Here is a 121,896-nt window from a genome sequence, read left to right as displayed (position 1 = left end):
GGTGGGGGTCTGTGCTCCAGGGGCTTCTGCCCCATTTTGGCTCTGGGTTTCCGGAAGCAGGGCTGGCAGCGGGTGGGTTAGTGGATTGAAAGGTAGGGTCTGTGTTCAAATGATGTCTCTGCTAATCCTTGGTTCTATGGCTTGGTTAAGTCCCCCAAAGCTCTGAGCCTTCATGGGTCACCTGTCAAATGGGTACAGCACCTAACCCCATTCTCAGGTAATTGTGGGGTCAGATTCATTCCTCCCGCAAATGTTCATTGAGAGGCTCCTTTGTGCAGGCACCACGCTGGCACTGGGGAAATCGGGACGGGCGATGCGGAGGCGGCCCCGGCCCCACAGAGCCTGAGTTTGGGAAGGTGGGGAGGGAAACACACATGTCATCAGATGACAAGCAACCCCAGCTGTAAGGTCCAGAGGAAGAGTCATCTGGGCTGAGAAAGCATCGAGGGGGCAAACAGGAAGAGCAGTGAAAGGTCAGAGGGAGGGTCCCAGGTGGGAAGGAAAGTGTCCCGGAGTTAGTGCGAGACACCAGCTCTTGTCTGTCTCAGCCTCTAGGGGGCCTCTCCCCCTCCCACCTCCTTTCTTTCTCTCACCTGTGTCCTCCCCATTCCCCATGTATGATCCTGCCAAACCCACAAGTTATTTTGTATCTTTCACAATATTTGATATGTTAAAAAAATGTTAAGTTGTTTGTTTATTTTGAGAGAAAGAGCACGAGCAGCGGAGGGGCAGAGAGAGGAGGACAGAGGGCCTGAAGTGGGCTCCATGCTGATAGCAGCGAGCTCGATGTGGGGCTCAGACTCACGAACCGTGAGATCGTGACCTGAGTCGAAGTTGGACGTTCAACTAAGTGATCCACCCAGGTGCCCCCCAGATATACTTTTGGCTTAAAAATATTTCTATTCTCAGGGTGCCTGGGTGGTTCAGTCGTTTCAGTGTCCAACTCTTGATTCCAGCAAAGGTCGTGATCTCACAGTTGTGAGATCAAGCTCCTCATTGGGCTCTACACCGGGCATGGAGCCTGCTTGAGATTCTCTCTCTCCCTCTCCCTCTGCTCCTCCCCTGCTCGCACTCACAAGCCCGTGTGTTCTCTCTCACATATACATGTGTTTCTATTTCAATTCTCTGATTATACACAACCAATACAAGGCCTGGCCCACCTCCAACAGTGGCACCATTCTGTTGACTTTGCTTCTCCGGAGCACGTGATGAATACATGGTCATAACACGTGTGTTTTTATGGCTATAGGATTGTGAGTATGTGCAGACATTTTTGTTTGGTCTCATAGTCACTCTTAGTGCTTTGAGCCAATCAAATGTGCTTTTCTCACTCAGCAGCACCTCGTGGGACCCCCTTCAAGCCTGCTTCACTCGTTAATGCCTATAATATTACACAGGAGGAATTCAGCTCTCTGGGGTCTTTGGCTCTGTTCTTGGTTTTATGCCAACATGAACACAGCTACAATAAATCCTTCAGAGTCTAAAGGATCAGTTTCCATGAGTGGGGTCACTGGGTTGAAAGAAAATTCGATTTAACTCAGTAATAGCTGTGTGTGTGTGTGTGTGTGTGTGTGTGTGTGTGTGTGTGTGTGTGTTTTAAGCAACATACCTTAGTGCAATGAATGATATACTTGGATTATATCCTGTTGATATTACTTTATGGCTAGAATTTATTTTACATTGTTATTTCTTCTTCTATTTTTTCTCACTTAAAGTAAATCTTATCTACAGGTGCCTGGGTGGCTCAGTCAGTTAAGCGTCAGACTCTTGATTTCAGTTCAGGTCATGATCTCACAGTTCGTGGGTTCAAGCCTCACGTTGGGCTCTGTACTGATGGTGTGGAACCTGCTTGGGATTCTCACTCTCCCTGTCTCTCTGCCCCTCCCTCTCTCTCTCTCTCTCAAAATAAATAAATAAACTTTAAAATAAAATAAAATAAAATAAAATAAAATAAAATAAAATAAAACAAATCTTATCTATCTTAAAAATGTTGAGTAAAGTTGATGTTGCAGAAAGAATCCCTACTTTTGCCACTTATTAGCTACCTGATTGGATAAGTAATTTAACTTCTCTGAGCCTCAATTTCCTAATCTATGAAGTATGAATAATTACACCTCTTTCAACTGGTAGTTGTAACAAATAACCACCGAATGTAAAGGGCTCAGTAGAGTAAGCACACAATGAATAGTAGCTAAAATAAACTTTGTTGAATCAAAGACTGTTTGTCTTATGATGTCATGGGGCCTTAGCACTGCTGAGGTCTTTTGAGGTTTGAGAACCTCTTCCTAGATCTCTTTTCGGGGAGAGTGGGAGACCAGGTGCTTTGTTGGGGGGTGTGCATGGGTGCAGAGGCAAAAGGAAGTTCAGGTTTGGAATAGTTGATGATGAGGACTGGAGAGGGAGCTGCTCACAGGATGGGCTGAGATCAGGATGCAAAATATCTTCATTGCAATAGTCAGGAGGCTTCTAGTGTCCTCAGAAGATGGATCAAAGAGAGAATAGGAACTTTGCTGGGCAGAGCACGGAGGGCCTGGCTGGAAGAGGATGTGCAAGAGAGTTGCTGGTTAAGAGTAGTTTAGAAGTCAAGATAGAAGTTGCTGCTATGGGGTAGGCTGACAAACAGGCAACACAGGAGGAACAGATGGGTGTTGTCTGTGACATTAAAGAGCAGCCATCTATCATTCATCCGTCCATATCTGTCCATCCTTCCATCCATCCATCCATCCATCCATCCATCCATCCATCCTTCTATCCATGCATCCATCCTTCCATCCATCCATCCATCCACCCATCCTTCCATCCATCCATCCATCCATCCATCCACCCATCCTTCCATCCTTCCATCTATCCACCCATCCTTCTATCCATCCATCCATCCATCCATCCTTCCATCCATCCTTCCATCCATCCATCTATCCACCCATCCTTCTATCCTTCCATCCATCCATCCTTCCATCCATCCTTCTATCCTTCTATCCATCCATCCATCCTTCTATCCATCCATCCATCCATCCTTCTATCCATCCATCCATCCATCCATCCATCCATCCATCCTTCCATCCATCCTTCTATCTTTCCATCCATCCATCCATCCATCCATCCATCCACCCATCCATCCATCCTTCCATCCTTCCATCTACACAGCATGACAACACTGTTGAGAAAGCAGAGAACCTTTATTTTCTCCATAATTCATCTTAATCTCTGTTTTGAGATCTGTCATACCTGGGGGGTGGGGAATCTAATCTCAGTAATTTTTGTGATGTGGACATGAATCTACAGTAGAGATGGAGGGAAACAGGGCTTACCTGTAGCTGTAGTGTTGGTCATTTGACCTGCTGGTTGAATACTATAGCCCTCTTTGGAACAAGAAATATTACCAGCAAGAAAGAGAGACATTTTATAGTTGTAAAGGGATTATGTCATCAAGAAAACATGAAAGTCCTAACTGTACTCATTCAAAAAAGAGTTTCTTTTTTATTGTTTATTTATTTTTAAGAGAGAGAGAGAGTGGGGGAGGGACAGAGAGAGAGGGAGACAGAGAATCCCAAGCAGGCTCTGTGCTGTCAGTACAGAGCCCGATTTGGGGCTCAAACTCATGAACTGTGAGATCATGACCTGAGCTGAAATCGAGAGTCAGATGCTTAACAGAGCCACAAAAGAGTTTAAATGCATAAAGCTAAAACTGACAGAACCAAAAGGAGAAACAAAAATCCACAATGAGAGACCTAGCACTCATCTCTCAAGAACTGATAACAAACAAACAAACAAACAAAAACAGGTACAGAAAATATCGGTAAGTATATAGAAGACCTGAACAACACTATCGACCAACTTGACCTAACTGATATTTGTGTCTGTTCCCGCTAGTCAGAATGAAGACTTCATAATACATGGGGCTTTGGGTCCTAGATGGGTCTTGCCTCAGTAGTGAGGAGTGATTAGCCCCAGACTAAATGCTGCTCTGCTCCCCCCAATAGATCTTTGGTTTAATTAAACATATATAGTTAGTCTTTGTCCTGGTTCCTGGCACAGATCTCCTAGAACACTTGGAATTTACTGAATGATAGGAATGTTTCTAGATATTCATAATAAGCCCCTTTCAGTGATACTCAAATCTGCATTAATGAGGTGACTTTTGGTGGACCCCTGAATAGCTTCAGGATGGAAGCTGGTAGCCAGAGGAGCCAACCATGTGATTAGAGTGTTAGAACGGTTAGCCCCACTCCCAACCCCGAGAGAAGAGAGAGGGACTAACGGTTGAGTTCATCACCAATGGCCAATGATTTAATCAATCATGCCGGGGCGCCTGGGTGGCTCAGTCGGTTAGGCATCCAACTTCGGCTCAGGTCACGATCTCGCGGTCGTGAGTTCGAGCCCCGCGTCGGGCTCTGGGCTGATGGCTCAGAGCCTGGAGCCTGCTTCCCATTCTGTGTCTCCCTCTCTCTCTGCCCCTCCCCCATTCATGCTCTGTCTCTCTCTGTCTCAAAAATGAATAAACATTAAAAAAATTAAAAAAAAAATCAATCATGCCTACATAATGAGACCTCCATAAAAACTCCTCAACAACAGGATGCAGAATTCTTCTAGAGCAGTCAACACCCAGTGCTAGGGAGGTGGTGTGCCCAGAGAGGGCATGTAAGCTCTGTACCCCCCTACCTTGCCCTTTGCGTCTCTTCTATTTGGCTGTTCCTGAGTTAGAGCCTTTGTAATTTGTAACAATTACAAATACACCGGTAATTGCAAGTAAAGCACTGTCCTGAGCTCTGTGAATTCTACGGAAGTTTTGAACCTGAAGGAGGGGAGGTCATGGGAACCCCTCAAATTTGTAGAATGCCAGGTAGAAACGTGGGTAGCTTGAGCATCCCATTGGCAACCGGCATCTGAAGTGAGGGCAATCTTGTGAAACTAAGCCCTTAACCTGTGAGGTCTGTGCAAACTACAGATAGTGTCAGGATGGAAATAAATAGTTGGACATTCAGTTGGTGTCAGAGAACCGGCTGGTGTGAGGGAAAAAAAGCTCTCCAAATCTTAAAAGCAAGACTCAAAAGGATCAAACCATTTCAAAGTAATTTAACTGTGTCCCAAAACACGACTCATGAATATCTAAGGGAGGGGGTGCCTGGTGGCTTAGTTGGTGAAGCGTCCGACTCTCGATCTCGGCTCAAGTCATGATCCCACAGTTCTTGGGATCGAGCCCCACGTCCGCTGCTTGACATTCTCTCTCCCCCTCTCTCTCTGCCCCTCCCCGCTTGCTCTCGCTATCAAGATAAATAAATAAACTTAAAAAAAAGAAACTGAATTCGTAAATTAAAACTTTCCCACGCATGGGATGCCAGGTCCAGTTGGTTCACTGGTGAATTCGATCAAAGTTGAGGAAGAAGTAATACCAATCCAGCACAAATTCTTTCAGAAACAGAAGAGACATTTCCCCGCTCATTTTATAAGGCCGGCATTACCCTGACATGAAAACCACACCTATCGTAAGGAAACAGGACGTTGACAAGTATCCCACACGAACGTAGATACAAAATACTTTAGCAAATGATATCAAATCGTCCCTTTTTTCGTCACATTTATCTCCACTTGCTATATTGCCTCTGCGCTTGATACCTTCTACTCGTACATGTGTCTTCCAAGTAGAACATAAGTTCCCCGAGTGCGAGGACTCTGTTTCGCTCCTGGCTCTCCTCTCCGCACCACCATCCCAACATTTAGAACAGCGCTGGACCAATACTAGGTGCTAAATAAATATTTGTTGGCTGATTAAATGAGAGATGGATTCCCAAGTGCTTTCAAGAGACACATCGTTTCCCTTGTGAGCCCAAGTGCAAGCAAAGATAATGGGGCACATTTTAAAAACAGATTATAAAATGAGTTACCCAGTCCTGCCCCACGCTTACCCTATTCTGTTGTTATTTATTTATTTATTTATTTATTGTTTTAATGTTTGTTTATTTTTGAGAGAGAGAGAGCACGAGCGGGGGAGGGGCAGAGAGAAGGAGACACAGAATCCGAAGCAGGTTCCAGGCTCTGAGCTGTCAGCACAGAGCCCGATGCGGGGCTCGAACTCGTGAACTACGAGATCATGACCTGAGCTGAAGTCAGACACTTAACCGACTGAGCCGCCCAGGCACCCCTACACTATTCTGTTTTTAAACGTCACTAGATATATGCCATTAATTTATTAGTAAAGGCTTACTTCTTTATTTTGCTAAAATATACGTAGCAAAATATTTTTCCTTTTAAGCGCTTGTAAGTGTGCGACTGAGGGGCATAAATGCATTCAGAGTGTTGTAAAACCGTCCGTACTATGCATCTTTTCCATCATCCCCAATGTCATCTCCGTGCCACGAACAATAATCCCTCATTTCCCTTTTCCCACTCCTGCTGACTTCTATTTTGCTTTCTGTCTCTATGAATTTCCCTATTCTATGTGCCTCACGTAGGTGGAACCAAAAAATACTTGTCCTCTTGTGTCGGCTTCATAGCATTTAGCATAATGTCTTCAAGGTTCATCCGTGTTGTAGCACGGGTCAGAATTTCCTTCCTTTTCACAGGTTGAATAAAATCCCATTGTATGTTTAGACCGCATTTTGTTTACCCATTCATCTGTTGATGGACATTTGGGTTGTTTCCGCCCTTTGGCTGCCGTGAGTAATGTGATAAATGCTGGTGTGGACCTATCTGAGTCTCTGCTCTCAGTTTTTGTGGACATTTACATAGGCGTGGAACTTCTGCATCCTATGCTAGTTCTGTGTCTAACTTTCTGAGGAATCGCCAAACTGTTTCCCACAATGCCTGTGCCATTCGACATCCCCACCAGCAGTGCCTAAGAGTTCTGATTTCTCCACATCCCTACCAACACTTACTTTTTATTTATTTATTTTATTTATTTATTTTAAATTTTTTTTAACGTTTTTATTTATTTTTGAGACAGAGAGAGACAGAGCATGAATGGGGAGGGGCAGAGAGAGAGGGAGACACAGAATCAGAAGCAGGCTCCAGGCTCTGAGCCATCGGCCCAGAGCCCGAAGCGGGGCTCGAACTCACGGACCGCGAGATCGTGACCTGAGCCGAAGTCGGACGCTTAACCAACTGAGCCACCCAGGCGCCCCAACACTTACTTTTTAATAAGGGTTCAGTCTTAATAATGATTCAGATTATATTAAGTTTGGTTGCTCCATGGCCACAGTTAACAATTACATATTCTAGAAACTTGATTAAAATGTATCCTATTTCTAAGCAGCCTTTTCATTTTGAGAATGAGATTCAATTTTATAGATTCCTAAAAGAATCTCAATCAAAATCTCAGCAGGCTTTACTGGTAGAAATTGAGAAGTTGATTCTAAAATAAATGCAGAAATTCAAAGGACCTAGAATAGCCGATGAATTTTTGAAAAAGAAGAATGAGATCAGAGGACTTATAACACAGTATAATATTAGCATAAGAATTGAAACATATATCACAACATAGATCTATGGAACAGAATAGAGTCCAGAAATAGATCCACACACGTATAGTTAATTGATTTGCAACAAAGGAGTCAGGATAATTCCATGAGAAAAGGACAGGCTTTTTAGCAAATGGAGCTGGACCAACTGGACGTCCATTTGGGGGAGAAAAAAAGGACATTTGATCCTTCTAATTTTTTTTTTAATGTTTATTTCTGAGAGAGAGAGAGACAGAGCATGAGTGGGGGGAGGGGCAGAGAGAGAAGGAGACACAGAATCCGAAGCAGGCTCCAGGCTCTGAGCTGTCAGCAGAGAGCCGGACGCGAGGCTCGAACTCAAACCGTGAGATCATGACCAGAGCCGAAGTCGGTCGCTCAACCAACTGAGCCACCCAGGTACCGCATGATCCTTACTTCTTAACCCATACAAAACCTGATTCAAAAATGGATCAGTGGGGCGCCCGGGTGGTTCAGAAGGTTGAGCGTCTGGCTCTTGATTTTGGCTCAGGTCATGATCTCATGGTTTGGTTAGTGAGATTGAGCCCCATGTTGGGCTCTGCATTGAGTTCAGATCCTGCTTGGGATTCTCTCTCCCTCTGCCCCTCTCCCACGCTCTCTCTCTCTCTCTTTTAATGTTTGTTTATTATTTTTGAGAGAGAGAGAGAGACATTTGATCCTTACTTCTAATTTTTTTTTAATGTTTATTTCTGAGACAGAGAGAGACAGAGCATGAGTGGGGGGAGGAGCAGAGAGAGGGGAAGACACAGAATCCAAAGCAGGCTCCAGGCTCTGAGCTGGCAGCACAGAGCCTGACCTGGGGCTCGAACTCACAAACTGTGAGATAATGACCTGAACCAAAGTCAACTGCTTAACCGACCAAGCCACTCAGGTGTCCCTCTTTCTAAAAAAGAAAAACAAATAAACATGAAATAACAATTTTTAAGATTTTTTTCATGTTTTATTTATTTTTGATAGGGAGAGTGTAAGCTGGGGAGGGGCAGAGAGAGAGAGAGAGAGAGAGAGACAGAGGATCCTAAGCAGGCTCTGTGTGACAGCTCAGAGCCTGGGGCTTGCTTTGGATTCTGTGAATTTTTCTCTCTCTGCCCCTCCCCTGCTCATGCTCTGTCTCTGTCTCTCTCTCTCAAAAATAAACATTAAAAAAATTTTAAAAACATAAAAGAAAAAATTGATGAAATAAAAATTCACTCTTAGAAAGACATCATTAGCAAAATGAAAAGGCAAACCACAGACTGGGAGAAACTATTTGCAATACGTGTATTGCAAATTCAAAAGACTTTTATCCAGACATATAAAGAACTCTAAAAACTCAAAGCAAAAAAATTGAATGGAAACTTTACAATAGATGGCATTTGAAGCCAGATACAAAAGAGTACTCATCCCACTGTATGATTCCATATTATGAAGTGTTAGGAAAGACTCATTGAATTAATAGTATCAGAAAGCAGTCCACTTAGGGGCACCTGCATGGCTCAGTCGATTGAATGTCCAACTCTTGGTTTTGGCTCAGGTCATGATCCCAGAGTCATGGAATCGGGCCCAGTGTCAGGCTCCATGCTAAGCGTGGAACCTGCTTGAGATTCTCTCCCTCTCCCTCTGCCCCTCTCCCCTGCTCATGTTTTCTCTCTCTTGAAAAAAAAGGGGGGGGGAGGAGGAGAAGGAGAAGGAGAAGGAGAAGGAGAAGGAGAAGGAGAAGGAGAAGGAGAAGAAGGAGAAGAAGAAGAAGAAGAAGAAGAAGAAGAAGAAGAAGAAGAAGAAGAAGAAAAAAAAAAAACACAGATCACTTAATGCTTAGGGCATGGGATGGGTGTGGAGATTGACTGGGAAGAGGCACAAGGGAGCATTTGGGATAATGGAAATGTCCTGTGTCTTGATTGTGGTGATGGACACATAGATGTGTATGTTTGTCAACACTTATCGATCTGCATGCTCAAAATATATGCATTTATTGTATGCAAATATATTTTAATAAAAGTGATTTTTTAATGTGTCCTTTACTGTATTGTGTCCTTGAGTGGGTGTCTTCACCCCTCTGTGCCTCAATTTACGCATCTGTAAAATGGGGATAGTAGTATCTCACAAGGTTGCTTTGAGATGTAAATGAGCTCCGTTCACATGAACGGCCATATTGCGAGCAGTCCACAAAGGCTAATGGAGTGCTAATAATACTATTAATATTGGGGAGGTACCCTGCTGGTACCTATGGTTCCTTCTGCATCTTGGCCTTCCCTGCTCTCAGGGCGGAGCCTCTCCAGGCCTACCAGTTCTTGGTGCCCAAACCATACAACTCTTGGTTGCAGGGGAACCCTTCTGTGCCCCATCCCTCTCAATGCCCAGGGGCTCTGTGAGGCCCCTCAAATCACCTTCCAGGCTCCCACTGGCCATCATCTTTGAGGACATCCTTGACCCTGACTCCAGCCCAGAAACACGACACAGGCATGGGGCTGCCAGCAACCCAATCCCTCTGGGCTCTCTTTTTGTTTCTGTGCCTTAGCCAAGGTGGGGGCTGGGCCGGGGCTCGGACACAGTGGGGGGACACCCCAACTTCTTGGGTCTTTTCTGAAACCTCTGATGTCCCTGTCTTGTCTGTTCCTCATCCTCTCATGATCCCCCTTGGTGGGGGTGGTAAGCTGATAGACTCTATTGTTGACAACTCTATTGTTGTCATCTATCGTTATGACATTGAAACCAGCATCATGACTTCTTTTGTTCCACTGTGTCCTGAGTCAGTGACTAGAGAGAGTCATGGAATAAAAGGAAATGTGTGTGTTTGACTTGTGATACTATCTCAAATGTTCTCCTATTCCAAATATCTGTTGGAGTAGGGCTGGGGAGGTGAACAGGAAGGGTGTAAGTCTGAGGGAACAGTTCTGACACTTGATCTTGGGCCAAGGCTGAACTGGAGACAGAGGTGGGAGGTGGAAGAGACCAGAAGATTGGGAGGGTGGCTGAGACAGGGTGGGAGGCAGTGAGAATAGGCAAGGGAGCTTTAGGCTAGAGAAAGGCAGAATGTGACTGAGTTGGAAGTGCCTATGCACTCTGGCTAGGGAAGGATCTGGGGATGGGTGAAGGAAATAGTGGGCAGGGGTAGGAGTGGGAACTCTGGAGTTTGGGAGAGGGTAGGGAGGCCAGTGAATTGAGCCTTTCTTGCTGTCTGCTTGTTTGGTGTATGGAGATGGGGAAGCAGGATTTCCATTCTTTTTTTTGCTGGGACTTGGACAGAGTAAAGCTTTGGGATTGCCCTGGACCTATGGCCCATCCAAACCCCAGAAACAAGCCAAAGCATCTTGCATGGGGTCATCACAGCCAGCCCCATGGCCTTGCTCTTTGTATGACTACCTCATCTGAGACCACATTTTCAAAGGATCTTGAATCTGGAAATCTGGCAGCTCTTTCTGCCCATGGGTCCTGTCTCCATGCTTTAATAAAACCACCTTTTTGTAACTGAAGATGTCTCAAGAATTCTTCCTTGGCTGTTGGCTCTGAACCCCAACATTTCCACAGACAGAAACAATGCCAGGGACTGCTGACATTCAGGGATGTGGCCATAGCATTCTCTCAGGAGGAGCAGGAACCATACAGGTATAATTCTAGAGAATCATGGAAACTTCCCCTTCTTGGGTCTCCTTGTGTGGAAGCCAGAGCTGGTCATCTTTTTGGAGGAAGAGAAAGAGCAACAGTATGTGAAGAGAAAGGAGGCAGTAGCCTTACACCCAGAGAGAGAGAGAGAGAGAGAGACAGAGAGAGAGAGGGAGAGCTCATGAGGGGGAGGTGCAGTGAGAGAGGGAGAGAATCTTGGGCAGGCTCCATGCTCAAGGCTCAGCATGGAGCCCTATGCAGGACTCAACCTCACAATCCTGAGATCATGACCTAAGCCAAAATCAAGAGTTGGATGCCCAACCAACTGAGCCACCCAGGCGCCCCTGAGTTTTATTCTTTTATTAAAAAAAAAAAAAATGTGGCAGAAAAAACAGCAACTTGTGCTAACCTAAAAAAAAAAAAAAATCTGGAAATCTGGAATGATCCAGAGAGACTATAAGGGTGTGTGTGTGTGTGTGTGTGTGTGTGTCACTATCAACATGAAACTTATTGTATGTTTCCCTCTTTAAAATGTCAATTCCACCAGGGCTACCATTTTGTCTTGTTTACTGCTCTGTCCCAGGCACATTGTGGACACATAGTAAATATCTGGTGAATGAATGAGTCAAGATCTGAGGGGATTCCCTATGGTGTGGACTAGCTTTACGTCTTCTATAAGGCCCCAGAGGGCAAAGGGCTGAGCATCTAATGGAAGCCAAAGGGAGGCAGATTTGACCTACATCATGAAGGACCTCGAAAACCCAGAGCTGCTTCATGCATCTTGCTGCAAGAGCTGACCATGTTGGGGCCAAAGATAGACTTGGAGAGACACTAGGGAAGATGGCTTGCTTCAAGGAAGATCTGAAGGGCCCTCAACACTGCATCTGGGACTTGGCTCCAGGATCACATCGATGTAGGCAATTGCAACAAAGCGTCCGTTCTCCTGGCAGACAGAACGGGTTTCAATCTTGGCTTCTCCATGAAGCTGTGTGATCTTAAGAACGTTACCCAGTGTCTCTGAACCTGTTACTTCACATGTAATGTGGAGGTAGAATGGTGCAACACCTACCTCAAAGACTGGCTGTGAGCATGAGATTCAAATACTCACCCATGTACAGCATTTAGCTCAACATCCGGCACACAACCAATGCTCAGTGTTAGCTATTGTCACGACGCTGGAAGTGGGCCAGCGCAGCTGATTCCCAAGGCCCAGTGAACCAAGACAAGTTGCACACAAAGTAAACCGACTGGTCGGCAGCCAGAAAGGTGAAAGGCTGTGATTTCTTTACATATCCAGGTGCACTTTTCTCCTTTGATACAGTTTTGATTCTCACATTCCCAAATCATGACTGGGAGGACAAACCAAGAGATAGGGAAGATGCCATTCTTAGGAGAGTTATAGAAACAGATATTAAATCCATAACTGGTGTAGATATTTGTCATATGTATCAGAGAAACTGACAGATAACTTCATTCTAAGTCCCTTATTTAAACTTAGGAGGGTTTAAAGACTAGTTTAAAGAGGTTCAAAGACTAGTTCTGCTCTTCCCCATTAGAACAACCAGCTCCAGGAGCGCCTAACTGGCTCAGTCGGCAGTGCGGGCAACTACTGATCTCAGGGTCATCAGTTCAAGCCCCGTGTCGGGCATGGAACCTACTTAAATAGCAATGACAACAACCAGCTCCAACAAGAAAACTATTTAGATGGTTTTATAGACAATATTTACATTGTTTTATTAAACTGTGTTAATTCTGGTGTCAATCATTTGTAGAAAGAGTAATTTTATCAGTAAGACAATAAAATCATAGTTTTAAAATATCTTAATTTTTTTTCAATGTTTATTTTTGAGAGATGGAGAGAGACAGAGCATGAGCGGGGGAGGGGCAGAGAGCGAGGGAGACACAGAATCCCAAGCAGGCTCCAGGCTCTGAGCTGTCAGCACAGGGCCCGACCCAGGGCTTGAACCCATGAACTGTGAAATCATGACCTGAGCCGAAGTGGGACACTTAACTGACTGAGCCCCCCGGGTGCCCCCAGTTTTAAAATATTTTAAATATCTAGCAAGCACAATTGACATTAGGCCAACACTTTTAAATTCTCAGAACAAGAATAAGGATCAAACGCTGATTTTGAGACTCCCAGTTAGCTCTGAACCCACAAGAGAGGCTAAATTAGTACTAAAATGGACTCAGTGGTCCTGTTACTCCCACCTCCACTGAAATTAATAGCAGAAACAAAAGCAGGAGCAAACCCTCCATGGAGGGCGGCTTTCTCAAGTTAAGCCTACAGGACTGTTTGATTTCTCAAACAACCACCACCAAACACACGAAAGTATCACGTTTTACTCAGCAATAAATATCGGCAGAGACAAGAAACCACCTATTATATATGGTGTGAGGTAAGGATTAAGGTTCTTTACTCCCCACCCCTCCCCTGCCCCATTATTCCATCACCACTTCTTGAAAAGATTAACCTTTCCCCATTGAATTACCTTGGCACCCCTGTTGAAAATCAATTGATCATGTATGTATATGTGTAGGTCTCTTTCTCTTCTCTCTAATTTGTTCCATTTATCAATAGGTCCGTTTTTACGCTAATATCCCACTTTCTTGTTTACTACAGCTTTTTTTTTTTACTTCAATAAACCCTTCTTTAATCAAAGCCCAACATACAGTTTTTTCCCAATATACAGTTTTAAAATAAAGTTGAAATCAAGTAATGTAACTCTTCAAACTTTGTTCTTTTTCAAAGATGTTTTGGCTATTATAGGTCCTTTGCATTTCCATATAAATTAAAACAATTTTTTTAACATTTATTTATTTTTGAGAGACAGAGAGAGACAGAGCACAAGCAGGGGAGGGACAGAGGGAGAGGGAGAGGGAGACACAGGATCGGAAGCAGGCTCCAGGCTCTGAGCTGTCAGCACAGAGACCGACGTGGGGCTTGAACAAACTGTGAGATCATGACCTGAGCTGAAGTCGATGCTTTAACTGACTGAGCCACCCAGGCGCCCCTCCGTATAAATTTTAGAATCAATTTGTCATTTTCTAGAACAGATTCTGCCAGTATTTTGATTGAGATTGCACTAATTCTATAGATAAATCTGGGGAGAATTGATATCTTAACAATACTGAATCTTCCAATCCATGGACATGGTTGCTAGCCCAGTGAGTTAACCCAAACCTAGGTAAGGAAGGCAAATTCATACCCAGAATGCATGCCAATCCTAGTATGGACAATATCACAGCCACTCCATTGCAGAAGCACCCAATGTAATTCACTTGCCATCAGCTGTGATGAAAGGGAGCCCACATCATTGGGCCATAGGGAACCTGCATCCCTGCCACTGTGGTACTCTATTCATGAACGAGTTGTGCAAATGCTAGAGTCGCCTAAGACAAAAGCTGACTTACATCCATGAGACAAGTCGTCTTGTCCACCATATTGTTTGGTTTCTCTCTATGATGGATGCTGTCTGGGTAGGCAGTAACACCAGACACAAAGATCCCTGCACTTTCTTTCCACTCTCATAAGGCCACTTACATGCTTCTTCCCCACGTCTCCTTGTCTCTGGGCTCTCAACCTTGCTACTCCCAGGCTCTGACGAATGAGTTTGTCACTGCCCGGGAATCCATACATAGCGCTATTCCAGGCCATTAATTTCTCAAACTACACCAAGGTGATGACTAGGTCTACTGCTTGAAGCTCTGCCCACTGGGAGGATTACCCCTCGCTATTTTCCACCCTGGGTAGGTCTGTAGAACAGCGGCAGACCATTTTTGGTTCACTCCAACTTATCATACTGACCCATCGATGAACCAAGCATGAGCTTTTCGTCTTTGTTAGCTGGTCATAGAGAATCCCTAAGAGGTCACAGGCATGAGCTGATGGGGAGACGTCGATGCAACAGACCTAGTGGGGATCAGGCCACATGGTCATGAAACTTACATTTGCCCTTTGGATCTGTACAGGCCCGATTGTGAATATGTCACTTTGAACTTGATGGGGTTGACAATTCGTAGATCATGATAGGCAGGGACCCTTGGACCTTAACCTGCATACACATTGAGCTCTCTTTTGCTCCAGGCTCTACTTAAACGTGGCTTCAAGCCATTCAATGGATGGATCAGAACAGAATCCCTACACGTAGTATGTGCTGTGGTCTAAATCTAAACACTGCCTCGCAGACACGGTGCTTCTTTTCCATGGTAGAAGGTGCGAGGTACAGTAACTGTAGTCCATTGTGTGACTAGTCCACAATTTGTTAATCCTCTCACAAAGGATTATTACTGACAGACACTTAGGTAGTTTACAGTCTTCTCATAGTATAAAAAAGCTAGAAACATCTTTGTACCTTTTGTGAAAGCATTTTTAAAGATTCATTTTTGGAAAATACATAATAGTGAACTTGCCGGTCATAGAGTGAATGTAGATTTAACTTCACAAGTGCCAAACAGATCCCCAGAGTGGTTGTACCATTTTATGTTCTCACCAGCAAGAGTTCAAGTTGCTTCACATCCTCTTTATCATTTTATGTTTTAGTCTTTTTATCCTAGTATGTGGGAAGTGGTATCTTATTGTAGTTTTAATTTGCATTTCTTTGATGACTCTTTTTTTTTTTTAACGTTTATTTATTTTTGAGACAGAGAGAGACAGAGCATGAATGGGGGAGGGGCAGAGAGAGAGGGAGACACAGAATCGGAAGCAGGCTCCAGGCTCTGAGCCATCGGCCCAGAGTCCGACGCGGGGTTCGAACTCACGGACTGTGAGATCGTGACCTGAGCTGAAGTCGGACGCTTAACTGACTGAGCCACCCAGGCGCCCCTGATGACTCTTGATGAATACTTTTTGTGTGTTTATTACCATTTATTTGGATATCTTCTTTTGTGACATTTCTGTTCAATTCTTTTGCCAATTTTTATTGTTTCTCTTTTCATCATTGATTTGTAGAAGTTCTTTATACTCTAGATATGAGGACTTTCTTGGATGTATGTGTTACACATATTTTTCCCTGAGGCCTATCTAGTTATTTTCCTAATAAGTCCCAGAAAGAACATATGGAAAGCATAGAGGAAAGGTAATATATTTAGAGATAATGGACACGAGTTTTCACAGCTGAAAGGAAGGACAGGTTTCTAATAAATAAGAGTTAGAATAACAGCAACCTTCTCAACAAAGGAAGCCACAAGACAAGGGAGTGATAGCTGCAAAGCACTGAGAGAAAATAACCAAGTTAGAATTGTGTGCTTACCAAAATTATCTTTCAAGAACAAGGGTAGAGAGGTGCCTGGGGGGCTGTCGGTTAAGTGTCCGACTTCGGCTCAGGTCATGATCTCATGGTTCGTGAGTTTGAGTCCCGTGTAGGGCTCTGTACTGACAGCTCAGAGCCTGGAGCCTGCTTCGGATTCTGTGTCTTCCTCTCTCTCTGCTCCTCCCCGACTCTCTCTCTCTCTCAAAAATAAATAAAAAATGAGGGTAGAATGAATGTATTTGCATATAATCAAAAATTGAGAGTTCAACAGCAGGAAATCTGTTCAAAGACCTTTTAGTTTTTAAAACATTTTTATTTATTTTTGAGAGACAGAGAGCACGAGCAGGGGGTAGGGGAGGTGGGGTGCAGGGTCAGGGTGGGGGGCAGATAGAGAGGGAGACACAGAGTTCAAAGCAGGCTCCAGGCTGGGTGGCTCAGTCGGTTAAGTGTCCGATTTCAGTTCAGGTCATGATCTTGTGGTCCATGAGTTTGAGCCCCTCATCAGGCTCTGTGCTGACAGCTCAGAGCCTGGAGCCTGCTTTAGATTCTGTGTCTCCTTCTCTCTGCCCCTCCTCCACTCATGCTCTCTCTTTCTCTCAAAAGTAAATCAACATTTAAAAAAAAATTAATAAATATATTAAAAAAATAAAAAAGAAATCCTTACATGTAGACATATATAATTCTGTACTTATGAGTTAATGTAATGGTTGCTTTTAAATACTCCCTAAAACGGAGCAAAAAAAAAAAAAAAAAAAAACACCCCAGGAAAGTTGATAACTTATGTAAGCTGAAGGATGGGTATGTGGGGGTTAACTATACCAGTCTCTCTAATACTGAATGTATGTGAAAATATTCATAATTAAAAGGTTAAAATAATTAAATAAGATCTACTGAGAAAACAACAGCCACAGTCAGTTTTACTGTTGAGTTTTACCAATTGTTCAAGGAAGAAATCATTCCAAACTTAGACTCCTCAAGTGAATAGAAAAGGGGAGATTTTTCCTCCAATCTTTCTGAGGCTGGTACAATTTTGATACCAAAATTACACGAAGCCGGGGGCGGGGGGAAGGAAAATGACAGCAACTTCATTTACAAATATAGTTGCAAAACCCCCTCCTCATTTATCAGTGAATCAAGTCAGCAATGTAACACACTGATGACCAAGCTAGTTTTATCCCAAGAACACAGGACTGTTTCCTATCAGGAAGTCCACATCATACTCTACATTAACAGATAAAGGAGAAAAGTCATCTGCTCTTCGCTATAGATGTGGAAAAACATTTGAAAAAAAATCAGGGTGCCTGGGTGGCTCAGTCAGTTAAGCATCTGACTCTTGATTTCGGCTCAGGTCATGATCTCGTGGCTCTGGGTTCAAGCCCGGCATCGGGCTCTGTGCTGACAGCGCGGAGCCTGCTCTGAATTCTCTCTCTCTCTGCGCCTCCCCTACTCTCTCTCTCTTTCAAAATAAATAAACAAAAACTTTTAAAAAGAAAAAAAATCAACACCTACTTACCATACACTTTCTTAGTAAACTAGAACGAGAAAGGAGCTACCGTAACCTGATAATGGATGTGTACCCCAAATTATATATAACCTAAGGACAAATACTACAAAAATATATTATCTTTTCAATAACTCCACGCATTATTGGTGGCAGTTGGTGTTATTATTCTGAGAATGTTTTGTGTACAATGTGCAATACATCAAATGAGTAATTGGTCGATGTCATTGAGAACAGAGGTATTTATTTATTTATTCCTTTATTTATTTATTGTGATAAAATATACATCGTATAAAGTTTACCATTTTAACTATTTTAAGTGTACAGTTCCATGGCATTAAGTATACTTCTATTGTTTTGCAACCATCACCACCATCCATCTCCAGAATCTTTCCACCACCCCCAGTATAAATTCTGTACCCATTAAACACTGACTCCCCATTCCTTCCTTTCCCCAGCCACTGGTAACCATTATTCTATTTTCTGTCTCTATGAATTTGACAATTCTATATATAAGTAGAATCATACAACTTGGGGAGGGGGGAGGAGCAGAGAGAGAGGGAGAGAGAGAATCCCAAACAAGTTCTGTGCTGTCAGCACAGAGCGGGACACAGGGCTCAAACCTATAAACCATGAGATCATGATCTGAGCCAAAATCGAGACTCGGTTGTTTAACCAACTGAGCCACCCAGGTGAGCCCCCCGCCTCCACTATGCTTTCTTCTAAGAGCTTTATGGTTTGCCTCTTTAAGTCTTCAATCTATTTTAAGTTAATTTTTGTATATAGAGTAAGGTAAGGGTCCGACTTCATTTATTGAAGGTGAAATTCCAGTTTTCCCCTCACCATTTGGTAAAAAGACTGTCCTTTCCTCATTGAATAGTCTTAGCACTCTTACCAAAAATCATTCAACCACATATGTGAGAGTTTGTTTTTCTATTTGTTTGTTTTCTATCTATTCCATTTCATCAATCTATGTCTGTACCACATGGGCTTGATTAGTATTCTTTTGTAGTAAGTTTTGAAATCAAGAAGTCTTACTCTTCCAACTTTGTTCTTCTTTTTCAAGATTGTTTTGGCTATTCAGGGTCCCTTGAGACTGCATATGAACTTAAGGATGAATTGTTCTATTTCTGTAAAAAGAGAAATGAGATTGTTTTCTAACACTGGAGAAATATGTAAGATGATTGAGGGTAAGTTAAAACCCTGTAGTCCTAAATTTAAAAAGGAGATATCAATATGAACTCCTAATACATTTTATATTATATATATAGCCTAACTGTTCATTGAAAAGATCTACAATGACTAACCCAGTACAGTAAGGGATCAGTAAGGGATCAGTAAGTACCCCTAGCACTCAGGCTGTGGTCTCTGAATACCATTTCCCACTAGGAGGAATGAGGACTCTTCAGAAACCTTCCCAATTCCAGATCTTAGACACTAGAATTGCGGAACTGTGTCAAAAGGAGTGAAGAACAAAATTGAAAAATTTTCCACTGGCCAAAGATGGAACAATTTAAACTTCAATAAGGAAAACAATAGATCAAATATTAATAGATCAAAATGCATCAAATATGTTTAAATCCATGCATTAAGAGCTTTTTTAAGACTGGCTATCTTTAAAAACAATTTTTTTTTAAGTTTATTTATCTATTTTGAGAGAGAGCACAAGCTTGAGCAAGGGAGGAGTAGAGAGAGAGAGGAAAAGAGAATCCCAAGCAGCCTCCTCGCTGTCAGCACAGAACCCTACACAGGGCCCAACCCCGTGTACCCCTGAGATCATGACCTGGGCTGAAATCAAAAGTGGGAGGTTTAACCAACTGCGCCACCCAGGTGTCCCAATATATGTGAATTTTAAAAAGAGGATCATGCAAGGATCAATGATTGTGTATCATTAACCAAAGATTTTAAGTAATCACTTCTGTCGACCTGAATGCCTCCTTCTCAAAAGTGAGCTGACTCTTCAAATCGGGGCCCAAAACAGGAGAAACCGAAATGAGTGGGAGGGGTGGTTAACTGTTTTCACTTTTCTCTTCCTGTTTTTTCAGAGCCTGGGAAAGCAAGTCAGAATTTCCAATCTTTTCCAATTCCCACATGATTCCCTAATTTAGAACGAGTTCAGTCTTTCTCCATCTGGGGAAGAATCTACCGCCTGCCTTGGAGCATCTTCGTTTGGGGAAAAAGCCGGGGTGGGGGGGGGGGTACTCCAGCCTCCTCCCTCACCCCACAAAGAGGCCTTGAGCTTGGCCTTGGGGACTATACCTCCGCGGAGAGGTCACAGGAGGGTTAATTAGTGGAATTGCTTTAGCAGATGGTTGGACCCTAGCAGTAGGCCCTGGGGAGATGGGCGGGGGAGGGGGGTGCAGGACTTTGCGGGTTTAGGTGGCCCCAGGGGTCTGGGACCTTCCAAGACACAGGCATCAGGCTATAAAGACGAAGCTCCTCGGAAGATTTACCCTTGGGCGCCTCCAGCCCTACCATCGCCCCTGGGGGCGGGGGAGGGGGGCGCTGGGGGCCTGGGACCTGGGGCTGACAATGTGAATGAACCATAAACGCATATGAACCTTAAACCTACTAGCCCTCGGTCCGCCCTCGCCGGCGGGAGCAGATGCGGCGCAGTGTCCTGGTCGCCCCTTGCGTTCTGCAGGCTCCGTGAAGCCCACGGTCCAAGCACTGCCAGGTGGAGAGGTCCGGAAGTTCCCCTTTGCCCCTGCTTTGTTAGATTGGGGTGAATGGCTAATTAAAAAGTGCTTCTGCCGCGACACCACCAAGAGGCACCTTTGGCGATTAGGAAACTTTGCGGAGGTCAGCCACCTGGCCTTTGCGGACGAAGCAGGCCCGGGCCTTTCCCCGCGCAGGGCGGGCGGCCGCAGCCCAGCAGCCCTGGCTGGGCTCCAGACCCGGCCCGGGTGACATCACCCAACTCCTCCGATCAGCGGGAGGGGGCCCCGAAATCCCCTAAAAACATTGTGAGTAATCGCTGGGCCCGCCCTCCAGGCGGGGCCTGGACCCGGGAGGCAGCCCAGCAGCCCCGCCAGCCTCGAGAGTGGCGTCGGGACGAGCAGCCTCTTGGTTCCCGGAGCGGCGCGCTCTGGTTCCCAGACTCCAGCGGCGGCGGCGGAGGCGGCGGCGCGCGCGGCCTCTCAGACTTGAGCGCGGCGCGCGCCTGGCCCCGCGCGGGTGGCGGCGGCCGCGGCGGCGGCGACGGCGGCCGAGCGGTGCAGCGCGCAGGCGCGGCCGGATTCCCGGCAGTGACGCGGCGGCGGGCGCGCGCGGCGCATTTCCGCCTCTGGCGAATGGCTTGGCTGTAGCGCGCGCTGCGGGTCCAGCTGCGACCCCGGCCCCGCCCCCGGGACCCTGGCCATGGACGGTGAGGGCACCCTCTGACCCCGCGGGGTGGCCGCGTCGGGGTCTCCGGGACGGCGACGGGAGCCCCCCGCGCCGCCTTCCGCCCCTTCCTGCGCCGACGGGCGCTGCGCAGGGAGCGGCCGGCCGGATGGTGGCGCGGGGCGGGGCGGGCATGGAGGGGTCTGACTCAGTTTCCCCTTTAGGTGGCGGAGACTTGACTCAGTATCCTCTGGCGGGGGGGGGGGGGGGGGGGAGGGGGGAGGGGTGGCTGTGAGCTCTGACTCAGTTTCACCCCGGGGCCGTGGGGGCAGTTCCGACTTGGTTTCCTTGTCAGGGGAGAGACTGTGTCTGACCCGGTTTCCTCTCAGGATGAGGTGTGGGAAGTGCCCTCCCTTAGTTTTCCCTATGGAAGTAGGAAAGGCCCCGACTCCATTTCCCTCCCTAAAGAGAGGACGCTATACCCAGGGTTCCCTCGGGAAGCAGGTGCTTCTGCCTTCTTTACCCCTTCTCCTTAGTTTCACCCGCAGGTCCCAGGGAACAGGCCTTGACAAAGTCTCCTTCGGAGGGAGGGAGCCTGGCTCCATCTCCTCTCCGTGGGGAAGCAGGCCCTCCCTGGTAAGGATGGGAAGTGGGCTTGTGCTGACCCTCGTCTCCCTCCCCTTTCAGACCTGTTTCCCCTCATCTTCCCGACTGGTAAGTGGACCAGCCTTTCCCAGTGACTGGGGAGGAGCTCCCCAGGGTTAGGGGCAAGGAGGGCAGCCGCCTGACCGGGGCTGGTCCGTGTCCCCGCGGCAGAGCCGGCCCAGGCCTCTGGCCCTTATGTGGAGATCATCGAGCAGCCCAAGCAGCGGGGCATGCGCTTCCGCTACAAGTGCGAGGGTCGCTCCGCGGGCAGTATCCCCGGCGAGAGGAGCACGGATACCACCAAGACCCACCCCACCATCAAGGTCAGCATGGCTGTTAGCGGTGGGGTGGGGGGCACAGAGAGGGTCTGCGGGAAGGAACTGTGGTAGGCTTGCTTCCGGGCCCCGGTGCAGTGTCTGGGAGTTGGGTCTGGAATTCCTGAGTTTCTAGATGTTCTCTGTACTTTGAACAGATCAATGGCTACACCGGGCCAGGGACAGTTCGCATCTCATTGGTCACCAAGGACCCCCCTCATCGGCCTCACCCCCATGAGCTGGTGGGAAAAGACTGCCGGGATGGCTTCTATGAGGCTGAGCTCTGCCCAGACCGCTGCATCCACAGGTGAGCTCCTGACCAGCAGGGCATGGGGGTGGGGGGACAAGAGGCAAGGCAGTTGTGTAGCTGTTACTGTCTTACTCCATCTGGACAAGGGGCCAAATGCCTCACTCCCAGCTCTGCAAGCAGATTCCCTTGGTCTTGGAGTTACCTGTTGGCGCGTCTCCACTGTCAAGTAGATAAGGGCTCTGTGGGCTAGGGCTGGATCCCCAGTCACCTCAACACCTGAGATGACTTCACAGATGAAAATAAAACGGTGTTAGGTTGGGAGAATAATCTCCTGGTGGAGGGGAGGGAGGGAGGAGAGCCAGGAGGTCAGGAACGGCCTCTCACTTAAGGCTTGAGTAGTGAGAAAGAGCAAAGAAGCATGGAAGGAACATTCCAAGCAGAGTGAACACATGCGAAGGCCTCAAAGTGGGGCTGAGTTTGGCGTGTTTGGAGAACAGACAAGAAGCCGCTACGGCTGAGGGCAGGGAGCCAGCAGGGACCGTGGCTAGGGCCGGGTCGCAGGGCACAGGCGCTTTTCAGCCAAAGTAAGGAGTGGGGTTTCTTTGCAGCACAGGAGGAAGCCACCCGAGGGGGTAAAGCACAGAGGTGATCTCGTGCGTGGGGGGAGGGGGGCAGCCTGGGCAGAGAGCGTGGGACTGATGCCTGGTGGGGGACTCAGCTTCCAGAACCTGGGGATCCAGTGTGTAAAGAAGCGGGACCTGGAGCAGGCCATCAGTCAACGTATCCAGACCAACAACAATCCCTTCCAAGGTGAGGGGGCGAAAGCCTGGGCCTGCTTGAAGCACCCCCACCCTCTGTCGCCCCTCTGAAGCCACCTTCCCTGCACCTCATTGGCCAACAGTCATAGCTCAGGCGGAATCTTGCTGCCCGTTCAGTACACACTCCCATTTTACCACTGGGGAAACTGGGAGCCAGTGAGGGGACAGGACATCCAGGGTCCCATGAGGGTCATACAGGTCAGTGATGGGTCTAGAACCTTGTCTCTCTCCTGCTTTAGCACGCCTACTGTTTGACACACCCTCAACTAACCCTCCTGGCCCAGAGCTCCCTGCCCCCCCTCATTCCCTGCCATGCCTCCCAATCTCCTGACCATGTGCTTTTGTGGCAGTTCCCATAGAAGAACAGCGTGGGGACTACGACCTGAATGCGGTGCGGCTCTGCTTCCAGGTGACAGTGCGGGACCCGGCAGGCAGGCCCCTCCGCTTGCCACCTGTCCTCTCGCATCCCATCTTTGACAACCGTGAGTGGCCGGGGTAGCCGTGGAAGGGAGAGGGGGATGGGCCTGTGAGGAGGAAGGGGGTTGGCTGGGTATGGCCTGCGAGAGGAGCTCTCGCTTGGTTCAGGCATCTTGTGGATTTGTCACCTCTTCTGTGTCCAGCTCTGTGCTGGCTGGGGGGACAGGGCAAAGAAGACCCGGAGCTGCCTGTGAGGTGTCGCTTCTAGGCTGGCAGGGAGTCGATGCGAGACAGGCATTTCCACTACATGATGGGAGGATAGTGTGCCCGGAACGGTACTAACGACTCCGGGAAATGAACTCCCAGGAACAAGAAGATGTTACCAGAGTAGTAATTCAATGATGAAATCTCATAGGAAGTTCACAGATGATTTGGGCCAATGTTGATCAGTTGCAGCCTTTAATCAAGTAATCAGCAGGATGAATGGGACTAAAAGGGCTCTGGAGCCCCAAGGACAGAAAACCAGGATGAAGTGGAGGTCATGAGGGAAGGGTCTGTTACCAAGCAAACTGGGTCTTGAAGGGTGCTTGGGTCTGATGGAAAAAGAGGGTATGTGACCAGATTGGTTCCCCCAGACTATAAGCTCCACGAGGGCAGAGATGATTAAGTTTTGTCGTGTTTTCCGTGCGTGGAACAGTGCTGGGCACATAGTAGATAAACAGTTGCTGAATACGTTGGGCTGAGGGGTCCTGGGAACGGGGCAGCCTTGGCTGCGGAGGTGTGGTCCGCAAGCTCTGAACGGCCTTGACTCTGGGATGGACAGGGATGTTGCGTCCCCTGCAGGCCAGCCCCGGAGACCTGCGACGGTTCAGGGCTTCCCTCCTTATTCCCACGCCCTCAGGTGCCCCCAACACCGCCGAGCTCAAGATCTGCCGAGTGAACCGAAACTCTGGGAGCTGCCTCGGGGGGGATGAGATCTTCCTGCTGTGTGACAAGGTGCAGAAAGGTACACACCAGGAAGAGGGCTGGACTCTGGAACAGGAGGTGAGGGGCAATGCTGAGCGGAGATGGTGTCAGGAGACTGGCTTTAAACACTCCCCCTAATGCCTCGGGGGCAGCAGAGTGATGTATCTTGGGAAACAAGTCTCAGCGATTGTGGGGGGGCGGGCGGCGAGCCGTATGAGTCGAGCACGGTGACCCACATTGCTCCCCGTCTCCCGCAGAGGACATTGAAGTGTATTTCACGGGACCAGGCTGGGAGGCCCGAGGCTCCTTTTCTCAAGCTGACGTACACCGACAAGTGGCCATTGTGTTCCGGACACCTCCCTATGCCGACCCCAGCCTGCAGGCCCCCGTGCGTGTCTCCATGCAGCTGCGGCGGCCTTCAGATCGGGAGCTCAGCGAGCCCATGGAATTTCAGTACTTGCCAGACACAGGTACACAGCTGGGGAGGGAAGCAGCAGGACTGTCGTCTCCAGCCAGCAGACGTGAGGCTAGGGCTAGACGTCTGGGGCTGTAGTAGTGGGTCAAGAACTAGAGTCGGGGCAGGGATTTATACAGGAATCAGATTCTCTTTCTTGCCTCAGTCAGTAGTAAGGATCCCTGAGATTGACTGAGTCCTTCTATGTTTGCTCCTATTCCAAGCGGATCAGTGAATTACCTGATTTTGTTCCCTCGTGAGCTTTTTGAGGTAGAAGATGGCATCTGAGTTGCCTGAGGTCACGTAGATAGTGAGTGAAAGAGTTAGTATTTAAACTCAGGCCATCTGGCTCTAGGGTCCTATTGCCAGGCGATGTGTCTCGTCCCTCCCACGTAGCCATGATTTGGTCAAGGCTTTCGGGCATCTGACCACATTAGGAACAGCCAGAATGATCTTCGATCCAAAGCCCGTCGTCGAGCCTGAGAGTGTTTTCTGTCCCAGGAGCAGTCTAATAGGGTTTGGAAAGCAACCCCCGAAATAGCCATCGGTTCATTCCACAAATAGTTACTGACAACCACGTGGTGTCAGGGCCCGTGCCAGGTATTGTGAACACAAAGACGAATGAGATGTGTTCCCTGCTCTCCAGAAGCTCGGTCTCATGAGAAAGACAAACAAGCAGGACAGATTCTTAAGTGACAGAAAGACCTGTGAGACAGAGGGAGCTGCGTGCAAAGAGCTGGAGATGGCTGCATGGGGCAGGAGTGTTTTAAGGCGGAGAAGGCCCCGGAAGCACAGTCTCCGGGTAGGCGGACAGACACCTGGAGGCACAAGGGCGTTGGAGGGTGCCCATCGCATTTGGGGGCAGCCTTGTGGGAGCTGTCGGCGGGCACTGAACAGGTGCTGGCAGGAGGGCCTCGAGTGTCAGACTCAAGGCATTCATCCAAGATCTCATCCCAAAGACAGTGGGGAGCCACCAAAGGTTTAAGAAGGAAGGGACACGCGTGGATCTGGAAGCTCACTCTGGCAGGAATGCATAGAGGATCCGAGAGGGAGAGACTCCAGGCAGGGAGGCTCTTGTGGAAGATGCCGTCGTCCGGTCCAGGAGAAGACGTGGAGTGAACCTTGCAGAGCCAGTGGCAGAGGAAGACAGTCTCCTCCAGCGCTGTCTCCCTTGGGTGCCCTCCGCCCCCAGGCCCTCCTGTCCGACACACACTAAGCTCAGTCCCTCCTCGGGACCTGTGCTCCAGCTGTTGCCTCTGCTTGGAATGCTTGATCTCCACATGATGGGCCCACACTGGTGTTTCCACGGCCGCCTCTAAGCTCGACTCCCCAGCCTCACTTCCGGTTCTGTTACGTCAGCCTGTGTCTCTTCCTCAGAGCTCCTGTCACTTGTATGTGGTTGTGTCCCTGTCCCCCTGTCATGAGGATGTCCACTTCGGGGGGAGCAGGAGCCTTTGTCTGCTTACAGCCATACCCCTGGTGGCTAGGATGGAGCCTGCGCGTGGTGGGTGTTGGTAAACGCGCGTCGTGTTAGTGGACGGTGGAGAGTGAGAGAAAGGAAGATGCTGAGGATGATTCCAAGGTTTCTGGTTGGGGTGACAGGGCAGACAGGTGGTGAGGGGCCACTGGAGAAGGAAGAACCCGGTTTTTGAGGTGAGATGATGAGGCTGGCTTTGGACTGATGGTGTTGAGTACTTTGGAGTCATCCATATGCTCCGATACTTAGCAAGGCAGTCCTGGAGGCTCCAGACTGAACTAGCAAACCATCAGAGGTAAGAATACAAGTCCTTGTTGGTCTTTGGCAAGCCTGTTATGCTGCCCCAGAGTGCAAAGATCATGGCCAGGCCCGGATCAAGGCTGGAGGTGAGCGAGGACGTGGGCAACGCAGGTAAGAGAAAAAGCTGGAGACGGCTTCACGAGGGCTCCTGTCCCCTCAGAGCACGACCCCTACTTGGAGGCACCCACGTGGCCTTTGAGGGGGGTGGTCAGATTCAGTGACCAAGGCCTTCTCAGAAAGCTGTGGGACTCTCAGAATTGCGTGTCAGTGTCATGAGGCCCTTCTCACTGGCAGGCAATGTTTGGAGAAGGGGTCTTACGGAAAGGTGGTCTCGTCATCTTCCTCCTGCGGGTCCTTTGAAGGCTCTGGGGATCCAGCTGAGAAGAGCAAGACCCACTTCTCCCCATTACTTTTCTAGATGATCGTCACCGGATTGAGGAGAAACGCAAAAGGACATACGAGACCTTCAAGAGCATCATGAAAAAGAGTCCTTTCAATGGTGAGAGGGGCAGTGCAGAGAATTAGAAGGTGGTGGATAGGGGAGGGGAGACCCTGGGGGCTAGGAACTGACCCAGCCTTGCCCCACAGGACCCACCGACCCCCGGCCTCCACCCCGGCGCATCGCTGTGCCTTCCCGAAGCTCAGCTGCCGTCCCCAAGCCAGGTAAGGATTTCCTGTTGCCCCACCGGAACTGTGGGCTCAACTCTATTCAGCCTGTGGCTCTGGGCCGGAGGGGGTCAGCTTTACCAGCGGGTGTCTAAAGCTTACTGTCTGTGGGGCTCACAGGGCTTAAGGTCTAGTTACCCACATCAGAGTCATTTGCGGGGGGGGGGGGGGGGGGGGGGGGGGGTTGTGAAGATGCCCATTCCCCGGCCCCATCACTGACCTGTGCAATCCAGAGGCTCTGGAAGCGTGGCCCAGGAACCAGCTCATGAATTAATGCACGTTGTGGTCTGAGAACCACTATGTCAGCTAAACCCCATACTGGATGCCGCAGGAGACCATTCAAAGATGCAGTCTTCGCCCTCAGCTCTCAGTTGAATTAGGGAAGCAAAAGCTCCTCCAGCAGAATGGGCGTGCTGGTATGTAGCTCACAAAAGAGCGACCAAGTGCCCTGCTTCAGGCTTTGACTCGCCGGGCGCTCACTGGGCTCATGGTCTGCGGCTTGGGTTTTACCAGCTGATCTCTGACAGCATCCCTTCCTCTAAAAGGCTGGGAGAGCTTTGCGGGCTGGAGGGCTCCACAGGAGGACGTGGGGATGGAACCGAACAGGTCAGACTGAGGAAGAAGGAGTGAGGGTGCTAGCCATGACCTCCTAGGGAGGGACCTCCTCCTAGGGACTGATCCTAAGCACTACTGACAGGGGCTGGGGCACAGGTGACAGGGTGGGTCTCTGCAGCCTTGTCTGACCCGACTCTGTCTCTCTCTCCCAGCTCCCCAGCCCTATCCCTTTACGCCATCCCTCAGCACCATCAACTTCGAGGAGTTCTCCCCCATGGTCTTCTCTTCCGGGCAGATCCCAAGCCAGACCCCTGCCTTGGCACCAGCCCCTGCCCCAATCCTGGCCCCGGCCCCTGCCTCTGTCCCGGCCCCTGCCCCGGTCCCCGCCCCCGCCCCGGCCCCGGCCCCTGCCCCAATCTTAGCCCCAGGCCTTGCTCAGGCTGTGGTCCCGCCTGCTCCCAAGACCACCCAGGCTGGGGAAGGGACGCTGACGGAGGCCCTGCTGCAGCTGCAGTTTGACGCTGATGAAGACCTGGGGGCCCTGCTTGGCAACAGCGCCGACCCGGCAGTGTTCACAGACCTGGCATCCGTCGACAACTCTGAGTTTCAGCAGCTGCTGAACCAGGGTGTATCTGTGGCCCCCCACCCAGCTGAGCCCATGCTGATGGAATACCCTGAGGCAATAACTCGCCTGGTGACGGGATCCCAGAGGCCCCCTGACCCAGCTCCCGCTCCCCTGGGGGCCTCGGGGCTTCCCAACGGCCTCCTCTCAGGGGATGAAGACTTCTCTTCCATTGCCGACATGGACTTCTCAGCCCTTCTGAGTCAGATCAGCTCCTAAGGGGGTGACACTTACCCTGCCTGGGGTACTGGGTTGCAGGGGATTGAAGCCCTCCCAAAGCAAGCACTTATGGATTCGGGGAGGGGGGTGTGCTCCAACTGCCCCCAACTTCTTTGGGTGATGTCTTCCGGGGGGTGCATTTTACTCTTTTACTGGCAGTGTCTATCTCTCTCTCTTTTTGGAGGTGCTTAAGCAGAAGCATTAACTTCTCTGGAAAGCGGGGAGCAGGGAGGACTCAAACTCTTCCCCTATCCTGATGTTCCGCTCCCTTCTCCTTACAGGGAATTCTGGGGGCCCCCATCCCTACCTTCCAGCTTCTAATACTCTCCTAGAGAGAGGGACAGGCTGGAGCTATGGCCTTTGAGGCCACAAAGCCTTATCACCAAGTGTCTTCACATGATGGATTCATTCACATCTTGTGCCAAAATAATGCCTGTTACCAGCCCCTCTGTGGTGCTGGCACGTTGTCCTTGAACTAACACCAGCATTTGAGGGCCTGGCCTTCTGGCCCTGCAGAGGTCTCTGCCAGCTCTCCTTGCTCAGCTGTGGCTGTAAGGGAACCGGTGGGACAACACTGGCCCTGTCCGGGATCCCGGGAGGTTCGGTCTGAGACCTCTCTGTTCCCCCTTTCCTCAAGTGCCTTAATAAGTAGGGCTAGTTGTTTGGAGAGTAGGGGGGAGGGCAGGCTGGCAGCTCTCCAATCAAGAGGCTCAGTTTTTACTGAAGAAATCAAAGCAGTTGGACTCTTGCTCTTTCTATTCTGAACTAATAAATTTGTTGCCAAGCTGGCCAGAGATTCCCCTTCTTTCAGCAAACAGCACGCTCTTTGCTGGTCATGTCAGGCTGGACATTAGCGATACAGAGTTGGATGAATAGTTACACTGTTATCTAGAAGCCTGCAGTCCGAGGATGTCCTTGGAATGAAATGCCCGTGAAGGAAAGCAAGCAGCTAATAGGGGCGGTGTCCCAGCACAGTGAGAGCTCAGCAGGGCCCAGTGGCTGTGGGGATGGAGTAGTTTCAGGAAGAGCTTCACAGAGGCCATAGGGGCAATCAGCTTCAGGTCTTTGATCAGAGGACGGTCAGTCTTGCAAAGGGTCTAGCCAGCGTTGGAAGGTGAGCCGGGTAAAAGAGACGATGTTGGAAAAGTTGGATGGGGCCAGGCTATAAAAAACATGAAGGACGCTGGACCGAGAGGTTTGGATTTCATCTCTTGGGTGGTTGAGGGAGAGTTCGCATCTGTTGGGGAAGGGAAGTGCCAGGTAAAGGTCTATGCTTTGACATCCTGTTCTGCGAGGACCAAAGAAATCTTAAACCCGCAGCCCCGAGAGCCTAAACAAAAGCCGGGCCACAGCCCAGAGGCCTGGAGCTGGACGTACTTCCGGCTTGACCCGACGCAGGCGCAGTAAGGCAGTGTTCGCGAAGGCTCTGCCCGCAAGACCCCGCCTTCTCAAGTGCGCACGCGCACAGGCGGCATTCCTGGAGGGGCGGCCCTGTAATGCGCTTCGGGGAAATCGCAGTCCTGAGTCGGATGGCATCTAAGTTCCGTGCTCGCACGGCTGCGGGAGGGTGAAGGTAGAGGTATGCGGGTTACCGGTGGCGCTTGCTGCAAAAACTAGCGTGTACCCTGGGAACGACAGTAGGCCCTGGCTGCAGACTCCGGTGGCGGACTGCCTGCCGGCGAGGAAGACGCCAGAGAGCGGCGAAGTGCCGGGCTATCGGAAAGCGTCTGGAGAGCCAAGCTTGCGTTCCAGCCTCTAGCCCAGCGGGCGGAGCCAGGGGTGGGGCCCGAAGCGGGGTGGGCCACTCAGGGACCAGGCCAAGCTGCGCGTCCGCGTAAGGGGCGGAACCCGAGTGTGGTCGCCAGGTCAGGACCCCTGCGAACCCGCGACCCCATCGCCCAGAGAGGCCGGGCTCGGTGGAACCCCGGCCCCAGAGGCGGGGCCCGGGCGAGCCCGAGGAGGGAGGTGAGAAGGCTCCTGACCGGAGGAAGCGGACGGCGTAGCTGCGTACGGTGGCCCCAGCCTGAGGCCCGAGGGGAACGAACCGAGTGAGCCCTGGTCCCCCTACCCGGGCCACGCCTCTCCCTTGGGCTTCCCAGTGTCTTGCAGTCACCTGCCAGGGGTCGAGGGAGCTCCAGTCTTGGGGGCTCGGTGACTACAGAGAGGGGAGGTGGGGCCTTCCCTGGAGGGCAGGGCCTGGAAAAGGACTTTCCATCGGAGCATAATCAGCCTCTCTCCTTGACCCCTAAACTCCTCCCCCACGCCTGCAGGCCCACCTCTGTCCCTCGGCCCCTGGTCTCACTCCCTCAGGTTTGGTTCCAGGGCAAGGGCCTGGCTGGGCCTGGCTCCCAGATAAAGCAGAGTAAGTGTGGGGCGTGGCCATCTGCTTCCCAACAGAACAAATAAATGTTTGTGGGAGAGAAACCAAGGGGTGGCCTAGCCTCAGAGAACCCCTCAGCGAGTGCCGACCTGGGCCTGAGCCAATGTCCCCAAGGCCTGTCCTTCTAACTGGTCCTGGGAACTTGGCAGGAGCCTCTGGGGTCAAAACTGATTTGCGCCTTACTCCCCCCCCCCCCCCCCCATCGTGTCATGAACACCCGCACAGACACAAATAGTAGTGGCTTCTTTACTCCCCAAAGTCCCCTCTTCTCCACAGAATATTTACAAACAGGGACGGGGGGAAGGGGCAACTTCACCACCAAATAATGGACTGGGGAGTGGGGGCAGTGCTAAGACGCGCCTCTGTGCGCAGGGAGAGTTCCTGAGGAGGGCCCCGGGCCCGTTGTGACCCAGGTACCCGGAAGGACCTGAGCAGTTCCAGGCGGGTCCACAGCCAGGCTGAGGCTGGCCCAGACGGCTCAGTCCAGGTCGGCAGGAGGTGAGCCCAGCTGCTTGGAGGCCAGGAGCAGGCGCGTGGCTGCGCTCTCCGATTCGGCCTGCAGCCTCCGGTTGTTGTGGCGCAGGCTCCGCACCTCCTCCTCCAGGGCCGCCTTGTCTGCCTTCTCCTGGGACCGGTGGGAGGCAGGTGTCAGAGCAGCGGCTCCTTTCCCAGGGCGGCCCTGTAATTCCCCGCCGACCCCCGATCCGCCCCGCGGTCACCTTCTGCAGATCTTCCTGCAGCTTCCTGAGCATGGACTCCAGGCGAGAGACCTTCTCCGACAGGTTCCCAGGTTCTGGCCTGAGGACGTGGGGGACAGGTTCGTGGGACCAGGGTAGGTGTCAGCACCTCCGGCTGCCTCCCAGCCCGCTTAAATGAGACGGGCCCAACCCCTGTGTTCGCAGACTTCTGTGGGTGTGAGCGCGGAGCCCCGCCCGGGACAACGCTTAACTCTAGCGGACGGGCACGTATGGAGGCCACACAGGTACAGCGAAGGGGCTAGATCCGCAGGGGGAGGCTTACTCAGCATCAGACTTCGGAGTTCCCTTGGCATCCCCGCTCTCTGGGATGGGCTGTCCTGTGGGGACAGAGGGACCATCTGGGCAGGAGGATAAAGGGAGAAAGATCCCCGCCCCACCCTGGCTCCTACCCCCGGCGCCCTGGTGGCCTCACCCTCCCGGGACAGTGACTCCAGGATGGTGTTGCAGGTGGAGGCGATCTCTGAGATGGACTGCCACTCGTCTTCCAGGGTCTCGCTGCCCGCCTCTGACATGACTGTGGGCACAGGGAGGTGGGCTCAGCCCAGGGAGAGCCCAAGCCAGCCCCTCTTCTGCCCGCCCCCACCCATGACCCACACCTTGGTCCAGACTCACTTTTGCTGATGGAGTTCCTCAGAGACAAGGTTCGTGGCAGGAAGGAGGCCCTCAGCTCTGGGGCCGGGTCGCCCCTGTCCTCACAACCACTGGGGCTGCCTGGCCCATCCTGAGGGGTGTTAATGGGTACGGATGCAGTGACGTCCACCCTCCCTACTGTGCCCACCACCGCCCTTTGGGCTCGAGTCTTGTTTTTGCTCACCCGGGTGGGTGGGGTCTCCCGGCCAGCACCGGGTGCTGACGGCTTGGCCGTGGCGGCCAGGAGGAGGTCCGGGGTGGTGTTAGGAAGGACCGGGGCCTCGTCTGACAGGGAGCTGGGGAGAGCAGAGACAGTTCGGCGAGAGAAGCTGCACCCCAGGGCCCCTGCTCTCACAGACTGCGGCCGTCCAACTTCACTGAGCTGGACGAGAGGGAGGGCCGAGAGGGAGCACCTGCGGGGTGACGGTGACGGCGAGTCCTGGCTGTGCAGGAACTCGGTCCTCTCTTCAGCCAGATCCCCAGGCCCCGTGGAACTGCCACCCTCCAGCAGGCACGCTTGTAGCAACTGCTGCGTGGTGGGCTGCAGGGTCGCCGCCCCGGGGGCCTCATCCTGCACGGGCTCTGGGGCCCCCCGCCGGCTGGGCTCCTGCAGAGACAGCGTGTACAGCTCCGAAAAGCTCCTGGCGGGAGAACGGGGCGGCGTCAGGCAGGAACACCCTGTCCCCGGTGTCCCGCATCTCCAGCCCCACTCCCGGCTGTGCCCGAGGCTCACTTCCAGGAGGAGAGCTCTCCAAACACCCTAACGACAACGAAAACTGTTTGCCTGACTACTGGCCATTTTTTCCAGACCCAGCGCTGCCCCTGTGTATCCTGGGCAAATCACTCTGAACACCCGTTTCTCCGTCTGCGAAATGGGTAAACTGTACCAATTCACAGCCCGCTGTGAGGATTTAAGTAATGACACAAGTAAATCACCCGGGGTAGAGATCTAAAACCTCCTGCCTGGGAGCCAAATCCAGCCTGCGCCTTTTTTTTTTTTTCCTGTTTTAGCAGATGTGCCTGTTTTCCTACTCCTGTGAGCCAAGAATGGTTTTTACATTTTTAAATAGTTGGCAGAAATCAAAAGAACATTTCATGACACATGAAAATCAATAAAATTCAAATTTCAGTGTCCACAAATAAAGGTTTAGTGGAACAAAGAAAACGAATTCATTCATGTGTCCTCTATGGATGCTTTTGTGCTACAGCACAGTTGAGTAGCTGTAGCCGAGGCCAGGTGGCCCAGAAAACCTAAATATTTACTGTCTGGCCCTTTGGGGGAAAAGTTTGCATATCCTGGCTTAAGCCGGTAAGTGGCCCGGTTGCATGTATGCGTCTGTGGATGATACTTTTAAAAAGACGGGGCTGCTGTTGGATCTTGGCTTCACTCTGCACCTGCGACTCAGAGAGATTAAGAAACGTGGGATTCTCTGGAGGAGAGCCCTCCCCACGGGTATTCTTGGGAGAATGCTAATGGCGACACGGGAGGCACAGGCTCCGCGGTGGCCAGCTGCCAGGTCCTCCCACCTCCCCGCATCCAGGCCCTGACCTGCGGGGCCGGCCGCTCTCGTCGGGGGGCAGGACGGTGACGCAGACCTTGGGCGCCGAGCGCAGCAGCTGGGCAGCGGCCTCCGGGCCCAGCCTGGGCAGCGGCTGGCCGCACACGCGCAGCAGGCGCGCCCCTGGCCTCAGCCCCGTTGTCTCCGCGAACGTGAAGCGCTCCACGTGCGTGATGAATCCCTCGGCGTCCACCTCGAAGCCCAGGCGGCCTTGGCCTTCGCGGGGCAGCGCCAGCTCGAGGGTCTCGCAGCCTCGGCTCACCAGCTGGGGCGGGGCGGGGCGTGAGCAGGGCGGGCACTGCGCCAGCTCCAGTCCAGGTCCCAGGCCGCCCAGACCGCCTACCCCACACCCCCGCACCCCCACACCCCGGCAGATGAGGGCCTGAGGCTCAGAGACCGGAAGTCACCTGCCCGACGACCTCCCCGCTCCCCCCCCCCCCCGCCCCCGTTCCAGCTCTGCCAAGCGCCAGGGCAGGGTTTGCCCCCAACCCCCAATTTTCCCTTTCGCGGGAGAGGCGGCGAGAGCGAGGGGTTCCACAGCCCGCTCCGCCCCCGAGGTGGGGAGGGACCCGGCGGCGAGTTGCCTTACTCCCGGGCCTCACCTGCAGACGCGCCACCACCTCGCCTACGGCATGGCCGGGGGGCCCGTCGAACCGCAGCGTGATCGCCTCCCCGCGGCCGTGGTACAGGTCGAGCCGCTGCTCGGAGAAGGTCCAGGCCAGCACGTCGCGACAGGCGCAGTTGAAGACCACGCGGCCGTCGCGCGGCGCCACCAGCACCAGCGTCTCAGCGGAGATGCCCAGCAGGCAGGGCACCTCGGCGTCGTCGGGACCACGGGCCTCGGCCCCCGCGGCGCCCCGCGCTCCGGGCGCCGCGCGCACGGCCCACACCAGCGCCCCCGCCGCCTGCAGCTCGGAGCCCGGGCCCCGAGGGGGCGCCTTTCGCCTCCCGCCCAGGGAGGGCAGGCCAAAGCGAGAGGCCGAGTCCAGCGACGTAGTGGTCACCTCGTTGGTGGCCAAGTCCTGCAGGTACTGCTGACGCGTGCGCGTGGCCATGGCGTGGAACTGGCGTGCGTGGCCTGCTGCCTGCTCGCCATTGAGCGCCTTGGCCAGCAGGAAGGCGCGGAAGTCGGCGTTGGCCGGGAAGGGGCCTCCGCCCTGGGGCAGAGACGGCCCAAAGGCAGGGGTGTCCTGGGTGCGGCTCACGGCCACCCTGAGGGGAGGGAGGCGGTAGTTAGGGGCCACCGGGAGGGCCCGTGGCGGTGGCAGAACTGGGACCACCCAGGCACCCACCTGTAGGAGGTGTGTGGCGTGCAGGGTGCATGAGCCCGCACCACCAGGAAGACGTGCTGGAAGTGCGAGCGGATGGTGGCGGGGCAGAAGGGCTTGCTGCCGGGTTCCTGGAACACGATGGTCACGATGTCGTTGCCAATGTGGCGCTTCCGAAGGAGCTGGGAGTTAGATGGCAGAAGATGTAACCCGGACCTGTCTGCCCAAGTCCCTCCTAATTCTGGCAGGGCGGAGGCTGGGCATCAGGGGCTCCCCCACCTGCCCCTGGGGAAGGTCTGGGGTGATTGTCTTTGGGGAGGGTTGTTTAGGCCTGGAGAGATCTCAGGTCAAGGTGCGAATGCCACCGCCCACGTGACCCCCCTCCATGGTTCCCCAGAAGCCCGTGGCCATCCCCCAGCCCCGTCATAGCTCTTCACACCTGCTGCTGGTTATTGGGGGTGTAAGGCAGCATCGTGGACACGTGGAACATGATCTCGTGGTCCTGGTACGTGGTATACAGGGAGTGTGTGCCTGTGGAATCCGCTGTGGCCAGGGGTTCGGGGACACGGGGGGAGAGCAAGAGGGATCGGCTCGAACTTGGCATCCCTGCTTGCGGTCTCGAGCTCCTGTGCCCCCCAGCCAGCAGGCGGACCACCCCTCATGCCACCAGGTCACGAAGTCGTGGCTTCACCCGTGGCCGCTCCCTGCCCCTTCCCCCACAGGCTCCAGCCTCCAGCCTAGGCTCGGCGTGGGCGTGCGGAGATAGAACGAGGACCTCAGCGAGGAGTGGCCTGCTCTGAGGGGGGGGCGGAGGTGGATGTCCCAGGAGAGGACAGATTTGGCCCAGGCACCCGCATGTGTGGAGCAGCTGAGAGGGGAAGGAGGCCAGAGGTGCTCCGCAAGCGGCCCTGGGGCCCTTCTAACCGGGGAGGCAGGGGCATTCCCGAGGAAGCAGGGCTGGGGGAATATGTGTGTTTGACGGAGGGAGCGGTGCCTGCCAGCCCGCGTGGCTCCGGCTCAGGCAGTGGGGCATCAGGGCCTTGGGGGACCATCCTAGTCCTTCCTTCCAGCCCGCGGCTTGCCTGGCCAGTGTGGCCCCTGACCCACGTCCTCAACCTGCCCAAAGAACTCTTCGACCCGGGCCTCAGACCCAGGACACTCCAGGGGGAGCGGTGACAAGCCAGGGGGCTCTCACCAAGGCCGTCTGCCCCTCAGCACCGGTCCGCCCCCACTCCCAGCCCCCCGGGCCTCACTTTTGGTGTCCAGCTGGGCCCTGTAGCTCTCAAAGCCTTTGAGCCGCACCACGTCGCCCAGCAGGGTGAGGAACTGCGTGAAGGCCGGTCCTGCCTCCTGGTTGTTGTACATCTCCTCCTCCGAGCCCTGGCCGGCGCGGCAGTACAGGATGCCCACCTTGCGCTGGAAGCTCAGCTGCGGGGCAGCACAGGCAGAGGGCCCAGGCCTCAGTCTCTCGGGCCCTGCGCCCACCGGGTCTTGGGCAATGGGCTGGGGGCTGGGCTGTCTCTGCGAGCGGCCCTGAGCACCTCCCTCGCTAAGCCACCTCGGTGTTTCTGCCTGTAAGTGGGCTTGGTCTGTCCTGCCCCCTCCCCCCACCCCACCCAGTGCTCAGGAGGGTAGAGGAAGTCACAGGTGGGAAGGGACCAGGAGGGGGGTGGTTCTCATGTGACCACAGAAGAGGTGATTCGTGGAAAGGACCCGGCCCACGGTGCGCTCGCTCCATCTCTGTGAACGTTCACATTGTCATCCTCCTTATCTCAAGGCTAGCCTGTCCTCCCCTCCCTCGAATCCCAGGCATCCCCAGCCCAGCCTCTGGAGGCCTTGAGCCCTGCACCCCCTCCGCTCACGCTGCTCCCGGCTCCTTTCCATCCGGGGTTAACCGTGCACAGCTCAAGGTGCTCTGGCCCCTCGGGCTCCAGCCTCCTTTCTTCACGAGAAGCTTGTCTACACTCAGTCCCCACTTCAATTTCATCACTCCTGACTCCCGTAGCCCCGCTTCCTCCCCAGCTCCAAATCCCTGCGGCTCCTTCAGCCCATGGGCTTGCCTTACCCTGGCACGCTGTCTCCATGGTGGGCGCCTGGGACAACTGGAACTTCACTTTACCTGAAACCCTAACGACCCCACTGTCTCCGGCCTGGGCCTCTTCTCCGCCCACGGTCTCTGCCCTCGGTGACGGTCGCAACCGTCTCCACGGGAAGAGACTCCAGTCTCTGCCTCCAGCTCAGACCTTTCTTCTGAGCTCCAGACCCGTTTCTCCGGCTGCCCAAGTGTCCTTCCCCCCACTTGGCACCTCACCCCCCTCACTGTGCCGCTCCCATCCCACCCACCTACCCCTGGACTGTCATCTCCTCTTCACCTCTGCCATCATCACCATCAGGTCTGGCTTGGATGACTACAACAGCCTCTGGCCTGGCCCCTCCAGTCTGGCCTCCACACTGCCACCTGAAGGCTGCTCTACCTTTCATACCTTCCATGGCTCCCCAGTGCCCCCAGGACCAAATGCAAGCCTTCCCAAATACAAGCCTTCCCCATCCCCCTTCCCCCCAAGTGCTACTCCTGCCACACAGAACTGCCTATAGGACCCCAGTGTGACCTGCCCTCAGTCACTAAGCCTTCACACAAGTTGTTTCTTCTGTCTAGAAGACACCTGTTCTTCCTGAGCCAAGCCCTTACATTTCCACCATGATACTAAACCCCAAGCCAAGGAAGGGCTGTCAAGACTACCCTTGGCGCCCCATGGAGCCTTCAATATCCCTCTTTCACTGCTCCACGATTAACTGTGGGTCTCTCTCTCTCTCCCCACTGGCTGTGAGCTACTCCAGGACAGCACCTGGTCTGGACATGTCCCCACGTGTCCAGTTCGGGGCCCAGCATCAAGTTGTGAGAAAATGTTTGTTGAATGGCTGACAGACCGAATGACACAGAGGAGGAGAATCGGAGCCAGTGGGCAGCTTTCAGCACAGGGCCGGGAAGGACTTCCACTGGCTTGATCTGACCCACAGTGGAACAGGCAGCCCCAGGAAGGAGTGAGCACCCCACACTGAGAGGAGACTAAGCAGCACCTTGCAGGGCAAACTGACAGGGAAGGAGAGGGACTTGCAGGAAGGGGAGCAAGTGTTTCTCAACTGAAACGTACATGGCAATTAACTTGCGATCTTCTGAAAGTACAGGCTCTGATGCGGTGGGACAGGCAGGGCCCAAAAGTCTGCGTTTCTAACAAGCTCCCAGATGGTGTGGATGCTGCTGGTCTACGGGTTATACTTTGAGAGGCAAGGCTCTGGATGACCTGTGCTGCCCCCTCTGAAAAGCCAGCTCTCTTGGGGTCACCGTCCAGCCCAGGATCAGGGTCAGGGCTAGGCGGCTGGGAGCTGAGCAGACTGGGTTCAGACCAGGTCTAGCTGTAGGGGCTGCACGGGGACACCGGCCACTCACCACTTGCTCGTCCAGTGTGAGCAGCGTGCGGGGCACCTTCGGTGAGGCTGAGCCCAAGCGCAGGCAGGTTGGGCTCAGCCGCGGCGCCACGTGCTCCAGAAGCTTCCTCGGGGACAGACCCCGCGGGGGCCCCGGCGGCAGCGCATCCTCCGAGATGGTGCCGCGGAGGGTCCGGAGCTGAGGAGGGGACATAGGGGCGCTCAGGATCCATACAGGCTTTCGAGGAGGCAAGGCGCGCTCGGGTCCCATGACCTCGGCCCACCTGTGTGGTCCGCACGATGACGCGGTAGCTGTGCAGAGTGCCTCCTCCGCTGCCTTCCTTCTCCTCCCGCCGCAGGCTCACTGCCACCGGGCCCAGCACCTCGTCCAGTCCGAAGAAGTTCTGGTGTTCTGGAGGGGGGTGCGGGGGAAGGCCGGTCGGTGGATGACCGGCCCCACACCCCCCCCCCCCGGGGGTCCCACCCCCGCTCGACCACGCCCATCACTAAATCCACCCCCCCCCCCCCCACGCCCCATCCCCTCACCTAGCGGGGACCCTAGACTAAGGCCCACTCCCTCCGCAGCCCCGCCCCCGTTCTACCAGGCCAAATCCCTATCCGTGTTTGGCCCTCTGCCCCGCCCCCTGGGCGGCTCGGCACACCTCACACCTGCCCCAGACCCAGGGGGCCAATGCCCGCTGGCTTCCAGGCCTAGATCCTGCCGGGGCCCCGCCAGCCACATCCTCCCGTCTTCTGCTGCAGGACGTCTGGGGCCCTCCCTTCTGGGAACTGACGAGAACGAGGTTCCCAGGTGCAGAGGTTTTCACACCTCACTCTTCACCTCACAGAAGTGTTGATAGAAATTCTCTCCCCAGCCCGGAGGGGTAGGAGGGGTAGGATGAATCGATGCAGGCAGAAGGCCTCAGGGAGGTGGTTAAAGCTAGGCCCCGCAGGGCAGTCTTGGCCCCAGAGGCAGACCCTGACCCTTCACGCAGCTGGCCGGAAACTTGACAGGGAAATGACAACTCCTGAGCCCTACCGTGTGCTGGTCAGGTGACGGGGCCTGCTGCCCAGCCCTCCCCTTACCTTTGCCGTAGAAGTACTTGCGGTAGTAGCCAGCTCCCAGGTCTGCGTGCTCCAGGCTGTAGGCCGAAGTTCGGTTCTGCGGCTCCTCCAGGATGGACACGGCCGCGTTGGGCAGTGCAGGGGGCACGGGTGGGGACGCCGGCCCACCCAGGCCCAGCTCGCCCTCACCCCCGAGCTCACTCACGAAGCCAGGCGCTTCGAGCAGCAGGTCCGAGCTGGCGGACGGGTCCTCAGCGGAGGCCGGAGTCCCAGAGCCAGCCTCCGCGTGGCCGCCCGTCCCCCGCGGCCTCGGAACCCAGTCAAAGAGCAGACTCTGCACGTCATAGTGGGCGAACCAGTGGGGCTCAGGCACCGGCGGGAAGGCGGGCTCCGGCTCCTCGGCCGGGAGCCCCAGCAGTGCCAGGGGGTCAGTGAAGAGCCGGGTAGGGGTCGCGGCAGGGCGGCTGGCCTCCTCGTGGCTGTGGGCCCGGGCGCGAGGGCTGGCCGGTGTGGGGGGCCGGGCCTCGCCGGCATCGCTGCCGCTGCGCAGGAGCGGGCCCCGGGCTGGTCTTGGCTCGAAGGTGTGCGGTGTCAGCGGGGGCCGGGCCGGCTGGCGCAGCTTCCGAGCGAAGAGGTCATCGGTGGGCGCAGGGGCCGGGCCCCGCCGAGGGCTCCCCACGCCACCGGCCCACATGGGCGTGATGTGGGCCTGGCTCTCCGGGGGCCGGGTCGCATTGGCAGGCGCGGGTGGTTGGTGCCCGGGCGGCAGGCCAGTTCCTGCCCTGAGGGAGGAGGGGGCTGTTCAGTGGGGCCTGGGGAGAAAACAGGAACCCGGGCCCCCAGCCTGGCCCTCCACCACGCGGGTTGGCTTCCGGCCCCCCTCCGCGACCATCAAAGCCTCTTCCGCTTTCCTGGCCACTTCCTCGTCTGCCCTAGGCTGAGGTTTCCAGCCCCCTCCTCCAGCTAAGTGAGGGGCAGGGCCAGGGGCCGGGCTGTCTGGGCCTTGGCCCTGAGGGTCTTGGAGTCCGGGCAGCCCTGGGGCGGTCAGTTCCTACGGCACACACCGTGGCTCTGGCCTGGGCCCAGAATGAGGGTCCCCACCAAGTCCCGGGCCAGCTAGACAGACGATTCGTCTTCACTGGGACGGGAAACCCATGGGGCCACTGATGTCTGGGTCTTACCCACTTGACAAAGGGAGGACGTCCTGTCCCCAGAGACTTTCCTCCCTGCCCCTCCCACTTCCTTCAGGGTCCCGCAGGAGCCGAGCACCCAGAAGCTGGGTCTCAATGCCCGGGCCCTCATGGCCTCAATACCTCAAGGACACAGAGGTTCCCGGGGGGCACTGGGAGGGCAACAGAAACGACAAGAGTACTTCCTTCAGTACAGGAAGTGGCCCCAACTCTGAGCCCAGCCCCCTGCCCAGCACCATATCCTGAGGAAGGTGCTGGGGTCACACCAGCTCAGTCATGGGACCCATCCCCCTGGCCCGAAGGACAGGCCCAGGCTCACTCTCTGCAGCCTACTGTGGCCATGCCTGGGGGCAGGGGAAGGAGTCACACTGACGGAACCCCTTTGCTGGAACTGGGGCCCACGGGACAGCTGCCTACCTGGCCTCACTGATGCTGACAGGGAGGTCTGAACCCCGTGTGACAGATGGTCAAACAAATCCAGAGAAAGGGATGCTCTTGCCTGAAGTAATTCCATGTTACAGCAAGGATTTGAACCCGGCTCTGTCAATCTCCAGGGCCTAGACAGCGCAGTACCTGCCCACTCCCGTCCCTGTGTGTGTAGGTGTGGGGTGAGCGGGGGGTGTTGGGCTGAGGCTCGAGGTCTCACGGGATGTAAGACTGAGATACCCAAGGTCCCAGGGACCTGCTAAATGCGGAAACGTGTCGAGGCCAGGGGCAGGTGCCAAGGGTAGTGTGAGAAGGTGAGGGAAGCCACCCCAGGTGAACTCAGGTTGGTGTGGGCAAGCAGGACAGGGATGTGGGACCCTCCACTAGGAACACAGGCGACTGCCGGTAGGGCTTTGGGCATCCTCCGGTGACACTGTGTGTGGCCGGGGTGGGGGCCAGGGCTCCGTCCACCCCTCAGCTTAAGCTCTAAGACAAAGCAAGGGTAGGCCACCACGCTCGGGGTGCCTCCTCCCTTAGTTTCTCCTAGGACAACCTCTGACCTCACCCCTGAGCCTCTGTTCCCTCATCCCTAAAATGGGGTTAACCTTCTGCCCTTTCCCAACACCACTGGGAGCCTGAAAGGAGGTTGAAGAGTGTGAAGCTGACCATGTGTGGTGATGATGCAGGCCCTGGTCTTGGGCCTGGGTTGTGAAGTGTGTGTTGGAGTGGGAGGGGACACGAGAGAGGGGAGCCGTGTAAGCCCCTGCTCCGCGTGGGCTGAGCTCTGTGTACGTGTCTGTGCACAGCCCGTGGGGTGCCTCTCGCTCTGGCCCAGTGCTGGGCTCTAGCCTTGCCTTGGGGGGTGTTCTTGGGCTCTGCCCCCCACTCGGCAGCTTCACACAGGGTCCATTGAGGCCGGGACATTCCTCGCAGCCTGTGTCACTTGGGGGGAGGGGGCCGGCCCCGCCCCCACAGATCCGGAAGGCCTGGCTGCCCCAGGAGGAGGCCCTGGACGCCTCCCAGCACATCTGGAGGTCACGACCCCATTTCTGCTGCCAAGGGGGCGACAGATGTTTCCTCCCAGGCCAGGCCCGAGACTGGGGGACGGTGCGCAAAGGCTGAGGAGGAGGCCGCCCCGAGACAAGGGGAGCCCCAGAACAGGGGGAGCCCCTCGCACAGCCGGCAGCAGGGGCAGTCGCCAGCGCCGCCCAGAGGAGTCGGGGGCCGCCGCATCCAGTCGCCGGCACACTGGACGGGCCGGGCCATCACGCAGAGCAGAGTGGGGGCCGCCGGCCGGAGGCAGGGGACTGGACGTACTGATTCGGGACTGGAGCTGGAGCCCGGACGGAGGTTGGGAGGGTGCAGGCGGCGAACGCGCCGAGGACCCCCCTTCCACACACACACCACCCAGGCCCACGCCAAGCCACCTTTTCCCCTGTCTGGCCCGACCTCGCTGCTTCCACTCCCCCGCTCCCGCCGGTACCTCTAGGGCTCCCGCCTGGTGGCCGCCTCCCGCGCTGAGGTTCCGCTGCCTCTCCCGTTAGCGCTAGGGCGCTGGCTCCGCCTGGGGGCGGGGCCGTGCCGGGGGGCGGGGCCGCCGCGGAGCGGGCGGGGCCGGCCTGGGAGCAGCCTGGGCCGGCGGGAAGCACCGCGGGCGGGGACTGGCCAGGCGTCGGCAAGGCGGGCGCGCAGTCCGAGCGCTGTGGGGCCTCCGGCCTCCAGCCTCCGCCGAGAAACGCTGAAGTGTACCTGCCGTCCAGACCAAGTCCGAGGGCTACAGCAGGATTCCTGGAGCGTTTAGCAACCCCCTCCGTTCCCACCCATCCACCCCACGCAGCAGGTGCCCAGAAACTGAGTATTTATGAGCACTTACTAAGCACTGAACCCTACTCTCCACGCGCTCTCATTTATTCTTAAAACATTTTGGACAGGTGTCCTCTCTTCTTTATAGCTGGATAAACTGAGGTTCAGAGATGGGCTTCGGCTAAAGTCAAGGCCGATAATTATAGGCACTAGCCTCATGAACTGGAAGTGTTTGAAAATACAGGGATGAGAAAGTGAACAAAATGAACTTCAGACCAAGGCTTCAAAAGGAACAGGTTAGGGGGGGAAGGGACCTAGGGCTACGTGAACCCTACCTGGGCCTTACCTCTATCTCCATCATAACCCAGCCCCACATCCTTTATCCTCCTCTTGGTGCTCATCTACCTTGACCTGGCCGCCACCTCTACCCTCCACCCAAACAATCCCAGACAGAAAAAAGAAGACGCCAACCAAAATCAAAAATAGTGTTATTAATTCTGGTGTCTCTGAAGCACGAAAAAAAAAAAAAAAAGAAAGAAAGAAAAAGAAAGAAAAAAAAAAAGAAAAGAAAAAAAGAAACCACCCTTCCCACATTTCAGCCCCTGGTCCAGGCCAAGGGGCTGCCCCTGCAGGCAGTGCAGGCCCAGGGGCCAAGACAGTCCTGGCCACGGGCTCGAAACGGGACCAGCCCATGGGTTTGACTTCTAGGGCCTGGCTGGGAGGCTGCCTGCCTCAGTTTAGGGAGCCCAGGCCCTCGACTAGGGATGAGAGATCAGGGATCAAGGCCGGAGGTCTGGGCCACTTAGTTCCGGTACGCTGGCTAAGGCAGCCAGAGGTCAGGGTTCAGATGTGGAAGCCAAAGCCACTCAGTTCTGTGGTCCAGCAGAGGGCCAGAGACCAGGGATCCAAGTTACTGAATCCTAGGGCTGGGATCCAGAGGGTACCAGGCCACTCAGTACTGATGCTCCAGCAGGGGCTGGGCAGCCGGGCTCTCACGCTCCTCAGCAGGGGCAGGCCAGTCACCCAGGATCCCAGTGGGTGTGCCACTTTCAGGAGCACTGCTGTCCAAGCAAGGAATGTCCTGGGCTGCTCTGGCGGGCGAGGAGGCATTGGTGCTGATATCCGGGCTGAGGCTGAGGTCTAGGGGCGCCTAAGGGAGGGGAGAGAGGTTGGTGGGAAAGCAGACCCGAGTAGCTCAGGACCCAACCCTTCCACGGGACCCTTACCTGAGATTTGGGGGTGCCTCCTTTGGGGCTCCCTGAGGCTGGCTCTGCCTCAGATCCCCCCAGCCCCTTCCGACCCCCCAGGGTCCACTTCCCGCTGGGACCCTCAGAACTGAGGAGACCGGGGCCAGGGGTTCTTGAGGGCCGGGGACCCTCAGTGGGGGCGGGAGAAGAAGGGGTTGGTCCAGGGAGCCGAGGGGGTGGCCACTGCAGCAGAGGAGGGGGGCGCCCGTCACCAGAGCCGCTCAGGGAAGGCCGAGGGCCCCAGCCTGGACCCGGAGGGAGGGGCTGGTCTCCACTGCCTGTGGGAGACAGATAAGAGGGTAGAGATCTCAGCTAGGCCGTCCTCCTCACCCACCAGTTCGGCCCGGCCTCGCCAGCTCACCTGCTGTGTTCTCAGGTGTGGGGTGTGCCAAGGGGGGGTTATTGCTGAGGGAGCCCAAGCCACCGCCTCCGCCACAGTCCGAGTCATCCACGTTCCCGCCACTGTTGCAGCCGGCGCCACAGCCCTTATGAAGCCTGGGATGGGGGCAGTGGGGAGGGACAGGTTGGCAGGGGGAGGGCCAGCGACCTTGCAGGCACAAGCCCCCGGCTCCAGGACAAGTCACCTAACATCTCTGAGCCCCAGCATCCTGTCTCTAACAGATTTTGCCATCTACTGTGCAGGGTCTTCTAAGAGAGGCGTTAGCAATGGCTCTTAAGGCTAAAGGCCACCTTCAACTCTGGGAGAGCAGGATGAAGTCAGGTCAGCTCTGGGACGGTGTCAGCTCTCGGGGCCCAATCCTGGCTCCAGCACTTCCTCATTCTGAGCCCTAGGAGGAAGTGGCTTCACCTCGCTGAGCCTCTGCTTCTCACTCCAGGACCTCAGCCCCACAGGCTCGGGGTGGTGTTCTGGGCTCACCTCTCCCAGCTGTGCAGAAGCCAGCGGGCAATGGCACTCAGGCTGACAGGGCCACCCCACAGTGCCCGCAGCTGGGGGTGGCTGCCGGCCAGCGAGGTGGTGAGGGGGGACACATAGATGGGGTAGCCCAGTGGCTGGTCACAGGAAGAATTGATCATGTTGCGGAGGGCCTGCTTGGCGTTCTGGATGCTACCGCGTTCGGGGTTGCGGTTGCGCAAAAACACCAGCTCCTGCTGCTGCCCGGCCCACAGGCCGCGTACACACTCGCGGTTCACCTGTGGGCGGCCACACACAAGGGTCAGGGGGTCAGTGCCAGGAAGGGGGCCGAGCGGGCACGGGGCGGGAAGGGGCATCCCCACCTTGATGACTCGGAAGCTGAGGTGGCGCCGGTTAAGCATGATGATCTTGTACTCGTCGGAGGCGTCATCCAGGACGTGACGCAGAGCCAGCAGCGAGGGCGTGTTGCTGAGGATGGCGCTGCGCCAGGCTGGGTCGCCCTCGTGCGAGATGACCAGCCGCTCCTCGTTGGCTGCGATGGCGTCGTACAAGGCGGCGGGCTCCTCATACTCATCTGGGGACGTGAAGTGATCCTGCGGGGTGGACCGGAGGGCCGCGTCAGTGGCCCCGCCCCGGGGAGGGGCTTCACCCCACGCCCCGCCCTGCCTGGGGGCGTGTCCCCTACCTGGTGGAGCTTGAGGGCCATGCGAACTCCAGGCGCCACCACACGATGAAGTAGGTCCATGTCAGCAAAGACCCACTCGTCGCGTGGGGAGGTGATGCGAAAGTCCCCCTTGAACAGGGCGTGCAGGCCGTACAGGAAGGGCTCCAGGCTGTGGAAGAGAAGGCACAGGCGAGCGTGAAGGTTCCTGAGCTCTGGCTCTCCAGGCAGTGGTCAGAGCCGAGACCGCTCTTCCTGCGGGGCCTCAGTTTCCCCAGCCTGACAAGGTCCGTCTCCATCTGGGTCCTTCACGGGGTGGTGAGGAACAGGCATGATCATAACTGGGAGGTGTCTTGCCCACAGAGAGGAGCCACCCTGAAGGAAGGACTGATGTGGTTCCTGGGGGCTTCTGGCCCAGAGCTGTTCGTGGAAGGGGCAGGGGGAGCACAGGAGGCGCGGCCAGGCCTGTGGCACTCACCTGGCAGACATGCTGTGCGAGGCAGTCCCCAAGGCCCGCCGGCCCAGCACGCACAGGCCAAAACACAGTGTGACCAGCGGCGAGTTCCAATCCTGGTCCACGGGCTGCGGCACAAGGACCCCGTCCCCAGAGCCCAGCTCAGGCCAGGACAGGGAATTCGGGGCGGGGGGCAGGGCCCGGGCCAAGGGAGGCTGAGAGCAAGAGGGACTCGCACGGGGAAGGGAGAACCGGTGGGGCGAGGTAGGGAGGCAGCCCCAGGGTCGTGGTGGCCGGACCTGGCTGCGCCGGGAGGCGCAGTACTGGATCCACTCGAGGTGCACCGCGCAGAAGGAGGGCAGTGAGAGGCCGGAGAGGCGGAGGTCATAGTCCTCATCCACGCTCAGTGAGAAGGTGGGGTCCGAGTCGGCGTAGCCCGGCGCCCTCACGGGCCGCAGGGCTGCCGCAATGCCCTCGTGGCTCAGCCACGCCTCCAGCTTCGGTGAGCGGCTGACGTAGTAGATGATGCTCTAGGAGGAGAGGGCAGCCATCAGAGCCGGGGCCGGTGACTGCGGTCATGCCCTAGTCGTGGAAGAGAAAGCACCAGGATGCTCCCTGGGCCATCCACCCTCGGCCCCTCTGAGTTCCCTGAAGCCACGCGGGCAAGTGTGCCCCCCTCTCTTAGGCCAGGAAGCCCCCCTCCTTACACAGCATCGCCTGGAAGGTTCTGCCCTGTGGCAAGTGCTTGTCTGCTTGCTTCAGAAGATCCCTCATTTGAAGAGAGACTGGGGCTTAGACAGCAGACTTGCCTGAGGTTACACAGCAAAGCGGACGGAGCTAGGGGGTTCTAAACTGAACCCCAGAACTTTCCACACCATGATGCTGTGGGATCCAAATCTCAGAGACCTTGGAAGGTCAGGCTGAGGTAGTGGGGCTGCCTGCAGGCCATGCCCGTAGGTCATGGGTCCCTTTAGGCAGGTGAGATGTGACAGCCACAGGGCTTCCACTCAGAAAAAAAGGCAAAGGCACAGTACCCTGTGCCCAAAGTCGGCGGCTCCTGTACCCCTTAAGTGAATGCTGGTTGCTGAGCAGGTGTTTGGGCAAATGGAGAAGAGCTTCTGGAAGGTAGACAGTCAGGATGGATGGGCAGTGTGTGGCTGGCAGTTGGTAACCAGCAAGGTTACAGGGATTCCATGGGCACCCTGGGATGGAGCTGATCTGGTCCTGTGCCTGGGGACAGGGTGGCCAGTCCGGGGCTGGGGAGGGTGCTGCAGCCGGCCATGAACAGAGGGCACCCAGACAGCAGGACGAGGAACGTCCAGCAGGGTGGCTCCGGTGGGGCACCCTGCCCCGCACACGCGCCACCACGCCCGACTCATCCTTCCGAACTTCACCCCACACCGTCCTTGGCAGAGCACCCCCCAGGTCCTCCACAGACACCTGTACCCAGCTCTGACCGCGCCCAGCTTTGGAGGCAGCTGCATCCGTGGCAAGTCAGCTTCCCCGTGGCACATTAAACTTGGCTGGGGTGGAGCTCGTCTCAGCCTGCCAGCCCAAGCCTGGCTAGGTGCCTGGTGCACAGCCCTGAGAAGGCTGCTGTTGGCCTTGAGCTGGGTTTCCGGGAGGCAGCAGGGTGACCTCAGTAAGAGCACTTTTCTGACAATGGGGGCGGGGGGGAGAGGTGGACAGAACTGTGACCCCTGGATGACCTGAAGCTGGGAATGTCCCGGTCTGGACCACAGCCTCCTCCTAGGTGACAGTGAGAGGTGTGAGGCTCACGAGCCCTTCCTTAGAAGTGGATGGGTGGCTAGGAAAAACCACTGAAGAATTACAGTTTCTCTGACGTGTGCTGCAGAAGGGATGTCACTGGAGGCGAGAGGACAGCTGGGAGATGCAGACGCCTGGCCCAGAGATGACCTCAGGTGAGCAGGCCTATCTGGGCCCCAGGAGGCCTCCCCTCCAGACCCCGCGCCAGGAGCCCCAGGGCAGATGTTAAGAGGGCAAAAGGGACTGTGGCCAGTGACCACCCTCACCCCACTCCCTCGGTTCCCTTACTCTGGGGGGTCACAAAGCTGCATCATTCCTGCCATCTCACAGAACTCCAGTAATCCCCACTTCTCAAGCGGATAAACCAGACACAGCAAAGGAGGTGACATCGCAGGCTTCCCAGAACCCAGTCCAGGGCTCCTGCTGGACCCCACACCATGCCTCACAAACCCCACCACCCCCATCAGGTGCTTGGCACACCTAGACTGAGACAGGGAGGCCCAGGCTTGGGTCTAAGACTGGCTCTGCCACTTTCCTCCTGATTCTGGGGCCTCAGGCTAATCGCCTCCTTCTGCGAGCCAGCTGCCATGGCCGAGACATCAGGACCTCTCTTGAAGGGTATGGTGGGCTTCAGCCAGTTTAGGAGCCTGTCCCTTGGTAAGTACCACCGCTTGGCAGCCACTTCTATGATTATCATTTAACGCCACCATTGGTAGCATTATCATCCCTCTGTGCTGGTGGGACCTGGGCCAGGGTCCTGGTGGTCTAGAAGACTGGCCTCAGCAACTGCCCTTCCCAGGACCAGCAGCCCAGTGAGGGGACCCATGCACATACTGCCCACTTTCCCCCGATACTGCCCAAGGTGCATCTTCCAGAGGAGGGTGACAGGGAGACCCCCGCCCCCCAGTACCCTACTGCTAGAGCCACACAGGCCACTGAGGCCCCCGAGTCCTGCTGTCCGGTGATGGGTGGCACCTTGGAGGATGCTTAACCTAAGGCTTCTGCTTCCCTTGGGAAAAACAGGTTCCCAACAATCCAGAAGATGACACTCAGGACGCTCCTGGTCAGTGAGCATTTGCTAGTGGGGACCCCTGCTGCCCAGCCACCCGCCCGACATACCTTGACGTAGTAAGTGATGAGGATCTTGCGGAGGTCAAACACCTGCAGCATGGAGGCGGCGTTATTGTCGCTGATGCTGTAGCCCTCCAGGACGTACTTGCTGGCCGTCACCTCCCAGGCCAGCCAGCGCTGCCCAAAGGCGGCATTGAAGGACAGGACCCGTGGCAGGTGGCCAGGCTCACAGCAGCAGCAGCCCTCATCCTCCTCCACGCCCTCCGTGATGGCCTCTACCTCGCGCTGCTGGCAGTAGGTACCTTGGGGGGGGGGGGGGGGGAGTCAGGGGGCCACCAGGACATCCCGCCTGCCTTTTCCCCAGCCAGCACCCCGGCCTTCGTCATTCCCTGCCCGGGGATGCCGTTTGAGTAAACGTTATTAAATGAACGGATCGACAAATGAACCCTTTCTCTTCCTGACTCCCAGGGGCCACAGCAAAGACCGAAGCTCAGGGGCGCCTGGGTGGCTCAGTCGGTTAAGCGGCCGACTTCGGCTCAGGTCATGATCTTGCGGTCCGTGAGTTCGAGCCCCGCATCGGGCTCTGTAATGACAGCTCAGAGCCTGGAGCCTGTTTCAGATTCTGTGTCTCCTTCTCTCTCTGACCCTCCCCCGTTCATGCTCTGTCTCGGTCTCAAAAATAAATAAAACGTTTAAAAAAAAAAAAAAAAAAAAAAGACCGAAGCTCAGAGAAAAGCGACCTGCTCAAGTTCATGGTGCTCATGAGCTGTGCTTAGAGCCCCTCTGCACCCTCAGGGGCCTTTTCTGAAGCTGACATCCAACATGGACGTCTTCCGAGGGCAAAGAGCTAGCTCACCCACCAGGGGTCATAGGTGGCACCCAACCTGGGCCAAGCCCAAGACCACAGGGCAGGCAGTTGGGAGCGGAAGGGAGATCCCAGAGCTCCGGGCCCAAGCTTGTACGAGTACAGCCTGTTCAGTCCCTGTGGACCCAGAGTCAGGGCAGGGACACAGCTTGGCCAAAGGAGACCCTGCCGCCTCACCAGTTATACCGGGAAACCCAGGCCCAGGGAGGAAGAGTGCCTTGCTCAAGGTCACCCTGCAAACCAGGGCAGGGATGGACTAGAATCCAGCCCTCACGCGCCATGCAACGCAGCAGCCCGCGTCAGGCCCAGGCCCCGCGGCTCACCCCGGAACTCAAGGCCACGCAGCTGGAAGGTGACGAGGCCATTGCCAACCTCGATGAGGTGCACCAGGGCGTTGAGGTAGTCAGAGGCCAGGACGAAGCAGTCGCCGGGGCCGTAGTTGCCCCAGCGGCCCAGCACCAGGTCCCCACACAGCGTGTGCTGCAGCGAGCGCGTCAAGTGCTCGTAGAAGATGGAGTTGAGGTTGTTGTCGTCAGCGCCTGAGACCCAGGACAGACAGACAAATGGGCAAAATGACAAGTAAGCGAGGCTCCCTCCCCAGGGAGGCCCGGCGGCCCTAAAAGCCCCCAGATGGCCAAGTACACACCTGGGTTCCGATCTAGCTGGGTGACCAGGCGGGTGTTGGAATGATCCACACGTTTAGTGCTGTTCAGAGAGAAGGACAACACAGTTGGCTGAGAGGGTGAGGCTGCCCAGGGTTCAGACGATGATTCCCGCCAGCCCACCATCGCGTCCTCTGAGCCCACACCCCTGTTCTCTGGGCAGATGCCATGACAGCCCCACTGCACACGAGACTGAGGCTTCGGGACGTGAGGGGACTCACCTAGGACCACATGGCCAGGAAGCCCAGGGTGTGAGCCCGAGGCTCGGCCTGACTCAGGTTTTGCCCTCATCAGATCACCCATCTGAAGCCCACCGTGCCCGAGCACCTGCAACCTCGCTGTGGCACCCCCCTGCACCCCACCCCGCCTGGGCCCCGAGCTCCTCTCCCTTCCGGGTGACCCGCCTGCTCCCGCAGTACTCACTTGTAGTCGCGCTCCCAGAACTTGAGGGGCCGCGCGTAGGACATGATGAAGACGGCACTGCCCAGCAGGGGGTTAAGTGGCGTGGAGAAGAGTGCCGAGAGCAGGGCCTGAACGAACAGCATGGCCGAGTCTGGGCGCAAGTCAAGGAGGTGGCAGGCATACAGGACCCTCCCTGACCTCCCTCACCACTCCTTGACCCCCGTCAACCTGCCCCGTGCCCCCAACCCCCCCCCCCCATCCAAGCCACAGCCCTCCTCGCACACCCCCACCCAGGCAGCGGGCGGCAGGCTGGGTACGTGGCACGGCAAAGGGCTGGGCAAAAGCGTGGAAAGCCGAGCCCCAAGTGATCTGCCAGGGCGCGATGTAGGTCAGCACAAAACGCAGCTTGTACAGCAGGTCCCACAGCTGGCAGGGTCGGAGAGGGGAGAAGTGAAAGATACACAGGTCACTCACAGAGGTGGGGGTCTATCAAGTACCCATTCACAGCCTCGAGCCTACCCCAGTGGCTGCCCACGTGCGAGTCAAGCTCAAGATCACTCCCGGCCCTTTCTCCCTGGACCTGGCTCAAAGTATCCGTTACCGTTAGCAAACCCTCTACGGGAGCATTAGCCATCTATTTGCAGGACCACCCTGGGAGCTTCCTATTGCTGTCCCATTTCACAGATCGGAAAGGTGAGGTTCAGAAAAGGTAGGGCAGGCAAATGACTTGCTCAGGCCATCAGTCAGTGATGAGGCTGGGCCTCAACCACAATACTGAGAGTCAAGACACAGTCACAGGCCCCACCCTCAGAAGGGGATACAGTTTGGATCCCTACCACTCTGGGCCAGACCAGAAAACCAGACCAGAACACCCATGTAAAAGAAAAAGGCTCAGGGTTATGCTGGGATCTTTGCTGGGATCCCAGGGCTATGAAGGTACCACTACAGGCTTCCAGTATAGTGCCGAGGAATGGTTCTTTGTTCACAGTGATCCCCTCCCCCAACCCCTGGTCAGGGGATCCCACAGCCTGGCAGAGCAGTCTGGATATACCCAGGCCCCAGGGGCTTCTGAAACTCAGCTCTTAACTGCTCCCCAGGGCTGTGGCTGGCAGAGGGGCAGAGCTCAGAGGCTGGTATCTAGAGGACAAGGCCAAGTCTGAACTGCCTTAACTGCTTATAAGGAAAGTGACCACATACCATGATTCAGAGAACAGGCAGCCAAGTGAGACAGACCTGGATTCAAGTCCTGGCTGGCTACCAATTCTCTGGGGGACCTGAGGCAAGTCACTTTAGCCCTTTAAACCAGTTTCCTCCGTGCCCCTGGATAAACTGCTGCGAAGGCCCACGGTGGGGCTGATGTGGAACAGCAGCGGCGAGGGCCGCAGGCCCCTGGGGGAGTTCTCCCCGCCACCCCGTTCCCGCTGCACAGCCCAGAGACTGCAACATGAGCACCTCACCTTGCTGCAGAGCAGAGACATGAGGAAGTAGTCAAGCAAAAAGCCCTGGGAGAGGCGTGGGTAGTCGAAGTGGAAGAGCAGAACAGTGAAGGCCAAGGTCAGGTACTGCTGGGGCGGGCAGCAGAAGGCTGAGCGCAACAGCTTCAGCCCAGCCACGGTCATCAGCAGCGCCCGGCAGCTGTAGACGAGAAGCAGGCATCATGTGCCAGGCAGGGCTCAGGAGGCAGAAGAGATGGCTGCCCATCCCTCCCCGGCCCTGGCCTGGGCGCCGCTGGGCTGGGCCCTGCTCTTTTGGGCTGGTGACTCTCAGCCTCTGCTCTCCAAAGGGGTCGCCCTTTTTAGACACATCTGGGAGACACGTTTGTTTTCCAAGAGGCAACTGTCTCAGCAGAAAAGGTCAGAAGCCCGAATCCTGCTTTAGTTGGCTGGGCAGCGGAGGCAGGTTTTCATTCCCTCTGTGGGCTTCAGCATCCCACGTGTCACGTGGGAACGCAAGTGGTGGGATGGTGGGGGCGGGGCAGTCCTCACTAGAGGCAGAACTTGTCCGGGTGGCTGACGACAGCATGGGCGTCCACCGTGAGGGCATTGAGCACCACGGCGGGGTAGATGAGGTACTTCTCGATGCACTGCAGGCCGGCATACAGCTTCTCAAACCACATCACCTGGGCAGCGCCTGCGAGAGAAGGCAGGACTGTTGACTCTGTGTGTTCCCCTCTTACCGCAGGGCCAAGTCAGGTGCGCTCCCAGAGGGAACCTAGAGGGAGGGCAAACCAGGGGACATGGCTCTCCAGGTGCCTAGAAGCTTTGTGGCAGCTCAAATGAGGGCAATGAGGCCTGGACAGGGCACATCAGGGGCCCAGGGCACACTCTTTGCCTGTTCTGCTGTCTGAAAACAAATGGAATGAGGCCATCCAACATGCCCACTGGAGCCACGGCAGGCTGGGTGAGGCTCCTATGCGCTGTGACCTTGAGCTGCAGGGCCCTTCGTAAGGGGCCACTGCCACCTGGCTTGAGCTGATCATCGTCACGCGGGGATGGGCAAAATCTTTTATCACTGAAGTAAAACAGGGCATGTGGAACTTTGCATAACAAAACCAGATGATTAAACAGAGACTTAAAGGTGTTTTTATCACAGGGCTCAAATGAAAATCAGCCAGGCAGACCTGGTCTACTGGAAACCAATCTGTGATCCCAGACGACAGATCCCTTTAGAGCCTTGGAATTCTACTTCCTCCATCTCCTCAGAGAAAGCAAAAGAGGCGGGAAAAGGGCAGGGCAGGCAGGGTGAGAGCAAAGCAGGGGCCAAGCTGGGGCACAGCAGGCAGGAGAAGGCAGGCAGGGCCCTCGAAGGGGCTGCAGGGTCAGCGCGGTCAGGACAGCCCGGGGGGAGGCTGCCCCCTGCCGGCAGGCTGCAGGTCAACCAGGAAATCAGGGCAGGAGGGGCGGAGGGGTGGGGGCAGGCACTCACCTCGAACTTCATACTGGCTGTACTCCAACGGCTTCAGCACAGGCTGCGACAGGCAGAACCAGGGCAGCTGTTTGCGGAGCTGCGGCAGCAGGTAATGCGTGAAGAAGCCCACGGCCCCAGCCAGTGCGTACAGTACGAACCCCAGCACCGACTGCAGGAGGGAGAGGCCAGAGGCTCAGCCAAGGGGAGCAGGCCAAGGAGCCAAGGGGGCCTGGGCACGGGCTGGGCAGGGGCAGAGAAAGACACGAGGCCATGGCTGCCCAGGGCCCTCAGGTGGAGGAGGCTCCGGCAAAGACCCAGGGGACAGGGGTGGCCCATGCCACACGAACCTTCAGGGCGATGAAGACGGTGCTGGCGCTGATGGCAAAGGTGAGCACGGCGATCACCACACACATCACCAGGTCAGAGTGCAGGACCTCACGCTGCAGGGCCGGGAAACACCAGCGTGGGTGCCCGCCGCCCGGGGGGCTGACCACACCCTGTCAGCTCCCCACCCCAAGACTAGAACCCCACACTCCAGCCCCTCACCACCGACTGGCGCATCTTGTCTGGCAGTGGGTCTGGGGGCTCGGCCCGAGCCGTCTCCAAGCTCCGCTCCTCCAGCTCGGGGAAGAGCTTGCTCCGAATCAGAGACCTGGGGTGGGTGAGAAGAGGCAGAGGCCCGGGTCTGCAGAGGCCACGCTCCTGCCGCAGGCACCAGGGTCGGTTGGGGCCAGGCACGTGCACGGAACCCCCCCGCCCCCGCAACCCTTGCCATGCACGGACACACACGCAGACACACACATGCGCACGGACAGGCACGTGCAGGCACCCACCAGAGCACGGTGGGGTCACTGCTCTGACGGCTCAGGTGGTAGGACAGGGCCACCAGGAGGCCACAGAAGACCGAGAAGAGGACAGGGACGTGCTGCTCCGGCCAAGGAGTCTGGGGAGAGAACCCATGCTGGTCAGGGGAGGCAGGGTATGCGTGGGAGGGGAGGGGAGGATCCACCGCCCCCTCCCCCTGCCCCGGGAGAAGCCACCGCTGAGCCCAATTCACAGTCCTGCCCCGACAACACCCCTGGGCCTCAGCATGCCCCCCACCCCACAGGTCATCCCTACCTTGATGGCCCCAAGGCAGAAGCCGTAGAGCAGGGCAGCAGCCAACAGGCTGCGGGAGAGGCTAAAGACGGCAGTGAGCGGGCTGGTGGCGGCTGTCAGGTGAGAAACAGCAGGTGAGGCCCGACTGCTACCTGCTGCTGCCCCACCTCACCCGCACCCCACTGCCCCTCGATTCTCACAGGCTAACCTCCCTGGGACCCATCACTAGCCCATTGTTCTCTGCTCCTCGAGCCCTGAGAGGCCTTCAGGGCTTCTGGCGTTCTTGGGTTTAAACCACTTGTTTGGGGAGGGGAGGAAGCAGGGGGAGGTGACGGGCTCTTGATCCACACCTACAGATACCCACAGTATAGACACAGGAGAAGACTCAGCAAAAGGCTGGAGCCACACACCCAACCCAAGGCCCCTCCTGGGCCCCGCACTGCCTCCCGACACGCAAGCCACCTATGGGCCCCCTACCTGTACCCCCAAAGCCGTGCATATCTATCTGCTCCAGCAGGTACATGAGGCAAGTGTTGACCTGGGGCAGGAGGCCCAGGAGGAAGACGAACGGGAAGCACAAGGTGAACACTGCCAGGGAGGGAAAGCAAAGGCCCGGCCGGTCAGCCTGCAGGCCACCCCTTGGCCCACCGTTGGGGCCTCACTCCCCTGAGTCACCTCAAGGCTGCCCAATCTCACCAGTGGCCACGTCCCGGGCACAGAAGAAGAAGGAGGCGGAGAAGAGCGTGAGGCCGTACAGGGAGACGGGTGGGAAGGGCTGAGCTGAGCCCAGGGCGTCCAGCAGCCAGATGAGCAGACAGCAGATACAGAAGTAGACGGGCCGGCTATATGCGATCACCCAGTTGTGGCCCTGGGGAGTGGGACCGTGAGGGGCCAGGCCTCCCCCACTGACCACCCCGCACACATGTGCGCACACACACGCACATGCTCACGTGCCCTACCCGTGGCCCTGGATCTAAGACAGAAAGCCTGGCAGGGTGAGGGCAGCAGGACTGAGAATCTGAGGCCATACGGGTGGTGAGGGAGCCCTGCCCCTCCCAGACCCCTGCACACCTGGTCTCAGCCCCTGCCAGCCCCACATTTGAGCACCCTCGGGAAAGCACTCTACTCACGTGCATGGGAGATGCCGCATCAGGCTGGACACTCTGGAAAAAGACAGGAGCTACATTCGCAACAGAAGCCAGAGCCCAGGACCCGCTTGGTTCCACCACTGGCTGTCAGGAATAACCAGGGCAGGATCCTAAACTGTCCTGAGCCTTGGTTCTCTCATTTGTAAGGCAAGGGGCTGGTTACAGGGAATCTCAAGCGTCTTATCTGCTTTCCAGCTCACACCCCTCAAAATGGATTATGGGAAAGGAGGCATGTGGAAAGAGGTGGGGCGGGGGGGGGGGGGGGGGGGGGAAGGGAGGTGGCCCGGGAGTAAGGACTGACCTTCAGCAGGGAATACTGGCAAGAGGCAATGACCAAGCAGAACTGGAAGACCCAGATATCCGTGAAGAAGCCCTTAAGCAGCAGCAGGTAGCCCAAGAAGGCAACGAGGCTGCTCAGGCCTACGCCGAGTATGTTCTCCACCAGCCCCCGAGTCCTGGAGAGACAGCAAGGTCAGGGCACACCCAACTCCTTACCGGCTAGGGGGGCAAAAGTGGGTGGAGCACAGAGGACAGGACCCAGCCACAAAGGCCCACGTTTGTGCCTGTGCCCGCGCCACCCCCTCATTCTCTGAATGTCGGAATCTATACCTCTCAGGGATGGAGGCCAGTTCGCACCTCTTCTAGGAAGCCACCCCGTTGCTAACCTGAATCCCAATCTCCGTCCCTTCTAGACCCTGTAGGCTCCAAGTGCCACCGCTCCGGGGACTGCCTGTCTCTAGCCTACGCGTGCCATGCACACAGGCAGTGCCCCACAAACACTGGCTGCAGTGCCGGGAGGAAATCCAGACCATGGAAGCCAGGACACGGGCTCTTAGGCCCAAGTCATCCATGCAGACAAGAGAAGTCACTTGACTTCTCTATCTGACTTCCTGGGCCTCAGTTACCCCTGAGAAATGGGAAAGCTGAGACAAAGAGTTTGCGAGCTTTTTTTAGACCGTGGGCCTCTATTCAATAAAATCTAAAATAGAAACAGATATAAACAAGAGACCGGACAAGAATGGTTTGTCTTGAGTGGAGCTTTGGGACAGAGGAGTAACTAAAGCACCATCCGCTTGGCCACCCCTTCACCCCTTCACGCTCCAAAAGGACCTAGATGAACCCCACTCCAGCCCTTGACACACCTTCAGTGACCCCCAGCAACGGTTAGGCTTCCTGCTGCCGTGATGGCCTCCATATGTTCATAGGGTTCAGACGGCCGGGGGGCCGGGGGCCGGGGGCCGAGGCGGGTGAGCACTCACCGGTCCAGGAGGGCCAGGAGGGCCAGCCGCTCATAGCGCACAGACGTCCAGCGGCCAGGAAGAAGCCAGTACTTGTAGCTGTGCTGGGCACGAGGTGGTGCCTCCTCCATCAGCGTCTGCTCCTGGGATTCGTGCAGGGAGTCCTGGTCCAGCAGGTCAAACTGCGGTCCCCACAGCCGCAGCCATCAGCCCCTCGCCCCCCACACGGTCCACTGCCACCATCCCCCTGCCCGGTGCACACTGGCTGGTCAGCCGTTTCCTCCAGCACAGAGTCCCCGCCATCGAGCAGCCCTGTGGCCTGTCCTGACGCTCCATCACAAAGGCCCGATCCTCTCTCCGGGTTCCTAGGACTCAATGGCTCAATGGCTGCTGGGGACCCGCCGGGGCTGCTGCGGGCCACAGTCACCAGTGCCGTCCGTGTCTGTCTTCCCCGCTCAGGCAGCCTCTCCCACCTCTTCCTGGGCTCGGTGAAATCCACATTTGGGACGCAGTGCAATGCTACCCTCCTCCTGAACAGAGCCATCAGGCTCACTCTGACCATCCTATCCCAGAGCACACAGGGAACCGGCCCTGATGACAGGCCTGAGTGCCAATGCCAGTACTGTGAGGCCCCGGGCAAATACCTAATCTCTTTGGATTTCTTGCATCTTTCGTTCAACACATACTCATGGGGCACAACTATAGGCCTCGCCCTGGGCCTTAGGGCTACAATGCAGAGCCAAAGATGCACAGCCCCTGCCTCTGGATGTGGCCATCAGCTGTCTCAGGACCGTGGTGCCTATCCCGTGTGACAAGTAAGGAGAATAAATGCACCAGAAAGGGACACGTGGGGCTTCTGGGCACTGCATATGCTGTCTGTGACCCTGAGTGTCAGATGAGTGGGTGCTCCTTTCACGACTGTTCTCTAAACTCTAACTCTGGCTTTGAAGCATCTTTAATGCTTCTGCCATTATTAGACAGATCCTGTAAACTGTTGTCCAAACCGGGGTACTTTTGGGAGTGAGATGGGAGCCCGTGAATAACCCCGCTAAGGCAACAAGCACGAACAGAGTGCCCCGTGCTATGCGGTGCACCTGGGCCCAGCACAGGGAGCAGCACAGCCAAGTACGTGGAAGAAAGCGCCTCTTCCACAGGTATCACTGTCGACACTCGTCATCCCCACTTAGTGGGGGCCCCTCTGGGATAAAGGAGATACCCTAGACACGCCTGTTGAATAAGCAAATAAACAACTCCTTGGGCCCCAGAGATCCAGAGAGCCTGCACGCCCAGTGTCAGCCATCAAAGGTCAGGACGGACACCTCAGGGCCCCCGGGAGCCCTTACTTGGAACGGCTCGTCCCTCCTGGTACCTGGGCAAGTGCTCAGTGACCTGCCCCCCCCCCACTGCCCCTCCCGCAGGTCCTTCCCTGACCGCTGGCTCCTCACCTCTGGGATCTCCAGGGGCACGCGGCGCACCTGCATACCCTGCAGAACCACTGGCCTTGGCTGCAGCAGGTTCAGGCCACCTGCCGCCTCAGGGACATCAGCCGAATGGAAACTGGAGGAGTGTGAGTGGCGGTCCCTGTGGGAACAGCAGCCATGAAGGTTAGGCCACTGGAGAGCCCTGGGACAGCGGGGGCATTGAGGCCAAAGTCAGGCCACAACTGGGGCCTTGCAACAGGGGGTTGCTCAGATACAGAATACAGGAAACAGGTGGCAGAAAGATCTCCCTCCCAGGCCCTGGTTCCTAGAAGCCTCCTGCCTAGAGATGTCGTGTTCCTACAGCGTAAGCACCCCTATAGGCCTGCCCTTTGCCACTCTCCACCCTCTTCTCCTAGAGATTCTGAGCTGCCCCTGCCCCAGCCCAGGGAAGAGAGAATATCCCTAGAAACATCGGCCCAACAGGCTGCCGGCCGGGCGAGCCGAAGCTTGGAGACTCACCAAGCTCCATTGGCTGCCTGCTCCCCCTGTTGCCCCACAGGGTTCTCGTAGCCGCCTCCAGCCAGGCCAAAGGTGTAGGAACGCCGCACGCCTGGGGCAAGGGTATGGGACACAAAGCAGCAGATCAGGGACAGGAGCACCCAGGCCTGACCCACGTGGACCGTCATGCAAGGAAGAACCGCGTGCTACATCCTCCTGGGTGGCAGCCCAGCCCCTAGGGACCATGAGCTGGAGAGGAGAGAGACCGCGGGTCAGCTCGCCCTGGGTTTGGGATTCTCTCCCGCCACTTGCTCAGCTGTGACTTCAGTCTGTGTCTCAGCCTCCTTAGCAGCAGGGCAAGGATTACGAGGCTACCCCGTGCCTCGGGGCGGCTGCAAGTCTGAGGTCAGGCAGCACGGGTAAAGCGGTCGGTCGCCACGGGGCTGAGGGCGCGGTACGTGCCCGACAGAGCAAGCGCTGCTGCGAGGACTACGAAAACCCCCGCGTGAGGGCCAGGGGGTGTGGGGTCAGCCGGGCTCAGGGGCTCGGCCGCTGGACTCGGGGGAGGGGCTCACCGCTCTCGTCGTAGAAGTAGTGCACGGCGCCCTCGGAGGTGTCATCAAAGGTGCAGGCCTCGTGAACGGTGGCGCCGGCCCGGGTGAGCAGCAGCGAGGAAGCAAAGTGCAGGGCGGAGGGCAGCGTCAGCGCCCGGGAGTGAGAGGCGGCCCGGCCCCGCTGAGCTTCCTGCAGGCTGCTGAAGGGGGGGGTCGGCCCACGGGTCAGCGCCACTTAGAGCCACGGGCCCCCACCGCCCCTCCAACCAGCCAGCAGGGGCTCACCTGGGCGGCGAGCCCATAACAGAGGCTGGAGGGGTGGGGTTGCTTCCCGCATTGTGGCGCCTGCGGATCGCCTGAGTGCGCCTCACACTGCTTGTGCGGTCCCGCTTGCCGGTCTCCTCGGCCGCTGCCCAGAGAGAGGCCCCAAGCGTAAGCGACACGGGCTTGGACACGTTGGGGGGGCGTGCGGGGCGGGGGGGCGGGGGAGCAGGCAGCAGCTGCTCCTGCACGGAGCTAAGTGTCAGGCCTCATTCAACTCCGTCCTGCCTCTGGGGCCTAGCCAGGTCACCTAACCACACTTGTGCCTCAGTTTCCACGCTTGGAAATGAAGATAGGACCTTGCCCTGCCCCACTGGCGGCCCAGGACAACGAATGCAGATGCTGAGGATCCTCGACGGCCGGAGGCTTTGTACTGACTGCCAAGATCTGGAGCCAGGTGTCTGAGGTCTCTCGGCCCTGCCCAGCTGAGGGGTTCAGCAGACGCCTCTCACTCACTCAGTCCACCTCCACCGGCTCCCTGAGACAGAGGCCGAGCTGACTCTGACCAGCTCCTCTGCAGCCTGGCCCTTGTCCAAACCCAAGCCCGTAGCTAGCTCGTCTCCCCACCCCACCCCCAGCAGAGCGGGCACTCACCTCCCCCCACAGCACCTTCCTCTTGCAGCTCCCCCCGCCAGCCGGGCTGGTTGGCGGCAGGTCCCCTGTGGGCCTCAGCAGGCAGCAGAGCGGGCTCCCCAGCAGCCAGCTCCACCCCCGCCTGGGCCTCCAGCTCAGCCTTGGAGCCAGCCAGGGGGGCCCTGAGGACATCGCCCCCTGCCCCATCCATGCTCAGCACTCGGGCATGCGTTTTGGCGCTGGCGGTACTAGGCGTCCGCTGGGTCCCATAGGGCCGCTTGGGGGGCACAGCCGTCCCCTCCTCAGCCCCATGGGGGGCCCGTCGCTTCCGGGGTCTCCCTGCTGCGCCACGGGAGCTCTCGGGGGAATAGCAGGAAGTAGAAGAAGAGCTGTCGGTACTGTAGCGGCGCTGAGATCGGAGGCTGGAGGCCGGGCTCAGTTCGCTGCCCTCGCTGGTGTCTTCGTCCTCAAAGAAGCCCCCGCCTTCAAGCAGGGGCCGCCGAGGGGCACGGCCAGGTGGGGAGTGTCTTCGCATGGGTGGCCGCCGTTTGCTGGGCCGCAACAAGGCCAAGTCCTTGGGCCGCACGACCAGGAGCGGCTCGGCTGGGCCCGGTGGCGTCCCTGCTCCTATGACCGTGTCAAAGGAACGCAGGGTGTCATCTGAGGGGACTCCAGCATCTGGTGACGCAGGCAGCTCAGCCTCAGAGGGTGGGTCTGTGTCGCTGCCCTCCGGGGCTTGCCCCCCAGGGGGCTGTCCAGGTGGGTGGAGTTGGTTTTCTCACTCTTGAAGCTGCTCAGCGTCTCCCTGTCAGTGCCACTGAAGCAGGAATCCGAGGAGCCGGCTTTCTGGGGTGTGGGCTCCCCAGAGCCCCGCCTGTCCAGGGGCTGGTAGCCGCCTGCCGCCCGGCGTTGTTCCCGTCGACTGCTGGTCCTCACCAGGGCCCGGTCAGGCCGGGTCAGGGTCAGGAAGCTCTTGCTCAGCTCCTGGCTGAGGCTCCCCTTCAGAAGGGGGCTCATGGGAGTATCGGCCACACTGCTCCCCCTCCAGGGGGCTCCATCCCCAGCCAGGGGAGAACGTTCTGAAGAGTCTGTGCTGGGGAGAGAGGGGTCTGGGGCAGCCCCCGGGGGTGTCTGGGGAAGGTCTCCAACTATCAGAGAAAAGGAAGACGGAAAGTGAGGGAGGGGCATGTTGCAAAAGGAACCGGTCGCTAAGAGGGTCCTCAGGCCGCTGCTTCCCCAGAGCCCAGCGGGGGCAGGACAATGAGGAGGCCCCAACCCGAAGGACAAAGAGAGCCCCGGAGAAACAAAACTTGGGGTGACTCAAAGACAAGTCAGCTCGTCCTCCCCCCGCTGCCAAGTCCCTGCCCTATCATGCCCACTCACTCAGTTTCTCCTGTGAGCTTAACTTCAGCATCTCTCGATCAGCCGAGGTCACGATCACGTTGTTGCTGCCCTGCTCCCGAACCAGCTCCTTGATGTCTGCGACCATGGCCCCACAGGTGTCAGCAGGACTTCAAGGCACCGGTGTGCCATCCCGTTCCACACCACCAGACTCAGCCCTGAGCAGGAGCCACCTACCTCTGAGGGGCCCGGAGTCCTCCATCCGGGGCAGCAGCTCCTAGGCAGACAGACAAACAAATGAAGGAACACACCGGGTAAAACGAAGGTTCAGGACATACCCACAGTGGGGTCGGGCTCCCAAGAGAGAAGTGGGACAGACTGACGCTAAGGACCACTCACCGAGACCTGATTGAAGCCAAACACGGAATGCTGGGAGCTACAGCGTACCGGCGGTGTAGAACTCACTTTCCGAAACACTGTCATCTCCACTCCGGGGTCCCTAGCAGAGGAGAAAAACATCAGCTTTCGGCTGACCTCCCCTCTTCCCATTGTACTTCCTCCACCATCCCCGGCACTCCTCTCTTCTCCAGGGTCCTGTCGAAGGTCTGGGGCTGACCGCAGAGCTAGCACTCAACTGCTCACGGAGCCAATGTCCCCTAAGCCCCCAAACCTTAAGGCCAGGCACCAGGACCCCTCAATTCCCAACGCAACCCCTACGCCACCAACCTGGGCAAACTGCTGTCCCCCTGTGCAGGCTCTTCTTCCGGCTCCCCCATGGTAGAGTTGCGCTTCTCCACGATCTCGCCCTGGTCGAACATAGCATGCAGCCGATAGTTCACAGTCTTGATAGTAGCGAACATGACAGCCACCACAAGGCAGTACACACCGGCCACCATCAAGCTGGGGGGCAGGACCTGGAGATGGCAGCAAGTCAGGCTCCTCTTTATACAGCCCCGGCCCCATGGGGCAGGCCTACCGCCACAGTCAGAGCCGGGATTCACAAATTCACAAGACTTCATCGCCCATCCCTTGCTGGTACCGAGACCTTGTCGAGAAGCTCGGTCCTCTAACCGGAGTCAGATTAAGTGAGGGGCTCAAGGTCACCCAGCCCAACAAAAGAATACTTTGGCCACTCTTCCACCTACCCCAAACGCTGCAGTGAATCCTCTCCACACCCCAAGTGCCCAAGGCACAGCCCGGAATCCCTACCAGGTTGGCACCCCTCCCTGACATCCACCCTCCCTTTCCCCGCGAGAGTCACAGGTGGCGGCAGCATCTCACCATGTACAGCAAGAAGGGAAGGGTGAGCAGGAAGATCCAGACATAAAGGTGGAAGCAGTTGGAGAAGGTGCTCTGGTGCGGGTCGAAGAACCAACCGCCGGTGAGCGAGGCCCACACCCCCTGGCGCAGGATCTGCAATACCTGCGACCCCATGGCCCCGCCGCTGATGCGCGCGCCCCCCTCCCGGGACCCTCATGGGGGCGGCCGCCGGCCCATGCCCCGCCTGGCGCCCGAGGGCCCCGGGGCCCGGCCTCGAGCTCACGCCATGGCCTCCCCCAGCGGGGGAGAGGGGTCGCCCGGGCAAGGGGGCGGGCAGGGGGCGGGGCCGGCCGGAGCAGTCAGCGGAGCGAGGCCTGGGCGCGGGGGTGGAGCCTCATCAGGGGCGGGGTCCAGGCCCCCACCCCCGGCCCAGAACTGTTCCGAGGGGCCGATCCGGTAGGCAGGCGCGGGGCACGGGCCGGGCACCCGTCGGCGGCATCCAGAGATGGGCGTGGAGTGGGTGCTCCGGGGGTGCAGACGACGGCTCCCTCGGCTCTGGCCCGGGGAGAGCCCCGGGACCCTGAGGTCCACTTCCGGGGTTACAGGTCACTCTCTTCGGGCTCCGCGCTCGCCCGGCTACTGCAGGAGCCGGCCCAAGGGGGAGGCCGGAAGGAACCGCGAGCCGCCAGCCAACAGTGGCGCATGCGTGCGACGGGCCTAGTTGAGACCCGGAAAAGGAAAACCTGACGGCAGGAAACCCGACGCACGCGCAGGAAGGTAGTGGAGCGCTAAGAAGCGGCGGAGCCCTTTGGGCGTGCGCAGAGTCCAGGTCTAAAAGAGCTCAAAAGTGGTAGCGCTCGAGCGCATGCGCACACCTAGGCGTTGTCAACACAGTAGACACCACTGGGCGGAACCGAAGGGTTAGTTGATGAGTGGCCACTGGGTGACGGCGGAATTAATTGGCACAAAACTCTCCCAGTGAGTTACAGGAGGCGGGGTGGAGGCGTGGACTCCCCAGGGCTACAGGGACAGCTCTGCACCACCAAAGCACGCCCCTCTCGGTCCGCCCCTTTCAGTGCTGGACCTCAAACCGGCACTCTCGCCCTAAGCGGTGTCTACTTCCGGGTCAGAGCTCAGATTTAGCGGTTGGAGAGTAACCTTACAGAACAGGCATGAGTAATAGAAATAGGATAACGTCGTTTTTCTTAAAGAGACAGGCGCAAGGCAATTGGAGTCCATCCAGCGGCTGTGAGGGCGATTTAGCTATTCTGAATCCAATCGCTGGGCGAAATTCTGGAAGACAGCCTCAGGTTTCAGCCCACTGGGGAAGGGGCCTGAAGAACCGGATTGTTTTCCAGGTGAGGAGCAGAGGACACCTTAGACAACCCGTGCCAAGAGCTTGAGGTGCAGCCAGTCCCGTCCTCCAACCTTGCCCACTCTCATCCCAAACTAGCTCTACAAAGCAGAGTTTCTGGTCTCTGTTTCAGCTATGAAGGGAATGAGGCGAAGAGAAGATGAGTCACACAGTCCTTCAACTTCGGAGCCAAGACTACACTCGGCTTTGCCCCACTCCCAAGCCAGGTTCTTTACCCCGTTTTGCTGATGCGGATGCAGAGGGGATGGCCTGTCCTTAGCAAAGACCAACCTTGACCCTGAACCTCCTGCGATGGGCGGTCGGGACTACCCATCCCCTCATTGCCCGCCTACCCGGGAACTCCCGGACCTGCTCCGGCAGCCTCTGGGAGGGGAGCAGGGCTACCCGCCCGCGTCATCTGATGCTGTTTCCTGCAGGAGGGAGAAGAGCGGAAAAAAGTGAAACTCCACCCTCCACCTCTGCCTCCCGCCCCCGGGGCCAAAGTACAAAGGGAGGAGGAAGAAGGGAACGGGGTTGGAGCCGTCGGGCTGAGGGAGCCGGGCTGGGAAGCGGCAGCTCGGCCCAACCAGGGACACTCCAGCCACCCCCTGCGCAAAAAGACCCAACCGGAGTCCAGGCGCTGCCCCTTGCTGGCCCCACCTTACGCTTGGCGAGTGCCGGAGCCAGCCTCCCAGGACTGCTCCAGGACTGAGGGACTTTCGGGCCCCTCCAAGCTGGCCATGGTGAGACGCCGGAGGCCCCGGGGTCCCACCCCCAGAGCCTGACCACACTGCCCTGGGTGGCCCTCTAGAAGCCCGAGATGCGGGGGGCCGGGAGGCAATACTCCTGGCTCCCCAGAGAGGTTTGGGTCTGGGGCTGAGGGCCAGGGCCCGGATGCCCGGGTTCCGGGACTAGGGCCTTGGCAGCCAGCAGGGGTGGGGACCAGGGGCACCCAGGGAAGGTACCCCACTTGCCCCAGTATTGGGTCCCAGCCATGGAGCCCTTGAAGAACCTCTTTCTCAAGAGCCCGCTGGGGTCGTGGAACGGCAGCGGCAGTGGGGGCGGTGGGGGTGGCGGCGGAGGAGGCTGGCCAGAGGGGTCCCCGAAGACAGCGGCTTATGCCAACCCTGTTTGGACAGCCCTGTTTGACTACGAACCCAGTGGGCAGGACGAACTGGCCCTGAGGAAGGGCGACCGTGTGGAGGTGCTGTCCCGGGATGCAGCTATCTCAGGCGATGAGGGCTGGTGGGCGGGCCAGGTGGGCGGCCAGGTGGGCATCTTTCCATCCAACTATGTGTCTCGGGGCGGTGGCCCGCCCCCCTGCGAGGTGGCCAGTTTCCAAGAGCTGCGGCTGGAGGAGGTGATCGGCATCGGTGGCTTCGGCAAGGTCTACCGCGGCAGCTGGCGAGGTGAACTGGTGGCTGTGAAGGCAGCTCGCCAGGACCCCGATGAGGACATCAGTGTGACAGCTGAGAGCGTGCGCCAGGAGGCCCGGCTTTTCGCCATGCTGGCACACCCCAACATCATTGCCCTCAAGGCCGTGTGCCTAGAGGAGCCCAACCTGTGCTTGGTGATGGAGTATGCGGCCGGTGGGCCCCTCAGCCGTGCCCTGGCTGGGCGACGTGTGCCCCCGCATGTTCTGGTCAACTGGGCTGTGCAAATTGCCCGCGGGATGCACTACCTGCACTGTGAGGCCCTGGTGCCCGTCATCCACCGAGACCTCAAGTCCAACAACAGTGAGTTTTGGGGAGCATGGTTGGAGGGCGGCGTGGGCCGAGCACACACCTGCCAACTCTCAGCTGAGCCACCTGGGGATCTAGGAGAGGCAGGAGCTCCTGCCCTAGGGGAGTCCCAGCTGACTAGGGGCGCCATGAGTCCACACGGGCCCCAAAGCAGGAGTCCCAGGCACCAAACCGTCCTTCACGCCCCAGCCTCAGATGGAGCCCTTAACCCGAGCTCATAGCTGCCAAGTTAAAAAGTTGGGAGCTCTCAGGTGAGCCATACGCATCCTGTCTAACCGTGGACACCACTTCAAGGAAGCTGGATACTGGCGCTCATCTTCCTCTCCCCTAAAGCTCACACTTGTGCTGTTGCTGCTCTGCTCTTGTGGTGGGAAGCTTCTCCAGAACAGAGACCTTGGAGAGGAAAGCCCCCCACCCTTCCCACCCCTGGGGGTCAAGGCTGGGGACAGGGCTGGAATTCTGGTCCCGCCCATGCCCCTGACTGCATGACCTTTAGCTCCTTATTTCAACTCAGATCCTCAATTTCAGACTCTGTAAAAAGGGAGTGACCAGGAAGGTGAAATGGCTTAAGGGACTGGGCAAGCCTGGCATCTGATGCCTGGCACGTAGTAGGTCTGCAGCTGTGGGTGTGAGCACTTGAGGGCTGGATCACCGAGAGGGCCTTGCCTGGAATGAGCAATTGGGGTGGGCATGGTGGGGCTAAGGGAACCTCAAGCAGTAAGGTTACTCCGTCTCCAGCCATGTCAGGCCAAGAGGCAGGACCACCCCTCCCAGTAGTGGGGACGCGGGGCTGGGTCTGCTGGGGCTCAGGGTACAGGCCGTAGAGCAACAGGAGGTGCGGGAGGGGCTGATGGGTTATTGGAGAGGCATGGGCAACTCTTGGGGGAGGTAAGCATGGATATTTTGGGCGGCCTGGCCTGAGCTGACCATATACAAGTAGCTTATGGAGAGCAGAATGCCCTGACCCAGTAATATCCAAGTCCTTGACAGGCCTGGAGGGGCTGGGGAGGCCTACCAGCCACCCCCACCTACTCCCCTCATCCAGTGGGGCACTTCCCTCTGCTCACCCTTACTTCTTGGCCCTAGGCTTCCAGGGACCCCCACTCACTGCCCCAGCCTGAGGGAGATTCCCCGAAGGCCTTGGGGGAGGGGACTCCCTTCTTCTGTTTTTCCTCCAGTTTTCTTTCCAGAGAAAATGGAACAATAGCCCAGGCCCCTGCTCCCCACCCTCCCCACTGCTTCCTGCGTTTCCTGCTGCCCCTGAGCCGGCTTCCTGCCCCTGCTCCAGCCTCTGCTCCCTCCCCAGCCCAGCTGCCTGCAGGGGAGGAAAGAGCCAAGGGTTGGGGAGGGGGGGGGGTTATGGGAGAGGAAGGAGCCAGGGATTGCACACACACACCCCCCCCTCCAGTTCCCCTGTTTCTCTCCCAGAGTCTGGGTGGTGATGAAGGCAGGCAAGGTGCCCTCAGCCTCTCTGAGCCTGGCCTCCCACCTCGAAGACCCCGGTCCTAGGCCTGGGGTGCTGTCTGTGGGATGGTGGGGGGAGTCCCTGGGCTGGGGGGGGGGGGCACAGGCAGGAAACAATGGCGTGATTTTCCTGGACAATGGGGGCCTTGTGAGGAAGCCTGGCGGGGAGTGGAGGGGGAATTCTCCAGGCCCACGAGTCACAGGACTGACCAGCCAGCCCGGCCTGGGTCTGACCTCCCCCAATTCTCCCCCAAAGGGCTCCCCCCCAGTTGGAAACCTGGACCAGGCCTCCCAGAAAGGAGAAGTAGGGACCAGGGAAGGGAAGCGGAAGAGGTGTGAGCTGCTTAGGCCCCCAGAGGCCAGCCTGTGGAGGGAGCTGGGGGCCAGGCCCCTTTCAGAGGCTAGGGAGCCCTGAGAGGGGGCTGAGAGCTTGGGATCTCCAGCTCCCTCTCCTCCAGGTGGCCCCTGATCACCCCATCCCCAAGGTTTGTATCAGATGCCAGAAGAGCAACTTGGGTTGGGACAGATTCAAGGCACTCGATATAAAAGCAGGGGATTCGGAGGTGAGGATGAGGCTTCAAAGGTGTGAAGCTGGGGGTGGAGGGTGACAGAAAGGCCACCAGGGACAAAGAAGTCCTGAGACTTGGATGAGAGGCTGCCTATCTCTGGGCCTCAGATTACCTGACCGAAAAGGGGAAGCTGGCCTCCCAGCCAGAGATGCTGGTGGGAAAGTGCTTCACTAGTCTGTGAGGTACAAGTAGCTAGAGACCTGGCCAGTTGGTCTTCAAGAGGGTGGGTGGGTCCTGTCACCAGGAGAGACCAGCACGTAGACCTTCGGGCCCTAGCACATAGACCCCTTTGCTTAGTGCCACTCCAGCCACCTGCCGCCCTCCCCCCCCCCGCCCCCCCCCCGTTGCAGTTCTGCTGCTTTGGAATGAACTCGTGTAAGGTTTACTAAATGGTCCAGTTCTGAGCCTCCAGCAGCCAGCCCAGAGTCCATTGCAAAGCAGGGAATATGTTGTGACAGAGGACCGCAAGGAGAGTCAACACGAGAGGGTAGAGACCTAATCTTTAGAGGACAGCTGACACTCAGTACCAGATGTCACACCCTGTGCTAAGGATTTAAGAAGTGTGATCTTGTTAAATACTCATGACAACCCTCTGAGGTGGCTTTCGTTGTCATCCTTAGCTTTATTAACTGTTTGGGACTCAGCCCCAGTCTGGCTCAGAGGAGAGGATGGACTGCAAGACCGTTCTCTGAATTAGGAGAAATCGCAGGGAGATTTGCTGTGTGCGGTGGGATTCAGAAGGTGGTTGTTGAGGGCATTTGGACATCAGACGGGGCGGTGATGGGCAGCTGAATTGGCTTCTGGCCTAGAGCTTCACATGTGGGAGAGTCCAACAGGGAGGGGGCAGCTGGCACTTGGGAGAGGCCAAGACAGCCTGGGGGCAGTGGTCAGAGGTTGAGGAGAGGCCAGGCTCTGAGGAGCACTGGCACCGAAAAGGCTGAGGGGAGGGGAGGCCCTAAGGAGATAGCACAAGCAGCCAGAGGCCCCAGAATCAAAGACAGCTGGGCTGGGGGGGGGTGGCAGTGCCAGATGCGGCCGCAAGGCCCAGAAAGCTTGGCCAGCAGCAGGAGCAGGGGTTATGGTTTCAAGCCTGGAAAAGTGAATACCCTGGTTCTGCCACCTCCTCCAAGAAGTCCTCCCTTTTGCCAGGCTGGGTTAGGTGCCCATCCCCTCTGCCCTCAGTACCCTGAGCTGCCCCCGTAATGGTGCTTTCACCCTGGACAGCAGGGCTGAGTGGTTGATGTGCCCTGAAATGATGTCACTTCTCTACAATAACCAGCAGAGTGAGAGGCCCCCTTCAAACCCCTGATGATTCTATGACTTTATCCTCTTTCTGTTCCTCAAAACCTCTCATCTGAGCCATGTTTGTCCCGATGAGAGGTTTGCAAGTTGCTGCTTCTCCTCTCTCTACAGACTATGGTGGCCCCATTGGGGTCAACACCATGAACCCCTGCCAAATCTGACCATCCGCTCCCGTGTTTGTCCCAAGCTCCTCCTTTCTGGCCAAGGACCTTCACTTCTCAGACTCCCCATTCTCTTCACGTCCAGCTGCATCAGTAGATATCTTTTGTTGGGAGTCTTTCTGTCCTCACGGAGAGTGGCTGCACTAGCCAAGACGAGACATGGGCACCGGGGGCCTGCAGTGCCTGCTGGGTTTCCTTTCTCACCAAGGGGTTCCCTCCTGTTCCCCACACGAACGGGGGTTCTAATTCACACTCCTGTCTCAGCACCATGACAAGACATGGGTTTCTGTCCAATGCAGCATTAGGGAAAAGTTAGAACGCTGGCTTGAGAACCACACAGACTAGGTTGGACTCCGTTCTTTATCTGCATATGATCTTGACTAAGTGGTTTCTCTGCTCCGTTTCCTTTTCTGTAAAATGGGGATAACGATGGGTACCTCGGAGATGGTTTTGTGAATGCTAGAGCTGAGTGTTAATGCCTGGCCTCAAGTAGCCCCTCCATTAATGTTTCCCAGCATTATTATTTTTGTCTGATTCTACCCCAACCTCCAGCTGTGAGTTCTCCAGAGCAAGATCACCTCTGTGCTTCCAGTACCTAGCCAGCCTGTCTGTGAGATGATGGTTTGCTCCTAGCTCCTCCCTTGTCCCCACTAACTGAGCATGGAGCACCCACAGTCCTGCCCCCCACCCTCTTCCCCAGTTCTGCTGCTGCAGCCCATTGAAGGTGATGACATGGACCACAAGACCCTGAAGATCACTGACTTCGGACTGGCCCGAGAGTGGCACAAAACCACACAAATGAGTGCTGCGGGCACCTATGCCTGGATGGCCCCTGAGGTTATCAAGGCCTCCACTTTCTCTAAGGGCAGCGATGTCTGGAGGTGAGGCCTGGGTAGAGACAGGACAAGGCCATCCGTGGGGCTGAAGAGGGCAGAGGTGGCTGCCAAAATCTAGGGCTGGGCAGACAGGCAGAGCCCAGGGGGAGGGACCCAAATCATTTGGTTCCTAGTTGCTTTGGGGTGAAATAGTGATAAGTAAGTAGAGGACGGGACACAGACCCTTTGTCTTGCTTACAGTTTTGGGGTGCTGCTGTGGGAGTTGCTGACTGGGGAGGTGCCCTACCGTGGTATCGACTGCCTTGCTGTAGCCTACGGAGTAGCTGTCAACAAGCTCACACTGCCCATCCCTTCCACCTGCCCTGAGCCCTTCGCACAGCTCATGGCAGGTAAGGATATGGGGCTGAAGGGTGTGGGGCAGAGCCCTTTGGCACGGGACACGCCCACCCACAGACCCTTTCTCATTCTGTTCCCCCTCCACTCGTGTCCTCAGACTGCTGGGCGCAGGACCCCCACCGCAGGCCCGACTTTGCCTCCATCCTGCAGCAGCTGGAGGCGCTGGAGGCGCAGGTCCTGCGGGAAATGCCGCGGGACTCCTTCCATTCCATGCAGGAAGGCTGGAAGCGTGAGATCCAAGGCCTTTTCGACGAACTGCGGGCCAAGGAAAAGGTGGGAGGGGTCGGGGTGACGGGATTGGAAAGAGAGGCCGGGAAGTGACTCCACGGTCTCCGTGGGGGCGGACGCTAAGGGTCCTTACTGGGCCGATCCCACCACCTTCCTTGTCCCGGGCGCAGGAACTTCTGAGCCGCGAGGAGGAGCTGACCCGCGCGGCGCGTGAGCAGCGGTCACAGGCAGAGCAGCTACGGCGGCGCGAGCACCTGCTGGCTCAGTGGGAGCTGGAGGTGTTCGAGCGCGAGCTGACGCTGCTGCTGCAGCAGGTGGACCGGGAGCGGCCGCACGTGCGCCGCCGCCGCGGCACCTTCAAGCGCAGCAAGCTCCGCGCGCGAGACGGCGGCGAGCGCATCAGCATGCCCCTCGGTAAGGGGCGGGGCCTAGCGCGCCTCCCAGTCATTGGTTATGAGCGGAGAGGTGGGGTCGGGCTTGTGCTGGCCTCACTGGGATTGGTCTGGGGTGCTGGCGGGTGGGACTGTGAGCCGAAGGCTGGAAGGGGTGGGGCCGGGAGTGTTGTTTTTCTCATGTGGGCGGGCTCTGGCGGAAATATTTGCATGGCGGCCAGGGAGTGGCTGCTCCCGGGGAGGGGCGGGGCTCATGAAAGTTCGGGGAAGGCCGTGGGCGCCCGGCGGGTCGCTTCCGGGGAATCTTCGGTTGGTGGAGTCCTGGCTGTCCGCTTTCCTTATGGAGAGCCTGAGGCCCAGGAGAGCGGTGACCCCGGCTTCAGTCACGCAGCCACCGTGCCTGAACTGCCTTCGTGGCCTGGGAGCTGGCTGAGGGCTCTTGAGGGTTGGAATCCTGGCTCTCGTTCACCACAAACCTGCACCCTGCTTTCCCCCCAACCCCAGACTTCAAACACCGCATCACCGTGCAGGCCTCACCCGGCCTGGACCGGAGGAGAAACGTCTTCGAGGTTGGGGCTGGGGACTCGCCCACCTTCCCCCGGTTCCGGGCCATCCAGTGTAAGAAACCTCTCCGCATGCTTTTCCCCTCAGCACCATATCCTTCTGTCAAACCTTACCTTGGGAGCTGGATCCCACTGTCTTCTCCTAACTCCCCACACCCAGACTCCCTCCCCTATCTGTTTAGACCGATATCTCTGCGTGCCCTGGGCGGCATTTATTTGATCTAAGTAAGTTTTATACATGAGAAAAATGGAAAAAGTAACTTGCCTAATGTCACATAGCTAACGAGGGGCAGAGCCAGCAAACCCAGGCAAGTTTGCCACAGCATGCGAACTACTAAACAGCAAATGCCAACTGGAGAACTAGATGAGATACCCCACCCCACTGCTAACCCCAGAACCCAAACCTACCTACCCCATCCCAGTTCTGTTCAGATTCTCTGTGGCCCAAAGCCCACCCTCGGAATAGTATGGGTTCCCACCTGATCCCCCATCTTCTAAGAAGTTGTCCCTGGAGCCAGACTGTTATGATTGGAGGACAAGGATCAGGGCTCTTGACCTCAGCTCAGACCCTCTTGGTTTTCTACCCACAGTGGAGCCTGCTGAACCAGGCCAGGCATGGGGCCGCCAGTCCCCTAGACGTCTGGAGGACTCCAGCAACGGAGAGCGGCGAGCATGCTGGGCCTGGGGCCCCAGTTCCCCCAAGCCTGGAGAAGCTCAGAATGGGAGGTGAGTGCCAGAGAGCCCCCGCCCCAGCATCATCTACCTCCCCAATAGTCCTGAGATTCACGAAGCCCAACCTCCCTCCCCTCCCCAGGAGAAGGTCCCGCTTGGACGAAGCCACGTGGTACCTGGATTCAGATGACTCATCCTCCTTGGGATCTCCTTCTACACCCCCAATGCTCAATGGTGAGTGGCCTTTTCTCCCTCCCCCTACCCCCACCAGCAAACAGCAGACTCCTGCTGCGCTCCTATGGGTACTATGGGGAAACTACAAAAAATCAGCAGCAGGGCAGGTCGTTCCTAGAACCCCCATCTGACCTATATAGGTCCACAACTGAGCCAGGTACAGCCCAGGTTTCAGGGGGCCCATAGTGCAGTCCTCGTGGTCAGGCCTGGCCCGCAAAAGGCCTCTTTTCTGCCCCGGTGGCAGCTGCTGTGCCTCAGCAGGCTGTAGGGAGGGAAGGAAGACAGCAATGGTACTCCCCATTTGGGACCCAAGGGAAGCTGGGTCCAGAGAGGGGAGGGAGACTGTGCCCGTGGAGTGGACCAGGCAGGTGGCTGCCACACTGTGCTCAGAGTCCCTTCTGAGCAGCCTGTAGGTAGAGGAGAAGATGAGAAAGCTGAGAAGGTGGGGATCCAGAGCCCATTCTCACTGCACCTGGGGCAGTTCTGAGCTTTTCTGTCCTCCATGAGGATACGAGCAGTTACTGCGCGTCAGGCATTCCCTTTAAGCAACAACCCTGTGAGGGAGGTGCTGTTGTTATCGGCATTTTAGAGATGAGAAAGCTGTGGCCCCGAGAGGTAAAGTAACCTACCTGGGGCCTTCAGCTAAGGATTTGAACGCAGAGAGACTTTGGCTTCCTCAGATGCTTTCACCTGAAGAAAGGGTTTTTCGCACACAAACTGCTTGGGAAGCTAGTGGGTTGGGCAGAGATCAGGGCTCCTGTGTCAGAGGGACAAGCAGCTCGGGATTGGCAAGGGGTAGAAAGCTGCATCCTTCTTTGCCTGTGGATCCCGTCAGAGCCCCTCTCGCCCCACCCAGCACATCACCTCCACCATTATTTGAGTAACATTTGATAGTAGTAACAACAGGCAACATTTACTAGGTCCTTCGTATGTGCCAGGCAACGCTGGGTATTACGATTAGGACCATCTTATAGAGGCACAGAGAGGTTATGTGGTTTGATGTAGGGCACACAGCAGAACAGGGATCTGAACCCAGGTCTGACTCCAGCAACAGGGCCACGGACCCTCATCTGCCGCTCCATTTTCTACTCCAGAAATTACACTGCCCCAAGCTAGCTGTGCTGTAGAGATGGAACTGAGAATTAGAAGGCCCAAGGGGCAGCTTGGTTCACCTGCTCTAGAATGTACCAAGCTAAAAGGGCCGGTGGAGAACTTAAAGTCCTGTCAACCCAGGTGTGTGGGTTGAAGCGGCCCCTACCGTGTTCTGCAGAGCCCTTTGACCTTGCTCTTTCTGAGCAACCAGGAGCAGGGACACAAGGGTCTGAACCCCATCCTTCTCAAGCTTGCCCCTGACCTGGAAGGATATCCCCTATCCCAGCCCAGCCGCCGGCTGAACACTTGGTTCCCTAGCACGAGCCCACACTCCAGTGGCCACCTTGGGCCTAGGAGAGTACGTGACCTTGACCTCCCAGCCACCCACACAGTCGGAAGCCTGGCTGAGAGTCAAAGGGGACCCTGTGAGGTTGTCCCAGGCACGCGCCATACTACCGGGGAGCGGGTTGCCGTAAGGTGCCTGTTGGTGGACACAGTCCGCCTATGCTGACGGGACTGCTCTGTGACACTCTGGGGCCGCTGACTGCCACACGGCACGTGCTCTCTGTGAGGCCCATGGAAGCGATTTCACCTGCATCTCTGGGTCAAGATGGCCGTGCTGCTTTAATTCGAAGCAACAGAGTTGCCAACTCTTAGTGCTAGGAAGAGCGGAGGCAAATTCAAATCCCTGCCGAATTACCTTGAGCAAGGCACTTACCTCTCAGAACCTCAGTTTCTCAAGGCCATTGGTCACAGGAACTTCTTCACACTCTCAGAGTCTGTGCTGACTTCCATCCGCCCTTACCTTTGGCTCATTTTTCCTGCTCGTTTTAGTTGTTATTTTTTTTAATGTTTATTTTTGAGGGAGAAAGAGAGAGTGTGGGGGAGGGGCAGAGAGAGAGGGAGACACAGAATCCGAAGCAGGCTCCAGGCTCTGAGCTGTCAGCACAGAGCCCGATGTGGGGCTCGAACTCACAAGCCGTGAGATCGTGACCTGAGCCGAAGTTGGCCGCTTAACCGACTGAGCCACCCAGGCACCCCTTCCTGTCTGTTTTAAACATGTTTTTCCCCTGTTCAGTTTAATATCATTATAACTATCAGTTTCATCATCTGTAAAGTCGTATAATAGTGATCACCTTATGGGGCTGTTGCAAAGATCATAAGAATGGATGCCCCCATCAAACATATATTGATGCATTTTGTGAGACAGGCATCATACATATTAGAAATCAATCCTGGGGCTCCTGGGTGGCTCAGTCAGTTGAGTACTTGCCTCTTGATTTCGGCTCAGGTCATGGTCCCCCAGGGTTGTGGGATCGTGCCCCACCTCAGGCTCTGAGTGTGGAGTGTGGAGCCTGCTTAAGATATTCTCTCTCTCTCTCTCTCTCTCTCTCTCAAATAAAAAAAAAGAAAGCTCTCTCTTTCTCTCTAATAGAAAGAAAGAAAGAAAAAAAGAAAGAAAGAAAAGAAATCAACCCTGCCCTGCCCTGGGGGAGGGCCTAGTGGGGGGGAGGGGCAGACTCAGAAACAAACAAGTAAGTGGTGGGGCAAAGGCTGTATAAGGCATAAGGTGAGCAGTAACTCCACAGGTTAGGAGAGATTCTGGGAGGGCTTCTAAAAGAGGAAAAAAACTCTTGTTTTCCTCTAGGCACTACTCACTTCACTTCTGGCACCAAATGTGGGGTTCCCATTCAGTTCTAACACAGTCTACCTGGAGTTCGCATCGGACCCTCCAGGTGAAGGGCTCAGTCCCACAAGACTGCCCCCCACCCCACTTCACATGCCAGTCACAAGTCCAGGGTGTCACGTGTGCTTCTGACCAACCACCTATAAGCCAGAGGTTCCCGTGACCTCCTCCTCAGGTTTGGTAATTTGCTAGAGCAGCTCACCAAACTCAGGAAAACAGTTCACTTACTAGATCACCAATTTATCATAAAGGATACAGATCGAGAACAACCAGATGGAAGAGGTGCTTAGGGCAAGTCTGTGGCAAGGGGGGAAGTGGGGCTTTAGGACCCTCTCTGGGTGCTCCACTCTCCTGGCACCTCCACGTGTTGACCAGTGGAAGCTCTCTGAACCCTTTGGCTAGGGTTTTTTTTTTTATAGAGCCTTCATTATGTGGACACGATCAATTGATTGAATCATTGGCCGTTGGTGATAGACCTCAGTCTCCAGCTCTCGTCACGTGGTTCATTCGCCCCGGCAACCGGGCTTTCCAAAAGTGACCTCATTAATGTGAACTTAAAATTATTTTTTTAATGTTCATTTATTTTTGAGACAGAGAGAGGATGACAAGAACAGGTCGGGGGAGGGGCAGAGAGAGAGGGAGACACAGAGTCTCAATCAGGCTCCAGGCACTGAGCTGTCAGGACAGAGCCTGACATGGGGTTAGAACCCACGAACTGTGAGATCACCGCCTGAGCCAAAGTCAGATGTTTAACCGACCGAGCCAGCCAGGTGCCCCATCGTTAATGTGAACTTAAATGTGATTCAAAGGGGCCTGTTAGGAAGAGCCAGAAATGTTCCTTTCACTTCTATCAATGTGATCACTTAGGAAAATCTAAGAGTTTTCGGAGTTCTGTGCCAGGGATGAGATGAAAACCAAATATGTATTTCTTATTATAATTAACAGTATTACAGCTTCACAGGGAGGTGCTCTTTCACCCGGGGCTTGAATGGTGACTAAGGGATCACAGAAAGCCGAGGTGGGAAAGTTGTGCTGGGCAGAGGGAACGGTGTGTGCACAGGCACGGGGCTTTCCACACCTGAGGAAGAGGAAACCTCGGAGGAAAAGTTGAGAGCCAGGGAGTTGCAGGCCTGAAGCCATAGGTGGGGGCCAGGCCTTCATCCTCTGGGTCTGTGGGCCCCGCTCAGCCCCAGCAGATGTTTGTTGAATGAATGAGTGCGTGACGCTGGAAAAGGAGGCAAGAGACAGTTTAGGAAGGGCCTGGAAAGGATGGGGAGTTTAGCCATTTGCATTTTGGAAGGCAGGGGTCTGGGCAGGGGCAGATAAGTCAGAGAGACTGGGTAAGGGTTGTGGCTGAGAAAAGGGACCCTGAGCCAAGCCCTGGTAGTAAAAGTTCAGTTTCCCCAGCCTTGCATTTCCTCCTCTGGACCCCCAGCCCCATGTCCCACTCCAGGCCTGGCCCGAGGAGGGTGGAGTAGAGGAAGGCTTTGAAAGCTCAGCCAAGGAGAGATCGCACGATGGGCGAGATCGGTGGGCAGGGAGGAACCGGGTGGGGGAGTAAAGGAGTCAGGGAGGACGTTGGTGGGGAGCAGAACTCAGTCCTTGTTCTAGGCCGCTGAGGGCCCCCTGTGGCCCCCGCCCGGAAGACGGCCTAACGTGTGCCCGCCCCCGCTGCCAGGTAACCCCCCGCGGCCGAGCCCGGAGCCCGAGGAGCCTCGGCGCCCAGGCCCCGCGGAGCGCGGTAGCGGCTCCGGGACGCCCAAGCTGATCCAGCGCGCGCTGCTGCGCGGCACAGCCCTGCTCGCCTCCCTGGGCCTGGGCCGCGACCTGCAGCCGCCGTCGCCGTCGCCGTCGCCGGGCGGCCCGGGCCGCGAGCGTGGGGAGCCCTCGCCAATACCCCGCACGCCGCTGCCTACACCGTCAGCCGCCGAGCCACCCCCCTCCCAGCTCATCCGCTTCTCCCCCAAGAGGCCCGACGCCCCCGCCTCCCCGCTGAGCCCGGACGCCCCCGGCCCGCCCACCCCTGCGCCCCTGCTGCTGGAGCTCGGAGTCCCCGTGGGCCAGCTGTCAGCCAAGAGCCCCCGGCGTGAGGAGGAGAGGCGCGGTGAGTGGCCCGAAGCAGGCCTACTGTGGGTGACAGCGGGGAGGAGAGGCCGCTGGGGACGTGTGGGGCAGTAAGGCTGGGGCCACAGCCATCTGCTGGATCCCAGACCAGGCCCTCAGGGCACTGGGGACGCACAGAAGGAACTGAGTTCTAAGTTCAGCCACCCAGTGGCGGGAGAGGGGGCTGGGGTGGGGGGGGGCATGGCCAGGCAGGTTGTGAAAGAATAGAAATGATCCTGGTGAGATAATGACAGCAAACGCCTACTGGTTGCTTACTTGTGCCAGGCGCTGTTCCTTGAGCTGCGGAGAGATTGTCTCACTTAATTACATGACGGGCCTGTGAACAAGACACTCTTGTTATACCCATTTTTTAGACGAGGTTTAAGGCACAGAGAGATGAGGGACCCAAGGCTCTCACCAGTTAAGTGGCAGAGCTGGGATCCAAGCCCAGGCCCGTCTACTCCAGAGGCCTTGCTCTTAACCGCTGGGTAATTAAACAGATGCACCACAGAGTCTAAAGGGCCATGGAAGTTATGAGTCAAGCAGCTCGCTGTGCAGATAGGAAAGCTCCAGAGGTGGGCGGTGCCTCCTGTGGACACCCAGGATTTGGTGGCTGCCTGACCCCGTGCCCCCTCCCTCAACCTTCCTAGGAAGTGCTGTCTCACCGCCGCCAGGGATATCACGCTCTGCTCCTGGCACCCCAGGCACCCCACGCTCACCGCCCCTGGGCCTCATCAGCCGACCTCGACCCTCACCCCTTCGCAGCCGCATCGACCCGTGGAGCTTCGTGTCAGCCGGGCCACGGCCTTCGCCTTTGTCCTCGCCACAGCCTGCGCCCCGCCGGGCACCCTGGACCTTGTTCCCAGACTCGGACCCCTTCTGGGACTCTCCACCTGCCAACCCCTTCCGGGGGGGCCCTCAGGACTGCAGGGCACAGACCAAAGACATAGGTGCCCAGGCCCCGTGGGCGCCAGAGGCAGGGCCCTGAGTGGGCTGGGCTGCTCGCCCACGCTCCAGCTGCCCTACAGGAGCCACAGTATACACTGGAACAGGAGCCGGGCGAGCCTCTGTAGCTGCCTTGGTTTCCCCCAGGGACCCCACCCCCTTTGGGGGTCAGGAACACTACACTGCACAGGAAGCCTTCACACTGGAGGGGGGGAGCCTGCACCCCCCCCACACCTGCAACCTGTGGGTCCCCCGACTTACCTGCCCCGTTGGGGCCCAACACTGTACCCAGCTGGTTGGGAGGACCAGAGCCTGTCTCAGGGAATCGCCCCCAGGGGTGGTGCAGGAAGGAGGGGAAGTACAGGGGAGAGGGGCTGGCCTCCGCTGTCACCAGCACTCTTGACCAAGCCCTGCTACTGTGGCCCCCGCCCCAGGGCTTAGCGCCCGGATGCCCCCACCCCTGCCCTGGGGGTCCTCTGGGGCCAGGACTCTCTGGGTGCCCTCCTGCCGCCCCGGCCAGGGTTGGGGCCTCGGCCTCAGGATCCTATGAAGCCAAATAAACTCCCCAAGCTGTCTCCCCGGGTGCAGCCTCTCACCTTTTTGGGAGGTAGCCGGGGGATCCGAGCCATCACGCAAACCTGCTGACTTCGTGCCCTCAGCACAAGAGGCAGTTGGCCTGAGGCTAGGCTGGGACCAAGGGCACTGGCCTCGGTCAGGCATTCCAGGCCCGCCTCAGCCTCCTCGGCACCCACACGCGCTGCTCTCGCCCACCTTCTCCCCACCCTTGGCAGGCCTTTCCTGCCATTTCAAGAATCGCCCCGTTCTTCCTGCTGCTTATCCTCGGGACCCAGCTGCAACATCACCTCCCCTGGGGCGTCTTCCCTGGCCATGCTGTGCCCGCCACAGCCAGCTCGCGGAGCTCAGGCGTCCAGAGCCCACTGGGCAGAATCCTGGGGGCTTGTCCTGGGTTTGTCTCTATTCCAGGGTCTGGACCAGGAGGAGTGACCCCCCTGGCTCATGGCTCCGTCCACACTTCTCTTACTGGCTCATGGCTCCGTCCACACTTCTGTGGGTTCTGCGGGGGGGTGGGGGGCACCCTACACCAGGCCCCGGGGCGGGGCCCTTGCGCTCAGCCCCTCCATGGTTCAGGGGAGTAGTAGTCTAGGCTCCCCGCCCCTGCACACACCCTGGCAGCCAGGCTCACTGTGTCCCCAGTGTTCAGTGGGGCGGGACTCAGGAGGGCCCAGCACAGGGTTCTCAGGGAGAACTCAGAATGGAGGTGTGAGAGCGTCCTCTGGGCGGCGGCCTTGGCTCCTCTCAGCTCACTGCCCTGCACCCCCCCCCCCCCCCACTCTTCCCAAATCCCCACTCCTGTCCCCTCTTCCTTGCAGGCTGCCTGCTGTACCCCCCTCGCACCCCCCTCCCAATAGGTCCACCTAGGCCACTCTTGTCCTCTCGGCCCTGTGTCCTTACCCCCCCCCCCACCCCCACCCCACACTGTTCCTCTCACACCCCAAGCTCTCTCCCACCTTGACTGGCTTCTGTTCCCCAGCTGAAATGTCAGTCTTCACTCTTCCAGGGCCTTCCCCCAGAACTTCAGGGTATGTGTGACAATTCAAACTTGTCACATTCTCTTGCTAACAGGTTTCTTGTGGAACAGCAGGAGGGAAGGGACCTGTGTCTGTCTTCTTGTCCGGTGTCCTCAGGAAAAAGAAGTACTTGCTGAGGGGATGCAGGGAGCGGGCCGGGCTTGAGTGAGCTCCTCCCTGAATAAGCCACCCTGTGTGACTTTGAGCCGGCCTCGCTCGCTCTCTGGGCCTCGACCTGCTCCACCCCGCCCCCATCTCCCCGGCTTCGGGGAACTGGGCAAATAATGTCTCGTCCCCAGAAATTAGGAGGAGGGACCCGGACCGACCCCCTTCCCGCTCATTCACCCTCTCCCTCAGTGAGTCCCTGGCGTCCGTCTTCAGCCTCCCACGGGCACCTCCTCCCGGCCGCACCCTGCCAGCCCCTCCCAGCTGCCCGTGGAGCCGCCAGCTCCCACAGCACCTCCGACCCCGGGCGGCACAACATGGGGGCTCTAAGGCCCTGGGCCCGGTTCCCACTACTGGTTGTGGCCCACCTGCTGGCCCTGGGGATTGGGGCTGCTGTGCTTCAGGCCCTGGAGGGGCCGCCAGCCCTCCGGCTCCAGGCCAAGCTCAGGACCGAGTTGGCCACTTTCCAGGCAGAATATGGGGCCTGCCTGCCACCTGGGGCGCTGGAGGAGCTTCTGGGCACCGCCCTGGCGGCCCAGGTACGCGGGGTCTCCAGCTGGGGCGGTGGCTCAGAGGCTGGGAACTGGGATCTGCCCTCGGCCCTGCTCTTCACTGCCAGCATCCTCACCACCACGGGTAAGGCTGCCAGGCGGCCGGGCAGGCGGGCGCTCCTGGGGGGCCCTGGCGATGTAGCCCTTCCCTCCGCCCCAAGAGGCCAGACGGATCCCGGGCCTGACTCGGCCTGACATCAGAGCTGGGGCTTCCCACACCAGTACCCCAACTGGTACCTCAAGTTCAGCGGCCAGGCAGGGTGTGTCCTCCTCAGCCACACACCCCGACGCCCCCTGACATCCGGGAGAGATGCCCAGACCCCGTGGCCCGAGGCAAGGTGGGGAGCGGGTATTGTAGGGCGGATTCTTGAACGGAGGAGAATGGAGCGAACCCAGGGGCGCAGGTCAGGACCACCGACTCCGGAGAGAGTGGCCAGGGGGAGGAAGTCCTGATGGAACGTTAGCCATGGCGAGAGGGCACAGAGATGAGGGATGACGGAATTCCTGGCAGAGGGAACAGCATGTGTGAAGGCGCAGGGAAATAAAGGAATGGGACCCGCAGCCCTGGAGGTTTTTTTGTCCTGTGAGTGGACATCGTCCGTACAAACATCTGCAGAGTGTCTAAATGTCGTCTGAATCTGTATTCCCAACTTCTCTCGGACAATCAGGAGAGCTATATTCCCTCTGAGCCAGAATCCCTGCAAGGCGGCATATTGTCCGGAGAGGAACAAGGCCTGTACTTTTGGACGGAACGCTTCCACTCCGGGCCAACCCAACGCTCTTGTCTCACATCTGGCCCCTCTAGGCATTTGCGTTTACAACCTCCGGACCAGCTGGTCCTGTTCTCCCAGCACACCCTGCTCTCCCGCCTCTCCCTGCCTTGCACACGCTTTTCCAGTCCTGACTGCCCTCTCTCACGCACGCTGCCTCTTTTGCCGCCGTTCATGTCACGTCTTCACTGACTTTCCTGCATTGTCGTCTCCACCAAAAGGCAGGGCCTGGGCAGACTCAGATGCCAGTGCAAGGCCTGGCACACAGGGTGTCTCAAGACACCTTTGGGCAGGGGAAGAGTGCGTAACGTTCTTCCCAGTGGATTTGGAAGCATCGTATTGGTCAAGGGCAGAGCTGAGGAACCGGAGAAAACCAAGCTTCCTCTGGGGCAGGATAGGGGTTCTCAGAACTGTCCCAGCCCCAAGAGGCCTAAGGTGACTGCCTCTTTTAATGTTCCATTTCCCAGAAAAGAGTGGGCACAGAGGTAAAGGGACTTGTCCAAGACCCCCAGCGAATGAGGAGCAAAGCCAGCCAGAGCACAGGCGGGAGCCGGTCCCTCGATCTCAGCCACTAGAGGGCGGTCTTCTGCCAGAGGCCTCGTTGGGGGAAGGGGGAGGACCACAGCAGGCATCCCGCTGGAGTGCTCATCGCCCCCGGCCTCTCTCCTTTCCAGGTTATGGCTGCATGGCCCCGCTGTCGGCGGGCGGAAAGGCCTTCTGCGTGGTCTACGCGGCCCTGGGGCTGCCAGCCTCGTTAGCGCTCCTGGCCGCACTGCGCCGCTGCCTGCTGCCTCTGCTCAGCCGCCCAGGGGCCTGGGTAGCGGCCTACTGGCGGCCGGCCCCGGCCAGGGCCGCGTTGCTAGGGGCAGCCGGACTGGGCCTGCTAGTGGCTGGCGCCTTCGTGCTGCTGCCAGCGCTGGTGCTGTGGGGCGTCCAGGGTGACTGCAGCCTGCTGGAGGCCATCTACTTCTGCTTCAGCTCCCTCAGCACCATCGGCCTGGGGGACCTGCTGCCGGGTCACGGCCGTGGCCTGCATCCGGTGCTTTACCACCTGGGCCGGCTCGCACTTCTCGGTGAGTCCAGCTGCCAAGGAGCGTGAGGGCGAGAGGAGGGAAGAGGAGCCCGGACTACGACTCCGTAAACCACTGGGGAGGCCTAGCCGCCCAGGTGGAGGAACCCTGCCCTGGGCTGTGGTGTGGGAGTCGTAGAACCCTGACGGCACCTCTGAGTGGCGCCGGGTGCCGGGGTGGCGGGTCACCTGGCTGGGAGGTGGCAGGGAGCATATGGGCACTGCAAAGAGCTGTGCCATCAACCTCTCCTCACCAGGTTACTTGCTCCTCGGGCTCCTGGCCATGCTGCTGGCCGTGGAGACCTTCTCAGAGCTGCCACAGGTCCGCGCCGTGGTGAAGTTCTTTGGGCCCAGTGGCCCGCGGACGGCTGAAGACCAAAGCGGCATCCTAGGCCAAGACGAACTGGCCCTGAGCACCCTGCCATCCTCGGCCGCAGCCCCAGAACAGACCCCAACTTGCTGATGGGTGCGAGGTGATGGAGTTGAGCTCTGTTCAGGTGGACGAGCTTGAGGAGGAAGCCCCCGGTGATGGGAGGGGAGGGTGTGATTGTAAGGACCTCAGGCAATAGTGGTTTGTTTTGTTTTGTTTTTTTAAAGAAAAAGGCAATAGCCCTGTTCTGGTCCCTTCTTTCAAAATGGGACCCCTAGGGGCGCCTGGGTGGCTCAGTCGGTTGGGCAACCGACTGGGCTCAGGTCATGATCTCACAGCTTGTGAGTTTCAGGCCCGCATCGGGTTCTGTGCTGACAGCCCAGAGCCTGGAGCCTGCTTTCGATTCTGTGTCTCCCTCTCTCTGTCCCACCACTGCTTGCACTCTTTCTCTGTCTCTCAGAAATAAATAAACGTTAAAAAATTTCAAAAAAATTTAAAAAAATGGGATCCCTAAAGCGATCAACGACCCAAACCCCACCATCCTTAAACCCCATCATCCTTTGAAGGCGAAGGCCGAGGGGGGTCCTCCCCGCATCTGGGAACCTCAAAGCCCGCCCGGCCCCATCTGGGAACCTCAAAGGCCGCCCCGGCCCCACTTCGGATCGCAGACAGCCTTATCGGCCCAGCCCCGCCCCCTTCCGTCTATTGAAAGCCCCAGGGCTGAGAAAGGCAGGCCTGGTGTGGCCTCGTCCAACTTTATTGCTCGCGAAGATCAGGAAAGGGGGGAGGGCGGGGGCGCAGCGGTTCACCGGCCATCCCTGTCCCCCCGCTGCCATCGGGGAGGGGTTCTGTAGGGGTGCTCCTGGGACCCCCAGGCCCCGCGAACACACGCACACACACTCACACGGACAAATAAATACGGCCCGGACGGCACGGCCGTCCAGCCGCTCCTGTCTGTCGGGCCCCCAGAGGCCGCCCTTCTTTCCCCCACACGGGGGCGACGGCGGCCCCTACGGGCGGCGCGCCGCGTCCGTGCGGCCCGGGTCCTCCGCAGCGCTAGTCCGGGGCGGCGACCCGGCGCGGCAGCGAGAAAGCCTGGTCCGAGTGGTTGAGGCCTCAGCTCAGCGAACAGCGCTCGCGCCGGCTCAGCTGCCGGCTCAGCTTGCGGCGCCGCTGCTCCAGGCCGCGTTCCAGGCGCTCGTCCTCCTCCAGGGCGCTGGGAGGGAGCGGCTTGAAGTCAGAGTCGGGGCCCCAACCCTAGTCTGCCCCCCTGGCCAGAGCGAGCCCTCCTCGGGAGTCCGCCCCTAGACGCGCCCCCCCCCACCCCTCCCAGCGCGGTCCCCACCCCACTCACATCCGCTCTTTGTGGTCCAGGTCCCGGACCAACTCATCCCGCTGGTTCACCAGCGACACCAGCTCCTCCAGCAGAAGCTGCTCTCGGCGTTGCTGCGCGGCCGTTTTCAGCCAGTCTGAGGGCAGAGGAGGCCGAGGGTCAGGAGGCGCCCGTCCCTGCTCTGTACTGGCTCTCACCCTCTCCGGGCCCCATCTCCCACCTTCGATGGCTAGCATCGCCCGTAGCTCCCGGCTCAGCAGCTCGAACCTCCGCTCCAGGTCTTGCTCCTCGATACTGGGGTGGAGGGTGCGGGGTGGGTCAGGAAAAGGGGAACAGGAGAGGAAGGGGTCCGGGGCTCTGACCACTCCCTGGCCTCCCATCCCACCTCATTACCAGTTCGTGTGGAGGGCTGGGCTGAGGAAAGCGCTATACCCCCGTCCCTGCCCCAGATCATCTTCCTTCCAACTGTTCTCCTAATGCTGGATGCTTAATAGTGTCTCCTCCCATCCCCACTGCTTTTTATTTTTTAATTTTTAAATATGTATTTATTTTTGAGAGAGACAGAGCATGAGTGGGAGAGGGGCAGAGAGAGGGGGAGACACAGAATCCGAAGCAGGCTCCAGGCTGTGAGCTGTCAGCACAGAGCCCGACGTGGGGCTCGAACTCATGAGCCATGAGATCATAACTTGGGCCAAAGTCGGACACTTAACTGACTGAGCCACCCAGGCACCCCTCCCTTTTTTTTTTTTTTTTTAATTAGGAAACAACCTTGCAGGATCATTTGGATGAACATTATTCATCAGCAGCAAGTATGAGACGCTAAAATTATTCTGAAAAATGAATAACCAGCTCAGATCTCGGTGGGCCTCAGTTTTTCTTATTGGAAAGGAACAGGGTCAAAGGAACCGGCACTCAGCCCTGACTTGCCTGTACCACGTTTTTCTCTGGGCCTCAGTTTTCTGATTCATAAAAACAGTACCAATAAAAGAGGTGTACAATTCATACAGGACTTTTGAGAAGAAGAAAATAAGGCGACTGAGCAATTTTCCAAAAAGACCTTTGCAGAAAGAAGAAAGTAGTGAATAGCTCTAGCCAAAGTGGCCAAGATTCCCCTCTTTCCTGCACGGCCCGGGGCGGGCTGGGGGCGGGGCCTGGAGTGGGAGGGGCTCACTCACAGCAGCTGCAGCTGGTCCTGCCTGCGGATGAGAGCATTCTTCTTGTTGACCAATGTGAACCACTCCTGGATCAGCACCTCCTCCTGCAACCTGTTGGCACCTGAACCCGGCCAGGACAGTCACCAGGCCTGCCGTCAACCCAGGTGGCAAGAGTAGGGCGGCTGGGGACTGGGGCTCGCTTCCTTACGGCATCCCAGAAGCCGGAGCCTGGTGCCTCCGGCAAGCTGCTTCCCTTGTCCCGCTGTAAATGGGGACAGAGACCCCAGCCTTGCCTCCTCCCAACTCCTCCCCAGATCAGGAAGGGCTGCAGGGCTGGGCAGATCTGGTGGCATGTGTTGGGGAGTGGACTCCCGATGTCTGCCCCACCTGACTCCATAAGGCTCCTCAGCTGCGTCTCCACCTCCGCTGCCCGCCCATCTATCTGTCTCTGCTCCTGTTCCAGGGCCTGCAGCTCTGCGCACACGTACTGACTTGTGTCCTGGAACCGTTGCTGCAGAAAAGGGGGGGGGCAGGGGGGGGCTCAGTCCAGGCTCTGCCTGGGAAGTGCCACCCACCAGCTCCTCCCTCCTCAGCCCTCCTTACCAGCCCAGCCTCTTCCCCTGGACTTGGGGGCGGCTCCTCCGGTGGGGAACTCCCACCTGCAGACAGAGACCGGGCTAAGGCACCTCCATCTGACAGCTGCCCCCAGGGCGTCCCCAGCTCAGGATCTGTGAACAGCCTGAACTGAGCTGGGTCACTACTCCCTCGCAACTACTCACCAGGGGGCTGCTGTGGGGCTGTGGTTGTAGATGGGCCAGGGGCAGGGCTGGGGTCAGGGCCCAGGCCTTCCTGTGGAGAAAGGGGCCGGTGAGGGCTTGCAGGGCTCCCCAACAGCCCCGCCCTAGGGCCAGCCAGAGCCTCATGCACACGCAGGGGAGGAGAGGCCCTCAGTTCCAGGCCCTGCCCACCCCAGCTGCTTCTCCAGTCCTGCATGCACAGAACTCCACCCTCCGTCCCCTCCAGGGAAAGTGCCTCCCCAAGGGAAGGCCATGGCCTTCACCCTGCCTGGCCCTGTGATCCTGGGCCAGTCCACTCCCACTCTGGGAGCCTCACAGTCCTTGTTCCCTGGGCTGGGTTTACAAGGCTTTTGTGAGAGTCAGGGGTGGAAGGCTGTGAGGGGCCTGGCTGGGGCCTCTCCTTCTCCCTCGCTCCTTCCTGCTTGGAGCTCCCTCAGGCCACCTCGGACTCCCATCACCTAGTGCTTGAGTCTCCATCATGGCCAGGGGCCCACGCGGTGACACTGAGCTCCCTTGATGCATGCACCTCATCTCCAGACCCAGGCCACCTTGGGCCAGCACCTCCATATCCTGGCCAAAAGGGGGCACCCTCCCACCTTATCAATTCCCACGCCCGGACTGCTGTGCTCTTCATAGAACACTCAGAACACGTCAGGTGGGCTGGGCCTACCAATTTCAGTCTCCAAAGGCAGGGCTGGCCCTTAATGTGCCCTACCCCTGGCGACTTGCTGGGTGGGTGGGGGGGTCAGCTCCGGGGGCTCAGGTCAGCAGACAGCCTGGCCCCTTTGATGGCTCCTGCTCGGGCCACCCTTCTAGGTCACAGGGTGGGGAGAAGGTTGAACTACCCCACTGTCCACTCCATCCTGCGCTTCTCTGAGAAGCGTCCCCGGACAGATGGCGGTCAGATGCCATCCTCTCTGGCCCGTGTCAGTGGCCACTACCCATTCCCTGCCTGCTGACTCTATCCTCAAGTCACAACTGAGGGGTCTTCCTAAAACCTTCACCGGATGGTGTCACTCCCCCAGCCCCCCGACCCCTCTCAGCGCCCAATCTCGTCGCCAAGGCCTGTTGGCAGCTCCAGCCTCAACTCCTACTACCCCAGACCCCACCCAGACACCAGCCGTTGGCCATAGCAATGGACTTTCACTTCCCCAAATTGCTTCCTCAGCCTGGACTGGCCTCTATCTGGAGAAACCTGACATCAGCAACCTTCATGACCCGGCTCGGCTCCACCTCCATGAGGCCCCTTCGGGCTCCCACACAGCTTTCTGTCTCTCTTCCCGAACTTCACCCCTCCTGAAGCCCGGAGAGTGCCCCCCTCCATGGCCTCCCAGGCCTCCCCCATCCCTGCTTGCACCCCCATCATAGCTGCTGGTTATCTGTGTCTCCCTGCCCAGAGGCAGCCCCTGCAGACAGGATGGGGCCCAGAGAATGCACTCAGGGCCCACCAATTAGCGCTGTTGACTAGACATTGATGCGTTGGACACGGCGCACATGACTCCACCAGTCCCCCCAACAGCTCTGTGATTCAGGGGTCATAACATCACCACTTCACAGAACAGGACACCAAAGGTCAGAGATGAAGCTCATACAGGTCTGGCCGAGGACCCAGGGCTGTCTAATCCAAAGATGTGTTCCCAAGCTGGGCCACCCACTGGCTGTTTGCCTCTGGGCCAGTCATACTCCCTGGGCTTCTGTTTGTCTTTATGTGAGAAAAATCCGAACCCTGTGGAAACTGGGGGTGGCAGGGTTCCAGAAAGGCATCTGGGGAAGAACACAGTTCCCCTTTCTTGACGGCACCCTGAAGTAGTATCTCAAGGCCACTCCGTGAAGGACTTAGGCATTTGCTGCTTCTCCTCAGGGAAAGAGGACAGAAAGGTTACGTGGCTCGCCCAGAGTCCCACAGCCAGCCAGCCAGTAGTGCTGAGCCTAGTAGAGGGCACCGTTTCATAGTTCCGGCTTCACGGGTGTTCTCAACTTTCTCCCTGAACCTCAACGTTCCCACCTGCAAATGAGGTAATCATTCCTCCCTGGAAGGGACGTTGGGAGAAGTCAGTTGGGAGCTAATAAGGGGTCATGGGGGCAGGGCCTGGCACGCAGCGTGCACTCCGCCCACAGAGCAGGCAGAGGCAGAAGAGTGGAGGAGAAACCCCAACCTCAGCAGCCACTGAGCTTACTCACTCAGCCCCGATGGGAATTCCAACGCTTCCTCCCGTCTGACCCCAATTCCCCTTTCTATACCCTCACGCATGGCCCCTCCTCCAGGAAGCCTTGCTGGGCCGCACCAGAGGCACCCTGCCCTCCTCTTGGCGTTGCTTCGGCCCCACCCCAGCTTCAAGGTGCCTGACTTCATCCCATCCAGGATTTTGGGAGCTCCCAAGGGCAGGGACAGGCCTGACCTCCTCCTACTGCATGCATAGGGCATGGGGGATGGGAACAGCCAATAAGGAGGGGTCCCCTCCAGCCCCGTGGGTCACAGATCTCCTGTGGGACAAGGGCTCGGGAGGGGCCTGGCTCAGAAGGACCAGCTGCTGGGACTTGGGCAGAGAAGGGTGTAGGACAGAGCCTCCCCTCTAAGATTTAAGGAGCCAGTGACATATATTAATGAGGCTGTGGCCAGAGAACAACAGACAGGCCAGGGGTGACTGTGTCCCTCTGGCCCTTGCGTATCACATCTCCTAGGGGTGCCTCTGGTGCCCTCTCTGTCTCTCATTCACAATGCTGTGCCTCTGACCCGCTCAAGGCTCCCGCTCTCCAAACCAGCCTTATCGCTACCTGCGGACCTCGTGGGAGATGACTGGCAGATCCCTAAAGGAGACTTGAGCTTTCCTGCTAAGAGCACACTTTTACTTAAGCAGGTCCCCCCCATTTGAGAACCATCTCTTCCCATCTTATCAGCCTAGCTCACATGGCTGCTTCTTCCAGAAAGCCTTTCCCGGTTTATTCCCTCCTTTCTTTGGAACGTCATCCCTGGGCAGCTGAAGGCTTGCAGTGGCCTGACAGGGCTGCCCCTGCTGTTGCGGGCAGGATGGGTGCAGGGGGTGGAAGGAACCCCAGCTGGGAAGCCACTTCAGTGGCACTTGTCCTTGAGCAAATCCCTGCCTTCTCTGGGACCACCTCCCCTTCAGTGCAATGACCATATGATACCCTGGGAGACCCGAACCTGAGAAATGCAGGGGCTGGGGGAGTGGGGTGGAGGGGGCACCAGGCAGGGTCTCCCAGCTTCAACCTCCCATTATCAGAGAAGAATGGGTCTCCAGGATCTGGAGTTAAAGATCCGAATCGGAGATACTTGGAACAGGGAGGCCCTGGCTGGCCCCGCTGAGGACAGAAGCCCTGCCCGGCTTATAGGGCAATGGTGGCTGCTGAGCGACCCAGGGCCAACCGCAGGGAAAGAAACGCCCCCACCCACTTCACAGTCCCTAAAGAGCAGCGTGCTGAGTGCTGACAACCATGGAGCCTCCTAGGAACTTCCTGCTACAGCCCGTGATTCCACTACCTGGATGTCAGGCATTAAGAACCATTAGCATAGATTCCAAGCTGGGAGCAAAGGTGGAGACCCCGCCCAGGCGGCCGCTCTGGGCCTGGGGGGCCTCGGCCTGCACGTGTCCCCTGAACGGAAGCCCACTCCGTCGCCGGGGGACTCTTCCCGGACACCACGGCCCCCGCACTCAGAAAGCGCCTCGCCGCGCCCAGCCGAGTCCTGCTGCCCTGAAGCCGCCGCCTCTGCGCCGTCTCTGCCCTTGGGGCCCCTCAGGACCCATCCCTCTCTGCCCGGCCACCCTCGACCCCGCGCCACAGGAGGGCACTCACCGCAGCCGCGGCCCCGGCGGCCCCCGCGTCCGGGTCGTCCACCGAGAAGGAGTTGCTGTTCCGCAGCCGCGAGCGCCTCTTCTTCAGCAGGTCGGCGTCGCGCACGTGGGAGAAGGAGCCGTGCGCGCGGGGCGGGGGCACCGGCCCGGCCTCCCCGTTGACCGACGGCCGCCGCAGCCTCACGCCGCCCCCGGCGCCCGGCGCCCCCGCCCCGTTCACCAGCCCCTCGGCCGGGGGCGCGGACGCCCGGGCTCCGGGGCCGTCGGCAGGGGCTTCCGCGGAGCGCGCCTCCGGGGCGGCCTCCGCACCGCGGTCCTTGGAGGCCGCCTCGGGAGCCGCCCCGTCCGCGCGGTTCTCGGGCTCCTTGGGCCCCTTGGGCCCCTTGGGCTCCTCCGGCGCCTCGGCCCGGTGCTCGCGCAGCCGCTGCGCCAGGCCCCCGGCGTCCAGGCCGTCGGGCGGGCTCGGCTGGGCGCTGGCCACGCGGTACGTGCCGGCGCCGCCGCCGCCCTCCAGCTGCACCAGCTGCAACTCCTGCCCGGTGCAGAAGGCGCGGATCTGGCACAGGTACGTCATGACGATGAGCTTGTCGGGCACCGACAGCAGCACCATGTCCGCCGGCTCCAGCAGCCGCGACACGCCCAGAGCCGCGAAGCCATCGAAGGCCTAGGAACGGCGCGCTGGGGATCAGCGGCGGCGGCGGGTGTTACCCAGCGACGCTGCGGCCCCGCCCAGGACCGCCGGAGGAATCCCCGCGACTGGCACGCCGGGGTTTTGCCTAGCAACGCCTTCACCCTTCTATTGGGGGAAATCTAGCAACAGGGCCCGCCCCCGCGTCACCCAGCAACTGCACACCAAAGGGCGGTTTTGGAAAAACCATCTGGGGAAATAGGCTTTAAAACAAAACAAAACTAAGAAAAACGAACAGTTTAAAGACCGAGAGGGTACAAAAGTGACAGAACTTCCCAAACCCACTTGCTGGGGCCCTGCAGCCCGTAGGTTCCTCTCCTAAGGACAGACGGACCCTAAATGTTGGATCTACGGCCTGGCTCTGGACCCTTTCCCCCCAGGCGTCGCTCCCTCTCCATCTCACCTGCTTGTTGTTCTGCTTGATGTTGAGTGGGTCCAGGGAGGCGTAGTCGCTGCAGAGAGAGGGCCGGTCAGAGGCTGAAATCACACCGCCCTCCCAGCAGGCTCCCTCATTCATTCCCACCCCCTCTGGCAGCTCACATCTTGTCTGGGTAGAAACGGTGCAGGATGGCACAGAAGGCCAAGCCGTTGCGCCAAGATGTAGTGAAGTTGGTGACTCGGACACCACGGTAGCCAGCGGTGACTTCCTGGCACCACTCCAGCAGGGATTGACTGGAGCTGACCAGAGCACGTGGTGCCTAGGGACACAGGGATGGGCTCAGGGAATGTGAACGGAGGACCTGTACCCTCTGACCCCTGGGCACAAAACAGCCCTGGCTCTGGGTTTGCAGAGGTCACCAGAGACCACTGGCCAGAGCCTTGGGACTAGGCAAAGGGTTTCCAGCTCTGTGGTTATCTACCGAGGTCACCTAAAAGGTCAGTGGCCCCCAGGCAAGATCAGAGGTCACCAGCAGCCACACCTCAAGGTCAGCCCAGAAAATCAGCTTAGGGGTGTCCGGGTCCATGCAGCCCAGGGAAGACAGATGGGGGAGCCAGGGCATCCTGAGAGAGGAGAGGGTGAGGGGGGCTCCTTGAAGCCGAGCCCCTATCCCACCGCACCCCAGTCGACCAGGTGGGTCCATGCAGAGCCGCCGTTAGCTCAGCCCAGGGTTAGTGGAAAGCAGCGGACTGGGCCCTCGGCGGCCCCCATCCCTACCTGGCTGCCTGGCAGCCTCCCGTCCTCTTCAGGCTCCTCTGGGGAAGAGGCCCCCGAGGGCTTGGGCACCCCAGCCCCTGCCCCGCTGGCCACCTGCACCTCAATCAGGCTGGCCTCCGGGAGGTTTCCCTCAGCTTCTTGTCCCTGCTCAGTCCCTGAGAACCCGGCCTCTGCTTCCTGGGCCTCAAAAATACCAGATTCGTTCTCTGGAGGCCCTAAAATCTCCGTCTCTGCTTCCTGGGCCCCCCAAGCCCCAGACTTGGCCTCTGAAACTCCCAGCACCTCAGCTTCTACCTCCTGGGCCCTCAAAACTGTGGTCTCTGCCTCTGCTCCCTGGGGCCCTAAAACTCCACGCTTAGTGATGGAATCCTGCAAAGCTTCATATTGGAGAGTCTCCCAGAGCCCAGTCTCTGCCTCCTGGACCCCCAAAGTCTTAGCCTTGTCCTTCTCAGCCTCTAAAACTGTCGTTTCTGTCTGTTGAGTCCCCAGTCCCTCAGCCTCTGCCCTTCCAACTCCTGGCCCTGAAACCCTTGAATCCCCCACCTCTGTCTCCAGGGCGCCTGCTATCTGATTTTCTATCCTGGGAACCCCCGAACCCCCAGCTTCTATCTCCTGGGTCCCCGGTATCTCAGCTGCTGCTGTCTCAGTCTCAAACCCTGGGATCCCTGAGCCCCCTACCTCTGTTTCCCGGGTCCCTGCTGTCTCAGATTTTATCCCTGAACCCCCCACCTCAGCCTCTTGGGTTTCCAATATCTCAGCCTCTGCCGTCCCAGCTTCTATCTCTGGCATCCTGGAACCTCCCACCTCTGTCTCCTGGGCCCCCAGTATTTCACGTTCTGCTATCTCAGCTTCTATCCTCAGTATCCCTGAACCACCAGCTATCTCCTGGGTCCCCAATATCTCCGTCTCTGCCATCCTAGTCTTTGTCCCCAGAAACCCTGAACCCTCAGCCTCTGTTTTCTGGGCTCCCAGTTCCTCAGACTCTGCCACCCCAGCAGCCTCTGACTCTAGGACCCCTGATCTCACGATCTGTGTCTCCTGGGCCCCCAACGCCTTGGCTTCTGCTGTCCCCATCTCTATCTCTGGGAACCCTGATCCCTCCACTTGGGTCTCCTGGGTCCCCAGTACCTCTGACTCTGCCACCCCCGTCTCTGTTCCCAGGACCCTTGAATCCCGAGTCTCTGCCTCCCAGACCCCCAGATCCCTAGACATCACCCCCTGGTCAGTTGCTGGCGGGGCTCCCTGGTACCCGCTCACCTGTGGCCTGGTGCTTGCTGCTCCAACAGAGGGACCCTGCTCCAGGCCTGTCCCCCCAACACCAGGGGCTCTGCCTCTCACCTCTGCACCCTCTCTCTCCTGGCCTGCAGCAGCTCTGGCCCCACTGAGGTCACCGAGATGCCTGGTGTGCCCTGCAGGGTCCGCTGGGGGTGGGCTCAGGACTGTGGGAGCCTCATCCCTGGTCCTGACCCCTGTCTTCCCCTGAGAGCCCCTTGGAGGAGCCTCGGGAGTCCCCTTGAATCTTGCCTCAGACATCACCCCTACAGCCTCTGGTCCCTCAGTGTCCACATGTCTCACCTTTGACATCTGCTCAGCATCCACTTGACTCCCTTCTAAACTCTCTTCAGGCTCCCCGGCTCTGACGTCTGACCTCTTAGTGTTCACCTCTCTGACTCCTGACTCCTGCTCAGTGTCCGTCCCCCCAGCCCCCTGCCTATCCCCAGCGCTCCTCCCCTTAACCTTAGGTTTCTGCCCCCCCAAAGAGTCTCTGGAGCCTCCACCCTCAATGCCTGGGGCCAGCCTGGCTCCCTGAGCCTCTGTCCCTTCCTGCGGGCTTTCCTGGGCCTGGGTCTGCCCAGAAGAACGCACTCCTGCCGGGGGATCCCCTGAGGCTTTGGGAGCCTCATCTTCCCCTTGGGGGACTAGGGGCCAGGGGGCATCAGAGCCTTTCCGGAGCCGAGGGGCTGGGGTGGGGGCCACCTCCTGGCCTGGCTGTCTTGAAGACCTGAGGAGAGAGCAGGAGAGAGCATTTTTAGCCCCATCCCCGCCCTTCAGGTTCCTAGGGCCCTGGAAAGGCACGCTGGTAGGAGTGCAGCTTTCTAACAGTGGGCAGGGGACAGGGCTCGTGCCAAAGCTCACCTCTTCTCTGGTGGGGTTCCCGGGGGCCTTGGGGCCTTGAGGCCCACCTGGCCCCCTGCTACAGTAGCTCTTTCAGACCCCTGGCCCTGGGAGGTCCTGGCTGGGGGCGCAGGGGCACTCACAGGGGCCGGGCTGGTATCCTCCACACTAGAGGGGTTGGCAGCTGGGGAGGAAGGAAGGGAGGGGTGCTGAGGCCTGGGCCCTGAGGCTGGAGGTCCATTCCCTCCCCGGTCCCAACCTGAGCCTGGGCCTCACCTGCCTGCTGGTGCTGGGCCCGGCCCTCCTCCTCCTCCTCACAAAGTGTCTTCAGCTCCCGAGGGGGATCTGGGGTGGGGATGGTGGGGGGGGGGGGCAGGTCAGCCCAGGGGAGGGCCCTGCAGGTCTGACCCCCTCCCCCCAACCAGAGTCCTGGGCCTACCTGGGAAACGCCCCAGCCTCAGGGCACCGCCCCGGCCTGCGAGAAGAGACAGGCCCTCGGATGCGGAGAAAGAGAGAGAGAGAACCACAAGGACAGACAGAAACAAAGCCTTAACAAGCAAAAGGGAGGGATGAGGAAGCCAGTGAGGAGGGCCAGGGTGGGTGGCGAGGGCTGGGGAGATCAGACTCCCCTCTGCGCGTTTGGCCCTGCCGTCTCCGGGCAGGTACCCGCTCAGGGCTGATGAGAGGGCCAGAGGCTCTGGGAACCCATCCTGCAGGACTCAGCCAAGAACCCACGCCGCCGCAGGACCAGGAGCCAAGTTTGGACAATCAGGGCTGCCGGGGCAGGTTGGGGCTGCCCGGGCCGTAGTGAGCCCCCTCACTGGGCGTGCTCAAGGCAGGCCCTGGCCCGGCACAGCGAGGGGCTTATGGGCAGGCTTATCCCCCACCCTCCCTAGGTCTTGGAGATCTCAGTCCATGGTAGGCCGTGAGCCCACCTGGCTGGGGGACACGAGCCCGTGCCTCAGGGGCACCTGGACCATTGGCCTCCTCCTCGTCACTCTCAGCGAAGTCGTCCAGGTTGCCCACGTCACTAGGCTTCACGCTCATGAGGCTCGCAAGACTCTGCATATCATCGTCCCTGGGGGTGGGGGTGGGGTCAGAGGTCAGGGGTCGGGGCTGGGGACAGAGATTACAGACTAAGGCCAAGGGAGGAGGATGGGCACTCACGTGGCACGGCCCTCGCGCAGCAGAACCCCCGAGAGAGTGAGGCTCAGCTCCGCGTGTACCACCTTCACCGACTTGGGCTTCAGCCGCAGCCGCAGGGGGACTGGGGCAGGCACGGGCCCCGCATGGCGGGCCAGGTCCACCTCTGCGGTGGCCAGCACCTTCCGCTGCCCCTTGGATTCCTGTGGGCCGGGGAGAAGGGCCGGGGGGAGGAGCATCAGTGCCGCCCCCGAGGCCCCAAGAGCCCAAGCCCCGGCCTGCCCGGCCACTCACATTCTCAATAATAAACGTCCACTCTTTGGCCTCGTACTGGTCCACGTGAGGGTCCTGGGGAAAGGGGGAACTGGTGAGTACGGGGGCTGCTGGGGTGAGGGCGGTACGGGGAGAAGGGCCAGCCGTCTCTCACGCTGCTTCTGGCAGCTATGTGTGCATGCTACCTGCTCCAGAGAGACCTCCTGGGCCGCCCACACTGAACAGGCTACCCCCACCCCCGTCTTGCTTCTTGGCCTCACCCCTGTGTTCTGATTTGGATGGATAACACACTGGGATCCCTCGTGGCTGCCTGGGTTGTAATCGCCCCCTCCCATTCCCACCTACGCAGGAAGGTTAGAGACTCACCCTGTATAGGGTCACAGAGATGTCCACATTCTCTGGCACCATCCACACCACGGTGCCCCGGTATGGGTTCTGGATGCCTGGCTGCCAGCTGTGGGCCTGCAATGAGCAGTCTGAAGCCTCCCCTGACTCTTAAGTCTCCCCTTGTCCCCTGTCCTTATCCCCAAACTTGACCTCATCTTTCTCTCCATTCTGTGGATTCTTTTGTTTTTTTTTTTCCTAATGTTTATTTAGTTTTGAGAGAAAGAGCACAAGCAAGGGAGAGCAGAGAGAGAAGGGGGACACAGAATCCGAAGGAGGCTCCAGGCTCTGAGCTGTCAGCACGGAGCCCAATGCGGGGCTCGAACCCCCGAACCACGAGATCATGACCTGAGCCAAAGTTGGATGCTTAACCGACTGAACCACCCAGGTGCCCGAGCGTTGATTTAGTTTTTAGAGAGAGAGAGAGAGCACGAGCAGATGAGGGGCACAGAGAGAGGGGGACAGAGGATCCGAAGCAGCCTCAAGATGACAGCAGCAAGCCCAACGCAGGGCTCCAACTCGTGAAGCACGAGATGGTGACCTGAGCCCAAGTCGGAGTTTCAACCAACTGAGCCACCCAGGAGCCCCCTTTCTGCGGATTCTGGTCCAAACCCGAAGCTGACTCCACTCTCCCATCAGTCCTCACCCACTTACCCCGCACCCACTGTTGGCCTCACCCCCAACCTGGACCCCCCAGCTGACAACCTCCCCCACCTTGGAGCAGATGCGTCTGTTCCGCCGGGTCCATACCACCACCAGCTTATCCGGCTGCCTAGGGGTGGGGAGAGAGGGGGCTACTCAGTCGGGCCCACTCGCCCAGCCTCTCCATCTCCCCCGGGGTCTTCCTTCTGCCCACACCCTCCTCGCCCAGGAGAGGGACTGGACAGCCCATTATCTGGAGCCACCAGGAGCAGGGTGGAGCTGCTTGAGGCAGGGTGAGGCCCAGGGCAGAAGGGCAAAGGCCCAGATGTGTGTGGGTCGACAGGGATTATGAAGACAGGCAGCCAGAGAGACAGAGACATATAGAGAGACAGGCACACACAGAGACAGGGAGATACGCATAAACACAGCGAGGACCCGGCCAGAGACACACAGACTTAGAGACACAGGGAGAGACAGACTTGGAGTAAAACAAACCCAGTCACTCACAAATATGTGGGGAGTGTGCACTGTGAGCCCGGCCCAGTTTAGGGGCAGAGCAGAGCACAGAAGAAATGAGACCCTCTCGGGGGCTGAGGACAACAGAGGCAGGGGTGGAGTGCCAATCAAGAAAGAAAATAAGTGACCAAGCTGGCTTCAGGGAGATGGGAGAGAGCCACTGGGGTCTCCTTGAACTTGGGGTGTCTGAGCAAGGCATGGGTGGGGGAGGGACAAGCTCGTGAGGCTCTGGAGAAGGAGGGTTCAAGAAGGGATGGCAAGTGCAAGGGTCCGAGGTTGGGGACGGAGCAGGGGGGGTGGGGGCTCGGGATCAGAGCGAGGGGCAGAGGGTGGGAGGTGATCAGAGACACACAGGGTCAGTTTGTCATCAGACAACCACCCAGGGCCTTCCACGTCCAGCCCTTCGCTGGGCTCAGAGGCCCTGAGAGCCAGCCATGCCCCCACCTCTCAAACCCAGAGCCCTGGACTCTAGCTCTGCAGGGCCGCTGACTCCCACAAGGGGCATCAAGAAAGACTTCCAGAAGGTGACATCCAAACCAACTGCATACACCGGGGCCGACTCAGAGAAGAGGCAGAGACGTGAAAAGACAGACGTGAAGACAGATGTGAAGAGGCTCTTGTTTTCAAGAGCCAAGAGTTGCCCGTGCAGGGCCCAGCCCCACAGCGATAACACATGGGTGCGGGGAGAAGGTCCTTTTGGGTTAGAGAGTCCAAGTGCTGCCCACGAGGGTGGGGGTGGTTGAGGGGACCATCAGGCCGAGGGCAGTACAAGAGCCCTCTTTGCCTGCACCCGGCCCCAGGCCAGGGCACTTAGGCTCACCCACCTCACTGCCCCTCTGTAGGCGGGGCCAGGATAAATGGCTCTCCTGTCAACCCCTGAGAATCCTGAGGCCCAGAGAGGTTGGGAGCCAGGCAAGGTCACAAAGCCAAGCGCAGAGCCCGCCAGCCTGCAGCCAAGCTCCTCTCCCCAACCCCAAACTGCAGGTGATGGCTGAGCAAAAGTAGCCACCACGGGGCCTTCCCAGAAAGGGGAAGCAGACAGGGGTGCCTAGAGAGGGCGGGGCCTGGCTGGGCAGCCTGACTCAGGCCAGGCACGCCCTCCTGGGGAGCCTGAGATCCGGGCAGGGGCAGCTTCCTAGCCTGGGCTCCTAGCTCAGAAGCCCAGTAGGCCCTGCCCACCCCCGTGACTCAGATGCATTGACACTGCCCGCACCCTAGGCCTGCTCTCTGGGACCATGCCCAGCGTCCCCTTGGGCTCATCCTGGATGCTGGGGCAGAAGGTAGAAGCCAGAGACCAGAGTTCAAGTCCTAGCCCTGTGCTGTGTTACCCTAGTCAGCCCCTGTCTTCTCTGGGCCTCGCCAAATGGAGTGAAGGGCCCTCCAGCTGGCCCAGTCAAAACCACGGATATGGCTGCTGCCCAGGGGACCCTAGCCTCCTGCTCACTCCCCTCCCTTTGGACCCCATGATCCCTTCCTGCCCCAGCAGCTTTCTCTTGGGAGCCTAAATTTAGCCCCGCCTGGCGGGCGAGGCCCCCACAGCTGCGCCCTAATCCAGCCAAGGGAAGCCGACACCAGTGAGCACGTATATTTAGGGTGTGACGCAGGGGTCCGGGCAGCTGCGGGTGGGAGCCATGTGAACAAGATGCCCCCGGCTCCTTTGGCAGTCTGAGCCAGGTTCTGTGCTCTCTCACATATCTCCCCCTGACCGGGCCACCTCGCCCTCCCTAAGCCCTCTCCTCCCAGACTCACAACCTTCTAGGCCCTCAGGCCCCTTTAAGCCAATCCCTGCCTCCCTCCTCATCCCTCTCAGTACTCAGTTTCCCCTTTTAAGGACATTGTGGAGACATATCCAGCCTCCCAGCATCCACTCTGGCTGAGGCCTGCGTGTGGTGTGTGCGTGTGTGTTCCTCTGGCTCAACAAGTGGGCAGAGGGGGAGGGGGCAACATCCTTGTTCTGAGCTGGACCCGTCGATGGAGGTTTCTGCCGCGGCCTGGCCACCCGCAGACCTCAAAATTTGCTCCCTTTTCCGATGCCACCCGGAACCATCCCTCTGGTCAAAAAAACAGGAGGCCTCCCTTCCCCCAGCCCTGAGCGCAGCGGAGGAAGGTGTGGGCACAGACAGACAGATTCCCAGGCCTGCAAATTCTGACCTCCACTCCCCAACAGCTACCCACACCACCAAGTCTAGGGGCCCCACAAACTGCAGAGGCACTTTTGAATCTCTGTCTGGGACGCCAGGGCCCAAGGTGGGGCAAGGCGCCTGTTTGGCCCCTGGGTTGGGGGCAGGGTTCTCTCAGGCTTCAACGCCACCGCCACAGGGTCCCGGCCAGCCCGCGGAGTCCCCCAGGCCTCCCTGTCACTCACCATTTCTTGGTGCACTCCACCACCAGCTCGTGGTAACAGGCCACAAACTGGAACTTGGCGGCCCGCTTGCCCACGCGCTGCAGGCGCTTCCACACCGAGGTCATGGCCCCCGCCGCCCCCGCCGCCGGATCCTCAGACTCTGGGCTCCCGCTGGCCCGAGACCGCTGGCCGGCCCTGGGTCCCCATGGCCTCCGGGGCTGCTATCCGAGCCGCCCGTCCCGTCCGTCGGAGCTGTCCGAGGCTCGGACCCGGGGCCGATCTCCCCGGGGAGGCCGCTGGGGCCCGCCGGGTGGTCCGGCTGAGTCGGCGGGTTGTCCGGGGCGCGTCGGGTCGCTGGAGCGCTGAGCGGCGAGCGCGCCGTTTCCTGGAGCCGCACCCCCGTCGGAAGGCGGGCGGGGCTCCGGCGGGGGCGGGGGCCGGGGCCCGGGCGGGAGCGGGGGGCGGGGCGGCCCGGCTTCCGGGGCCTCGCGCCTCTACCGCGGTTGGCGGGGAGGGGAGGGGTACCGAGGGGGACGCCCGGAACGCAGCGCCGGCTCGCAGCGCGCCGAGGCGGTGCGGACGCGGGGGCCGGGGGAGAGAGCAACCGACAACTTGGTGCCGCCCTCTCGAGCATTGCCCCGGCCGCCACCCTTCCTGCCCGCAGCCCTGGGAGGTATGTACTGTTGGCCCCATTTCACAGGTGGTGGAAACAGAGACCCGGGAAGAACAGACTTGCTCAGGTCAACACTGAGAACCTGGGCCAGAGCCAACTGCCCTCGACACGGGTGGTGGACTTCTGCTGCCACCTAAGTCTTAACCTAAGTAGGAAGGAGCAGAGTCAGGGGTCAACCTGGGTGGCCCTACCTGTGGGCAGCACCCATTTGCCAGTCTCAGAACCTGACTCCTTAGCTGGCAAGTGGGAAGATAGCCCCAACATCACACAAACAGCTGACTTCCAACAAGTGTGCGACCTTGGGCAAAGCACCAACACTCTGAGCCTCAGTTTCTACCTCTGTTAAGTAGGGATAATTATAGTTCTGCCTCTTACACAGTCACTGAGAATATGAAATCCTGGGAAGCGTTTAGTACGGAGACTGGCTGATTTTCTGAGGTCTTATTAAATGGAATCCGCTACCTGGGGCACCTGTGTGGCTCAGTCGGTTCAAAGTCCGACTCTTGGTTTCAACTCAGTCCCGATCTCATGCTTCGTGAGTTCAAGTTCCGTGTCTGGCTCTGCACTGGCAGCATGGAGCCTGCTTGGGATTCTCTCTCACTCTCTCTCTTCCTCCCCTCCCCTGCTCACACTGCCGCTGGCTCTCTCAAAATAAATAAACTTAAAACAAATAAATGGAACCCGTTATCACAGACTGGAAAGTGTGTGTGTGCACGCACAAATGAGTTTACTCTCCCTGCCCTAAGAAGCCTGCCCCAGGCATTAACCGCCCTGTTCACACCTAGATTAGAACCCTTATCGCCTACCTGCATGGTAACGAGCACCTGCAGGTATCAGGCCGAGTTAGAGAACTGCCCCGGGACAGCGCATCAGTCTCTTTCCCTCCCTGCCTGCACTCTGCAAGGCTTGTGAATGGACTACAGGCTGGTGCTTAGTAAATACTCGGTTTGAACAGGATAACTGATCTGCCAGGAGTGCCTGCCTTTGTGTCCAGGAGGCAAGGGACCGTACAGCAGGGTGTGGGGGTGAGCAACCTGTAAACCTAAGCTGTGCAATTTCGAGGTCCTCTGTTTTTCATCTCAGGAAGTTATGGGGGTGTTATGTGTGTGCCTGGAGGTCTGAGCACGCACCATACCCAATTGTGCAGGCTTCCTCCAGCGAGCCTGACACCTGGGTTTGGGTTTGGCTCCCAGACCCAGCAGTGTGGTCTCGGTTTCTTCTGTAAGAGAAAGCCCTTTACATATAACTCTAAAGGTTCCAAGTGCGATGGGGGGCTAGGCAGCCTGTAAGCGCGTAATGGGAGTATCTGGCACCCAATCGCCCCTCACCAAAGCTGGGTCTTCTGCACGGAAGCCCGGGGCCCTGCCCCCAGCTCCCCTCCAGGGCTTGTGTGGCCTCTACGGAGGCCTGGGCCAACGCAACTTCACCCCATTCGGCTTCTGCAGCTGTTTCCTTCCACCCAAAGAGCACTCACTAACTCCCAGGCCCTTCCTGGAGGCGTCTTCCCCTCTCCGGCCGAGGGGCCCCTAGGCCCGCTGGCTCAGGCCCACCCATTTCCTGTGCCGCCCCAACTCCGCCCCCACTCGGGGTGGAAAGTTTCTCTCAAGATAGGCGGCTCCTTCTCCTTCCTTCCCAGCCGGCCAGGAAGGACCAAAGCGAGGCGGGGGGGAGAGGGGCTGGACTCCTAGATGTCCGGCCAGAGAGGGGAAGTTCCTCGCCAGCCGTCGCAGAACCGCGGGACCAGCTTGGCCAGCTCCCCAACCCCGTCGGTGGAAGGAGGTTTCGCATTCCATCACCGGCCAGCCTTTCTTCCACTCGGGGGTCTTGGGCGCCATCTGCCGGCGAAGCGCGGGGCCGCACTTGCCAGAAACACCGCTATCTTCCAGCCGCAGAGCCAGGCAGTCAGAACACAAGAACGCTGAGAGAGTATTTATTTACCTCCGTGCCCAGGAGTCTGGCCCCTAAACTTAAATATCCAGCATGGAGCCTTGGCCCTCCTGGCCGTGGGTGGGTGCAGGAATGGGGATGCCCTGGTCTAGAGCAGTGGAACCCAGGGACCAGAGGTGGGATGCCCCTGAGCCAGCAGCTGCCAGTAGCAGCAAAAGGTGAAAAGGTGATGGGAACCAGGCACTCATCCCAATCCCAGAGACGCTAAGGGGAGTGCCAGATGCTTTGGGCCCCACCACCAGACTGAAGGTTGGCCAAGCTGGGGTGCACACGTGTGGCAGAAGTGGAGGTCCAGTGCCATGGGCAAAGGCTGTAGGCCAGGTGCCTGCCCCAGTGCCAGCTAACCAGAGTCTGGAGAGAGAGGGTTGGCAATTTTGCCTCTGAGGGGCCCAAGCCTTGCCTTCCTATAAAGTGAGGTGGTATGGGGGAAAGCAGGCACTAGAAGTCTGAGTACTTACTACGGGTGAGTTTCTGAGCCTTTTGCATGGGTGCATATTCCCCCCACCCCCAACTCTTCAGAGGCTGATGTGGAAGGCGTCCTGCAGCCACTGGTCACGGGCATTGTGTGTCTGGGGCACAGTGAGGGGTGGCGGGTCCGGGGGCAGGCTGGCATCAGGAGGTTCATCATCATCAGATAGGCCAGCATCAGGTGGATAGGAGCTGTCTGAATGCAGGGAGGATGACAGGTCCTGGCACAGGCTCAAGTCTTGGCACAGGTGCTTATAGTCTTGGATTGACTCGTACAAGCCCCACAGCTGGCACAGCAGGGACATGTCCAGCTGCCGCAGCCCCACCTGCAAAAGACTGAGGGTGGGCTGGGGTTGGGGTCCAGGCCACCCTCTGCCCTAGCCAATCTTCCTGCACCTCTCTAAGCACAAAGTTTGTGGACATCAGATGCCACCTGCAAGCTATGAATCTTTAGGCAAGTCACTGACCCTCATCTGTAACATGGGGATAACGTTTATCTAGCAGGATGGAATGAAGTAACACGAGTAAAGCTCTTAAAAATACATGGTAACTAGTGCCATAAACAGTAACTATAATTATTGTTACCATATCCCCTCTGACCCAAGTAGCTTCTGTAGATCTTGAGACGCAAGCTATGCGTTCCCCGTTCCGTGCCTCTGCCCGCCGCCCCGCCCCGGACCCTCACGCTCAGTGGCAGACCCCCGCCCAGTAGGTCCGGGGCCCAGCTACTCACCATTTCCTTGCGCAGCGCTGCTAGTGCTGAGTCGAGATTGACAGGACGACGCGGACCGGGGGGACCGGCGGCGGGTCCCGCGCTGGTGGCGCCCGAAGCGTAGCGGGGCCCATCTGGGACGCGGGCGGCGCGGCTCAGCTCGTCGTGGATGCGGCTGCGCTGGCTGTAGACGCGCTCCAGCTCCCGCCACGAGCCCCCGCTTGCGTTGAGGAGACCGCTGAGGCCGCGCGGCAGCGGAGGGAGCCCGGCTAGGGCGCAGCCAGCGCCACCCGGCGCCTCGGCCGAGGGCAGCCCATTCATGGCCCGGCCGGCGCGGACCCCGCTGCGGCCTGCTTCCCTTCAACGCTGCGCCCGGGCCGCCGCCCGCAGGCCCCGCACCGCGCGGCCCAGCCGGCCGAGCCCAGCCGCCGCCCGCAGGCCGCGCTTTGTTCCTTCCCCGACTCCTCCGACTCCGCCCCTGCCCCACCCCCTTCGCACGGGCGGGGCCTCCTTTAAAAGGGCTATGGTGGTGGGACCACATCTCGAAAAGCTGAGAAAACGGAACGGGGCATCCACTGAACGGGAGCCAGAAAAGGGGTGGGGGTGACCAAAAGCGGCGCACGCGGTCCCTTCGTGGTTCTTTTTTGCTCCCCCCACAACAATGTGTTTAATCATTCTGCCCAATTATAACTCCCAAGGGAAAGGATCCAAAACGAGGGGGCTGGGGCGGTCGGGAGACTTGGGTAAGTCCATACTTGGTCCCTGACGTCCTGTCAAGTGTCTGAGTACCTGGGCTGGGCATGAGGTGGGTCAGGATGATGATACCAGAATACTCAGGGGAAGGAGAAGATGCCAAAGGGGCCTGGAACCCCCAAATGTCACTGGAGGATGGGAAATGAGCACTGGATGGCCGAGGAGGCTGCAGGGGTGTGGAGAGGACCACCCCTCTTCCTTCGGCTTTTGAAGAGGCTTTGGCCTCCTCAGAAAGAAAGAAAGTATCACATAGTCCTCTCCCTCTTCGCTCCTTCTGGGCGGGGAAACCAAGCAGAGAGAAGCCCAACGAATCTCTCAGGGCATCAGGGAGAGCAGACAGTAGTAGGGTAAGAGGCCAAAGGCAGGGAAAAGGCTCATGGAGCCGGGGCTGGCATGCAACTCAGAACCAAGAAAAGAACAAACCACACGAGAGGACAGCTGTTTTTCTAGAGGGTTTTTCTCAGGAGGGGCCTCTTAGTGTCGAAGCTGCCGCAGGCTGCGCAGAGCCTCAGCACAAGCTCGGATCAGGCTACACAGCTGGATGCTAGTCTCCAGGGAGGTGCTAGAGCCCAGCTCAGCTGAGGCCCAGGTCAGCTTCTGCAGGAGGGCCTCCTGCGTGCAGGCCAGGACGTCTGCATTTGGAGGCCCAGCAGGAGGGGGTGGCCCCTGGGCTGCCTTGAGCCCTGCTGCAGCTCCCTCACAGTGCTCTGGACGGGGTACTGGGGGCTGAGGGGCTGGCCGGGAGCCCAAGGGGAGCTCCGAGGCAGAGGCAAGCTGGTGTTCCCGAGCTTGGGAGAGGGCAGCCTGGGCGTTCAGAGCTAAAAAAAGGAGAAAGTGGGTGAAACGGTCAGGACGCCTGTCCCCTCTCGGCCCTGAGCCACCTCCTTAACTCTTTACTGCTCTGCTCTTTCTATGCTTGAGATGTTTTTCCTAACCCCTCTATTAGGTAACGCATCCATTTTCTTCTTTGTGTCGAAGTTATTCGTGCCCTTGATTCATCTCTCCCATCAGGACCGTGCCCGATGGCGCTCAGACTCTTCACAGTGTCTGGCACAAAGTAGGTGTTTAGTGCTCTCACTGAACGAATGGTCCTTTCTAGAGCCGAAAGGAGAAAGCACCTTACCTCCGCCCCACCCGCAGACTCCACTGTCACCTCCCAAACCTACTGTTCCGGGGCTTCTATTAGCACGCATGTTCTCCACCAAGCACACTCGACCCCCTCACCCGGATTATCTTTATCCACGTCTGAGTCGAGCTCCTGACAAGCCACGCAGTAGATTTTCCGCTGTTTGTCTTGGAGGAGGATCGTCTAGAAGCAGAAAGTACGGGGGCAGGGGTGAGACGCAAGGCCATGGAATCCAGGGGGGGAGAGTTGAGGAAGGGCCGTGGAGGCCTGGTCCGCGGCCCCATCCCCGATCCCACGTCCCGAGTCTCCTCACCCCGCAGTCCGCGCACGTCTCGCCCAGCATGCGGTAACCACGCAGCAGGTAGTCGCCCATGAGTCTGGAGATGCGATCCTGTCGCTCCCGTCGCGCTTGCAGAACCTTCGTCTCCGCTTCGGTTGGGGGCTCCCAGGAGAAATCGTCCACTTCTGGCGGAAGAGAGTCACAAGAGACAGAGAGGTCTTGCCCGAGCGGGTTGCCTCCTATATCCCGCAACCACAGGCCCCCGCAGCCCAAGTCCTCACCAGCGCCGTTCAGGGCCATGTTGCCGTTGTCGCCACTAGGCTCACCGGAAGTGACGTACAAGCAGCGCGCTTTCCACCCGGCTCCGCCCCCTTCACTCCCTCCTAGGATGAGGGCGGAAACGGCACCCCGCAGACGTCAACATGCCAGGAGTGGGGCGTGGCTGCTGCCGGCGACGCCGGCCTGCTGGCGAGCCCCGCATCCGGAACCGGGTCTGCGAACGTTGGGCTGGTGGGGCCGCGGGAGGGGAGTCCCCTGGGTAACGCCGCTCGGGTCGCAGGACCGGAAAGTGGTGGGTGTGCGGGGTCGCCTGTCTTACCCGTCGCAGATGAAGAAGACCACTTGGCTGGTGAAATCCCCGCTGGCCTCCACCTGCCCTAGGGCTTCCCTTTCCGCACGGGTCCCACCGGCAGGCCGGGCAGTGTCGTCACAACACACTTGATGGTAACTAGTGGCCCCCTGCGCGCGCGTCGAGCCTCCTCGGGCCTCAGTACTTCTCACTTCAGAAGGCAGGCCAGGCGGGGATCGGTCTCCCTTTCTATTCCTTTCAGCCTGTTTCAAGACACTCCCACCCCTTTCTGCCTGTTCGGAGTCCCGATCTGCCGACCCCTTAGCCCCAAGGCCTGGGACTGATGCAAAGTCCGCCCCTGACTCACTCTCTCTCTCTCTCTCTGTCTCTCTCTCTCTCTCTCATGCAAAGTCCGCCCCTGACTCTTTTTCTTTCTTTCTTTCTTTCTTTCGTTCGTTCTTTCTTTCTTTCTTTCCTTTCATCTGCCGACCCCTTAGCCCCAAGGCCTGGGACTGATGCAAAGTCCGCCCCTGACTCTTTCTCTCTCTCTCTTCCTTCCTTCCTTCCTTCCTTCCTTCCTTCCTTCCTTCCTTCCGACTGATGCAATGACCGCCCCTAACTTTTCTTTTTCTTTCTTTCTTTCTTTCTTTCTTTCTTTCTTTCTTTCTTTCTTTCTTTCTTTCTTTCTCTTTCTTTCTTTCTTTCTTTCTTTGACTGATGCAATGACCGCCCCTAACTTACTTTTCTTTCTTTCTTTCTTTCTTTCTTTCTTTCTTTCTTTCTTTCTTTCTTTCTTTGACTGATGCAATGACCACCCCTAACTTTTCTTTTTCTTTCTTTCTTTCTTTCTTTCTTTCTTTCTTTCTTTCTTTCTTTCTTTCTTTCTTTCTTTCTTTCTTTCTTTGACTGATGCAATGACCACCCCTAACTTTTCTTTTTCTTTCTTTCTTTCTTTCTTTCTTTCTTTCTTTCTTTCTCTTTCTTTTCTTTTCTTTTTTTCTTTCGACTAATGCAAACTCCGCCCCTAACCTACCTACCTTCCTTCCTTCCTTCCTTCCTTCCTTCCTTCCTTTTTTTCTTTCCTTCTCTTCTTTTTAAAGTTTAAGCCCTCAATGGGGCGCCTGGGTGGCTCAGTCGGTTAAGCGTGGGACTGACTTCAGCTCAGGTCATGATCTCACAGTTCATGGGTTCCCGCCCCACGTCGTCGGGCTCTGTGCTGACAGCTCACAGTCTGGAGCCTGCTTGAAATTCTGTGTCTCCCTCTCTGTCCCTTCCCCTCTCCCCCTCCATCTCTCTCTCAAAAATAAACATTAAAAAAAAAAAAAGTGTAAGCCCTCAAAACGCTGGCTGACTGAGAAGTGCTGTACTGGGCAGGCACAAGAGCTGGTCCAGCTGCTGCGGAGGGGTTCCCGCTGGATGGTGAGGCTGAGGGACCTAATAGTTATGACTGTAATATTCTTTTTTAGGTAGTGCTCCCTGAACTACCTGTAATATTCTTTTTTTACTAGTGCTCCCTGAACATTGGTCTTGATTTTTCCCTCTCTTCTGTGTTCTTTTTCTTTATACATTCTCTCCTTTATTAGATTTAGAGAAGCCAGATGGGGCAGGCAGTGGTCCCCAGATGTGCAGCCTGAAGTGCCTTAAGACTATACCCCAGGGCAGAGGAGAAGGAGCTAGGATTTAGACCCCCATCATCTAATCGGCAACTTCCTTCTTTGGCTACACAGCACGTGCTTCTGCAATCTTACCTGGAGATTGAGTGCCCTCCTTTTGGCCCCATCTTCTTTCTACATAGACTCCCCAGAACTGCCATTTTCTGACCCTTGCTGCCTCCTGCTTACTTGGAGAGCTCTGTGCCCCTCTTCACTCTCTCCATTTACCAGCAGGCTTCTGGGCATTAGTGCTCTTGACTCGCAGGCTGACCCGAAGTCAGTTCAGCCAAGCTGACTAGAGGAACTCTTGAACTCTAACCTGGATGCACAGACCCTCCAGGTCCATACCGCTTCAGCTCCCAGCCCCATCCTAAACTCATCTCATCAGCATGGCCGGTATCCCCTCAACAGCTTATTCTTCCTGGAGCCAACTAAGATCCTGACATTCATCCTCCTGTTTCATCCCTTTAGTTTACTCCTCATGACAGCCTTATCCGGAAGGTACTACTGTTATCCCCATTCTACAGAACAGGAAACAATAATGCTTTGAAAAATTTTTATAACCTTTATTCATTTTTGAGACACAGAGGGAGCATGAGCGGGGGAGGGACAGAGAAAGAGAGAGACACAGAATCTGAAGCAGGCTCCAGGCTCGGAGCTGTCAGCACAGAGCCCGACGTGGGAATTGAACCCACAAACCATAAGATCGTGACCTGAACCGAAGTTGGATGCTCAACTGACTGAGCCACCCAAGCGCCCCAACAATAATGCTTTTAAGACATAAATCAGGGTGCACCTGGGTGGCTCAGTCGGTTAAGCGTCCGACTTTGGCTCAGGTCATGACCTCACACTTGGTGAGTTCAAGCCCCACGTCAGGCTCTGTGCTGACAGCTCAGAGCTTGGAGCCTGCTTCAGATTCTGTGTCTCCCTCCCTCTCCGCCCCTCCCCTGCTCCCACTTTGTCTTCCTCTCCCTCTCAAAAATAAATAAACATGAACAAAAAGACACAAATCAAGTCATATCGCTCTTTTGCTCAAAATCCTCTGGCATCCCCCCATCATACCTACACAAAAATCCAAAGTCTTTACTATAGTCTCCAAGGTCCTATGAATTTGGCTCCCGGCCCACTTCCTCTCTTCCCACTCTCCCTGCAAGCCCACTCTCCCATTACTCAAGGGGATTCTCATCACCTCTCTCTCCTCAGAGCCCGTCCCTGCCTCCAGTTGTGCAGGATGGTAGACAAGGCACAGGTCGGGCGTCAGGTAGGCCTGGCTTTGATCCTGGATCTGCCGCTTACTGCCTCTGTCACCAGCAGTAATTCCCTTCACTTGTCTGGACTTCCAGCTCCTCATCTGTGAAACTGGGTCAGTTACACCTACTTGGCAGGGTTGCCGTGGGGATTTAGTGAGATGTGAGGAGAGAGGTGGTAGGAGACCGTTGTCTCCCAGCCTGTCACACGAATGCAGGTTTCGTGAGCAGAGACACTACCTTTATTCTGAACTATCTTTCCCAGGATGTTTGTATAGTCAACAGCCTTGGACAACACAGATAGCGGCTCCCTCTAGAGCAAAGGGCGGGCATACTTACTGCCCGTTATGAAATCCCTGGATGGCCCAAGCTCAGGGTTCCTCTACGGTGACACAACTCACCCTGTGTGTAGGCATCCATATGAGTCTACCTGCATTGCCCTGGTGAGACCTGAGGGTAAGGGGAAGTGACATTCTCGTGTTCATAACGCGTGCTGTGCGGTAATGAAGTCCTTTATATCTCTGGCCCAGAAGTCTCAGGTCTTCTGCCAGTATCCCTGAAATTGTGTCACCTTGTTTATTTGAAAGTAGGGTGAAATGAGAGACCCTATGGCATACAGGTGTGCTGTTCCGAAGGGACACATGCACCCCCATGTTTCTAGCAGCACGATCGACAACAGCCAAAGTATGGAGAGAGCCCAAATGTCCACCGATGGATGAATGGATAAAGATGTGGTATATCTATACAAGGGAGTATTACTCGGCAATCAAAGAGAATGAAATCTTGCCATTTGCAACTACGTGGATGGGACTGGAGGGTATTACGCTAAGTGAAATTAGTCAGACAAAGACAAAAATCATATGACTTCACTCATATGAGGACTTTAAGAGACAAAACAGATGAACATCAGGGAAGGGAAACGAAAATAATATGAAAACAGGGAGGGGGACAAAACAGAAGAGACTCATAAATATGGAGAACAGAGGATTGCTGGAGGGGTTGTGGGAGGCGGGGATGGGCTAAATGGGTCACGGGCACTAAGGAATCTACTCCTGAAATCAGTTGTTGCCCTATATGCTAACTAATTTGGATGTAAATTTTTTTAAAAATATAAAATTTTGGGGTGCCTGTGTGGCTCAGTCGGTTAAGTGTCCGACTTAGGCTCAGGTCATGATCTCATGGTCCGTGAGTTCGAGCCCCACGTCGGGCTCTGTGCTGACAGCTCAGAGCCTGGAGCCTGCTTCAGATTCTGTGTCTCCCTCTCTCTGACCCTCCCCCATTCATGCTCTCTCTCTCTCTGTCTCAAAAATAAATAAACATTAAAAAAAATTTAAAAAAAAAATAAATAAAAATATAAAATTTTAAAAAATAAATAAATATCATAAATTGCAAAAAAAATAATAATAAGAGACCCTTTCACAGTTCTGGACTGTTCTGGCACTGAGGATGAGGTGCTGACGGAAGCAGTTTTCTGTAAGAGGAAGTATGAGGACCTCAAGGGCTGATGAACACATGTTGAGGGGAAGGCCAAGGGAATCAGCAGCGCGCAGGTTGACCAAATCGTAACAATCAACCAGTCAATAAACGGCCTGCGACTTCCTTTCCTGTTCATGAGAACGAGTGAGGGAGGTCGTTGCAGGTGGAATACCTGGAGGTAGGGTCGAAGCCAGCTGCCAGACGCCGCCCAGGTTGTTGCTAACTCTCCTCTGGGTGGGACTGGGGGATGTAGGGCTAATTGCCCACAGCCCGGCAGTCAGCCTCGGGTCTGCCCCGTTGTAACAACCAGCCCTAAGACTCATTTGGGGCATACGGAAGTTTCCAGCCCCTTTCAGACGGCACATACACACTGAACAATGAAGGGAGGGAAATTTACTACCACTATGGACCAAAGTCGGATGAACCATGAGAATTTTGTTGGCTCACTTGGGAGATGAGAAGGACATGGGATGCTTGTTAAGGAAGGACAGTAACAGCTGGACCATCTAACAGCTCAGTCCTTCCTACAGTCTATCATGCAAATCTTTTTTTTTTTTTTTTTACATTTTTTTAATGTTTTATTTATTTTTGAGAGACAGAGAGAGACAGAGCACAAGTCGGGGAGGGGCAGAGAGAGAAGGAGACACAGAATCCGAAGCAGGCTCCGGGCTGTCAGCACAGAGCCCAACGCGGGGCTCGAACCCACAAACTGTGAGATTATGACCTGAGCCGAAGTCGGACGCTCAACCGACTGAGCCACCCAGGCGCCCCTATCATGCGAATCTTATACCCATGCCAAGATGATGATGAAAGGTCTCAGCTTTGCTTAGTTTTTTTTTTTTTTTTTTTTTTTTTTTTTTTTTTGCCAATGAGTCCTAGCTGCTATATCGAAGCTTTATCCCACTCAGGGAGATTCTCTTGAGACAGACAAGCTCCCTTAGAAAACCATAGATGAGGCATGGATTGTTCTTTGGGTTCTTGTTGTCTTAATATGGGTTCACAGTGCTGCTAAAGGTGGCCAAAAAAAATCTGGATAAATTTTTGTGATCAGCTCCACTGCCCTAGAAAATGCTCCTCGCCCTTACATTAAAACCAGGAAAAAAACAAGATGTTATTATCACCATGAGACAGAAAGAGCCTCGACCAAGGTAGTTTCCTTTAAAAGTCACAGACGTGCAAGTCAAGCCCAAGTACTGACAGACATCTATAGAATATTCCACCCAACAATAGCAGAATGCATATTCTTCTCAAGTATATATGGAACGTTCTCCAGAAGAGACCATGTGGTAAACCATAAAACAAGTCTCAGTAAATTCAAAAGGGTTGAAATCATACAGAGTAAGTTCTCAGACCACAATGTAATGAAGTTTTCAATAACAGAAGGAAATTTAGGAAATTCACAAATACGTAGAAATTAAACAGCAGACTCTAAAATGACTAATGAGTCATAGAAGAAATCACATGGAAAAAATAACATGAGAAATTAGAAACTACTTTAAGATTTATGAAAACAAAAACACGACATACCAAAACTTACGAGATACAGTCAAAGCACTGCTTAGAAGGAAATTTATAGTTCTAAAATCTTATTTTTTTAAATTTTTAAATGCTTATTTATTTTTGAGAGAGAGAGAAAGAGAGAGGATGCAGGCAGGGGAGGGGCAGAGAGAGAGGCAGACACAGAATCCGAAGCAGGCTCCAGGCTCTGAGCTGTCAGCACAGAGCCTGACAAGGGGCTCGAACTCAGGAGCCGTGAGATCATGACCTGACCCAAAGTCAGAGGCTTAACCGACTGAGCCACCCAGGCACCCCTAAAACCTTCAATTTAAAAAGAAAAAAAAAAGATCTAAAATCAATAGCTTAAACTTCCACATTAAGAAAATAGAAAAAGAGGGTGGCTCAGTCGGTTAAGCGTCCGGCTCGAGCTCAGGTCATGATCTCACGGCTCCTGAGTTCGAGCCCCGCGTCAGGCTCTGTGCTGACAGCTCTGGGCCTGGAGCCTGCTTCGCATTCTGTGTCTCCCTCTCTCTGTTCCTCCCCAACTTGCATTTTCCTCTCTCTCTCTCTCTCTCAAATATAAATAAACATTTAAAAAAATTTTTTTAAAGAAAATAGAGAAAGAAGAATAAGCTAAACCCAAAGCAAGCAAAAGAAAAGCTACAGTAAAGATTAGAGAAAAATCAACTAACCTACATATTAGTTCATTGAAAAGATCAACAAAATTGACAAACCTTTTGCTGGACTGACCAGCAGGTTGGCCAAAGGGTATGAACCTGGCAGCTGCAGCCAGAAAGCAATGTGGCTGTGGTTGCTATGTCAGGGAGTCCCCACACGTGAGGTCAATGCCAGTGATAGTAACCCTGCCGGCCAATAGGGGGCTTCGCATGGCAATGCTTTCGGCTAACTGTGGAAACAAACCACGGCTGCTCAATACAGATCGCTCATGTAGCTGCCCACGCCATGGGCCATTCTCTAACGAGACTGGCAAGAACCAAGCTGTTGATCGGTCCTGCATCACCCAGGTTGTCTCCATTTCTTCCTGGGTCTTTCATCATACGCAACACGTCCACCACCATAGAGTGGGCACAAAGGAGAAGATTCTAGGCTTCTGGTACAGAGGCCACCACTCCCTGCTAAACTTGTGACTCCTGCCGAACGTTCATCTGTGTGTCCTACGTCTAGGGAGGCCACAGCGTAGGTAGTGTTGCCCCTGTTCTCTCCGGGGGAATTGACTACATAGAACCTTTCACTCCTTCTTGGGGCTATCGGTGGTGCCTTTTTCAGGGTACGGTGGTGCTGTGCCAGTCCAGCCAGGCAGCTTTGGCCACATCATTGTGGTTCTTGAGACTCATCTGTGCATTTTACTTTCTGGATGATTTGTAGCGTAGGAACAGTGCAACTGTTATCCCAAAAGCCACGCAACAAGGGGGGCTGATGGTCTAGGGATTTGGTGGCCCTTTCATGCCATCATCCGCAGGCAGGTGGCACTGTTGAGTGTTGAAGTAGTTTCCTCAAAACTAAACTCAAAAAACATGCAACTCTTGATCTTGGGGTGGGGAGTTCAAGCCCCACGTTGGGGGTAGAGTTTACTTAAAGAAATAATAAACTCAAAAATATTTCTGGCCCTCCCCCCGGTCCACACAACTCAGTACAGCAGTTCAGTCACTGAATGTGGCTGTCCCCAGGATGGGACCATCTCCTCTTGGCTATGTCCTTTGTAATGATCAGGATGAGAGGGGTGGGGTTTAGATAGACCAGTTTTAAAAAGTCACTGGGGCACCTGGCTGGCTCAGTTGGTACAGCAGGCGACTCTTGACCTCAGGGTTGTGAGTTCGAGCCCAATGTTTGGTGTAAAATCTCTAGAAAACAAAAAAATACATGATTCTTTGTTTCCCCTAACACTAGCCCCAGCCTGTTGCTGCATTTCCTCGGTGGCAGCTCAAAGGGGACCTATGAGATTTACATTGAATTGTGGTTCAACCACCTAGGTTCTCTTCTTGGACAGATGTGGTCCTGGATCGTGAAAACAACTGGAGTGTTCTCTCTTTGAGTCCTCAGAAGTGGCCCAAATGTAGACTGGGGGACCTAATGAGTCCCTGTAAGTTTTATAAAAATGTCCCTGTCAGGGGCGCCTGGGTGGCTCAGTCAGTGAAGCATCCGACTTCGGCTCAGGTCACGATCTCATGGTCTGTGAGTTCGACCCCCACGTCGGACTCTGTGCTGACAGCTCAGAGGTTGGAGCCTGCTTCAGATTCTGTGCCTCCCTCTCTCTCTCTCTCTCCTCCCCTGCTCATGCTCTCTCACTTCTCAAAAATAAAAACGTTAAAAAAAATGTTTTTTTAAATGTCCTTGTCCTTCTTGCACCAGACCCTTCCAGATGAAAGATGTCAGTAGGGAATGATTGGAAAAAGGTGACGTTCTGGCTACTGGAACAGAACAGATTGATTTTGTAACAATGGAAGTGAAACAACCGCCTGGGGAGCTCGGAGGGAGCACTTCAGACACAGGAGCCATGAGGGAGAGAGAGACATTAGTGATCTTTGTCTTTCCAAGGCACCTGGAGCCTCCCTTACTAAGGAAAACACCCTGGTCCAATGCACGCAAACTGTCACGAGTGCCTTAAACTTAACTGCCTGCTGGGTCTGTTATCGTCCACTCGACAGCTCTGACCTTGCTTTGATTGCCATTCCGCTTAAGCTGAGAGACCGGGAGCAGCAGAGGGTGGCCTCGGCTCCTGTGCTTCCCACATAGAACACCTGCCAACACCAGCACCTCCAGGCGTCTTCCTCATCCCCAAGCCTGTAGCCGTCATCACTCAGACATTCCCTGGGGGAGATGAATGCCATCTGGCTGGTGGCCAGGGCAACCCAGAGAGGTTGGGCCCTCAATCAGTCCCTCCGAAAACAAAGACTAGACTCCATTATTTGACTTGGACTGGACACTCTAAGGCGACTAGCGCGTGGAGAAGCCACATTGGAGGCGCCGTCAGTTGTGCCCCCAACCGAGGCAGGTCCCACTTGGCGGAGGGTGGGGGGGGGGGGGTTAGGTTTCTTCCCAGAAGCACCATGTGGATCCTTGAGACTGCACGACTTGTGTGGAAGTTAAATGTTAACTTGCCTCTTTCTTGAAAACAGGATGACTTCAAATTTATCCGACATTCTGGGGCGCCTGGGTGGCTCAATCGGTTAAGTGTCCGACTTCGGCTCAGGTCATGATCTCGCAGTCCATGAGTTCGAGCCCCGCGTCGGGCTCTGTGCTGACAGCTCAGAGCCTGGAGCCGGCTTCGGATTCTGTGTCTCCCTCTTTCTCTCTCCTCCCCCGCTCATGCTCTGTCTCTCACTTTCTCAAAAATAAAAACGTTAAAAAAAATTTTTTTTTAATTTATCTGACTTTAGTTGAAGTGATCAGTGGCACCACCTTGGCCTAGAAATCTTTTAGGAGAGTTTTAATTCACTACCTCGTGTTGCTATGGATGATAGAATTTCCCTGGACTTCTTCCTTGCCAGCCGGGGCAGAGTCCGTGCAATCGTGATATATTCTGCTATACCTACCTGGGTTAACACTTCTGGTCAAGTGGAAAGGTTGATACCTAGAAGCAAGCAACCACCCCCACCCCGCCCTTTTTTTTTTTTTTTTTTAAGTAGGTTTCACACCCAGCACAGAGACCCATGTGGGGCTTGAACTCAAGACCCTGAGATCAAGACCTGAACTGGGGGACGCTTGGGTAGCTCATTCAGTTAAGCATCCAACTTCAGCTCAGATCATGATCTCACGGTTCATGAGTTCGAGCCCCACATCGGGCTCTGTGCTGATGGCTCGGAGCCTGGAGCCTGCTTCAGATTCTGTGTCTCCCTCTCTCTCTGCCCCTCCCCACTCACACTCTGTCTCTCTCTTTCAAAAATAAATAAACATTTAAAAAAAAAAAGACCTGAACTGAGATCAAGAGTTCGGTGCTTAACTGGTCACCCTGCAACCTCGCTCTTTAAGGGAGATCTGATGCTTAATGAATCTGTTGAACTAGGACCCTGAGGGGCATGGTTGAGGTTGAGGTCAGTACTATAAATTGGCCTCATTCCGCTGCTTCAATTCCTGTTGAGAGAAGCCTTACGTAATGCTGTGTGTGACAAATTGAACAGATTTGGTCCCAGACTCTGTTGATCAGATTTACTGATGATGTGGTACCCTCATGGGAAAATCTGCCAAAATCAAAGTTCAGAAATGAGGATTGGTTATTATTGCAAAATAGTTCTCCGGGAGTCTCTTAAGTTTCTTCACATTTTGCAAGAGAGGGACTATCTCCCTTGTCCTGGACTCCTCTCAAGGATGTTGGTACAGTGAGCAGCCATGGAAGAGAAGATGGAAACAATGTCTCCTCCAGAGCAAAGGGCAGACATGCTTGCTGGCCATTAGAAAAGATGTGGGTTCATGGGCGACTGGGTGGCTCAGTTGGTTGGGCGACCTACTTCGGCTCAGGTTATGATCTCACAGTTCATGAGTTTGAGCCCCGCGTCGGGCTCTGTGCTGACAGCTCAGAGCCTGGAGCCTACTTCGGATTCTGTGTCTCCCCTCTCTCTACCCCTCCCCTGCTCACACTCTGTGTCTGTCTGTCTCTCAGTAATAAATAAACGTTAAAAAAAATTTTTTTTAAAAGAAAAGACGTGGGTTCATAAAGATGTGTATGTACACACACACACACACACACACACACACACACACACACACACTGGAATACTACTTGGCAATGAAAAAGAATGAAATCTTGCCATTTGCCACAACGTGGATGGAACTGGAGGGTATTGTGTTAAGTGAGGTAAGCCAGTCAGAGAAAGATACCATATGTTTTCACTCATATGTGGAATTTGAGAAACTTAACAGAAGACCATGGGGGAAGGGAAGGGAAAAAAAGTTACAAACAGAGAGGGAGGCAAACTATAAGAGACTCTTAAGTACACCAACTAATCTTTGATAAAGCAGGAAAGAATATTCAATAGAATAAAGACAGTCTCTTCAGCAAGTGGTGCTGGGAAAACTGGACAGTGACATCCAGAAAAATGAACCTGGACCACTTTCTTACTGGACAGTGACATCCAGAAAAATGAACCTGGACCACTTTCTCACTGGACAGTGACATCCAGAAAAATGAACCTGGACCACTTTCTTACACCATACACAAAAATAAACCTAAAATGGATGAAAGACCTAAATGTAAGACAGGAAGCCATCAAAATCCTAGAGGAGAAAGCAGGCAAAAACCTCTTTGACCTCAGCTGCAGCAACTTCTTACTCAACATGTCTCTGGAGGCAAGGGAAACAAAAGCAAAAAATGAACTATGGGGACCTCATCAAAACAAAAAGCTTCTGCCAGAGAAGGAAACAATCAGCAAAACTAAAAGGCAACCGACGGAATGGGAGAAGGTATTTGCAAATGACATATCAGATAAAGGGTTAGTATCCAAAATCTACAAAGAACTTATCGAACTCAACACCCAAAAAACAAATAATCCAGTGAAGAAATGGGCAAAAGACACGAATAGACACTTCTCTAAAGAAGACCTCCAGATGGCCAACTGACACATGAAAAATGATCAGTATCACTCATCAGGGAAAGACAAATCAAAACCACAATGAGATACCACCTCGCACCTGTCAGAATGGCTCACATTAACAACTCAGCCAACAACAGATGTTGGCGAGGATGCGGAGAAAGAGGATCTCTTTTGCATTGTTGGTGGGAATGCAAACTGGTGCAGCCGCTCTGGAAAACAGTATGGAGGTTCCTCAAAAAACTAAAACTAGAACTACTCTACGACCCAGCAATTACACCACTAGGTATTTATCCAAGGGATACAGGTGTGCTGTTTCAAAGGGGCACATGCACCCCAATGTTTATAGCAGTGCTATAACATTGGAAAGAGCCTAAATGTCCATCAACAGATGAATGGATAAAGAAGATGTGGTATACACACAAACACACACACACACACACACACACACACACACACACACACACAAAGTATTACTTGGCAATCAAGAAGAATGAAATCTTGCCATTTGCAACTATGCGGATGGAACTAGAGGGTATTATGCTAAGAAAAATCAGTCAGTCAGAGAAAGACAAATATCATATGACTTCACTCATATGAGGAATTTAAAATACAAAACAGATGAACATAAGGGAAAGGAAGCAAAAATAATATAAAAGCAGGGAGGGGACGAACCATGAGAGACTCTTAAATATAGAGAACAAACAGAGGTTGCTGGAGGGGTTCTGGGAGGGGGGATGGGCTAAATGGGTCAGGGGTATTAAGAAATCTACTCCTGAAATCATTGTTGCACCATATGCTAACTAACTTGGATGTAAATAAATTAAATAAATAAATAAATAGATAAATAGATAGATAAATAGATAAATAAATAAATAGAAAAGAGAGACTCTTAGGTACAGAGAACAAACTGAGGGATGATGGGGGTGGGGGCAGGGAAAATGGGTGATGGGCATTGAGGGGGGCACTTGTCGGGATGAGCACTGTGTGTTGTATGTAAGTGATCAATCACAGGAATCTACTCCCGACGCCAAGAGTACACTGTATATGCTGTAAATTAGCTAACTTGACAAAAAATATATATATATTAAAAAAAAGAAAAGATTTGGGTTCTCTAAATTTAGAGTCCTCTCCCTAGTGCAACCCACTGTGTGTAGACATCTATCTGGCCCACTGATGCCACCTCCGTGGGACTTAGGGACAAGGGGACTAATGTCAATAGGCTCATGATCACACTGTTTACTGTGCCCCGAGTAGTGAAGTCCTTTGTCTCTGACCCAAGAATCTCATGTCTTCTGCCGGCATGCACAAGACAATGGTGGGCTCACTTCTTACTCTGCAAGTAGGGGGCAGTCTCAGCCCCTTGCCAGTCTTTGACAGGGGTACAAAGAAGATCCTAGAAAAGCTGGTGGTAAAACTTATTCATAGTAGTCATGGAAAGCAGACCAGTTGTCTGGGAAGCAGTGGGCTTGGACTCTTTCAGACTATTCCCTCACCAATGAATCTATCACACCCTCATGTAAGCCAGCCCAACATCTGTCCCTACCTGTGGCACTGCTGACATGGCAGTAGTTAGGCCCATTCCTCAGTGGCAGCAAACACCACGGTGGCAGATATACTCGCACAACTCAATAACAGCCACCCTTGACTGCCTCATTTGGAGGTCAGGTTCACATGGTACCAAGTGGTCTATGATGCATAGCTGTGATTCTGAAAAATATAATTTAAGTTATTGTATCTTCACACTAACAGGCACCCGAAAGGTATCAGCTTTTCTTCTTGTTTTTAACTGTAATGTTAATTGACCTGACATTTCTGTGGAACAGGAAAGGGCTTGATGATACAGTGACAAAAATACTACTACTCAACTTGCGGTGTATGTTTTCTTTGGGGTGGGCACTGTGCTAAGGGCTTTTCACGACCTATCTCGCTTAAATGCTCAGGACGACACCGTGAATTAGGTCTTATCATCATCTCTAATTTACAGATGAGGAAACTGAGGCTTGGACAGGTTAAGAGATTTCTCCATGACCACTCTGCTCGGATGTGACAGGGCTGGGACTCCATCCAGGCAGTGTACCTCTAGAGCCTGATTCTCAGTGGGCTTTTCCTGTGTTTGAAAGGTGGAGAGGGGTAGCAGGGCCGAAGATGCTGTCTGATTGATCAAGCATGAAGAAAGCGTCATTTCATTTCCCAATCCCATCCCTTTGTCACAGTATGTGGCACACGGGAGGGACTCAGTGAAAGCCACTCTCGCCAAAGTGTCTTGGGAGAGAGATGCTTCGGGGCAGAATCGTCCTCTCCAGGCCTCTGAAACTTTCCACCCTCACCTTCAGAACTGATGCGTAGCCCCCCACTCCCCTACCCCCCAGAGTCATGTCTTCAGAGCCTAGAAGCTTCCTAAAGACATTCAGAACTCTGAAGGTGGCACAGAGCCCCTCTTCTAGTGGTTGTACCCCACCTCCTCACAAGCAGCCCATCACGGTTCCCAGACCCAGATCACAATGACAGGAGTTAACATATACTGAGTACTTACCACGTGGCCAGCACCCACTAAGGGGTTTCTAAATGCCAGCTCATTTGCATCCCTGTTTAACAGTGAGGCAATTGAGACAGAGAAGTTGAAGAGTTTTCCCAATTCCCATAGTTGGTACAGGATGCAGCCAGGAAAATCTAAGGCCAGAAAACCACCGCTGTGCTCTACTGACTCCTGAAATATAACTTCCTTATGCAGGCTGCCTCTCTCCTGTCCCGCCAATTCCCCCAATGAGGCATTGGGAGCCCTGGGTTTGAGTCCTGGCTCTGCTGTTGACCGGCGGTGTAAACTTGGCCAAGTCCCTTGCCTTCTCTGGGCCTCAAGAACTCCCTCCACACGGAGCCGTCCCTAAATTTAAGCAGGTCTGAACATTTCCTGGGCCTGGGTCCCCTGCCTCATGTTTGTCCCGTCCCAGTGGAGCTCGTCATGGCCCTCAGGGCCCCACGCACCTATCTTTAGGACATTTGTGGGACCCTTCTCACTCCTCCCTCCCGAGAGTACTTGTGTATGTTTCGGATCAGGCAGCCTTGAGTCCCATTCCCACACTTGACTCACCTGATGACCTGAGTCTAACTGTTTCATCTTTCAAAGCCTCAGTACCCCCTTCCCGGGGTCACTAGGAGGATGTAACAATGTAAAGGTATAAAGTGCGTGGTAAATGATGGGTGTTCTTGTGGCTCACTCCACCTAGCCAGTCAACAAACTTCAGCACCTTCTGTGTGCCAGGCCCTGTGCTAGGATCTGGAGACAAAGGTGTGCCTTCCTGGGATGGCTGGGAGACAGAAAATAATGAAGTAAACACACCTATAGGGGCGCCTGGGTGGCTCAGTCGGTTAAGCGTCCGACTTCGGCTCAGGTCATGATCTCACGGTCGGGCATCACCACGTTGGGCTCCGTGCTGATGAGCCTGGAGCTTGCTTCAGATTCTATGTCTCCCTCTCTCTCTGTCCCTCCCCCACTCGCGTTCTCTCTCTCTCTGTCAAAAATAAATAAACATTAAGAAAAAACTTAAAAAAAAAAAAAGAAGTAAACACACCTATAAAGAAGAATGTTCCAAGGGTGACTGGGTGGCTCAGTGGGTTGAGCGTCGACTCTTGATTTTAGCT

At 56.6% G+C, this 121,896-nt stretch overlaps 8 protein-coding genes across 15 annotated transcripts; 3 read left to right on the top strand and 5 right to left on the bottom strand.

Moving 5' to 3' along the window:
• Window positions 1–21,065: 21,065 nt before the first annotated feature.
• RELA (RELA proto-oncogene, NF-kB subunit) lies at window positions 21,066–29,619 on the top strand. The gene is made up of 11 exons (XM_042904200.1): window positions 21,066–21,171; window positions 21,816–21,842; window positions 21,945–22,096; window positions 22,246–22,394; window positions 23,056–23,147; window positions 23,506–23,637; window positions 24,474–24,578; window positions 24,796–25,008; window positions 27,188–27,268; window positions 27,358–27,432; window positions 28,203–29,619. Exons 1-11 carry the CDS (start codon window positions 21,165–21,167, stop codon window positions 28,829–28,831), a joined length of 1,662 nt encoding a protein of 553 aa, XP_042760134.1. The 5' UTR covers window positions 21,066–21,164; the 3' UTR covers window positions 28,832–29,619.
• Window positions 29,620–31,443: 1,824 nt separating this feature from the next.
• Window positions 31,444–43,098, bottom strand: SIPA1 (signal-induced proliferation-associated 1). Of its 3 annotated transcripts, none has more exons than XM_042904198.1 (16): window positions 43,017–43,098; window positions 39,939–40,699; window positions 39,137–39,264; window positions 38,875–39,051; window positions 36,680–36,854; window positions 35,866–35,969; window positions 35,451–35,608; window positions 34,761–35,370; window positions 34,149–34,423; window positions 33,013–33,240; window positions 32,784–32,895; window positions 32,582–32,690; window positions 32,382–32,483; window positions 32,232–32,307; window positions 31,931–32,009; window positions 31,444–31,836 (listed from the first exon to the last, which is right to left on the bottom strand). In XM_042904198.1, exons 2-16 carry the CDS (start codon window positions 40,609–40,611, stop codon window positions 31,690–31,692), a joined length of 3,153 nt encoding a protein of 1,050 aa, XP_042760132.1. In that variant the 5' UTR covers window positions 40,612–40,699; window positions 43,017–43,098; the 3' UTR covers window positions 31,444–31,689. The 3 variants fall into 3 exon arrangements, with proteins under 3 accessions (XP_042760132.1, XP_042760133.1, XP_042760131.1); XM_042904199.1 differs by having other exon boundaries at window positions 32,232–32,286; XM_042904197.1 differs by having other exon boundaries at window positions 32,582–32,895.
• Window positions 43,099–43,357: 259 nt separating this feature from the next.
• Window positions 43,358–64,227, bottom strand: PCNX3 (pecanex 3). Its single transcript, XM_042903940.1, is given in 36 exon segments — window positions 43,358–44,486; window positions 44,563–44,861; window positions 44,945–45,078; window positions 45,461–45,735; window positions 45,820–46,050; window positions 46,143–46,290; window positions 46,597–46,700; window positions 46,872–47,102; window positions 49,459–49,712; window positions 50,599–50,814; window positions 50,922–50,980; window positions 51,361–51,490; window positions 51,657–51,765; window positions 52,797–52,974; window positions 53,325–53,469; window positions 54,265–54,415; window positions 54,594–54,686; window positions 54,793–54,898; window positions 55,080–55,189; window positions 55,366–55,457; window positions 55,822–55,932; window positions 56,041–56,212; window positions 56,475–56,507; window positions 56,794–56,947; window positions 57,752–57,873; window positions 59,176–59,311; window positions 59,671–59,761; window positions 60,225–60,403; window positions 60,489–60,612; window positions 61,119–61,850; window positions 61,853–62,245; window positions 62,481–62,576; window positions 62,676–62,715; window positions 62,838–62,937; window positions 63,165–63,352; window positions 63,720–64,227. Coding segments are annotated over 36 exon segments (6,087 nt in total). The 5' UTR covers window positions 63,873–64,227; the 3' UTR covers window positions 43,358–44,288.
• Window positions 64,228–64,400: 173 nt separating this feature from the next.
• Window positions 64,401–80,013, top strand: MAP3K11 (mitogen-activated protein kinase kinase kinase 11). Of its 3 annotated transcripts, none has more exons than XM_042903943.1 (13): window positions 64,401–64,475; window positions 64,910–65,056; window positions 65,186–65,279; window positions 65,490–66,788; window positions 70,991–71,171; window positions 71,367–71,515; window positions 71,620–71,795; window positions 71,921–72,164; window positions 72,647–72,760; window positions 73,296–73,431; window positions 73,520–73,611; window positions 78,069–78,494; window positions 79,144–80,013. In XM_042903943.1, the coding sequence occupies exons 4-13, from the start codon at window positions 66,047–66,049 to the stop codon at window positions 79,479–79,481; spliced, it is 2,598 nt and encodes an 865-aa protein (XP_042759877.1). In that variant the 5' UTR covers window positions 64,401–64,475; window positions 64,910–65,056; window positions 65,186–65,279; window positions 65,490–66,046; the 3' UTR covers window positions 79,482–80,013. The 3 variants fall into 3 exon arrangements, with proteins under 3 accessions (XP_042759877.1, XP_042759875.1, XP_042759876.1); XM_042903941.1 differs by lacking the exon at window positions 64,401–64,475 and adding an exon at window positions 64,522–64,618; XM_042903942.1 differs by lacking the exon at window positions 64,401–64,475 and adding an exon at window positions 64,586–64,676.
• An 852-nt stretch (window positions 80,014–80,865) lies between these two features.
• Window positions 80,866–84,288, top strand: KCNK7 (potassium two pore domain channel subfamily K member 7). Its single transcript, XM_042905155.1, has 3 exons — window positions 80,866–81,828; window positions 83,188–83,586; window positions 83,840–84,288. Exons 1-3 carry the CDS (start codon window positions 81,312–81,314, stop codon window positions 84,043–84,045), a joined length of 1,122 nt encoding a protein of 373 aa, XP_042761089.1. The 5' UTR covers window positions 80,866–81,311; the 3' UTR covers window positions 84,046–84,288.
• A 385-nt stretch (window positions 84,289–84,673) lies between these two features.
• Window positions 84,674–100,712, bottom strand: EHBP1L1 (EH domain binding protein 1 like 1). Of its 3 annotated transcripts, none has more exons than XM_042904859.1 (19): window positions 100,331–100,712; window positions 97,522–97,579; window positions 96,790–96,885; window positions 96,445–96,498; window positions 96,175–96,353; window positions 95,943–96,085; window positions 95,284–95,352; window positions 95,029–95,191; window positions 92,893–94,894; window positions 92,277–92,434; window positions 92,140–92,188; window positions 91,050–91,712; window positions 87,219–87,288; window positions 87,043–87,098; window positions 86,827–86,950; window positions 86,461–86,560; window positions 85,506–85,579; window positions 85,307–85,421; window positions 84,674–85,168 (listed from the first exon to the last, which is right to left on the bottom strand). In XM_042904859.1, the coding sequence occupies exons 1-19, from the start codon at window positions 100,432–100,434 to the stop codon at window positions 85,069–85,071; spliced, it is 4,377 nt and encodes a 1,458-aa protein (XP_042760793.1). In that variant the 5' UTR covers window positions 100,435–100,712; the 3' UTR covers window positions 84,674–85,068. The 3 variants fall into 3 exon arrangements, with proteins under 3 accessions (XP_042760793.1, XP_042760794.1, XP_042760795.1); XM_042904860.1 differs by having other exon boundaries at window positions 94,870–94,894; window positions 100,331–100,707; XM_042904861.1 differs by lacking the exon at window positions 92,893–94,894 and having other exon boundaries at window positions 95,151–95,191; window positions 100,331–100,707.
• A 2,184-nt stretch (window positions 100,713–102,896) lies between these two features.
• FAM89B (family with sequence similarity 89 member B) lies at window positions 102,897–105,195 on the bottom strand. Its single transcript, XM_042906426.1, has 2 exons — window positions 104,131–105,195; window positions 102,897–103,723 (listed from the first exon to the last, which is right to left on the bottom strand). The coding sequence occupies exons 1-2, from the start codon at window positions 104,428–104,430 to the stop codon at window positions 103,445–103,447; spliced, it is 579 nt and encodes a 192-aa protein (XP_042762360.1). The 5' UTR covers window positions 104,431–105,195; the 3' UTR covers window positions 102,897–103,444.
• Window positions 105,196–105,290: 95 nt separating this feature from the next.
• Window positions 105,291–107,191, bottom strand: ZNRD2 (zinc ribbon domain containing 2). Of its 2 annotated transcripts, none has more exons than XM_042906425.1 (4): window positions 106,867–107,191; window positions 106,302–106,453; window positions 106,087–106,171; window positions 105,291–105,680 (listed from the first exon to the last, which is right to left on the bottom strand). In XM_042906425.1, the coding sequence occupies exons 2-4, from the start codon at window positions 106,359–106,361 to the stop codon at window positions 105,337–105,339; spliced, it is 489 nt and encodes a 162-aa protein (XP_042762359.1). In that variant the 5' UTR covers window positions 106,362–106,453; window positions 106,867–107,191; the 3' UTR covers window positions 105,291–105,336. The 2 variants fall into 2 exon arrangements, with proteins under 2 accessions (XP_042762359.1, XP_042762358.1); XM_042906424.1 differs by lacking the exon at window positions 106,867–107,191 and adding an exon at window positions 106,550–106,860.
• Between the last annotated feature and the right edge of the window lie 14,705 nt (window positions 107,192–121,896).

Source organism: Panthera leo, chromosome D1 (genome assembly GCF_018350215.1).
Source record: "Panthera leo isolate Ple1 chromosome D1, P.leo_Ple1_pat1.1, whole genome shotgun sequence".
Lineage (NCBI taxonomy): Eukaryota > Metazoa > Chordata > Mammalia > Carnivora > Felidae > Panthera > Panthera leo.
The sequence above is the reverse complement of the archived record's forward strand: the minus strand, read 5'-3'. Positions and strand labels throughout refer to the sequence as shown.

Excerpts from the sequence above, each read along its gene's own strand:
- EHBP1L1 (XM_042904859.1), bottom strand. The coding sequence starts at position 100,434 with ATGACCTCGGTGTGGAAGCGCCTGCAGCGCGTGGGCAAGCGGGCCGCC. Across the intron at positions 97,580-100,330 it reads GTGGAGTGCACCAAGAAATG|GCAGCCGGATAAGCTGGTGG; the intron begins GTGAGTGACAGG and ends CCCCACCCCTAG. Across the intron at positions 85,580-86,460 it reads CAGGACCAGCTGCAGCTGCT|TATCGAGGAGCAAGACCTGG; the intron begins GTGAGTGAGCCC and ends CCTCCACCCCAG.
- FAM89B (XM_042906426.1), bottom strand. The coding sequence starts at position 104,430 with ATGAATGGGCTGCCCTCGGCCGAGGCGCCGGGTGGCGCTGGCTGCGCC. Across the intron at positions 103,724-104,130 it reads CAGCGCTGCGCAAGGAAATG|GTGGGGCTGCGGCAGCTGGA; the intron begins GTGAGTAGCTGG and ends AGTCTTTTGCAG.
- KCNK7 (XM_042905155.1), top strand. The coding sequence starts at position 81,312 with ATGTCTCGTCCCCAGAAATTAGGAGGAGGGACCCGGACCGACCCCCTT. Across the intron at positions 81,829-83,187 it reads CAGCATCCTCACCACCACGG|GTTATGGCTGCATGGCCCCG; the intron begins GTAAGGCTGCCA and ends TCTCCTTTCCAG. Across the intron at positions 83,587-83,839 it reads GGGCCGGCTCGCACTTCTCG|GTTACTTGCTCCTCGGGCTC; the intron begins GTGAGTCCAGCT and ends TCTCCTCACCAG.
- SIPA1 (XM_042904197.1), bottom strand. The coding sequence starts at position 40,611 with ATGTGGGCCGGTGGCGTGGGGAGCCCTCGGCGGGGCCCGGCCCCTGCG. Across the intron at positions 34,424-34,760 it reads AGGTGGTGGCGCGTCTGCAG|CTGGTGAGCCGAGGCTGCGA; the intron begins GTGAGGCCCGGG and ends GCCCCGCCCCAG. Across the intron at positions 32,308-32,381 it reads GGAGTCACTGTCCCGGGAGG|ATGGTCCCTCTGTCCCCACA; the intron begins GTGAGGCCACCA and ends CCTCCTGCCCAG.
- MAP3K11 (XM_042903943.1), top strand. The coding sequence starts at position 66,047 with ATGGAGCCCTTGAAGAACCTCTTTCTCAAGAGCCCGCTGGGGTCGTGG. Across the intron at positions 66,789-70,990 it reads AGACCTCAAGTCCAACAACA|TTCTGCTGCTGCAGCCCATT; the intron begins GTGAGTTTTGGG and ends CCTCTTCCCCAG. Across the intron at positions 71,516-71,619 it reads CTTCGCACAGCTCATGGCAG|ACTGCTGGGCGCAGGACCCC; the intron begins GTAAGGATATGG and ends TCGTGTCCTCAG.
- ZNRD2 (XM_042906424.1), bottom strand. Across the intron at positions 106,172-106,301 it reads AGACGTGCGCGGACTGCGGG|ACGATCCTCCTCCAAGACAA; the intron begins GTGAGGAGACTC and ends TTCTGCTTCTAG. Across the intron at positions 105,681-106,086 it reads CGTGGATAAAGATAATCCGG|CTCTGAACGCCCAGGCTGCC; the intron begins GTGAGGGGGTCG and ends TCCTTTTTTTAG.
- RELA (XM_042904200.1), top strand. Across the intron at positions 23,638-24,473 it reads GCATCCCATCTTTGACAACC|GTGCCCCCAACACCGCCGAG; the intron begins GTGAGTGGCCGG and ends CCACGCCCTCAG. Across the intron at positions 27,433-28,202 it reads AGCTGCCGTCCCCAAGCCAG|CTCCCCAGCCCTATCCCTTT; the intron begins GTAAGGATTTCC and ends TCTCTCTCCCAG.